This window comes from Schistocerca piceifrons, chromosome 3 (assembly GCF_021461385.2).
Source record: "Schistocerca piceifrons isolate TAMUIC-IGC-003096 chromosome 3, iqSchPice1.1, whole genome shotgun sequence".
In the NCBI taxonomy this organism is placed as follows: domain Eukaryota; kingdom Metazoa; phylum Arthropoda; class Insecta; order Orthoptera; family Acrididae; genus Schistocerca; species Schistocerca piceifrons.
Window position 1 is genome coordinate 738,526,345 of NC_060140.1, and position 144,179 is coordinate 738,670,523.

The following is a 144,179-nucleotide window of genomic DNA, read 5'->3' on the forward strand; positions in this document are numbered from 1 at the left end:
TAGACCGAAAAAGACAAACTGACATTTATAGATTTAGAGACAGCTTTCAGTAATGTTGAGTGGAATACACTGTTTGAATTTTAAAGGTAGCTGGGGTCAAAATATACAGAGGAAAAGGTTGTCTACAATTTATACAGAAATCAGGCTGCAGGTTGTAGCCTATCCTAGATATTATTCAATCTGCATATACCAGATCGTTATAATTAAGTGCAGCTTCTCACAAAAGTCCAGTGTGGGCTGTAATTATCTTATGGCACTGAAACTTGGTTGACATGCAAATGCATTAACATGGAACTGATTTATGCCAGAAAAAAAAATCTACAATTTAGGCCACCAGTTGCATATTTGCCACTGTAGAACATCTTGTCGACATCTCTGGTGCCCATACTAAACAAACTGTGAGTTTTGTAAGTGGCGGTTAATAATAAAATCAGCATTATGCCTTTCCACTTGTTTGACCTTTTCTACCTATATCCCATTCCTAATCCATTACATATGGAAACATTTCTGTATGTGTTTCTTGCATTCACAGCAACAGATTTGCACATGGTGGCCAAAACTGGGACTAACGTTTTCCAGCATAAATCAGTTTATCATTAATGTATTAGAATATCCACCAAATTTCACTGCCATATGACAATTACAGCCCACACTGGACCTATGTTAATAGCTGCACTTTAGTTATTCGCCCAGTACATCAAGCAGTAAAGGAAATTAAGAGCAATACTGAAAGTAAATTAAAGCTCAGAGAAAAGAATTAAAAACCATTAAAGTTTGCTGAGCACATTGTAATTCTGTCAAAGACAGCTAAGGACTTGAAAGATCTGTCTTGAAAAGAGATTATGAGGTGGCCATCAATAAAAGTAAAACAAGGGAAATTGAATGTAGAGGTTTGTTCAAAAAATTTCAGAACTTTGTCCACAACATTTTTCTATACTTACCTTTTCCTTATTATGCATGGTCTTCTTTGAAATACTCTCCTCCACAACTGATATACTGCTACCAACGCCATTGCCACTTCCAGAAGATGTCTTGGTATGCCTCTTGCTTGATTACATGAAACAATATTTGTGAATTTTCTTTTCTCATCTATCATTGCAAATCTCCATCCTTTCAATGGGGCTTTCAACTTTGGAAACAACAAAAAATTTCCACAGTGGCCAGGTCTGGAGAGTATGGAGGAAGAGGCAGAGCACAGTGATTTTGTTTTTTGTGCAATAGTCATGCACCAACACAGATGAATGTGCAGGTATGTTATCATGATTGCAAGAACCATGAATGATCTCATCACATTTCAGGCAGTGTCCTTCCCACATTTTCTCGCAGGTGTCATAACATGTATAGATAGTACCATCAGTTAACAGTTTCTCTGTGGCAAGAATTCGTGATGAACTAATCCTTCAATGTCAAAGAAAACTATCAGCAAGGCTTTGACATTTGACCTGACCTGATGAGTTTTTTTTTTTTCATCTTGGAGAACATTTCCCAACCCATTGTGAAGATTGAATCTTGGTCTGAACACCATAAACATAGACCCACATATCGTCACCAGTTGGATTGTCTTATGGAATATCTCGTTCTCATTTGTGTGATCCAAAAGGTCTTCACCAATTTCCAGGGGAATGTTTTCTGGTTTTGGCTCATGAGTTATGGGATGAATTTGAACAACACAATGCGTTCCAAGATACCATGTCAGGATTTCATGACATGATCCACCAGAAATGTTACATTCTTCTGCAATCTATTGGACAGTCATTCTCTGATTAACACACACAATTTCATAAACTTTTAGGACATGAGCGTTGTTGGTAGATGTCGAAGGGCATCCTGAACTAGGATCAACTGTAACTTCCATCTGGCCATTTTTAAACCATGTGAACCATTCGTTACTCTGAGTACAACATGAGCTCTCATAATTGTAGGCTTTCTGCATCATGTGCTGTGTCTGTGTAAAGGTTTTCTTGAGTTTCATGTGAAATTTGATGCAGATATGTTGCTCCACTAACACTGTCAGCTCAAAATTCTCAAACTAAGCAACACAATGTTCTACTCAATACAGCACTGAACCAAAACTAACAGACATGCAACAATGAAACTTCCACTTTAGATTAAATCAGGTGATGCAGAAGCACTAAATCAGGAAATGAGACACCAAAAATAGTAAATTAGTTTTGTTATTTAGGGAGCAAAATAACTGATAAATACTGAAGTAAAGATTATATTAAACATAAACTGGCAATAGCAAGAAAAGCTTCTCTAAAAAAGAGAGCTACATTATCTTCTTTTTCTTATGCCTTTGTCCTCCATCTACACGGGGTGACTTGGTTACTATTGGATTGGCATGGTTAGTTGAAGGAATGGCTGGATACCCTCCGTGTTACCATCCTACTACCCACCTGGGACAGAATATGTGCACCCCAAGGGTCTGCATGTAGAGTTATCTATGTGAAAGAGTGTAAATGTTTTCAAAATGTTGGTGAATCTTGTAACTGAGGCAGTGCTTTGGTACCAGCCAGATATGCACCAAGTGGGAAGTCACCTGAAAACTACATCCACAATGGCTGGCGCACCAGCCCTCATTGTGAATCCAATGGGGGATTCGATCTGGAGCTGGTGCACTGACTCAAGTCCTGGAAGTGGTGCAACAGCACACATGGTTTTCTGGGCGGATGGAAGTATTTTAACAAAGAATATAAATTTAAGTGTTAGAAATTCATTTCTGGAAGTATTTGTCTGGAGTGTCACATGTGATTGATGGGTACATCAGATAATTATTAGAAGTACTGAGTTGAATCAGGGAGGAATAAATGTACAGCACTACTTGACCAAAAGAAGGGATTGGCTGATAGTACATGACCTGAAGCAACTAGGAATAGTTAATTTTCTAATAGAGGAACTGTGACACTTAAAATATGTAGAGAGAGACCAAGAATTGACCAGATTAAGCAGGTTCAGGTGTTTATACCTTTCTGTCCTGACTATTATTGGAATTGTTGTAGACATCCTCTTTCCTGCTGTTTTGGTATTAATTTCCTCCCAGTCTTTCAAGTTAATTATTTACTTAGCTTTGGAAGTCTTATATTATACTGCAGGATGGACTATAATTTTCATGTTGCTCTTATGAAGTGCTACACCATGTTCTTCTGAACGAAAAATTTTAGATTCCACAATATTAATCTCATATAGTATAGAGGACATGACTCTTTAGCATTATTAATATCTTCTGTCCCTTGTACTTCTTTGAAGTAGTATTGTTTTGTTGAGTGCCAGTGTGATTCCTTACACTTTCATCTGGGGTAAGTTTGTGATTAACCATTTCCTGCTAAGAGGACTGCAGTACCTCACTTGGTGTGATCACATACGACAACAGGATGCATACTATTCTCTACACTTGCACATGTCTTCAGACACAAGGTATCAGTAGGTTATCTGATCTAGATGGCTAATGCACAATATACATATAAATCTATAAAGAACAGAATGTGCTTCATTAGAACAACTTTAACTTACCTTTTAAAAAAAGGCAAGCTGTAGCTGTTCCTTCATTTTGAATGTTCTCCTAATGCAGAACTTCAAACCCGCACACGATGTTTTAACATCTAATAAGGGAGAGCCAACAACTCACCTATAGCAGATCGATGCATGGAACACAGAAATATGTTACAGAAAACAACATTCTCACTAGTTTTTGAGCACTAACTCTTTTTCTAGCAAAAGTGCACAAATTCACACATGCAACCACCCAGACACCCAAATGCACGCTCTCGCTCAGAGGTGGCAATGGGAGCATGTGTTTGGGTGTCTGTGTGGCTGTATGTGTGTACATGTATACTTTTTGGTAGAAAAAGCATTAATTCTCGAAAACTAGCGTGAATACTGTTTTTTGTTACATGTTTCAGTACTCCACATACCAATCTGCTATAGTTGAGGGGTTGCTTTCCCCTATTTTACATATTGCAACATCCAGGAATTTCCATTATTGTTACAATTTAGTGTGTGCATTCTTCATATAGCCTCTGGTATTTTCTATTACATGACTGCACAATTTGCAATCTTTTAGTTTAATTAAAATCACAGAAGCAAGCTTGAAAGATGTATTCCAGTAATACCTAGTACAGAAATTCTAACTTTCTCAGCAACAAAATTAATCAATTCAAGTGCACTAGGTGTCAGTCAACTGAAAAGATGTAAATGGAAGTGTATGCATTTTTAAATTGGTGTAATTTTTAGCTTACAACAATGAAGGAATTGAAATCAGATTTACGTTAAAAAATGGATGTTGACATCGCTAAGTTATTGATCAGCTTAAAGAACAATCTACTTATATTGAAGGATTATTCAGTCGAGAAAACTAGTAAATTATGAGACAGAATGTTTGACCATAGCTTTCCTTCAGGAAGAATAATGTGCACTATTGCCAACAGACACACACAAAGTATAGCTCCATCCCCCCTGAGGAAGGAACTATTAGTTTTGAAAATTAGGAAGTGTATCACTTTTACTTTTTATGTGTGTCTATTGGTACCACTACTTATTTCATCTTCAGAAGGAAAGTACTGCCAACAATAATTTATTGGACCAAAATAACTGTTAATGTTCAGCAGTAACCAAGTATACTCATCTTATTGAGCGTGTTTGAGTGAAGGGAGGGTTTTCTGTAATAGACTTTTATACTAATCATATAGAACACTATGTAAATGGAAGTGTATTTATTTTTGTCTTATTTATAGAACAGCATGTCAATTATTGAACTATATGAAAAAAACGTAAATTAGTTACAAACTACAGTGTGCACACACTGTATTCAACATGTAAATGTCACTACAGACATTCAGATTTAGATTAATGATGTGTTCAATATGCCTGCCATCATGGCAATGATGTGGCACCATGAACAGCAAAATTCTGCATGACCTGCTGAAGTGTCAGAATATTGATGCTGTCAATGACCTGCTGAATGGCTGTGTAGGGGTTATTGCTGTACATCTTGTGTTTAATATAGCCCCACAAAAAGGAGTCGCATGTGTTCCGATCTGGAAAATATGGCAGCCAACTGAGGCCCATGTCAGTGGCCTCTGGGTACCCCAGAGCAGAAATGTCATCCCCAAAGTGCTCCTCCAGGACATAAAACCTCTCCTGTCAATGGGATCAAGCTCCATCTTGCATGAACCACATCTTGTTGAAATCAGGATCACTTTTCGTAACAGGTATGAAATCATCTTCCAAAACCTTCACTTACCTTTTGGTAGTCACCTTGCCATCAAGGAATATCACACCGATTATTCATTGACTCGACATTGCACACCACACAGTCACCTGTTGAGGGTGAAGATTTCTTGATTGTGAAATGTGGATTCTCAGTCTCCCAAATGTGCCAACTTTGCTTACTGATGAACCCATCCAAATGAAAGTGTGCTTCATTGCTAAACCAAACCATATTCACATCAAAGTCCTGTTTGTCAATTCTGTGGACAATAGTGTTGGCGAAACACAGCTGCTGTTCCATGGCCATAGGGCTTAATGGCTGATGAGTTTGAATTTTGTATGGGAAGAGATGCAGGTCTTCAACAATAAAATGTCGCATTGTCTGCCAGTTGATTCCCACCTGTTGTGCAGCTCTTCTGATCTATTTCCTGGGACTGGTTTGAAATGCAGTGTGTGTCTTGTTGATGTTTTCAGGTGTTTTCACTCTTTTTGGATGACCAACATTGCCAACACTGGTTCTCTCAATCTTGCGAATCAAATTCTTGATTGATAGCACACCAGTTGTCTTCAGCTTGAACTCACTCGCAAACTTTCTTTGAGCTGCAGTTGGGCTGCTAGTGCTTGCATAGTAAGCTTTCACAAGCGCTACATGTTCAGGCATGCTGTACTGTGACATTTTCACGTGCGAATGGCCGACAACAATAAGGCGTGTGGACATGTGCATACTAAGTACCATCTTGCCCTGCAGCCAACTGTGCAGTTTGAACATCCTAACGCAAACCATTCAGAAGTTACAATAGTTTTATTTCATAAATTCAATAACTGTCACCCTGTAAATAGAAGACAAACAGTGTCTTCGACAAATGTATTAATCTGCTTATCTGTAATAATGAAGCTAACCATAGATACATTGTGGTTATTTGTATTTTGACTTATTCAATGACCAATTCAGTATGACATCTATGGAACCAATGTGTTAATAAATGAATCCCGCACTCTGGGCTTTCACAGTGTGTCCTTTTACAAACACAAATAAATCCTTTTGTGTCTCCACCATGGCTGGATGCTCACTCTGGGATAAGTCATGTGAACTGTGGGGTTTGTACTGTGTTGTGGACAGTATCTGGTCACTAGGTTGAGACTACAAGACTAGTGAAATGATCATAATTAAAATAGATCACTCGTTGTATTTTTGAGCAAAAAGGGAAAGTGCTGCAATCGTAAATTTAGAGTTGCATGAAGGCTTTGTGAGTAAGCAATATTTGTAATTGTAGGGAGCAAACTTGTTACACCTACAAGTAATGAAGCTAATCATAATAATCATAATTTTGAATAACTAATGGCCATTACCTTCCAGACACAAAGAAACCACAGTGATAGTAAATTTCTTATGAAGATCAGTGGAAGATCTTGGAAACCTCATCGGTAGGGTACGGAAAGGATGTGGTACTGGCAGCTGGTGCCATATGATGTATTCAAATCAAAGAACACGGCAACTGGATGTCAATTGTGTATAAAGGTGTTCTTAACTGCAGAGTTTGAGGGCATCAGTTACTCAGCAGTGGATCAAAATTTTCAGAAGCTGCATTATTGACTCAAGGTGCCAGAGAAGCTTGTAATTTAGCCTATCATCTTTTGAAGTAGCTTGCATAACCATTTGTCAGGCTGATTGGTATATTGTGGTGTGAAAATTGTAGGTTCATTCCAGGCTTCAGTAGCGGAACAATAGTACTTTCTTGGGAGGGGGGGAGTTTCTCCTCTTGCCACATGCAACTGGAAATGTTGAGGATGCCTGTTTTTGCTTTCCTCGTTAAGGTGTTTGATCATCTGATTCTGAGTTCTGTCTGATCCTGGAGATGTAGATCTGCAATGAGTTGGTGCAGTAAGGAGTATCTGTTCACCAAAGTCATTATATTGCTCAGAATGTTGTGTGTGAAATGATAAGTTGGAAGATTTCATCCTCAATATGCTCAGAAAACAAATGACCTCCCATCATTCTACGAGCAAACCAGATACAGATCAAACCATTTTGATCCTCATCTTTTCATTTGGTCTTCTTCTCATGGCACAAAAAGTGCTACGAGAACAATGGTACTTGCAATTCCTTGTGTTAAGCACACTATTTGCCACAGTCACCACTCAACAAAAGTTTGCTCTGCTTCACTGCAGGTCATCCATATCAATGCCACTTCTTCTGATTAGACTCTCTATTTGGCATACTGAAGGAGGTGATGCAGGGGCTAGCAAACAGGCGCCACATTCAAGAGGACAGGAGTCCAAATTCTTGTCCGGCCATTCAGGTTTAGGTTTTCAGTGGTTACCCTAAACCACTTAAAGAAAGTGCCAGGATGGTATTCGAAAATACATAATGCAGCCATTTCACTTTTACATCAATCTCCCAATCTGAGCTTGGGCTTTGTCTGTAAGGGCCTCATCATTGATAGGACGTTAATCCCTAATCTTCCTTCCTCTTTTTCTATCTAGCATGCTAACTATTTCTTAAGTCCAAGTGATCCAGCTTAAAAGAGGCACAAACTCCGTAGATTCTATGCAGGTGGCACAAATCGAACATGAGTGTGTAATATCTGTGTCACCTATGGGTTGTAGCCCCAAGAGTACATCATGAATATTTCATGATGGACTGGGTATCACACTGAAATTTAGTTTATGGCATTTTATCCCTTTAAATGTAAGGTGCTCAGGTCTTTAAAAGATACTGGAAATATTTTTTGTACCATATAAGATGCCCTTCCCCAAATGATTCCACTTCCGTAACTCTTTTTGCAGGGTGAGAAGAGGAGTAAAGAGAGAAATGAAAAATGTCACCACATCATTTTATAGTGTGTTGTCCTTATGTTGCATAGTCAACTCTTGAGCATTCATCTCAAATTGGTTGATACAGTGATACTAAGCCCACTCCAGAACAGGCAGGTGCTACCATGGACTTATCACACAGGGTGGCAAAATGAAAGCGCACTGTTGGTTGCCTTCTTCAGTCCATCAAGCAAAGTTGACCAGGGGTACTAACCATCTTGAAACCACTCTTGTTATCTTTCTAAGTTGTTGTTGTTATGTCTGTACATACAGCATGCACATGCACATCCTGATCCTATGTAGCAAATGCACTGCCCTTATTTGATTTGTTGTTATTTATTTTTTTCTTCTTAGAGATTCCAATTGATTGAATTGTTGGGTGGGTTAATCAAGCACAATACCCAAGAGCAATTTAATTTAGATATTTATTGGGGAAAAGTCTCTAATTGCATAATCCTAGTAAACTGTTAGCATGCAGCTATGTTTGAAACTTCTGACAGATTAAAACTGTGTGTCAGACTGGGACGCAAACCTGGATTGCTAATCCAACAAGGTATTGCAGTAGCCCCTTGCAGCACATCACTCACAGCAGTTCTGTACATTCCTAGCTTGCTGTGACCATCTGTTAAGGCAGTGAGTTTCTTCTTTTGTGCTTTTACTTCCATCCCAAGCTGCCATTCAATCGAATACCTGCCTACTACAGTCACTGGCTACTGGTACAGGACAATGGCTTGGCTCTTACTGAGGTTTCCACTGACCTAGCATCACTGTCTTCTTTTCTCAACATCAACATTGACATTGTCCCCATGCCCATGCCACAATGAACACACCATGTGGTGATGTGCTTCAAACCGAGATGATTATTGAGAAGTTGTAAGACTCCCCCATGATGTACAATTCTATGCCTGCTACACAGCCCAGTGTATAAATTCATTTTTCACAGCACAAGGTATTCTGACCGGTGAGTGTTAGTGAACATTTGACTACTGTCCTAGTTCCAAGCTCTGCCCATCAATACCAACTAGCTAATGTGTTAAGTGTATGCCTTTGGTTCTGATCTTGCCCAGACCATTTCTTATATGAGGGATGATTAATTCCACTCCCCACATCAACAAAAATCTTTGTCATGCTGATGGATACTCTGGACAAGTTGTGACTTTTGTTCAGTATCGGCTATTCTTACCATGCCAGTGAATTTGTTTGGTGTCTGCTATTCTTGCGCTTTTATCTAATGCTATCGCATTGGTGAGTGTCTTTTGCCAATACCTGTTAAATTTGTGACTATTTCATGTCTTTTTTTGTAGCAATTTGTTTAATAAATGTGTTATTTCTTAACCACTTGCAGTCATTGATCTCTGTTCAGCTGTCATGCCTTATTTCACAATTTTGTTGTTATCTTAGCTAGTTAAGTAGAGAAACATTCCTGAAGCATGCAGAACATTTGAGAAGTTTGGAAGGTAAGAGATGAGGTACTGGTGGAAGTAAAGCTGTGAGTGTGGGTTCTGAGTCATGCTTGTATAGCTCAGTTATTAGAACACTTGCCGGGGAAAGGCAAAGGTCCCATGCTTGAGTCGCAGAAGTTTCAAATCAATGCATACTATGCAGAAAAGTGAAAATTAATACTGGATGCAGCTATGTATTCACATAAACGAATTATTTTCATAAACTAAACATCACCATATAACAAGACTTGCCTACAATATGCTTTTCCATCCTCTTTTGGAGTACTGTTACATAGTCTGGGATCCTTACCAGATAGGATTAACAGAGTTCATTGAGAAACTTCAAAGAAGAACAGCACATTTTGTATTATCATGAAGTACAGTAGAGAGTGTTACTGACATGATACAAGATTTAGGGTGGACATAATTAAACAAAGCCATTGTTCGCTGTGGCAGACTCTTCTCATAAAATTTCAGTCACCAAGTTTCTTCTCTGAACGCAAAAATATTTTGTTGACACTGACCTACATAGGGAGAAATGATCATCATAATAAAATGAGGGAAACCAGAGCTCGCACAGAGAGATATAAGTGTTGGTTTTTTCTGCACGCTGTTCAAGACTGAAATAATAGAGAACCATTGTGAAGGTAGTTCGATGAACCCTCTGCCTGTGACATGCAGAGAATCCATGTAAATGTAAATACAGATGTAGAAGATGTAATGGTCTTTGCATTTACAGTAAGACCATTTCCTTGACTCATTTTGATTGCTATCACATGCGTATCCTCCCATTGCAAGATTTAAACTTGTTATTCGTGGAGACATATTCATACTTATATTGCTGGATATAATGTCGTCTCTTTTTTTTTTTTTCCTACCTGTATGTTATAGAAACTGGTCATGAAAAGTGACAATGGCGAGGAGAGCAATGTGCTGAACACATGCCCCTCTGTATCATCCATTGACGCCTAAGGGCTTAGAATGACATGGCAGCTGGTTGGTATCATTGGGCCTTCAAGGTCTGTTTGGAATGGTGTTTATTTTTTTATATGTAACAGAAATACCAAACATGACATATAGAAAATTTCAGTCACTGTCAGTGTAGGTGTGACAAAGTGTAGTAACAAACAATATTTCCAATATCGTGTATGATAGTATTTTAACAATGGCACACTGCCCTCTACATGAGATGTAACATATCCACATTACACATGAAGGAAATATAAATAAGTCTTAATCTATTTTTTATACACATACATAATGATTTTGTAAGGAAATCTTATTTTTTTGAGAACATTATTCAAATCTACATATTAAAAAAGTTTTTATAGCTATATTTCATAATATATTAATTTATTTTATTTGAGAAAAGGCACAAAACATTTTCATTTGTGTGTTTGTTACGCTGCTGCATACAATGAGTTTTTTTTTTTTAATTTGTCTTGAGAAAAGAAATACATTACACAACTGCAGATGTGAAATACAGACAACATTTCTGAATGTATTGAGTTCTGTTTCCTTATGCTCTTCTTATTTCATCCTAATTATGAAAGTAGTTGTTCTTGAAATGAAAATGTTAACATTAATAAATGGTAATCACTATGAGAATATAATGGTTGTCTAGCTGAAATATATATATTTTTTAAATCTGCATAACATGCCATTTTCTTTTCGTACATGATTATTATTTACCCTTTTGCCATTGTGTAATTAAAATAGGACATTTTTTACTTCTGTTTTTACTTTTGTAAAGTAGCATTTGACTTAACATTAATTTTAATGTATTTTTTCCCATTGCAAGTGACCTTGCTTGGAACTCACTTCTTAAAATGAGTACTTCCTGTATTTGTCCTAGTACTGATACGTAGTTTGATTTCAGCATCTGATTAGTTCTTTCTGGAAGTTAAAGATTTGTGCATTGCATCTGTTCATAAGTGAACACTATTATCTTATCAGATACTTTTCGGTCTCTAAAACTGCTTATATGTGTTCTTTCTGCTAAGGTACTACACTTTTTTTTATTTTCTCTGATACATTTCTATTTGGAAAATTTCCTCAAAAAGTAGGTCCTAACTAGATTTACAAATAAGAAAGAACATTTAAAAATAATGTTGATGATACTGATATTGAGTTTGCACCAATGCCACTATTCTTTCTCTTCTGTATTATTTGTTTTGCTTTTTTTTCGCCTCTTCTTTCCTTTCTTGCATCGTTTACCCATTCCTGTTCCCATGGCCTTTCCCTTTTGGCCTCTATGTTTCTTTCCCTGGTTCTTGGACCGAGATGCAGAGTTCCCATTTAATTTCATTACATCTTCTTCATCTTTATTTATATCACAGCGAAAAAAGGAATCATAAAGGAAATCTTGACAGGCAGTTCCATCACAAAACTCATCCAAACACTCTAGACAAACTGGAGGTCTTGAATCAAGAATACCAGCTCGATTCTTCACTCGGTTTATCAGATTTTCTGGTTTGTTCTGGGACTCTTGAGCAGCAGTGTAGAGATGTAGTTTTCCAAGAAGCACCAGTCTGGCATTATAAAGAAAGCTTTTATAAAGTATTATAAAATTTGATTAAATAAAAATGACATAATAATTTGTCTACTGTTGCAGAAACTTATGTCATGAGCCTTGCACTTTGTCCACAAACCATTTGGAATATAGCAAATCAGGCTAATTATATGTATGTAAACATTACTCTCTACTTGTGTTCAGTGCAAATATGTAAATTCCTTTTTTATGTAAATTTATGACAGATGAGTTCCAACCCATTAATCTTCACTGATGAACCAAAACATTATGACCACAGCAAGGTTGTATGCTAACTGGTGGCACTGAGGGAACGTGACCTGGTAAGAGAAGTATGTGAGTGGAGCAGAGATGAACTCTAGTGACGATAAGTGTCGCAAATGTGGAAATCTGATGACTCAAGTGACTTTGACAAAAGCAAAATTGTGGCTCAGTGTCTGGGAGCAAGCATCTCAGAAATGGTGAAGCTGGGCAGTTATTGGCATGCTACTGTTGTGAGCGTCTATGGAAAGTGGTTGAAGAATGCTGAAACTATGAGTAGGTGGCAAGAAGTTGGACGTCCATACCTCATCACGGAACGTTGGGATTGGAGGCTTGCCCACTCTCTAAAGCAGGACAGATGAAGATGTGTTGAAGATCTGACAATAGAGTAAAGTGCTGGTGCAGGAAAAAGTGTTTTGTAGCACACTGTTCAGCACACAGTGTTGAACGCAATGTTCCGCAGCAGAGGACCCAACATCATCATCAGTTATGGTTACAGTAGGCACGGGATCATCAAGGTAGAATCAAGGCTCAATGGAATTGTGTTGCCTAGGCAGATGAATCCTATTTATTGTTAAACCAGGTAGATGGTCATGTCCAGATACACTGTCATCCAGGTGAGTGGCTGTTCGGAACATGCCGTGCATCATGGATGCAGGCTGGTGGGAGCAGTATTATGTTATTGGGGATATTCATCTGGGCTTCCATGGGATCTGCGGTAGTAATTGAAGGTGCTGTGACAACTGTCGACTATGTCAACATTATTAGGGACCACCTGTAAACCCTTATGTTTGAGGTCTTCTCCAACAGTGATGGCATCTTCCAGCAGGATAACTGTGCTGCAGTGGTGTGAGGAGCATGATAGTGAACTCATGTCTTGGCCATCAAATTCAACTTATCTGAATCCAATGAAACCCAACTGGAATGCTATTAGGTGCCTGCTCTGCGCCCACGAACCAACCGCCCATAAATTATGGGAAGTGTGTGGCCTGTGCATAGGCATCTGGTGTCACAAACCTCAGTAAACATGTGGAGTACACCTCGAATCTATGGAATGCGTAATAACTGCTGAATTGTGTGCCAGACGCAGACCAACACGCTTTTAAGTAGGTGGTCATAATTTTTCAGCTTGTCAGTGTATTTTTCAAGTGTTATGATGAAAAACTAGAAAAAAATGAAGGAAGAAACCAGTGATGGAGCTAAAAAATTACCAGATGTAGCTATATTGATGTTTTGTGATTTACATGACAGAAGAATTTATACACAAACAAGGAAAACGCAAGCCTCTAAAATCTGAGGTTACTTTTTTGCATGTCCATTAGAAAGATGCAATCTGCACATTTATTTTTGGGCCAGTTGAATGTGGAAGTTTTGTGATTAAGATGGAAGGGCCAGAATTCCAGATTTATATTTCCTGTGGTTTTTCTAAATTGCAAATACCAGGAAAAGGATCTGTATAATTGCCTTTGCTATCCTATCCCAACCTGAACTAGTACTCTGCTTCTAACGATGGGATACTACACCTGATTATCTTTCAGTTTGTTCGAAACCAAATGGACGGAAAGAATTTTTCTCTCACATTGTGACTATAGTATAACATGGCTTTCTTAAGTTACACGTCAGCATACTGACAGAGATTACTTCCAATGTGTTGCACATGAGGGATCAGCTGATGAAATACACAGATAACTGTTGTTCATAAATACAGTTTATTTGTTCAACACAACATATGTTATTAATTACAATACATAATTGTAAGACTACATTGAGAATCAATATCTATCATTTGTTGGCAGTTCAGAGGAACAATGAAGAATTCCCCCCTTTCGCCATTTGTGAACGATATTTGGGGTTGAAGCGTACACGGTGTCCCAAATGAGTTGTGACTTGAGGTTTACTTGGAGGCAGTGGCAGTGGAAGACCGGGTGTGTCCAACGTCATTGTAGAATTGCTTGTCAGTAGCATCTCAGTATTAGCTGCTGCACCTGTAGTGATGTAAGTCTCAGTTAGGCTAAAGGATGGCTAGAGTCTGTCAATGGATATTGTAATTGAAGATTGACTGATATCAGTATCAAATGTTTTGTCATGGTGTGCCAATATTTTGTATGGATCTTCATATGGTGGTTGGAAAGGTTTTCAAATGGCATCGTGTTGAGCAAAACCCGTGACTGTGACTGTAAGTCACAGGAAGCAAATGGTCACTGGGTAGAATGTTCTTTTGAAATGGCAAGATGGAACTTGTGGATCTGCAAGTGCAGACGTTGGACAAAGTTTGAGGCTTCAATAATACTATTTGATGCGTGTGTCACCAAAGAAGTTGTGGTAGTTGAAGTGTTTGTCCGTACACTAATTCTGCCACTGTTGTATTGAGATCTTCATTGAAAGCTGTCCAGAGGCCTTGTAGCACAACAGGGAGGCTGTCAGTCTAATGGCCTGTGGCATGGCATCTGACTGAGACCTTTAGCTGTTGATGGAGTTGCTCCAAGAGACTATTAGTAGTGGGGAGTAGAGTAGGGTAGTAGACACAGGTTCGAATACATTCCTACCAAGCAAAGCTGAGTGCACTTTTAAGAGAGATGACATGCATTGTTTGACTTGATTGATAGTGACATGGAGATGAATAATGAACCATGGGATGCACTCACAACAGAAAGCTGTGTTACAGCTGCTGTCATTGCATCTTTTATAGGATAGATTTCAGACCAATAAGAGAAACAATCAGTCACTGTCAGGCAGTAATGGTACCCTTCTGATGGTGGTACAGGTCCAATTATGTCATGTGGATATGCTCAAAGCATTGATTTGTTGGGATGAAGGACTGAGCAGAGCTGTAATGTGCCAAGTTGTTTTGATTAACTGACAAGTGCAGCACTAGAGAACTAGTGCCTTGCAATCTTTCTCAACATCTGGCCAATAAATGCATTCTTCACAAGTTGTACAGTAGTGCCTTTACTCCTGGATGGAAGAGGCTGTGAGGAAAGGAAATTACTTGTTTGCGGAAATATGACAATGAATGGTCATTCTTGTGGTGTTAATACATCACAGTAATGCACTATGTTCAAGCTTGGTATGTGAATACATTGGAGCTGTAAGCCTGAAAATGTTTTGAGGCATACCTTCTGTTTACTGCCTCCTTCCTGGGCATTGGCTAGTTCTATGGAGTCAAGTTCCTTCACAATAGCGTCAGTGTGAGACAGTGTTTCTGCTAGTCCATTCTGCTCACCTTCAATATTTCACAATTGGCAGGGTGATGCCTTGCCTGGCTTCTGACAGAAAGCAAACATGAGTGGCTTATGGCCTGTAAAAAGTGTAAAGTATCTACTTTCAAGCATGTGTTTTTTATTGAGATACATGCCACATGAAGCTCAGTCATACATTTTCCAATTTGCTTGGGAAGGTGATGATCTTTTGCTGAAGAAAGCTTTTGGCTGACAGCCTACATCTACATCTATATACCGGTACATACTCTGCAAACCACTGTATGACATGTTGTGGGGATACCCTGTACCACTACTAGTCATTTCCTTTCCTGTTCCAGTTGCAAACAGAGTGACAGAAAAATTACTGTGTATATGTCTCCAAATGAGTCCTCATTTCTCATCTCTTATCTTTGTAGTCCTTATGCAAAACATATGTGGGTGGCAGTAGAATCATTCTGAAGGCAGCTTCAGATGCCGGTTCTCTAAATTTTCTCAGTAGTGTTCCTCGAAATGAACACCACCTTCCCTCCAGAAATTCCAGTTTGAGTTCCTCAAGCATTTCTTTAACACTTTCGTATTGTTCAAAACTACCAGTAACAAATCTAGCACCTTCACCTCTGAACTGCTTTTATGTCTTCCTTTTTAAGCTGACCTACTATGGAACCCAAAAACTTGAGCAGCACTCAAGAATGGGTGGCACTAGTGTCCTATATGTAGTCTCCTTTACAGATGAACCACACTTTCCCAAAATTCTCACAATAAACTGAAGTGCACTATTCGCCATCCCTACCTAATTCTCGCATGCTCATTCCATTTAATACCTCTCTGCAACATTATGCCCACATATTTAAACAATGTGACTGTGTCAAGAAGAACACTACTAATGCTGTATCTGAACATTAGGGTTCGATTTTCTTTCTCATCTGCATTAACTTAAGTTTTTCTATATTTAGAGTTAGCTGCCATTTATTACACCAACTAGAAATTTTGTCTAAGTCATTTTTTATCCTCGTACAGTCAATCAGCTTTGACACCTGCTTGTATGCCACAGCATCATCAGCAAACAACCACAGATTGCTGTCCACCTCATCTGCCAGACCATTTATGTTTAAAGAAAATAGTAACTGTCTTATCACACTTCCCTGAGGCACAACTGACAACATTCTTGTCTCTGATAAACACTCGCCATCAAGGACAACATACTGGTTTCTATGACTTAAAAAGTCTTTGAGCCACTCACATATCTCAGAACCTATTCCATATGCTTCATTAACAGTATGCAGTGGAGCACCATGTCAAATGCTTTCCAGAAATGTAAAATATGGAATCTTCCAGTTTCCCTTGATCCATAGTTCGCAGTATATCATGTGAGAAAAGGGCAAGCTGTTTTTTGCACAAGTAATGCTTTCTAACTCACTGATTCTCAGTATCAAGAAAATTCATTATATTCGAACTGAGAATATGTTCAAGGATTCTGCAGTAAACTGATGTTAGGAATATTGGTCTGTTTATTTTGAGTGTCTGTTCCCTTCACCTTCTTATACACTGAAGTGCCAAAGAAACTGGTATAGACATGCATATTCAAATACAGAGATCTGTAAACAGGCAGAATATGGTGCTGCGATCGGCAACACCTATATAAGAAAACAAGAGTCTAGTGCAGTTGTTAGATCGGTTACTACTGCTACAAAAGCAGGTTATCAAGATTTAAATGAGTTTGAATGTGAGGTTATAGTCAGTACATGAGTGATGTGTCACAGCATCTTCGAGGTAGTGATAAAGTGGGGATTTTCCTACATGATCATTACATGAGTGTACTGTGAATATCAGAAATCCAGTAAAACATCAAATCTCCGACGTTGCTGCGACCAGAAAAAGATCCTGCACGAACAGGACCAACAACAACTGAAGAGAATCATTTAGTGTGACAGAAGTGCAACCCTTCCACAAATTGCTGAAGATTTCAGTGCTGGGGCGTCAACAAGCGTCAGCATGTGAACAATTCAGTGTAACATTGTTGATATGGGCTTTCAGAGCTGAAGGCCCACTACTATACCCTTGGTGACTGCATGACACAAAGTTTTACACCTCGCCTGGGCTCCTCGACGCTGACATTGGACTGTTGGTGATTGGAAACATGTTGCCTGGTTGGACGAATCTTGTTCAGATTGTATCGAGCACATAAATCCATGGACCCAGCAAGTCAGCAAGGGACTGTTCAAGCTGGTGGGGGCTCTGTAATGGTGTGGGGCATGTGCAGTTGGAGTGATATGGGACCCCTGACATGACTCTGATGGGTGACATGTAGGTAAGTATCCAGTCCGATCACCTACACCCATTCATGTCCATTGTGCACTCCGACAGACTTGGGAAATTCCAGCAGAACAATGAGACACCCCACATGTCCACGGCTGCAACAGATTGGATCCAGACATGAACATTGCTGAGCATATCTGGAATGCCTTGCAACGTGCTGTTGAGAAGAGATCTCCACCCCCTCGTACTCTTACGGATTTATGGACAGCCCTGCAGGATTCATGGTGTCAGTTTCTTCCAGCACAACTTCAGACATTAGTCAAGTGCATGTCATGTCTTGCTGTGGCGCTTCTGCATGCCTGTGGGGGCCCTACATGACGTTAGGCAGGTGTACCTGTTTCTTTGGCTCTTCAGTTTATATAGGAGTCACCTGCACTTTTTCCATTCACTTGGGATTTTACGCAGGGTGAGGGATTTACGATAAATGCAAGCTAAGTAATGGGCCATTGCTGTAGATTACTGTTTGTAAAACCAAACTGGGATTCTGTGTGGGCGTAGTGACTTATCTGTTTTCAAATCTTTCAGTTTTTTCTCTGTTAGGGATGCTTATTACCATGTCATCCATATGAGAGCCTGTAAGATTGTCAAATGACGATATGTTTGTATGAGTCTTCTGTGTGAATTAGTCCTTAAATGTGAAATTTAAAACTCTGGCTTTTGTTTTACTATCTTCAGCTGCCACATCAGACTGGTCAATGATTAACTGGATGGAAACCTTAGAACCGCTTAGTGATTTTACATAGGACGAGAATTTTCTTGGGCTCTCAGACAAGTCTTGCTAAGGTATGACAGTGGCAGTAGTTGTATGCTTCATGCATAGATCTTTTCACAGATGAACAGATCTCTACTAACCTTTGCCTGTTGTCATTTGGTCATTCTCTTTTGGACCGAGAGTGCAACAGCCTTTGCTTCCTTGCCATTTTCCAAATTTCATTGTTAAATCATGGTGGGTCTTTTCCATCCTTAATCCACTTACTAAGCACATAGTTTCCAGACCACAATTTACAATCTGCATAAACTTTGCTCATAATTTCTCTACATCCATCTTACTGGAACTAAGTGATGTCAGTTTACTGTGTATGCGAGATGTTAAAGACTGCTTATCTGCTCTTTCCCACAGGAAAACTCTCCTAGCCTTCTTGACTGATTAACTTTTGTAACCATAGTTGCTGTAACGACATCATGATAGCTAATCCCTGTCTCTATACTGTTGCTGCTAAGGTCTGGCCTGTTTGTAGCTTCAAGGTCTAAGATATTTCCACTGCATGTGGGCTGCCAATCTAGCTGCTCAAGACAGTTCTGAGAAAACATGTTCAAAAGTACAGTCATAACATATGAATTGCTGTGACACAGCACCAGTTTCAGTTGCTGATGTGTCCACAATAATGGCAAGAAGTGTGTCAGGAAGAGGATGAGCTAACTATGCAGCTTCTGCAATAACAGCTTTCACTCTGGTCAAGGATTATTTTTTCATCAAACCACCAGCATAGCTCCAAGTTCAGGTGAACCGTCTAGCATTTCATTAAGCCCAAGACTTATATTGTAGTGCACCTGGGGGTACTCAGAAATAGCTTCCACTCTGTCTTCAGGTGGCAGGATTCCTTGTGCATTGATAAGGTACCCTAGGAATTTTACTTCCATCATTCTGAAGGCACATTTTTGTGGGTTAATCACTAAGCCATGTTCTTGTAGTCCAGAAAACAGTTGTTGTAGGTTCTTTGCCTCACTAGATGACGTTACCAACAGCTCATCAATGTACCCATAACCAAACTCTAAATCTCTAATTACTTCTTGTATGAAGTACTGGAAAATCCAGGCAGCACTGCACAGTTTGAATAGCAAAAGTCTGAATGAGGTACAAACAGCAGTTTTGGGTATATCTTCCAGTGCAATTGGTATATGAGGAAAAGCATGGATGAGGTCGGTCAGGGAAAAAACAATATTACCATGATTGTGCACAGCAAAGTCTTCTTTATAACAACGAAAATATACATTAATTTCTTCCATTTCAGCTTTTCTTTACTGTGACTACTCTTTGCTTCACTATGTTTTAATTTCTTACATCTTTCATTGTCTTTTCCATCTAGCCTCTCACCCTTACCAACTCACGTACGATGTTTTAGTAGTAATCTCTGTCTTGCATATTACCCCGTCTTCCACCTTTAAGCTCTCAGGTTTTCAAATCTCATCTGATGCAGTCCCCAACAATCAGCCTTTCCTTCTGTCCTTCTGATCTCTTATGGTAAGTCCCCCCGACCCACAGTTCTGGGTGACTTTCCCAAAATCTACCCCTTTTCCTAGACCTCTCCAGTCCTTTTCCTTCGCTCTTCTTCCTTCCCCTTCAACCCATCTGCCTGAAGAAGGAGCCACTGGCTCCAAAAGCTTGTCAATCACAACAGTCTTTTATATGTGTGTTCTGCTGCCACTTGGTGAGTAGATTTTTTTATCTGTCCAGTTAAATAATTTTTTATCAAAGTCTTCATTATGGTGCACAAGCTAATGATTAGGTATCATTCTGGTGTTAAGGTGACAATAGTCACCACAAGGGTGTCACCTGTTATACTTCTCAGGGACAATAAGGAGTGAAGAGGCCCAGCTACTACTTAAAGGGCAATATCCCTTGTACTAACATGAAAGAGAACTCTTGATTTCTGATCTTTAGCTTTTCTGGATGCATATGATGAGATCATGCATGAACTGGTGGTCCTGGAATGATGATGTACCACTGAATGTCCTACCATTGCTGGTGTATGCAATGGACAGGTGACTTCAGGCAATCGACAAAGCAGGTTGTTGCACAGTAGCAGAAATCAGTATAAAGGCATGAATATTTGTAGGAAAATTAACATTGTTGACTGGAATAATTGTGCACAGTGTATATGAAATAGTATGAGATCCAGTGTGCTGACAAACGGTATCACATTTGACATCAAGTGGTAAAGGGTGGAATTCAGTACAAAGGCAGTGTGTGTGGTGTGTGTGTGTGTGTGTGTGTGTGTGTCTTTATTGCAGATAGGAAACAGACACCATTAATGACAGTGCGTGTTGTGTACATAAACCATAATTGTGACAATGCCATACAGAAAACATTTATCATAAGATGAAAAAGGAAAAATTGTTGTGTACAAGGAAATGGGACTCTCTCAGTCTGGAACCGCGCTGCTGCTACAGTCACAGGTTCGAATCCTGCCTCGGGCATGGATGTGTGTGACAAGAAGTTGAACTGTTCACGTATAGTGACTGATAATTTTGATAGTTTGGGCACATGATGTGGACATAACGTAAAATATGAGCTAAATAGAAAATTATTTGAGACATCAAAATGGTTCCCTTTACACAAAGTGAGGGCCACGAACTATTATTCTTCTCAGCTTGTTATTGATTTACATTTGTTATGGACTGCCAGAGGTGTATGACAAATTTTGTCAAATGACAAACATCCTGTATTCAAAAAATTACTGCACAAACCTGTTGTAATATCCACACATAAATAGGCTAGACTGAAGTTTGCTGAAAAATATTTGTCATGGACTTAAGATTGTGATAAAGTGATCTTCAGTGATGAGAAGATGTTCAATTTAAATGGACTGGATGGATTTCAGTGTTACTGGCATGATCTGAGAACAGAGCAGCAGGTAAGAATGGACAGAAATCTTGGGAGTGGAAGTGTTAAAGTCATGCATTGCTCAACTGAACACTACAATGAGCTCTAACACGTAAACTGAGATGCTAGAGACAGAATTGATTATAGTGTATGAGGGCCTAGGGAACGAAAGTCTAAAGTTTCAACAAGATAATGCACCTGTGCATGTTTTTGCTACAAGAAAAACTGATTTGAAGATAAAGATATGTCGTCTTGCCCTGGCTTGCACGTAGCCCAGATATGAAACCCAAGGAAGACCATTGGGGAATACTTGCAAGCCATGTTTATTGCAATGAAAGGTAATTTGAGGCTGTATGTGAGATGGAAGTTGTGATACACGATAGTGGGTGACAGTTCCACTGCAAGAACTACAAATGCTAACAAAATCAATGCCGAAGAGAATTTTTGAGATAATTAGGAAGAACAGAGGTTGGACAAAGTACTAACAATCCAATAGCACAACACGATATTGAGTGCCTTTATACCAATTTCCATCCAGGGAATGCAAACACCTTATTTTTATGAATATAATAGGGAAACATTCCACGCGGGATAAAAAAAACAAAGATGGCAGGTCGATAGACACACACACAAACAAACACAAACATACACACAAAATTCAAGCTTTCGCAACAAACTGTTGCCTCATCAGGAAAGAGGGAAGGAGTGGGGAAGACGAAAGGAAGTGGGTTTTAAGGGAGAGGGTAAGGAGTCATTCCAATCCCGAGAGCGGAAAGACTTACCTTTGGGGGAAAAAAGGACAGGTATACACTCGCACACACGCACATATCCATCCACACATACAGACACAAGCAGACATCATCTTTGTTTTTATATATAATTTTTCCCACGTGGAATGTTTCCTTCCATTATATATATATACTCCTGGAAATTGAAATAAGAACACCGTGAATTCATTGTCCCAGGAAGGGGAAACTCTATTGACACATTCCTGGGGTCAGATACATCACATGATCACACTGACAGAACCACAGGCACATAGACACAGGCAACAGAGCATGCACAATGTCGGCACTAGTACAGTGTATATCCACCTTTCGCAGCAATGCAGGCTGCTATTCTCCCATGGAGACGATCGTAGGGATACTGGATGTAGTCCTGTGGAACGGCTTGCCATGCCATTTCCACCTGGCGCCTCAGTTGGACCAGCGTTCGTGCTGGACGTGCAGGCCGCGTGAGACGACGCTTCATCCAGTCCCAAACATGCTCAATGGGGGACAGATCCGGAGATCTTGCTGGCCAGGGTAGTTGACTTACACCTTCTAGAGCACGTTGAGTGGCACGGGATACATGCGGACGTGCATTGTCTTGTTGGAACAGCAAGTTCCCTTGCCGGTCTAGGAATGGTAGAACGATGGGTTCGATGATGGTTTGGATGTACCGTGCACTATTCAGTGTCCCCTCGACGATCACCAGTGGTGTACGGCCAGTGTAGGAGATCGCTCCCCACACCATGATGCCGGGTGTTGGCCCTGTGTGCCTCGGTCGTATGCAGTCCTGATTGTGGCGCTCACCTGCACGGTGCCAAACACGCATACGACCATCATTGGCACCAAGGCAGAAGCGACTCTCATCGCTGAAGACGACACGTCTCCATTCGTCCCTCCATTCACGCCTGTCGCGACACCACTGGAGGCGGGCTGCACGAAGTTGGGGTGTGAGCGGAAGACGGCCTAACGCTGTGCGGGACCGTAGCCCAGCTTCATGGAGATGGTTGCGAATGGTCCTCGCCGATACCCCAGGAGCAACAGTGTCCCTAATTTGCTGGGAAGTGGCGGTGCGGTCCCCTACGGCACTGCGTAGGATCCTGCGGTCTTGGCGTGCATCCGTGCGTCACTGCGGTCCGGTCCCAGGTCGACGGGCACGTGCACCTTCCGCCGACCACTGGCGACAACATCGATGTACTGTGGAGACCTCACTCCCCACGTGTTGAGCAATTCGGCGGTACGTCCACCCGGCCTCCCGCATGCCCACTATACGCCCTCGCTCAAAGTCCGTCAACTGCACATACGGTTCACGTCCACGCTGTCGCGGCATGCTACCAGTGTTAAAGACTGCGATGGAGCTCCATATGCCACGGCAAACTGGCTGACACTGACGGCGGCGGTGCACAAATGCTGCGCAGCTAGCGCCATTCGACGGCCAACACCGCGGTTCCTGGTGTGTCCGCTGTGCCGTGCGTGTGATCATTGCTTGTACAGCCCTCTCGCAGTGTCCGGAGCAAGTATGGTGGGTCTGACACACCGGTGTCAATGTGTTCTTTTTTCCATTTCCAGGAGTGTATTTTACAGGTGATTCTCGTTACATTAGTGGAAATCAGTAAAAAGGCAGGGATCCTACGAAAGTATTAGTACATGAGGGAAACATTCCACGTGGGAAAAATTATATATAAAAACAAAGATGAGGTGACTTACTGAACGAAAGCACTGGCAGGTCGATAGACACACAAACAAACACAAGCATACACACAAAATTCAAGCTTTCGCAACAAACTGTTGCCTCATCAGGAAAGAGGGAAGGAGAGGGAAAGACGGAAGGAAGTGGGTTTTAAGGGTGAGGGTAAGGAGTCATTCCAATCCCGGGAGCGGAAAGACTTATCTTAGGGGGAAAAAAGGACAGGTATACACTCGCGCACACACACACACATATCCATCCACACATACAGACACAAGCAGACATATTTAAATATTGTGTATTGTGTATACCTGTCCTTTTTTCGCCCTAAGGTAAGTCTTTCCGCTCCTGGGATTGGAATGACTCCTTACCCTCTCCCTTAAAACCCACATCCTTTCGTCTTTCCCTCTCCTTCCCTCTTTCCTGACGAAGCAACCATTGGTTGCGAAAGCTAGAATTTTGTGTGTATGTATGTGTTTGTTTGTGTTTCTATCGACCTGACAGCGCTTTCGTATGGTAAGTCAAATCATCTTTGTATATAAACATCTTATTTTGTTACATATGTTGTGAAAGTAACTATATAATTCCATCATGATTGTTTATATCTTATATGTATCTACTACTTTAATAATAAATCCAATACATTATACTACAGATAATGTACTAATACTTTCGTAGGATCCCTGCCTTTTTACTGATTTCCACTAATGTAACGTGAATCACCTGTAATCACTTTGGCGCATGGTTGACATAGCGTCAGCAAATATTCTCCCCAAAGGTCAAACACCTGTTTCTGCTGGAAGAGCACTGCCATCATGGTGCATGTCAAGTGGCATATTTGTAGGTCCAAGTATTGCTTAAATAATTCAGTTACTTGTGTTTGCAGTGCTTCCAGAGAAGTCTCTGTTCTGGTAGAGACAGTTGCAATGCCTTTTCTTGGATATGTCTCAACTATTTGGTCAGCAGTGTGAATGAAAGCATCAAGATCTTCAGTGTAAACTGTGAGCATTTTCTGTACTCCAACAGGCAAGCATAACAGCCTTATAGTCTGCAGAATATCACTGTCAATAGCGTTGCCTGTGAGTGTATAGAGATGACGAAGTAGTTGAGATGGTGTATGGTCACTGAAATCTTCAGTGAAGATTAATTTTTCAAGTTGCTTGGCTTCTGACTGCAATAAGTTCATGCTTGATAGAGGTATATTTTTTAGTGCTTGGTGATGGAGCTAGGATGTCTTGTACTTCTATAACCATTTGCTCTTTAAGTGCAGGTACCATACCACCATATTTAGTTTCCTTTGAGGTGACGAGGGCCAAGGAAAATTGACTCTCAAGTTGGGCAAATCATAATAATGGATTATCCTACCAGAAGGGCAGAGTTTCATTGCAGTCGGGCTAAGGATCATATTTGCCACCAGTAAGTCAGAGCTTTCAGAATTCTGTATGTTTGTCACAGTAGGCATTGATTTTGATCAACACAAAATAAACTGATTAATTAGAACATGTAATCATAAGACTGCAAGTAGCATTTGTCTGTAGTTCAGAGGCACCATGAAGAATCAGAGCGTTTAAACTGCAAACATAAAATATAACAGACAATTCACTGTTCACATAACTATGTTGGGAGAGTTAATTTAGAGTTGGACCAGCAGCTTGTGTCGGGTGCGGGGGCTCATATTGGTGTGGTTCCTGTTGATTCTCTCAGTATGTGGGACTATACCAGGCACGGCCTACATCTCAACATGAAAGGGAAGGGGAAACTGGCTGGGGTAATAGCAGGGAATTTAAGGGGGGGAGGCACTGCCATGACTGGTAAAATACCAGTGGTTACAGGTGTTGGAGCAGCATCTTTTTTAGGATAGGTAACACAGAAAGATGTCAAGTTCTACAAAGGTCAGGATTGAAACAAATCTTCAGTTTAGGAAAGAAATTAAACAGCACAATTGTAGCACATTGGATCACCAATCACAGCTGTCAATTATAAATTTACACCAATCACCAGAAACTTCCTGGCAGATTAAAACTCTGTGCCCGACCGAGACTCGAACTCGGGACCTTTGCCTTTCGCGGGCAAGTGCGCTCTACCATCTGAGCTACCGAAGCACGACTCACGCCCGGTCCTCACAGCTTTACTTCTGCCAGTATCTCGTCTCCTACCTTCCAAACTTTACAGAAGCTCTCCTGTAAAGTTTGGAAGGTAGGAGACGAGATACTGGCAGAAGTAAAGCTGTGAGGACCGGGCGTGAGTCATGCTTCGGTAGTTCAAATGGTAGAGCACTTGCCCGCGAAAGGCAAAGGTCCCGAGTTCGAGTCTCGGTCGGGCACACAGTTTTAATCTGCCAGGAAGTTTCATATCAGCGCACACTCCGCTGCAGAGTGAAAATCTCATTCTGGAATCACCAGAAATTTTATCTCCACCAAGTTGAATCTCAGTCCTAGGTAATTGCATTGATGAATTAAAGTCACCCAACCCAGTTGACATAATCTGCCTCTCTGAACACCATGTGACCACTGGTATAGGAACTAGGCCTAAGCACAATGAGAAACTCAGACAGGAGAGTACTGCAAATGTTAGAATAAGGAAAGGTTCTCATAAAAGTATAATTAAAAATTATGTAAGTATATTTCATCAAAATATTGGGAGTTTAAAGAATAAAATAGATGAGCTTCTGGTTTGTTTAGGAGATTTAGAAGCTGAGGATGAAATAGATATACTATGCCTGTCTGAGCATCACATCGTTACTGATATGGATAAGGTAAATGTAAGTGGATTAAGCTCTCTGCACATGTGATGAGAGAAAATATGGAGAAAGGAGGAGTTGCCTTATATGTCAAAAGTTATCATTGTGCAAAAAGTATAGAAACAAAAAAGTTTTGTGTAGAGAAACATATAGAAGCATGTGCCTGTGAGCTTAAATTAAATAAAGGCACATTTATAATTGTAACTGTATATAGGTCCCCATCAGGAAATTTTCATCTATTTCTGAAAAATTTGGGCTCCTTGTTGTGCTATCTGTCAGATAGGGGGAAGCAAATTATTATTTGTGGGGACGTCAATGTAGATTCTCTGAAAGAGGGTAATAGGAAAAACGACCTTGAAGTATTACTCGGTTCTTTCAATTTGACACCCGTTATTGATTTTCCTACTCGGGTGGTAAAGGATAGCAGCTCACTGATAGATAACTTCTTTATAGACCAAGATAAGTTTAACCAGATAAATGCTCAGCCTGTTGAGAATGGTCTTTCTGATCATGGTGCACAGCTAGTTACAATATATGACATAGCTCCATTCAGCAATACTAAACAGCCCTCCAAAGTAGTACGTTCAGTCAACGATTTAACAATTGCAAATTTCAGGGAAAGCCTACAGCAGTTAGACTGGTATGAGGTGTACTGTGAACCTGATGCCAATTTAAAATATAATTTATTTCATGACATTTTTGTAAATGCATTTGAAAACTGCTTCCCCAAGAAAATAGTTAAATATACTCGTAAGAAACCTTGTAACAAACCATGGCTTACTAAGGGTATAAAAATATCTTGTAACCGGAAAAGGGAAATGTATCTGACAGCAAGAAAGAGTAGTGACCCAGAAACTATCAAACATTATAAAAACTACTGTGTTATATTAAGAAAAGTTATTAAAAAATCCAGGAGTATGTGTATCATGTCTGAAATCAGCAACTCTGATAATAAAATTAAAACAATTTGGAATATTATTAAAAGAGAAACAGGTCAACCAAGAGCAGAGGAAGATAGTATTACCATCAAATTGAATGAAAACTTTACGAACAAAAAGTCAGAAGTTGAAAATATTTTTAATAATCATTTTCTAAATGTTGTGGATATAGTAGGATCCAGGTGTTCATTAGAAGATGCTAGGCTGTTAATGGAAGAGGCCATACCTATGCAATTTGATACAATTGAAATCTCACCCACTTCTCCCTCTGAAATTAGGAAAATAATAAACTTGCTTAAAAGCAAAAACTCACATGGAATTGATGGCATTTCCAGCAAAATACTAAAAGCTTGTTCTCAACAGATAAGTAAGATTCTCAGCCACCTGTGTAATAGCTCTCTGGAACAGGACATTTTCCCTGATAGACTGAAATATGCTATTGTTATACCTTTGCATAAAAAGGGGGATAGATCTGATGTCAACAATTACCGTCCAATCTCCCTTCTAACAGCTTTATCCAAAATATTTGAGAAAGTAATGTATTCAAGAGTAGCTTCACATATCTGTAAAAATGAAGTACTAACAAAATGTCAGTTTGGTTTCCAGAAAGGTTTTTCAACAGAAAATGCCATATATACTTTCACCAATCAAATTTTGAATGACCTGAATAATGGAACACCACCCATTGGGATTTTTTGTGATCTCTCAAAGGCTTTTGATTGTGTAAATCATGAAATTCTGCTAGACAAGCTCAAGCATTGTGGCATGAGTGGGACAGTGCACAAATAGTTCAATTCGTACCTAACTGGACAAGTGCAGGAAATTGAAATAAGCAGTTCTCATTATATGCAAAGATCAGCATGTTCCTCAAACTGGGGAACTATCAAGAATGGGGTTCCACAAGGGTTAGTCTTGGGTCCTTTGTTGTTCTTAATATATATTAATGACTTGCCATTCTATATTCATGAAGAGGCAAAGTTAGTTCTCTTTGCTGATGATACAAGTATAGTAATCACACCTGACAAACAAGAATTAACTGATGAAATTGTCAATACCGTCTTTCACAAAATTACTAAGTGGTTCCTTGTAAACAGACTCTCGCTGAATTTTATTTTTATTTATTTATTTATTTATTTATATACTTGTTCCATAGATCTGTACATGTGAGCAAGTCACTCAGATATGGAACGTGTCAATATAAATAATAAAATACATAGAATAAAGACATTGTTATAGTATTAATAACAGTGCACAAAAGTCATACTTTTTAGCTTAAAAACTAGTCAACATAAATGTGAAGATAGCAGTTTCATATTTAGGGCATTATTGCATTTATTTTAACCTTGAACAGTAATCAAAACTTCCCACTTTGGGTTTAAAAGTGACCCAAAAATGGAAATGAGAAAAACAGGAATTTTTACATTAGGGCATTATTACATTAGTTTAACAGTAAATAGTGTAAAAAAATTTAAAAACATATTTCCAATCTGGGTTTTACTTATTTCTCTGAAAGAATTCCTCTAGTGAATAAAGTGAGGTCTCAAGTAAATAATTTTTCGAGCTACGTTTAAATACTGATGTACTGCTCCTAATACTTTTGATGCTGTTGGGTAGGGAATTGAAAATTTTCGTTCCAGCATACTTTACCCCTTTCTGAATAAGTGTCAAGTTCTTTAACTCACAGTGGAAATCCTCTTTTCTTCTGGTGTTATGTTTATGATGTAGGCAATTCGTTTCATACAGAGTGGGGTTATTCATTATGAAGCACATCAGTAAATATATGTACTGAGATGTTGTTGTCAGTATTTCAAGTTGATAAGACACAGTACATACAGTTTCGTACAGTGAATGGTATGACGCCATTAATAAATATAGACCTTAATCAGAAGCATATAGCTAAGGTAGAATATTCCAAATTTTTAGGTGTGTCCATTGATGAGAGATTAAATTGGAAGAAACACATTGATGATCTGCTGAAACGTTCGAGTTCAGCTACTTATGCAATAAGGGTCATTGCAAATTTTGGTGATAAACATCTTAGTAAATTAGCTTACTACGCCTATTTTCACTCATTGCTTTCATATGGCATCATAATTTGGGGTAATTCATCACTGAGGAATAAAGTACTTATTGCACAGAAGCGTGTAATCAGAATAATAGCTGGAGTCCACCCAAGATCATCCTGCAGACATTTATTTAAGGATCTAGGGATATTCACAGTAGCTTCTCGGTATATATATTCTCTTATGAAATTTGTTATTAACAACCAAACCCAATTCAAAAGTAATAGCAGTGTGCATAATTACAATACTAGGAGAAAGGATGATCTTCACTATTCAAGATTAAATCTAACTTTGGCACAGAAAGGGGTGAAGTATACTGCCACTAAAGTCTTTGGTCACTTACCAAATAGTATCAAAAGTTTGACAGATAACCAACACATATTTAAGAAGAAATTAAAAGAATTTCTGAATGACAACTCCTTCTACTCCATAGAGGAATTTTGAGATATAAATTAAGAAAAAAAAAAAAAAAAAAACAAACAAAAATTATAAAAAAATAAAAAATAAAAAACGCAAAAAATAAAAAAGTTGTTAGATTAACTTAAGTATGTTGTTAAATTAACTTAATTATGTCATGTATTGGAAAATTTGACTCGTTCCACATCATTACGAAATATTGTATTCATGATCCATGGAACTAGTATTAATCTAATCTAAGTTACTTTAATCTAAAAGTAATCTGTAAAATATGACTGACCATGCATATTTATTTCTTATGCTGCAGTATGAATTAATTAGTGTCTGATGGTTATATCTAGCATTCTCTTATTGGGAAATTGATACTCATGACATCTTCACCCATGCTCATTTTGTCACCTGATGCCATTTGGAAATCTGTACGAGTAAACTTATTTTAATGTTTACGTATGGTATGAGAAATTCTGGCAGAATGTAAATAATTAAGGAGTGATGGTAATGTTTCACAAAGAAAACTTTGTTAGCTTTTGGACAAATCCATTTTTGAGCTACAGGTGCACTTATGGGCTTCTTTCTCTACACCCATCATTTCTAATTGTTTTTTTAAAGTCTCCGTGGGCAGTCATTAGTCTTACCATGAGTTTAATTTGTCTCCCTGTGCAAACCAAGGATTGCAGAATTTATCTTGAAACATCACTTCAGTGTCATTAGCTTACAATACTTCTATTTTTGGATTGTAAGTCAAATATTCTGCACAGTGCCTCCTAATCTAGCCATATAGTTTTGTCCTTACCATTGCTTTAGTGGCGGTCAGAAAAGTTTACAGTCCAACAGATGGAGTCATTGCACCTGTCCTCACTAGCCTGTCAGCTTGTTCATTGTTGCTGATTTCCGAGTGACTAGGAACACACAGCAGATTTTGCCTGTTGCTTCAACCTAGCCTTACAGTGGCTTCATGGCATTCAGCAACAATCTTTGCTCTTATTGCAAAGGCTGATAGAGATTTCAGAGCTGCTTGGCTGGCTGAATGAACACAGATGCCATGGTCCTTGTAGCACCAACACAGATTCTCCTCCACACACTCTCTGATAGCGATATTTCCAGCTGGAATACCATGGCTGAATTCCCTAGAGAGACTGTGGTTTCTAGTCTAGGCTGTACCCCATATATCCTGCCCCCCCCCCCCCCCCCCACCACCTCCTTTGTCTGTTTTCAATCCATCAGTAGACCAGACTATACCTCCTGAGCAGTATAGAGGTTTGTTCTTCCGCTGCTTTGTACTTCCAAATATTACCCTGAGGTGTTTACTGAAGCAGATGGTCATTGTTGTGTAGTCAGCCGGCATTCCTCGAAGACTCCTATAAGTACCACATTTGGGATTTGAATTTCCTAAAGAATTCCAGTTGTTTTCAGCTTTTAACCTTTATGCCCATGGTGGTGCCTCCATTGTAACCCAAAGGTGCAATGGGAGGCAAGTCCAGCATTCTCTCCATCCCAGTAGTGGGTGTGCTGCTAATTCCACCTGTTACGGCTAAGCAGCGAATCTCTGGGCCTTGCCAACACCTTCGAAGTTGCCATCAGTTCTACTTTATTTCATCATGCTATAGCGCCATAACCTATCATAGGTCTTATTAGAGTTGTGTATATCCAATATATGCTTTTGAGATTTAGAACCAAGTTTTTACTACAGGCCCTTTCAGTGCACATAAGAGCACCTTTCATTTGGGAACATATATTCTTTATATCTGAGGTCCAACATAGTTTCACATCCAGGATTGCTGCTAGATACTCCACTACTCCCTCTACTAGTAGAGTTTTGGTGAAGAGCTTGAGATTCCAGTATATGCCCTGGATACGCTTCCTTATGAACAGCACCACAGCAGTTTTCTTGGAAATGACCTTTAGGACCTTCACTCCTTAATTATTTACAAGTTTTAATGTGTCACAGTATTGCAGCACATAGAAATGTATTGTTTGACTTACATAATTATGACTTATATAATTAGTTTTGATAACTTACCTGGAAAACAGTTCTTCATCAACCTTTGAACGTGGCCTCACTGAAGTGAGCATTTTCCAGTCTATTGGAACAGGGCTTAGATCTTCCAGTGCAACAGAACGCATGTCAGGAGGGACAGGGTTTGCATAAGAGTATTCTCCCTGTCGGCGAAATTCTCTTCGTTGTGGTCGAAATGTAAAATCCTTTTCACGCATTCGGATCTCTTCATGTCGTACCTTTGACACAAATGAGTTTAAAGTACAGGAGGTGTATATGTAGTAGGACTGTGAAAAACTAATGTTACCAGGGTAAAAAAGTATTTATGTGGCAGGTCAAAACATGACTATAGATGATGTTATGGAATAAGGTGAAGTAGCAGTTGACTAATTTGGTAACAAAGGCTAGTGTTCAGAAAGACAACAGTGCACATATAGTCTTTGTATAACATGGCCATTATGATGGTCTGCCAAAAGGAATGATTGCTTTTAAACGTGTCACAGAACATCCTGAGAAGGTCAGCCCAGATAGCCTTGTGTCTTTAAGTGCTGGTTCCAGAATGAGGAGGTGTACCATCCCAAGGTATACATACACACCTTCACCTAAATCTATACTCTGCAAACCACCATGATGTGGATGGCAGAAGGTACAACTCATTGTACCAGTTATTTCGGTTTCTTCCTGATCCATTCATGTATGCAGTGCAGGAAGAATGATTGTTTGAATGTATCTGTGAATGCAGTAATTACTCTAATCTTATCTTCACAATCCCTATGTGAGCAATACTAAGTATATTCCTAGAGTAATCATTTAAAGCTCGTTCTTGAAACATTGTTAATAGACTTTCTCGGGATAGTTTATGTTTACCTTCAAGAATCTTACAGTTCAATTCCTTCAGTATCTCTGTGACACTCTTCCGTGGTTTAAACAAACTTGTGACCATTCATGCTGCCCTCCTGTGTATACATTCAATATCCCCTGCTAGTCCTATATGGTATGGGTCCCACACACTTGAGCAATATTCTAGAACTGATTGCTGAGTGATTTGTAAACAAATGCCTTTGTAGATTGATTGCACAGTCCCAGTATTCTACCAATAAACCAAAATCTACCATCTGCTTTACCCATGACTGACCCTATGTGATGATTTCATAGGTGTGATAGTGAATCAAATGCTTTACGGAAATCAAGAAATTCTACATCTACCTTGAGCCAAAGCTTTCAGTGTGTCGTGTGAGACAAACATGAGTTGGATTTCACTCAATTGATGTTTTTGGAATCCATGCCACTTGGAATTGTGCAGGTCATCCTGTTCACAATACCTTATTGTGTTTGAACTCAAAATATGTTCTAAAATTCTACAACAAATCAATGTCAAGGATACTGGATGGCAGTTTTGTGGACCTCTACTACTACCCTTACTGTAGAAGGGTATGACCTGTACCTTTTTCCAAGAACTGGGCATATATTTTTATCTGAGGCATCCATGAGAGATTACAGTAAGAAGAAGGGCTAGCTCAGCCACAAATTCAGTATAGATTTTGACAGAGATTCCAACAGTTTTAATGATTTTAGCTGTTTCTCAACAATACTGACACTAATGCTTATTTCATTCATCTTTCCAGTGGTGCAAGGATTAAATTGAGGCAGTTCTCCTGCTACACTCAATTTCAGTCCTGTCTCATTCAGTAGGGACTGGATACTAACTTTGGCATCACGAACAGTGTTTACATATGACCAGAATTTCTTTGGATTCTGTAAAAGATCACTTGACAATGTACTGTTACAGCAGTCATTGAAGGCATCATGCATTGCTATCTTGACAGCCAAACATGTTTCTTTCAGTATCCCTCTATCTATAGCTCTACACTTTGTTTTACACCTATTATGCTGTAATCTCTGCGTCTTTAGAAATTTCTTTACAGTGACAGTATAACATTGAGCTTCCCTCCCATTATGAACTGTTCTACTGGGTACATGTCTACCCAGTGCATGGTCAATTATTCTTTTAAACCTGAGCCAGAGTTCCCCTACATGCTCCTGCCCTATGCTGAAAGTTTCAAGTTCCTCATTCAGATATGACACTTTACTGATTTTTTTAATCTAGTTTACTGAACTTATATATCTTTCTGCCTGTTTTAGTTGTCCTTTGTACTCTGGTAATCATTGTTGCCACAACTGTGCCATAGTCACTGATACCAGTTTTGATGTGGACATCCTCAAAGAGGTCAGGTCTATTTGATCCAATATATTTCAATCATGAGTGAGATTCCTAACTATCTGTTCTAGGTAGTTTTCAGGGAAGGCATTTAGTAAACTTTCACAGGTGTTTTATCACACTCACTACTAAGAAAAATGTAATTTTACAATTGATTGTTGGATGATTAATGTCTATGCTGATGATTATAGAATGATTGGGGAACTTAGGTACAGGTGAACTGAGGCTTTTTCTAAAGGTTTTGGTTGCATCATGAGATGAGTCTTGTGTACAATAGAAGGAGCCAATTAGCATTTTATGCCCACCCCTCATACTAAGCCTTGCTCAAACAATCTCAAATGCAGCTTCAATTTTTATGCTGGTAGATTTGAGTTTTTTTGTCTACTGCAACAAATACATCACCTCCATTTCCCATTTGCTTATCCTTTCAATATACACTTAAATTTCCCCCCAAAACAACACTGCTATCAATTTCAGATTTCAACCAGCTTTTTGTACCTAGTATTATGTGAGCTTCATTACTTTTCATGAGCACTTCACACTCTGGCTCTTTGTTGAGAATGCTTCAGCAGTTTACCATTAGAATTTTAATACTCTCACCTGTGCGAGGCATTTCTTTGGATCTTTCACTGATGCTTTTTGGTTTACCACAGCTATCCTCATCCAGACTGGATGGAGAGTTGCCTAATCTAAAAAACCTTTGTGTGCACCCTACACACAGTCAGCTACCTGAGTAGCAGCATCTGATGTCTAGTGCACAACTGACCCATTTACAGTTCTCAACTGTATGACACAAATCCAGGAAGTTGCAGCCTAGTTTGTCACAGAACTTTCCAATGGATCAATCCTTCCACTCAACTCAGAACCAAAGGGCCATGATCAATTCTGGGGACAATGCTGCAAATTGTGAGCTTTGTTGAAACTCCATGCACAAGGCTGGTCTTCTCAGTCTTCATTGCCAGTCGCTGGAATGAGCCAAGAATGATCTCAGAGCCCAGACAACAGGCATCATTTGTTCCAATGTGCACCAAAATCTGTGGTTGGTTGCATCCTGTTCCCTCATAGCTCCTGGAATAGCCTCTTCAACATGTTGAATGAGGTCTCCAGTCATACACACTGGCTGCACCTGGTGTCAATTCCTGTCCCTTGCTGTCATTATCCCTCAGGGGTACCATCATTCGTTGTATGTTTGAACTGCCAATGATTAATAGACTCTACCCTTTTACATTTGCCTGTTCCTGCCACCAGACACAAAAGGTTTCCCCAAAACAGGTGAAGTGAGTTCCATTGGCTCAGTTTCAGTCTCAGTGAAAGACAGCACCTCAAACCTGTCTGGATCTAGGTGAAACTTTTATTTACTAGCACATGAGTAACATTACATGCAGACAGTTGCAGTACACATATTCTGCCCAAGGGGGGTAACAGGATGGTGACAGTATGGGCATCCAGTCATACTTTAACTTAACTATGCTAAATCCATTACTAACCATGCTGACCCATGCCAGTGCAGCACAAAGGCACAAGAAAAAGGAGATACTGAGAAGTAACGGGTAACTTCTGTAAATGGATGTCTACATAATATTCTACAGGTTCGACAACAGTGGTAGATATGGCAGATCGTGACTGTCAGCATGCTTCCTAACTCATGACTATGAATCACTTTATTGTCAATCAGAAACTGGTGCAAGAAGACAGTTTGTTCTCCTTGATATGTTTCAAAGTCAGTTCTCCAGTAGAAGCCACTTGTTGAAGTGATAGATGATCAGAATGGCTATATGAAGTTTCTGGAGACCCAGATTGCTGTTTGTCCAACCCCTTAACAGTGATGGTGACCAGCATGGGAGCACATTTCAAAGCATGCATTGTCATCTACAGTTATCATACATCCTATTCATGAACCATGTCCTGACTTTTGTAATGTCCATGGGATCACCACGATTGCAGTGTTTTCATTATAAATACTGTCTTGAATAAAAGTGTCCTTTATGTCCATGTCATTTTATATTTCGTTCAGTTACTTTCCGTACTATACTGGTGCAATTCTTTCTAAGAACGATCCAACTTTCTTTGAGCTTTGTTACTTGGCAGTGACACATCATGTGAAAGTTATTTTTGTTGTTTTTGTTCTTATGTTTTGCACGCCAGTGCAAGATGGTGGTTCATGTACTACTTATAACTGTTGTGTTACTTATTGTTGTTTACTTGTGCCAGGGAAGGGTATATTGAAAGAAAACATCATTTTGTATCAGTATTAGTGTGCTGATTTTTTTAGGTTTTTTTGGAAACTAAAGGAAAATATCAAGCTGCACACTCTAGCTGTTTCAGCAAATGTTGGAAGATGTTCTAACAACATGCACATGATATTCAACAACAGACTTTCCCTCATTTTGAGAACATATGGGTGTTTACTATGACACACTGCAATAGTTTGATGGTTATACAACAATTTTCATACATCTTCAAGGAATGAATTTTTCTTAAACAAAACCTAGCAATTTTAGATTAACCATCCTTTTAATAATATCAGTTCAGCCCCCTGAAAAATTTTTCATTGCTGTAGTTCATTTTAAAGCTCACTTTACATTTATTTTTATTGATATTTTCAGGTCTTTTAGTAATAATTTTCAAGGTATTTGAGATCATTACAATCTGAGGCCTGTATTTACGCAGGTCCTTTTTCTTATTCATTAATGATTTGAGTGCTCCTGTGATGTATCCACAACTGAATCATTCTGAAAATCTCTTGTATCAACTGTAACAATGTGCCAAATGTCAAGGATATCATTCATGCAATGTGGACAACCAGTGGAAGTGTTTTTGGCAGTAATGAATGGGCAATGATGTCTCTTATATTGAGAAGTATGCCCTAACTAGTACAAGCAACATAAAATTGATCATGATGAGGTTTAATGCTATTACGATATTAGGATGAAGATTAACAATTTTTTATGCAATGAGATTATGCAACTTTATATAATAAACTTACAACCCCAGTTCCTTAAATAAAACAGATTGCTACAAAAATAACAAATCTATGCTAAGAAAATTTATATTATAAACTGCAGAAGTGTGCTCATAGTTCCCCTCCCCCTCTTTTCCACACCCACCCATCCTCCAGCCCACCCACTTGCCCTCGGACACACACACACACACACACACACACACACACACACACACACACACACACAAATAAAATTGCAAATAATTATAAGCAAGAAATTTTTCTGATTGTATTACTGATTTGTTGCAACATTCCTTGTTTTCTATCAACTGATTTAGGATATATAGGAATGGTATTGTATGTTTGACAGAATAAATTATGCAGAAGTTTACACATATTTTAAAGTGTGGTACTGGGTGCAGGAGGCTATTGCTTCATACAGCAGCATAGTGGTCTTAGTAATAAAATTCCACTGACAGCTTCCATTGTCATTGCCTTTCAGTCACTGACTTAGGCATTACGCATTAAAGTAAATAAGTCAGAACTCTGTGTTTCCTGCCCTGCTTGGTTTTGTGTTGTGTGAGATTCTTTGTGCCTAAGAGTTTCTTTTTCTCATGCTTTTGCTCTGTTAAGTTTTGTTACTATGTGTCATCTTTTTAGATACTAAAGGGAGAAGATCACTGTTTCCAAAAAAATTGTGTTCTTGCTATATATCCTAAGTTCTCCATGCCAGATATGGGCTCAGATTTAAACACTTCAGGTTGTGAGAATTATAGTATTCACTTGCTACACTATTTTTCCATTTACTATGATATTTGTGAGACAGCAAGATTTGTGGAATGGCAGAGACAATACTTCAGTTGCCCCTTAGACAACAGATAGTGGCTTGTTCAATGCAAAAGACAAACAACCAGCCATCACAAAAAGTGGCTTTTATAAAGTCACATGCCGCGAGTGTCAGTCTGGCTACATTAGACAGATGGGCAGGTCAATCTGCTCCAGGTTTAAAGAACATCATGGAAGCTGGAAATTAAAGAAGCCTGACCAGCCTTTGTGGAACATTGCCTTAACAATAACCACAAATACATAATAGATGTACAAGTCTTACACACAGAGGAAAAGGGGGCTAAACTCAACCCCCCCATGAACCATGGACGATAAATAGTTTGGGCAAGAAGAGAATAGAAGCTTTCAAAATGTGGTGCTATAGAAGAATGCTGAATATTAGATGGGTAGATCACATAACTAATGAGGAGGTATTGAGTAGAATTGGGGAGAAGAGGAGTTTGTGGCACAACTTGACAAGAAGAAGGGACCGATTGATAGGACATGTTCTGTGGCAACAAGGGATCACCAATTTAGTATTGGAGGGCAGCGTGGAGGGTAAAACTCAGAGGGAGACCAAGAGATGAATACACTAAGCAGATTCAGAAGGATGTAGGTTGCAGTAGGTACTGGGAGATGAAGAAGCTTGCACAGGATAGGGTAGCATGGAGAGCTGCATCAAACCAGTCTCAGGACTGAAGACCACGGCAACAACACATCCCCCGACCTATTATTAAACGAGCAAACCAATTCAATTATTCATTCTTTTAGATGATATCACAACTCCAGGATAGAAGCAAGACTTTGGGCTTCAATCCATCAATAAATAAAAAGTTCTTCACTGATGCATTCCCAGGTATGTTTAGTCACATTCGTGTAATTGCTGAATTGTGTATTTCTATATGTAATCTGTTAAAAAATTGTCATTGAAGTAATTTTACATTAAACCATGAATTTAAACATTAAGAAGTTGAGTTTACTATCTTTGCCTTATCATTATGTTTATCTGTACGTTATCATCTTTGGAATCAGTAATGTACTTGAAAATGGGCTTATAACTTGAAACCTAGGTTGTGCAGTAACAACAATAAAATTTGTGAAACAAGGCAAAAAACTGTGTTTGTTTAGTTAATTTATAATGTTTCATCAAGAACCCACAGTTGATTCAATAAAATGATTAAAATACTGACAATATTTCCAGGAGTGAGACTGAGAGGTTGTGCAGTAATATGGAGAACTTCAACAGCTTCGGAAATGTATTGCACTGCTTGGATGTTACACATCTACAGGCAGTGCTGACAAAGTTCTTCACAGTCTCTTGCATGCTATGCAGACCAAGGAGGTTAGGTTATGTTTGGTTAAATTTGTGGTGGTAGTGTGGAAAATGACTTAAAACAAGACAGAAGAGCATTATTATTACTATAATGCATCAAAAATTCCTGCATTGTGAGATGTTATGGCAGATAAGTACAAAAATAAAATTGTTAAGAATAATGTATCATATGATTTGTTTCTCAAAAAACGTAGGGAGAGCCATGAAGGAAGTGTTTCTAAAAAAATTAATTAATGCAGATGTATGAATAAAAGTATATATAGATATTTATCCCTGTATTGCCCAAATGCAGTCCTTTATTGCACATATTTTTTCACGATGTATTTCCTAAACTGTGCCTCAAATAATTTAAGGTGAAACACACTTGCAAATTTCAAGTCTTTGAAAGAATTAACACTTTTATTTGTAATTCTTTCAAAGTTTCAGTGAGAAATATCCTTTATTTGAAGTGACTATTTTCAGATTTGATGGACGGGAACCACAAATAAAGTTTGCTTCTTACTGCAGCTTTGACAGAATTACAAATGATGATTGTTATAAAAATAAGTTGCTGACCCATTTTTCCTGCATCACACTGGATGTTCAAAAGCACTGCCAGTAGCATGATATCATAGTGTAGTAGATAAGCACTGATTTGGTGGAACTGCATCACTCATTGCATTATTTTGTTTTTTGATGATGGGGATAGGGGTATCCAGAGAAATTTATCTTCAAGAAATGGGGGTGGGCAGGTGCCTATGTATGGTGATGTCAATGTATGGGAAGAATCGTTTCCAGTAATGTTTAAAATGTTGGACCATCAACACACGGAAGATACAATAATGATTTTTCTTTGTTCGCCCTCAATTCTTCCAACAACTTATTGCGAGTGATCTTTGACATTCCTTAACCCAATTTCTCCATATATCTTTTTTCTGCTTGCCAGAAATTAGTGAACTTAGAAGTGCACAAGACAAAAGATAGGCTTAAAACAATCTGTAATAAATTTTACAATGCATCCCCTGGTAATTAATTGTCAAGGAAATTAGTCAAAATTCTCCACAAAGTGGTGTAAGTTTAGTCAAAACTGAACATTAGTACACTGAAGACCTAATTAGCATTAGTCAACCACTCTCCATGAAATTTTGCTCTGCCTTTATTAGGGAAAACAAGTCTGGGGGTGGTGTAGCAATCTTCACTGTTAAAGCAAGTAATTTCAGTGTTATTAATGTAAGTGCATTCTGCATAGAAGTAATCACAGAATTTGCTGCAATAAATTTAAAATGAGGTAGAGAAACTATAGCAATTATCGGTGTATATAAGCCACTAAGGGCATGTATGGATACAGTTTTTTCAAAAATATATCTGATTTGCTGATATATATATAGACAGTAAGTTTTCTGGGTTAAATGGCCATGTAAATACTATAATAACAGGGGATATAACTATGGACTTATTAACCAGTGATGCCAACACCAAAAGGCTACACCACCTACTCGATGAATTCAACCTGACCCCACTTATCCATGACGCAACTAAAGAGATTGGCAACAGCAAAACATGTCTGGATAATATAATAACAAACATGACCCATCTTTCTTATAGTACATCTGTTCTATAACTAGTCATCTCAAATCACCATGCGGTACAGCTTCAATTGGAGGCAAATGAGATGTCCCTTGTCATTAAAAAGAAGCTATATGTAAGCAAAAGAATTATGTATAATGATAACATCAATAGACTGAACTGCATGTCAGCACACATACCATGCTTTGAGAATGTTAGCGTTTCCTATGATAGCTTTGCTGCTGATTTATACTACTATTTTGATGCTGCATGCCCAGTTGTAGCCACAAAAGTTAAGCAAACTAAAAATATAAACAAAAGTATCTGGATAAATAATGATGTCATTGAAGCAAGGGAAAAATTAAAATTATTCTATAGTGCAATGTTGAATAATAGACAAAATCTTAAGCTAAAGGAGGTCTCCAAAACTTATCAAGAATACTATAAAGATTTATTAATACAGACCAGGAGCAACTACACTGCAAACAAGCTTCAGGCTTCACACAGTGCTACTACTGATGTCTGGGGAGTGATAAACAGTTTTAGAACAGGCAGAGACAAATCCTGTATGGACTTTATTATTGAACACAATGGGATGGTAGTAAAAGATCAACCTGAAATTACTAATATATTCAATCAATATTTTTCTTCAGTGTGGAAAGCTATCAAAGACAAACATAATAACCTGCAGTATAATTTTAAAGGCAATCCATCTGAGTGTAGCACATATCTAGCCCCCACAAATTGCAAAGAAATATCCAACATCATCTCTAAAATCCTCAAGTCTCACAGGCATGGTAGCCTCAGTATTAATGTATTAAAAGTTTGCAGACAAAATATCTCTCTACCTCTGTCTGAAGCAGTAAATAATATACTACTGACCATTAAAATTGCTACACCATGTAGATGACGTGCTATAGATGCGAAATTTAACCGACAGGAAGAAGATGCTGTGATATCCAAATGATTAGCTTTTCAGAGCATTCACACAAGGTTGGCGCCGGTGGCACCACCTACAATGTGTTGGCATGAGGGAAGTTTCCAACCGATTTCTCATACACAAACAGTAGTTGACCAGCATTGCCTGGTGAAACATTGTTGTGATGCCTCGTGTAAGGAGGAGGAATGCGTACCATCACGTTTCCGACTTTGATAAAGGTCAGATTGTAGCATATTACGATTGTGGTTTATTGTACCGCGACAATGCTGCTCACGTTGCTCGAGATCCAATGACTTTTAGCAGAATATGGAATCGGTGGGTTCAGGAGGGTAATACGGAATGCCCTGCTGGATCCCAATGGCCTTGTATCACTAGCAGTCGAGATGACAGGCATCTTATCCACAAGGCTGTAATGGATCGTGTAGACACGTCTCGATCCCTGAGTCAAAAGATGGGGACATTTGCAAGACAACAACCATCTACACGAACAGTTCGACGATGTTTGCAGCAGCTCGGAGACCACGGCTGCGGTTACCCTTGATGCAGCATCACAGACAGGAGCGCCTGCGATGGTGTACTCAACGATGAACTTGGGTTCACGAATGGCAAAACGTCATTTTTTTGGATGAATCCAGGTTCTGTTTACAGCATCATGATGATCACATCCATGTTTGGCGACATTGGGGTGAACGCACATTGGAATTAATACTCCTTGGCACTTTTAGCCTAGCACTTTGAACCACAAACAGTCAGCCTCTTCGAACGCGCACTAACAACCACTTACTTTCAGTGCAATAGGGAATTCTTCGAGCTGATCGATGGTGTGGCCATGGGCTCCCCATTGGCTCCTGCGATTGCAAACCTGTATATGGAACATTTTGAGGAGGTGGCCCTTCAAACTGCCAGACAGAAACCAAAGCACTTCTTCCACTATGTCGATGACACTTTGGTCGTGTGGGGACATGGCAAACAGACAGTAGATGAGTTTCTTTGAACACCGCAACAGCATCCATCCGAACATCAAATTTACAATGGAAATGGAGGAAAATGGATACCTCCCCTTCCTTGATATTTTAATTAAGAGGAAGGCAGATGGTTCACTGGGCCATGCAGTACATAGGAAGAAGACACACACAGACCTATACCTTCATGGAACAAGCTGCCACCATCCAGCACAAAGACAAACAGTATTGATCAACCTGGTACATAGGGCGCGCGCCGTCTGTGACAAAGACAGCCTACCATCCGAGCTGCAACACCTGAGGGAAGTCTTTCACCAAAATGACTACAGTGAAACGCAGATCAACAGGGCACTTAAAAGGAAGAAGGAAGCAGTGAGAACCCCAGAAGAAGAAGAAGAAGAAGACAAACGACTCGCTTTCCTTCTGTACGTGGGTCCGCTCTCAGCCAAAATTGCACCACTTCTGGGCAAATACAATAGCAAAACCATTCTCCAACCACCAACGAAGACGAGGGAGCTCCTAGGTTCTGCCAAAGATGCACTGAACCTTAACACACCAGGAATATACAGCATACCATGCGAATGTGGAAAACAATACATTGGGCAAACACAGCGCTGCATATCTAAAAGCTGCAAAGAACATATCAGATGTGTGTGACTGGGTCACACAGAAACATCAGCCATAGCAGATCACAGCATAAATGAAGAACACACCTTCAACTTCGAAAACACGAAGGCACTGTGCTGAGCATCTGGCTTTTGGGAAAGTGTTATCAAAGAATCCATAGAAATAAGGATTCACGACAATCTGGTCTACAGAGATGAGGGATACCAACTCAGAGCAGCATGGAACCCTGTGATAGCGGCAATCCATCGGGCGCACGCCCGTCAACGTCCTTCATCGTGGATGCAGACAGAAGGCTTACACCGAGAACCGAATGTGGCTGCTGGGGGCAACCGCCATCACCACCACTGCGCGCATGCCACTGGTTCACTGCAGCCACTGGAGGTCCAGTGGAGGGGGGCGACCGCGCATATAAATGGCCCGCTCTCCATTAATCTTGACACTTTGCCATGCCAGAAGATGGGTAGTATGACACTTCCCGAAACGTCGCGAGATATCAGAACTATCACCCGGCTGGAGACCTGAGAAACCTTCATCAACAGTGATATTCATGATTATGATATCAGAAACAAGAAAGACTTACACTATCCTTTACTCAACCTATCTTTGGCACAGAAAGTGGTAAAAAATGCTGTTATAAAAATTTTTGACAAATTACCAGATGAAGTAAAATGTCTGATAGACAGCAGTAATAGCTTCAAAAATAAATTGAAATCATATCTCCTTGACAACTCCTTCTATGCCACAGAAGAATTCTTGAATACGTATAAATAAATCTGTAAATATAGTATATGCATGTTGTGCCATTTAAGGGAATGGGGTAAATAATAGAAATATTAATCTTTAACACTGTACTGTAATGTATATATATTTAAAAAAAATTGTTTCATATGTGCATTTCTTGTGCACTTGACACATTCCACATCACAATGGCTACCATTAAGGGGCCTGGGTTCAATTCCCAGCTGGATTGGGGATTTTCTCCACTCAGGGACTGGGTGTTGTGTTGTGTTCATCATCATTTCATCCCCATCTGGCGTGCAGGTCGCCCAATGTGGCGTCGAATGTAATAAGACCTGCACCAAGACGGCTGGACCTGCCCCGTAAAGGGCCTCCCGGCCAATGACGCCAAACGCTCATTTCCATTTCCGTGGCTACCATACCATGCAGTTGATCAATGGAACACGCAACCAACTAACAAACTAACATAACATCTCCAGAATGAGAAAATCTCATTCTGGAAACATCCCTCAGGCTGTGGCTAAGCCATGTCTCCGCAATATCCTTTCTTTCAGGAGTGCTAGTTCTGCAAGGTTCGCAGGAGAGCTGCTGTAAAGTTTGGAAGGTAGGAGATGAGGTACTGGCAGAAGTAAAGCTGTGAGGACGGGGCGTGAGTCGTGCTTGGGTAGCTCAGTCGGTAGAGCATTTGCCCGCAAAAGGCAAAGATCCCGAGTTCGAGTCTCGGTCCAGCACACAGTTTTAATCTGCCAGGAAGTTTCATAACATAACATCTGTTTCTCTATTCAATCATACTGTGAAGTCAATTGTTTAAGGTAAAACACCACTGGAATTGTGCACTCTTTTTTGCCTCCTATCCCTCCCATCCGCATGATGGACAATCACTGGCAGAACTTCAGCGTGGCCGCAGCCATCGGACGCTGCTACACTTGCTCCACCCAGCGCAGCATCTGGTGCTGCGGATGGTTCACAGGTATTGCTTTGTGTGATGTGATCTTGTTCTTTACTGAGTTTTTGGTCAACATCAGTGCTGGGAGTGAGGTGAGGTCCAGAAATGCATTGGCACATATATTTATCTAACTGCAAATCACGACAGTTTGCAGCACTGTCACCAGAATTAAATTTGCATTTGTCATTTGCCCTGTAATTCTGCCGCTTTCTTCCCTCAGATCCATGGCCTCACGGCAACACAAACCTTTTGCCTCGGCACCCCAGGACAACCCAATGGACGTTGCGCCCTTGCCTCCACCATCGCCACTCTCTGACCTGATGGACCTGGACCCATCATCACCATCGCTGTCACCGTTATCACCCCAGGAGATGCCCTCAGGACTGGATGTGTATCCTGAACGGTGTTTTTGGGAGAACATTCCTCTGCTCTCACAAGCCAGATGGTGGCATATGGCTGGGAGTATGCCATTCTCCATAGCTACAGCTCCCGTCTCGTCTCTACATCCAGCTTCCTGTCCCCCCCTGTTGTCGTTCACATCTCTAGTATATGAAAAAAGTGTGGTGTTTTGTGGGGGAGGAATGTGCTGGCATACACTTTTGCTAGCACACCAGTTGGCGCTGGGAAACTTCATATACTAGGCACTGAACTAAGCATGTGTAAGACGAGAAGACCAAGACACGCTCCAAGGCTATGCACCAATAACGCCCACTGTGCAGTGTACATTTAGGCCGCAGCTGCTGACTGAGCTGTCTCAATCTCTCACTCAGTATCTCATTGTGTCACATCAGGACTCATTTCACATTGCACCTCATGCGCTGCACTGGGCTCTAGTCTTCCACAGTGATAGTTGTCACCTCGCACTTTAGCTAGCTGTGAGGGAATGTTAGCCATTGTATATAGTTGTGATATGGACACAGACATAATTCAAGAATTAGTACATGATATTTGATTGATTTTAACCTCAGAACTTCAAATTTTACATCACTGAAGTTAAGCACTCAATTTGTTCCTGTAATAAAGTGTATTTTAACCATGATATTTGATTGATTTTAACCTCAGAACTTCAAATTTTACATCACTGAAGTTAAGTACTCAATTTGTTCCTGTAATAAAGTGTATTTTAACCATGTGTGCTTTAACCAGGTGTGCATTTTGTGTTGTAGTTAGAACAAACTGGCCACCCACCTATCATACCACCCTCTCTTCATCCAGCCAGGAACCACAAAACAAGAGGGCACAGCCACAGCAACTAATGACCAAGAATATTCGAATGAGTTACCAAATCAACGTCCAGTTTGTGAAATACGTCTCCCAGTAGAATTTAGTGACTATAAATTAGAATACCAATCTCATCAGTCTCAAGAAGCAAATGCATTAATTTGCCCGATAAAAGCAATCCATGAAGAGCTCGCACCAGCAAACTTCAATGAAGGTATGGAAAGTGGTAATTCTAATATATGGTTTATGTCATGAAAGAAGAAATGAAGGCATTTGGAGAAAATGATACTTGGGACTTGGTAGAACTGCCTAAACTTAAACACATTATTGATAGTCAATGGGTCTTTAATGTTAAATATTGACCTGATGGATTGACTGACCGATATCATGCTCACTTGGTTGTGTACGGTATGTTTCAATGTGTTGGACTTTTTTATAATGAAACTTTTAGTCCAGTAGCTTATTATGATGCTATTCGTGCTGTAATAGCGATTGCAGCAGAGGAAAATTTTAAAGATGGTCAATTCAGCGTTAGAACTGCATTTCTTTAAGTGACTTGGATACAGAAATATACATTACTCAACTAGGTGGTTTCAGTGATGGACCAGATCACGTCTGTAGCTTCAAGAAATCATTGTATGGACTTAAGCAATCACCTCTTAACAAGTTCCACTCATTCATGAAAAAAAGGGCTTTATTAGTTCTACGGTAGGTCCTTGTATTTACTTGCAACAAAAAAATTGCTGATCGCTATTTATTTCAATGGTGGACTTATTGCAGGAACAACTCAAAGCACAGTGAATTCATCCTTAGATATGTTAAAGTCAGAATTCAAAATAACAGTAGGATCTTTCGATTCATTTTTAGGCATGCAATCACAGCAACGAGTGTGGCTTGTTTATTTCACAGTGAGCATACACAAAGAAGATTCTACAACATTTTAATGTGGCTGATTAGATACCATTAAAAACTCCCTGTGATAATGAACAATGTGGATTATGTATGTTCTGAAAATCAACTTGGAGATGTTCACAAAGCCTTTAAAATCAAACAAATTTGAAGCGTTATGTACCAATATAGGACTTTGTAACTAATGTGTTTTGATCTCTTATTTTTGATATAAAACTTGTTCTGTGCACCACAGTTTGATTTAGGGGGAATTATTAAAGTAAATAAATCAGAACTGTGTGTTTTATGTACTCTCCTATGGTGGTGCTCGGTTTTGTGCCATGTAAAATTCTTTGCTCCTAAGAGTTTCTTTTTCATGCTTTTACTCTATGAAGTTTTGTTGCTATGTATCAACTTTTTAGATATTAAAGGGAGATGATAAATGTTCCTGAAAGTGTTGTGTTCTTGCTATAAAATTATATCCTGAGTTCACCACAACAGGGACGGGGTGGGGTGGGGGGGGGGGGGGTCACCTTGTCAGGACATTGCTTTCTGGTCACTGTCAGCTCTCCAGACTTTTGAGTTGCTACTTTTCATTCAAGTAGCTCCTAAATTGGCATCACAAGGCCCCTCCCACAAAATGTGCAGCAGGTGTTTTCAAAAACAATGTATTTTGTAAGCCATTTTTTTAAAAAAATGGGTGTTGTAAAGGGACACCCTCCTCTAGCATTACTTTTCTTCAACAGAAGCTATCGATACTAAATATACTTTCTATCTTTTAAACATGTTGTAATGGGGCACCATCTTCTAGCATAGCCTTTTTTATAATAGAAATAACCGATACAATGTATACTATCAATTCTTGTATAGGTGAACATTCTCGTCTGTTTCACTGAAAGAATTTCGTTTGATTTCGTATGTGACGTATTATATTTCAGGCTAAAATGTATCAAAGAAATTAATTTGGTAGTATTATGTATGTACAGTTAAAATTATTCTTCTTATAGAAATATTTGAAATTATGAAATTTCTGGCATACTTAAAATTCCTATTATTAATTTGCAGAATCTGACGATATTTATTAAATTTACTTCTGGACTCATTTATAGAAGAATGCTATAACCTGGTGAAAATTCTTCTTTTGTCAAGAAAGTTTATGAACTCTCTTGTTTTGTAAACTCTTTGGAATATTGTGGATACTGCAGAATGTAAGGAGTAGTGGGCATGCCTCTGATGGAAACACATGTGGCTTTTAATTTTGTGTACAACAGTGTAAATGATGGTTGTATGAAAATGGAAATTGTGAAGTCAGTGTGATATAGAAGAATGGGATAAAATAAAAGAAAATCATAGCAAGAGATAGTACTTCATCAGTTATTTAGCCATCTGGAGCCCAGTAAGTCAAAATTTCAGCTGCAAGAATGTACCCCTGGATGCAAGAACTGGAGCCAAAACAAGAGAAAATGAAGATAAGTAAAAAGTATTTCTTTTGTATACCTTACGTCTCTTGACGCTTTCAAAACTTGTGTAGAGACATAAAAATTTAATAGTAATGTGTGGGAGGATAAGATTACAACTGGGAGCTCAGCCGGGATCTGTTGACTGATAACAAAGTTTTGTCTGTTGCAGAAGAAGAAAGGACAATTATTTGTGTATTTGTAGTTTTTATGTAAATGAACTTCAATGACTTGACAAAACAAACCCGAGGACGGCCGAACAACGTCGTATCAACAGTGACGAGATAATATCAACTATGACAGACTGGACGAACTGAAAGAGGATGTTACAGCTACAATGAGGGACATCAATAAGAAAAAAAGATGAGTACAAACTATTTGAGAAATTAATTTCTTTTCAGTGGACTCGTGCGATAGCTAGGAAAATGAATAGAGATGAGTGAAGTGATGTAGATGTGAAAGCTGTAGGACCCAGCCAGAACATGTTAGAACCAAGTGAAAGTGTAGTCAGCAAAGAAACAGTGAAAACTGATATTTTGCAGTTGATTTTAGCAAAATTGGAGGAAATGAAGACAGATAACAATAGCAAATTTAGTGCTGTTAATGATCAGGTAACCAAAATAAAAACAGATAACACTACAAAATTTAGTGCAGTTAATGAGCAGTTAACTGAAATAAGGATGGACAATGATAGCAAATTTACTTCACTAAAACAACAATTAAACAACCTAAAAACTGAAAACAATTGTAAAATGGACAGAGTACAATACCAAATAGATCAACTCAGTAATCAGGTTTTGGAGCTAAAAAATGGGTTGTCAGATTGATTAAAAAGTGTGGATGAAAAAGTCAATGTATTAGATAATAAATTTATTGTTTTGGAAAAAGAGTTAGTTGCACAAACTCCAAATCAGGAGAAGAATGTTAATGATGTAAGTGTTCAACAGAAGGCCATAGATAAAAAAATGGAACAGAACTTTAGTGGTTTAGATTAAAAAATTTCAGTGGTTCAGGAAAATTGCATTCACAACAATCTGTATTCAAATAATCGTATTGCATGGTCCAACATTCCAATCAAAAGTTTTCCGTCAGACAGTTTACATCCAGTGGATTTTTGCAACCATTGTAGAGACAGTTCTGTGTCAAGCATGAGTGATGAACAAAAGATTAAATTTGTTAAAAGATGTCTTGAAGGTGAAGCTCTGTCTTGGGTAAATTAAGTTTCGGTAATTTAAATCAGTGGGAAACATACCAAAGTTTCAAAAAAAGTTTTTTAAATAAATTTTGGTCAGGAGCTGAACAAGGGAGAATTAAAAGTGAATTTCTAAATGGTCCAAATTATTGGAATAGGGATGGTACTCTGAAAGAGTTTTGTACGAATCAACTTAAGAAACTAACTAAGGTTGGCAAACCATTTGACGAAATGACTTTGACTGATTGATGCACTCAAAAGGAGATTTCCAGAGAGATTGCTGTGGGATTTAGTACATGGACCTGATGATTGCTTTGAACAATTTTTACAAAAAAATCAGATTTCTTGTTTATGTTTTGATCAAAAGGTTTGGAACACTGTGTTTAATTATAACAATGTAGGTACTAATCACAATCAGAATGTGAGAGTAATGAAAATTTTGATGTAGTGTGTACTAATGATTTCTTCTCTTGGTCAGAAAACAGTGTTATTGATGTATGTAAATCATGTTATGACTGTATAGGATCTGAACTAGGTGGTATTTTTGAGTAGATGTGAATGAGAGCTGTGAAATAACTGAGGTTGGTGTGTCTGAGACTGGTAGCTTATTGCAAATGAATGTAGGTAAGGTATGTGACCTTGACAGAGGTGAGACTTGTGTTGTTAATGATTTTGTTGGTGCAGTAATTTTGGAAGAAGAAGAAGAAGATGATGATTAGTATCAGGTATTTGTGTAATTCAAGAACAATAAAGTTTCAGAGTTATTTGTGAATGATGTTGACAATACATGTAAGGTGAGTGATGTATGTGATGATGAAAGTGTGAGTCATCATATACCAGTCCAGTGAAAGCAGATTTTCATTACAGTCATGTTGAGTAATGATCCAAACAGTAAAGTTGAGTTATCTGTAAGTCTAGAGAATAAAGTTGACAACTTTTTGAAGTTTGTTTGGGACCAGATTGATGATAACATAGATAAATGTGCATTCTGGAATAACTTATCTGTGGTTACTCAAAAATTCTATTCAAATTAGCGGAATGAAGTGAAAGAAGACCTAAGTAGGAAGTTTAATTTTGACAGTAATATAGTTTGTGTTCCTTCTGTAATAAGAGACATTAGTTGTGCTAAGGAATTCATTCACTGTGCAGTTCTAGGCGCTTCAGTCTGGAACCGCGTGACCGCTACGATCGCAGGTTCGAATCCTGCCTCGGGCATGGATGTGTGTGCTGTCCTTAGGTTAGTTAGGTTTAAGTAGTTCTAAGTTCTAGGGGACTGATGACCACAGATGTTAAGTCCCATAGTGCTCAGAGCCATTTGAACCATTCACTGTGTTCAATCTTTACCTGACAACATGAGAAACCAAACTAATACTATGATACCATTAAAGTTGATAAAATCATGTAAAGCATTTGATGAAACTGAAAGCAATCTTTTACATGAAGTGTCTAATAACATAGATGATGATTCAGATTTTGGGTGTCTTCACATTAAGATTAAGATTGATTGATGGGAAGGGAACTGTTTGATTGATACAGGTAGCCCAATTTGTGGTACATCTGATCAATTTAGGGACAAGATTAAGTACAGTAAGAACGCCCATTGTACATGTAAAGATAAGAGGAGCTACTGGTAAGCAAAGCAAGTATGTAAAATGTCAAGTACTATTAACATTTAGTACATGGGACAGGACCTTTGAACATGGGTGCTTAATGAACCATTGTCTGGAGGGATATATACACTATGTTTGCAGCTTCATAAGACTATATAATTGTGTTTTGTTTGTCATGAATTTAGTATGTAAGGTGATGTGATTTCTAAACTTCAGTCTTAACTAAGGACTGAGTTAAAATCTATGATACACTGTATAATTATGTTTTGTAATAGATTTGTGCTTTAGAATTTGATACATATATACCAGGAGACTAAATGATATCTTTTTGCAATTTTGAAATGGGACAATGTTCATAATTTGTACTGTAAAAATTAGGAATAGCATCCACACATATCTGTGTGTATCACCTGGTTAATTAATTTTTTTCACTGTATTTAACTGTTTATTAAAGTTTCATACGTGAACACCTTTTAATCTCAACTAACGTAAATCCTACATATTTGCTTTTGGAATATAAATAGGGAGAGCACATGTCCTGTGATATGATGAAGATATTGAACAGCATATTTAGTGCATAAAACAATGTTTCAGGATTTTATGTGAATGCTAGACAGGAAGTTACCAGTCTGTTGGAGTGTGTAATGAGAAGTCTAGGGAGAAAACAAAAAGATGTGGGTAGATCCACTCCCCACACTGCTGTATGGCTGTACCCTGCTGGACCAATCAACTTACAAGGGATCATAGGTGCTGGCTAATGTACTCAAGCATCTGTCAACTACGTCAGTGTTGTGACAGAGATATGTAAATTGTTAGCCAAGACTGCCAAAGACAGTGTTATTCCAAATAAATCCATGTTTTTTCAAGTAGAGGGATTAACTTCCCGATACATTATGTAACATGAAATCAGTATGTATTTTTTTAATCAATTATAAACGAATTTTCTAGGCTACTATGTACATTGGTTAGTTTGTATGAACCATTAGCAAGTAGTGTGGAAGACATTTACTAGTATAGACAATATAACAAGATGTATACACAGATTTTGGTCCTCAAGATACTTAATTATGTCTTCATTCAAAGCTATTTGTGACTCTGTTTACCTGTATTCATCCTTAGTACTGCAATACTGTATCTGACTGAAACTTGAGTTGTGGCCAGACTCATGCTTAACTCTGTTTCGGGTACCCCTGGTCATCATGACTGTTAGTGTGTATTCAAGGAGAGTGTGCAACTACTGATGGAGGCTAGATGCTTCTTATAATTACTCTTGTATATGATTGAACTTATTGATGTGATTATGAACTTTGTCATGTCAAAACATTTTTTGCTGGTTAGTACCCAGTGTGGTCTGGATTCATGGGTCAGTCCCCACATCATAAGCTTATCCCCTAATATTTTTTCATTATTTTATCATTTCATAAGTCAACATATCCTTAAATACTATGGTTTATGTGGCTGATGGCTTTTGTGCTATATTCCTACTCATAATTGAGTATGTTCTTCTGGTCTGTACCCGTCGTGTTTTTTGAGTCGGCTCACTCGGTCCTACACTTAAGCTCTGAATTTTTTCTCTTCTCTTTTGAAGATTTTGAAGGTGTGATTTTATGGATGTAAACTTACAATTTGTAATTCTAGTAATTTACATTGTCTCTGCATTTATTCATGTAGTTCAGTGTTGTAATGTTGTAGTTTTGACTTCGTACTATTTGCCTTGTTACTGAATGTTCCAAAGACCTGACAATCAGAATGCCATGTCCTGATATATGTATAGATTATGATTTGTGCGGTAGATATTTTCCTTATGTATTCTGCAATATGTTATGTATAAGGTACCTGTATACATTTATATTCTATCTTTTGGCATCATTTTGTACACCATTTGGCAAACCTTATAGTCTGCCACAAAAAATTGCAAATACATTGTTTCCAAATTTTGTGAGGGGGATATTGTAAAGGGACACTCTCCTCTAGCATTACTCTTCTTCAATAGAAGTTATCAATACCAAGAATACTTTCTGCCTTTTAAACACGTTAATATTATCTCAACTGTTTAACTACAAGAATTTCATACAATTTTGTGCACAATGTGGTATATTTCAGGCTATAATCCATAAAAAGAAATTGTTTTGTTGTTATAGTCGATATATTCTAGCTTTGAATGTACAGTTAAAATTACTTTTCTTTTAGAAACATTTGAAAATTACAAAATACCTGGCAAACTTAAAATTCCGTTATTAATTGTGCAGTCGTACAATATTTATTATGTTTACTTCTTGGTTCATTTATAAAATAATGATACAAATTGGTGGAGACTCATTTGTCAAGAAAATTTGTAAACTCTTTGGAATATTGTTAGTACCACAGAATGTATTAGTAGTGGGGATGCATTTGATGTGATCCAACGTGTTTTTATTTCTGACAATAACAATGTAGTTTTCGGTTTTGAAGAGGAAATTGTAAAGACAGTGTGATGTAGAAAAATGTGAAAGAATAAAAATCAACATAGAAACAGGCAATGCTTCACAAGTTATTTCGTCAATTGGAACCATGAGAATCTACAATGTCAAATATTTCAACTTCAAGAATCAACCCCTAGACGTGAAAAACTGGAGCCAACTATGAGAAACGAAGGTAAGTAAAAAAGTTTATTGTAAATCTTACTATTCTCAGAGATTATTAAAAGAGTTTATTATGATGTCAGTGATAATCAACAAATGAGGGAGGGGTAGATTACAGTGTCATGACAGCCCCATCATTATTTACACTTAGTTGCCTAGTCCATTGACACTAAAAGAGCTACAAATTAAGGCAGTCATATTATTATCAAAATACACATCACAAAGAAATGATTGACCAGCCCTTTTGCTAGATTAAGTAAGAGTCATAATAGCTATATGTAGCATGGAGTTAAACTGTTCGCTGGACTGCCTCCAGAGGCACACACTACCTCCTGAAAACTTTCAGAAATGGTATATGAAACTGGCTTAAAAAGAAGGTTTTTTTTTAGGCCACAGAAGAATACTTGGACTATGAAAAAGATCTTAAATTTTACCTTATACTTGCTGTACATCTGCATGCAAATATGCATGAATAAACTGCTATCTTTATTACTCAGTTAGATTATTAGATGTTTCTTCACATCTTTTTAATTTGTACAAACTATTGAAGTTAAAGCATGCAAAATGGGTGCTACAGAGGACTGTTGGAGATTGTATGGGTACATCATCTAACTAATGAGGAGGTACTGAATAAAATTTGCAGGAAAAAGAATTTGTGACTCAACTCAACTAAAAGAAGGAATCAGTTGAAATGTCATGTTCTGAGACATCAAGGAGACACCTACTTAGTATTGGAGGGAGGTGTGTGGGAATAAATTACAGAGAGAAACCAAGAGTTGAATACAGTAAGCAGGTTCTAAAGAATATAGGTTGCAGTGGTTCTTTAGCGATGAAGAGGCTTGCGGAGGTTAGAGTAGCAGAGAGAGCAGTATCAAACCAGTTTTCAGACTGAAGACCACAACAACAACAAACAGTAATAATCAATTAATGGACCACAAAGCATGGTGTTGTTATTCAAAGGCAGGTTGTGCAAGCGTTCGATACAAAGTCAAAAATGGAATTTCACTGACCTTTTCAGGACGTATCTTGTATTCTGGGACCCTGTCCATCAATTTTCGCATGTCCTCCTTTGACTGGACTACACTACGAGACAGGTCCAGCACTTGAGGAGCTTCTTTCTTTTTCCCCAGCAGATCATCAAGCTTGATGGTTGCCATTTTGTTGTTGTTTTTTTTTTTTTACTTTAATATTTAATGAATAAGTTAACAAAATTAGCACAGGCTATTAAGCAGAAAGAAGATTCATCCTCAATTATTTTGTTTCAATTCACTGCAAGAGGTTTGTAAATATTAATCTTCTTGTAAATATAAATCTTCTACTACAGTCACCTTCCAAATTAACAGAAAACTTGTGCATAGGATGACATGAAAGTCTTTACAGAAATTATTGTGTGCTGTTCAATGATCATCTGTGATGTAAGTGAGCATCACTGGTCTTCACAACCCAATAGCTTCCATTTCCATAGTTTAATTTGAGCAAGATGTTTCTATTTCTTCAAAGAACAGATCCCTGGAATTAAAGAAAGACAATTCATCTCATAGAATTCAAAACCTTGAATTCTAGAATCATTTGTTTTACAACATAGTGATATACAATTACTTGGCTACAGCTGGCATTTCACTTACATAAACTGTAAATTCAAGGATGCAGAAATATTTGACCAAAGACTGCATCTTTTGCAATAGTCAAATGATTGTTATAATATTAAATACTCTTGAAGAAAAGGAGACCACTCACTGAAAAGCAGGAGAGCTGAGTTATTGATAGGCCCACACAAAAGAAAGAAAACTGGCTAGCCTCACTTTTGGAGAAATCCTCTGAAGACCTAGAGTGAAACCCCCCCCCCCCCCCCCCCTCCACACACACACACACAAGTCTCTGAACCTACAAGGTGCTGGCTGGACTGAGAGTGCCAGTGCTTTGTTTCTCGGAAGGTGCACTGGTTGTGGTGGGGGTAGTGTCAGGTGGGATGGGTAGAGGGAGAAGGAGATGGGAGACAGGGAGAGGGACTGTGGGTGGTCGCTAGTGGCTCAGAGGGAGGCAATTGGTTCAGCTAGGAATGTCTAAGGGAGACGTGGCCGGTATATTGGCTAGGCAAGTAATGCGTGATTGTAAAGGTCATTGGGAATCAGCACACACTGAAGGCGATGTGGGAACATAAGTTCAAAGATGAAAGGGGAAACTGTTGGGTGAAGGGTTTAGGGCAGTGGGTTACCTGAGATTGAGGCCAGGATGATTATGGAAGCGGAGGATGTGTTCTAGGGATAATCCTATCTGCACAGTTTAGAGAAGCTGGTGGTGGAGGGAAGGATACATATGGCCTAGTTGTGAAGCAGCCATTGAAACTGAGCATGTTGTGCTCAGCTGCGCGATGACTTTATTTTTGACAACAGTTTGGCAGTGGCCATTCATCCTGGTAAACAGCTGGTTGGTAGTCATGCATCGTTTGTGCAAAATATGTACCTAAACACGATTTACAGGACCAATAAAGAAATACAAATACAAATACAAATGCAAAAAGCTGTGCAGTGTTTGCAGCTGAGTTGGTACATGACATACCTGCTTTCACAGGTGACCTGGCCTCTGATGGGGTAGGATAAGCCTCTGACAGGATTGCATTAGGAGGTGCTGGGTGGGTGGATTGTGCAGCTCTCTGCCGCATGGATATGATCCCCTTGGCAAGGAGTTGGGATTGGGAGTGGCATAGAGATGGACTGGGATGTTGTGTAAGTTGAGTGGGTGATGGAATACCACTTTAGGAGGGCTGGGAATGATCTTGGATACGATGGAGCTCATTTCAGGGTAAGATGAGAGATAATCAAAGCCTTGCTGAAAGGGTGATATTGGGTGACGAGGGGGGGGGGGGGGGTCGTTCCTTTGTAGCTGACTCTTGGGGGTGTGTGAAGATATGGCATGGGAAATCTGTTTTTGGACTACATTTGGGTGAGATTACCTGTCTGTGAAGGTCTTTGTGAGGCCTTCAGCATATTGGGCAAGAGAGTTCTCGCCACTGCGGATATATCATCCATGAGTGGCGAGGCAGTATGGAAAGAACTTTTTGGTGTGGAAAGGATGGCAGCCATCAAAATGCTGGTACTGTTAGTGGTTAGTTGGCTTAATACAGACAGCAGTGTGTATGGACCTATCAGAGAGTTGGAGGTCAATGTGCAGGTGTGTTGGCATTAGGAGAACCAAGTGAAGCGGATGGGAGAGAAGGTGTTGAGGTTGTTAAGGAATGTGGCTATGGCATCTTGGCTCTGAATCCTTATCATGAAGACAACATCAATGAACCTGACCCAGACTAGGGGTTGGAAGTTTTGGGAGGCTAAGAATGTTTCCTATAGATGGCACATAAACAGGTTGGCATAGGAAGGTGCCATGCAGATATCCATGGTCACAACCAGACAGTTGCCAAGAACAAAGTGACCACCTGGTAGCACAACATGCAGCTGAACAAAACATGCTCTACTTTAATGGTTGCTTCACAACATGAGCAATCCAGATCCTCCCCTCTGCTACCAACTTCTCTGAACTATGCATATGAGAGTTATTCCTACAACACATTCTCTGCTCCCATAGCTGTCCTCACCTCAATGTCAGGTAAACCACTGCCCCTGCACCCTCCACCCAACAGTTTCTCCCACTTCCCTTTACTGTCACCCCCTCCCAACTCATGTTCTCACATCGCCTTCAGCGTGCGCTGGCCCACATTGGTCCCTACAGTTGTGTATTACATGCCAAACCTATATGCCTGCCACTTCCCCCTTCCACATTCCTAGCCAGCAAACTGATGCCTCCTCTGAGTCCCTATCTATCCACCCCCAGTCCCTCTCATTGCCTCCCGCCTCCTTCTTCTGTCCACCCCAGCCAACACTACCCCCAACACAAACAGTCCACCTTTCCACAAAGGATAACTCAGAAAGCTTGTAAGTTTTCTTTGTTCGTGTGTGCTTATTGACAACTCAACACTTCTGCTTTCTGGTGAGTGGTCTCCTTTAACCCAAAAGTAATATTTTCTACATGAACATTCCTACATCATTGATTGCTGAAATATGCTTTGTGAGACTGCACTCTAGGCTAGAATGAGAATTACAATAATCATATTGTTTAATCCCATATTCAGCTGCAGAAATACAAACATTTTATTATATACACTGCATTTTAAACAAAGCAGAAGTGGAGTCAGTTGTGTAACTACAACATATAACCTCCTTATTCCATCTGTGTTGAGAAATGTCACTAAAATTAAAAGAAAGGGTAGACTAAAAATGGGAAATTGTGTGAAATAAAAGTGTACAAGGATGGTGGACAACATACTGTGTCAGAAGTGTGAGCATTGGGGCTAACTGGTTTCCACAAACATAAAAATGTTGTGAGGTATTGTCAGCAGATACATTACAAAATTTAATGGACATGAGATAAAGATTGTCTCAGGTACTGAGTGGTGGGTTTACAGCTTATTGATAGTAACTGGCATTTGCCTCACCACAGCTGTTATTAAAGTGGCATATGAAATACATCATTGTAATTAACTGACAATTTAATGATTAAGTCATACAACAAATTCCATTAAGATTACTAAGCAGTGAATGTATAATAATGAAAATATATTGGAAGTAGAAGCTCATTTCAGAATTGAAAATACAAAACTAAAATGTAATACAGTAATCTTTCAGAATTCAGTGCTACACAAGTAATATGTGACTTTAAAAAATAAAGAACAAATGTATATTTCAAACAATTTCAATCATACAAGGAATGCAAGAGCTCTTCAAAATTTGAAAGTAATGTACATAATAATTTGTGTACAATATATTTAAAGACAGTGATTAGTTAAAAGATTGTCTTCTCTAAATCACTTGACTAACAGTTGTCTGATGAATATCAACATATTCTCAGTGTGGATTAGAGATTTCATGTTGTAGGAGAATTAGTGAAAAGATTTCAGTGTCAAGATAACTGATTACATTGGTAACATGATGCAAGAGATGTACAGCCAATTTAAGTTGTACTTTCTCACTAGACAACCATACAATCTATATGAGGACTGATCAATACAGTTCAAGAGAATAAGACAAAATTATGTCATTCCTATTAAAAAATGTATGCAGGATTTAATTCCACCACTGGTTCATTTAATAAACTGTGTTTTCCAGGAAGGCATATTCCCCAGTAATTTGAAGCTGACAATTGTGTGTAGCCTTTGTTTGAATGTGGAGATAGTAAACTTCTCTAAAACTGTAGATTTTTGTTCTAATTTCCCACTTCAGTAAGTTTTTTGAAAACAGTATAGGAAAACACTTGCTGGATCATTACAACATATGGACACATTAGGGGGCTTTCCACATAGTTTCAGAGCAAGGAGGGGCATAAGTCTCTACAAGAAAACTGATGGGAACATTTTTAGACCTTCCAAAAGCTTTTGACAGGGTAATTCACTGCAAATGATGATCTCTATGGAAATATTACGTGCCTACTAGTGTCATATTTGACAAATAGGCAACAACACACTGAAACTGTCTATGACAATGGGAACATCATGGACAGGAAAATGTTTAGAATGAGAACAATTAAATTTGGTGAGCCACATTGCTCAATAATACAACATTTATTATTTTTCATTTATGCAAATGACCTTCCCAAGATTCACAATAATGAACTACTCTTCACCATGGATGCCAACAATACATTTGGTCTTGGCTGGGAAAAAGATTCAGGTAATCTTAACAAGGAAGTGCAAAAATGAATAGGGAAAATACAAGATCATTTGGAAAGTGAAAATTTAATGGTTAATTTCTCAAAAAGCAAAGTAGTGTACTTTCAGTCTCATGGATCAAATAACCAAAAAGTGATAAATGGAAGTCCACTGAACAACACAACCATTGTTTGCAACTATTTGGCATGTCTAAAGGTACTAAACTAACTTGAAAACATCAAGTTAATAATGTGTGTAATAAGCCAACATCTAATCTATATGTCTTAAGGAGGATAACTCCATATCTAAATTCAAAATTAAGTATAATAAATTTTGGACCAAGAGAACAAGGCTAAGTCAAATGAAAATCTGAGGCAGAGGGGCATATATAATTGGAAAGAAAAAGCATAAGATAGAAGCATTTGGAGGCAACATGTGAGATTGGAAGTCTTAGAGTCCCCTGGAAGCCAAATAGAACCTTTTTTGTCGTACAATATTATAATTCAGGGTGGAACATATCATACATACATCAACAGAGTTTTTGTGTTAAAGGAAAGTAGCTTAAGTGAGAGAATACACTATGTATAGATATATTTTTAATTTGCATTATCATGGCTGTATAGGCAACACATATGTTCCAAATGATTACAGTAGTAATAAAGGAAAGAAAAACTTCTAGCAGAAATGTACAATTTCATTATTATAATAAAGAAGTAAGGAAGACTTGTACTTAAACTGTAGAAGACTCAGACTAATTGAAAGCAGTCCATATCTGAAGGAGTCCTGTACTATAACTCATAAATAAATTTTAGGAGAGACCTCAAGAAATGGCTTACAGCAAAGTATCCATATGACCCAGAACCGATCAAGGAGCCAGATAAAAGTGAAATCTAAAGTATTCCGCTCCTACTGTTTTGTTAGTATTAAATGTCCTTGTATATCTTAAGAGTATGTGCACTTTAAATCCACAGTGTTGTGCAGTTAATTTGCACATGAAAGGATTACACTGAGGCAACAAAAGTCATCCCTTTTTGCCCAGTTTAGTGCAGCAACTCAATGAGACAAGGATTCAGCAAGTTACTGGAAGTCCCCTGCAGAAATATGAAGCCATGCTGCCTCTATAACTGCCCATAATTGCTTAAGTGTTGCCAGTGCAGGATTTTGTGACCGAACTGACCTCTCGATTATGTCCCACAAATGTTCAAAGGGATTCACGTCAGGTGATCTGGGTAACCAAATCATAGGAAACTTTTTCACATGGACTATCTGAGTATATATGACAGCTCTGCCAATGCACTGCCCTTTTACACCTTCTGTACATGGTATACCACCATCTGTATGTGTGCATATCACTATCCCATGACTTTTGTCACCTCAGTGTATACACAAAAGATTATAAATTAAGCTCATATATGTTTTGTTGCTTGCTGGGAGCAAATAAATAAATATGAGCCATGTGCCAGAGGAGTGGTCACTGCCACCACAGGACAATAGGCCAAGAAGTTGGAGTTGATTCTGCTGCAATTGTGCTTGTCTTTTAAAAAGGATTTATAGGCAAAGACAATGTCATACAGCCCAACACTATTATTACCAAGAGGATTGTTTGGCAACATGTCTGCTAGAATTGTAAAAATGTCTAAATCTGTTATGCGGTTCAAGCCACAACAAAGTAATGTGGCTCTTGATGGCTGTCTGTAGACAAAGAGTTTTACTGAGATGGAGACTCTGACACCAAATAGAGATGAACAAAGCCCAATCATGAGCAACACATCACAACCAGTGATTGCTCCTCACCTGCCATCATCACAACCATTACCAACAAACAGCAAAATAGTAGCCATACTTAATGGATGGTAAAAGCAGTTCAGTCCTTGTAGCTGTTGACACTCTGACTAGGAACCACTGACACTAATTGGAGGGAGGGAGGGCACAATATGGATGACTTTTATGTTATAATCCATTTTATAACAATGGTCCCTTTTTATGTTAAGTGCTTGCATTTTAGTCCTTCTCCTGCTTTCTTTTTGTTCTGAATAAAGATTCCAGTCTTGTTTCACTTCATGACATAAATATGTGCTTAGTTTATTTTGAAATTAACATCTGTGCAACAATATCAATAACCTAACACTACATTTATAGTCAGCACACACAATACAGATCATTCAAGATATTAGCAAGTCTATAGAAAGTATAAGCATTGGGAAAATTCAGCTATTATTTTCATCCAGAAACATACAACTGACAGGAACTGCAGAAAATTTGCTCTTGGTGCTTCATCTACATCTACATCTACATACATACTCCGCAATCCACCATATGGTGCATGGCGGAGGGTACCTCATATCACAACTAGCATCTTCTCTCCCTGTTCCACTCCCAAACAGAACGAGGGAAAAATGACCGCCTATATGCCTCTGTATGAGCCCTAATCTCTCTTATCTTATCTTGGTGGTCTTTCCACGAAATATAAGTTGGCGGCAGTAAAATTGTACTGCAGTCAGCCTCAAATGCTGGTTCTCTAAATTTCCTCAGTACCGATTCATGAAAAGAATGCCTCCTTTCCTCCAGAGACTCCCACCCGAGTTCCTGAAGCATTTCCATAAAACTCGTGTGATGATCAAACCTACCAGTAACAAATCTAGCAGCCCGCCTCTGAATTGCTTCTATTTCCTCCTTCAGTTCAACCTGATAGGGATCCCAAATGCTCGAGCAGTACTCAAGAATAGGTCATATTAGTGTTTTATAAGCGGTCTCCTTTACAGATGAACCACATCTTCCCAAAATTCTACCAATGAACTGAAGATGACTATCCGCCTTCCCCACAACTGCCATTACATGCTTGTCCCACTTCATATCGCTCTGCAATGTTACGCCCAAATATTTAATCGACGTGACTGTGTCAAGCGCTACACTACTAATGGAGTATTCAAACATTACGGGATTCTTTGTCCTATTCATCTGCATTAATTTACATTTATCTATACGTAGAGTTAGCTGTCATTCTTTACACCAATCACAAATCCTGTCCAAGTCATCTTGTATCCTCCTACAGTCATTCAATGACGACACCTTCCCGTACACCACAGCGTCATCAGTAAGCAGCCGCACATTGCTATCCACCCTACCCAAAAGATCATTTATGTAGATAGAAAACAACAGTGGACCTACCACACTTCCCTGGGGCACTCCAGATGATACCCTCGCCTCCGATGAACATTCACCATCGAGGACAACGTACTGGGTTCTATTACTTAAGAAGTCTTCAAGCCACTCACGTACTTGGGAACCAATCCCATATGCTCGTACCTTAGTTAGGAGTCTGCAGTGGGGCACCAAGTCAAACGCTTTCCGGAAGTCAAGGAATATGGCATCCATCTGATACCCTTCATCCATGGTTCGCAAGATATCATGTGAAAAAATGGCGAGTTGCGTTTCACAAGAGCGATGCTTTCTAAAGCCGTGCTGATGCATGGACAGCAACTTCTCTGTCTCAAGGAAATTCATTATATTTGAACTGAAAATATGTTCGAGAATCCTGCAACAAACCGATGTTAAGGATATTGGTCTGTAATTTTGAGGATCCGTCCTTCTACCCTTCTTATATACAGGTGTCATCTGCGCTTTTTGCCAGTCACTCAGGACTTTACATTGGGCAAGAGATTTGCGATAAATGCAAGCTAAGTAAGGAGCCAATGCAGTAGAATACTCTCTGTAAAACTGAATTGGAATTTCATCAGGACCTGGTGATTTATTTATTTTCAACCCATTCAGCTGCTTCACAACCCCAGGGATGTCTATCACTATGTCCTTCATACGGGAATCTGAACGAGACTCAAATGGCTGTATGTTTGTACGATCCTCCTGCGTGAAAAATTTCTCAAATGCTAAATTTAAAATTTCAGCTTTCGTTTTGCTGTTATCCGTTGCCAGGCCAGACTGATCAGTGAGTGACTGGATGGAAGCCTTCGACCCGCTTACCGATTTTACGTAAGACCAGAATTTCCTTGGGTTTTCAGCAAGATCTTTTGCTAAGGTATGAAGGTGGTAGTGGTTGAATGCTTCGCGCATCACTCTTTTTACAGCAGCACGAATCTCTACTAACTTTTGCCTATCCTCATTATCTTGACCTTTCTTGTACCGCGAGTGCAACTGCCTTTGCTTCCTGAGCTTTCTCCGAATTGCGCTGTTAAACCACGGTGGGTCTTTTCCATCTGTAACCCACTTTTTCGGCACATACTTGTCTAATGCATGATTTACAATGTGTTTAAAATTTACCCATAATTCTTCCACGTCCATCGTGCCGGAAGTCGATTCATTTACTAAGTGGGATACTAACAACTGCTTATCTGCTCTTTCTAGTAAGAATACTCTCCTAGCCTTCTTGACCGACTTTTTAATTTTTGTAACCATATTCGTAATGACAACATCATGATCACTAATCCCTGTCTCAACACTGACTCCGTCGATGAGGTCTGGCATGTTCATAGCTACCAGATCTAAAATATTTCCATTACGCGTTGGCTGTCGATTTAGCTGCTCAATGCAGTCTTCCCAAAATACAGTATCATAATTTGCAACATATTAAATAAAGTTTTGTCTTCCAGTCTCCTCTTTTACAACACTACCATTGCAGTGCATGGCCATGACGTCACACCTTCGATGGTGCAATGTGCTTCAGAAGCTACATTGGCTGCTAATATATTCACACAGTTTTTTACTTTAGTTGTTACCACAGTGTTGCCTGTGATTGGTTACTTCTACATCTACATACATACTCTACAATCCACTGTATGGTGCATGGAACTACTAGTCATTACTCTTCCTGTTACACCTGCAAATAGAGCAAGGGAACAATGACTGTCTATACTTTTCTACATGAGCCCTAATTTCTCTAATCTTATGTTCATGGTCCTTGCGGAAAATGTATGTTAGTGACAGTAGGATCATTCCACGGTCAGCTTCAAACGTGGATTCTCTAAATTTTCAAGGTAGTGTTTCTCAAAAAGAACATCGCCTACCCTCCAGGGATTCCTATTATGGTTTCCAAAGCATCTCCATAATATTTGTGTGTTGATCGAACATACTGGTAACTAATCCAGCTGCAGCCTCTGAATTGCTTTGGTGTCTTCCTTTAATCTGTCCACCAATAATCAATCTTGCATAAGTCATTTTGTATCCTTTTATAGTCACTCAGCAATGATATCTTCCCATACCTCACTGCGTCATCAGCAAACAGTGGCATACTGCCACTCACTCTATCTGACAGGTCATTTATGTAGGGAATAATAGCAGTCCTGTCACACTTCCCTGGGGCACTTCTGATGATCTCTTATCTCTGATTAACACTTGCTGTTGAGGACAAAGTACTGGGTCTTAAGTAACTCACACATCTGGGAAACTTTTCCGTATGCTTGCACCTTCATTCGCAGTCTACAGTAGGGCACCATGTGAAATGTTATTCAGAAATCTAGACATATGGAATCTGCCTGTTACCCTTCATCTATAGATCACAGGGTACCATGTGGTAAAAGGGCACACAAGTTTAACATGAGCAATACTTTCCAAAACTGTGCTGATTTGTAGACAGAAGCTTTTCCATCTCAAGGAACTTCATTACATTCAGACTGAGAATATTTTCAAGAATTCTGCTGCAAACTGATATTAAGGATGTTGGTCTGTAATTTTGAGAGTCAGTTCTTTCACCCTTCTTACATACAGGAGTCAACTGTGTTTTTTTCCAGTCATTTGGAATTTTTATGGACGAAAGATTAGCAACAAATGAAAGCTAAGTAATGTTTAGTCAGCCATTTATGGTAATGCACTCAAATCACTAGCATACACGGTTAAGCACTTCTGTACATCTGTTGGGAGACATGAATTCTCCCCAAAATAAGATTTTTTTGCAGCTTTTCCAGCTTGTATATGGAGCCATTGGGGTCAATGTACTGGGATGCAATATCCAAGTCGTTTCATTCATAATAATGATTGTAGCCATTTGATAGGCATATGGGATAACTGGGTAATCAGTGTCTGCTTCATTATATTATGTTTCTCTGTCGCTAGTGGTAATACCAGTTTGTCACATATCTCAGTAGCCTCTGTTCATTGAGGGCAGCTACAGCATAATATACAAGACAGTCAGAAATCACTTTTTTAAAAAAAACTTACTTCCCTGTCACTTCTTAACATACCACAATGACTTGGTATTCCACATGAGAATACGCAAAGGTTCAAATTTTTGCAGGTTTCCTTTATTATCTGTGTCATCATCAATACACGAATGTATTAAAAGTACAATGCTACCTTGTAACCCATCTCAAATTCCATATGTCTCTTATATGACAATAGAAACAACATGGACTGCGGACAAAGATTTAACATATCCTTCAGCTAGCATGACTACAAGCAAGATAATAATGTATGCAATTAAAGCTGATAATCCTAAGCATATAGTGAAACACACCATGATCAATGTACTTTGACAGTTGCTTTGGTACAAAAGCTGTCTTGTATCTTGATTGTTGTGTCAACTTTTCTAAGCCATTAACGTTGCCACCTGTATTCCTTATAATTCTAATACACCTTGAGCAATATTTACTGTCTTTATGGAATTTTCTTACTTCATCCATATCCTTTTTTTCTGATTTTTTAAACTGCTTTATATTATTCATACCTCTCAACTAAATTTATCATTCTGCTCCTTGATATATTTCCACCCTTTTTATTTCTCACATCTCTGATGGCCCTTCAAATGCCATGCTTCATTTCAGATTATGTTGACTGTGACCCCTGAGCCAGTACGAGATTTGATACCAACACAGCAACTTACCTATCAAATTCATCCATTCATTATAGCCAAGCAAGATGGAGCAAAGGTTAGATCACTAGATTCATATCTACATCTACATCCATACTCCGCAAGCCACCTGACAGTGTTTGGCGGAAGGTACTTTTGAGTACCTCTATCAGTTCTCCCTTCTATTCCAGTCTCGTACTGTTCATGGAAAGAATGATTGTCAGTATGCCTCTGTGTGGGCTCTAATTTCTCTGATTTTATCCTCATGGTCTCTTCGCGAGATATACATAGGAGGGAGCAATATACTGCTTGACTCCTCGGTGAAGGTATGTTGTTGAAGCTTCAACAAAAGCCCGTACCGAGCTACTGAGCGTCTACCCTGCAGAGTCTTCCACTGGAGTTTATCTATCATCTCTGTAATGCTTTCGCGATTACTAAATGATCCTGTAACAAAGCGCACTGCTCTCCGTTGGATCTTCTCTATCTCTTCTATCAACCCTATCTGGTATGGATCCCACACTGGTGAGCAATATTCAAGCAAGATGTACTGTAACATACTTCCTTTGTTTTTGGATTGCATTTCCTTGGGATTTGGAAGGAGTGAGTTTCAATTATTACTTATCTGTACAACTTGATTTAACTTTCCCATTGTTTCCATAGATAATATGAGTTAAATGCCAATTCCCATCCATATAATTGTACAGTTTGAGTATTTGCTCTATAACTTAAGACAGAATTTTAAACAACAACCTTCCATACTTTTCTCTTCCATTTGCCTATACGGCAACTATCAATGACTTTTCCGTGTAGTCTCACTTTACATACAGTATAACTTTTACTACATAAAATGCATTTACACATATATGTAGTCCTCTCTTCCAAGTTCTAATACACTAAAAGGGAATCTTTTATCATTAAATTAAGTAAAGGGTCCTTAAAAAGAAAGCCTGTCACCAGCTACCTAGGCATAATTTTAGATGATTGACAGAATTACAGTGCATAGGCTGAAACATTGAATAAGAGAGGTGGGTATATCACGAACAAAATAATTAGCCTAATCAGTCATCTTTAGAAAATACCTATGTAAATGATAAGGATGTATTGTAATACTATCCTAATTACAATAATAGGACATTGTACAAGTGTTTATGCACAAAGCCTCCTGATAATGATACCACTGAGAACAGTTGTTAGCATGCTACATGGGATAAATCTCCAGTTCAGAGACTTTTGGTACTGTGTCAGTTGAGGTAGTGCAGTAATGCTCAGAGTACACCCATTTGATCTACAGATGTGAAATGACGTGTGATGAACTACACAAAGCGAGAAGAATATAATAGTTTCCAGAATATAATATGTACTGTAAGAAAATACCTAATTTTTAATAAGATGTTCTACCTGTGGTAGAAATGATGAGACGATGTCGAAAAAGCAAGGCACATGTACAGCTTCCTCCTCAACATAAAAAAGCCTGAGCATAGGTTCCTGAAACCCCCCCCCCCCCCTCCCTTCTCCCCACCAAGAAGAGTACATGCTTCTTGATGGACCATGATACTTATGCCACATACTGGCATCAAATTGGGAGAAGACATATCTGTGAACATGCATATGATGTAAAGGTACACCATAACACAGTATTTGGTGATGCCCACTGTATGTAGATGTGGTGGTTGCTGGCTAGCAGAAAATTAATTAACATGAGAAGACACATCTGAGAGATATTGGCATTGTGAGACAATGTAACAGATCTTAGATGGTATCACCAATGCCACTTCAAGAAAGGCTTGCATAGTGTGTCATATTATCAGTCAGTCTCCATCCACTGATCTGTATGAAGTTATAACAGAAGGCTAAGAAGCAGCACAGCAAAGGCAGATGAAGTCAACAGCCACAGCAGATGGATAACTAGAAGCACATGCTTGACTGACGTAACCATAACATCAGAGTGACAGTAGATTTGTAGGCCCATCTCATGCTCCACAAGGAGCCATGACCTAAGCATTAATACTGGTAACAACCATGCTCTCTCAGAAGAGGGAAGCTGTCTCCTGCATTCAGGGAGGCAGGGGACAACACCATAATTAGATCCCACCACAATGCCATTTGTAATGCCCAAGGAACCAACAACAGGATGTACCTACGGACTTGGAAATTCCCTGTGGGATCTGACCACAAAATACTGTTGCTATTCTGTTCATAATGCATGAGGATGCACTGGAAGTAATGCCTCCAGATATTTATGTGAAAACTCTTAAAGAACTTAAAACATCCATCCCAAGAACCAACACAAAGAAGCACCCTCTTTGGTCACCTGATACCACCCAGGACTGGAACAACTGATCCATGTCCTTCGTCTGACCTTTGATTATCTATCATCATGCCCTGGAATGAGGGACATTCTACCCAAGATACTTCCAACCCTCCCAAAATGGTGTTCTGCCACTCACCCAACTTCCACAACATCCTAGTCCATCATTATGCCACTCCCACCCCCAGTACCCTGCCGCAGGGATCACACCCATGTGGAAGATCCAGATGGAAGGCCTGTTCAAACCACCCGTCCAGCACCACCTCTGTGTGCACCAATTCATTACTATGCAAGTGAAGTTCTTGAAGGTGTTCTTTAAGTTTTGAAAACAGGTGAAAATCAGATGGGGTCAAGTTTGGACTGTATGAAAGACAGTTGATGACATCAAACCCCAGGTGCTGGATTGTTGCAGATGTTGCAGCACTCATGTGTGGTCTGGCTTTGTTATGCTGAAGGTGAGGATGCACAATATGTGGATGAAATCTCTGAATTTGAAACTCAATTACAACAAGCTGTTTCTTATGCAATGATATAGTTACGTTACACACCACTATGTTACGCACCACAATACAGACACCTCTAGCATCAGAGGGATATAAACATGTAGTCATGTAGAATGTTAATAACATTTGTTTTACTTAAAAAAATTTACAAATTTCCACATAAAAAATATGGAGGCATTACTTTTCACCATACCTTTGTATGATGTAAGATTCTATAATTGCCATTTTTGATGCAAATGAATGGGTTGGTTTTGAGACCTGTCATGCCACAATAACTAAATTTTATAGGTGACACAAAAAACTTATTACGTACCACAGAACTGATGGTTATCTATTCAATAGTGTATGACAATTTTGTAATGAATATATTGCAGATTTGGGGGAGGGAGCACAATGGCTCCTCTTGCCCCTTCCCCCACCCCTTGTAGACGCCTATGGAAATAGCTATGATGACAGTATTTAGTTTTTTGTTACCAGTAATAGTAATGTAGATTTATTGGTTCCCAATGTAAGAAAATAATATTAATTTTTGACAGTAGCATTCTTTAGTAAGCGCAAATACAGCCGCTGTTTAAATTATATGTGACAACTAAATGTAATAAATACATAAATGTAAAGTTCTATTCTAAGTAGGCAGTATATAATGTCTAGACATATCTCAAAAAAGCTGCACTAACAGCTTCAGTAGAAGTAGATGGAGAAGAAAAATAAAATAAAATAAAAACCTATTGCAGTAATGTTTCATGGATGAATGAGGGACTGTGTAATGTTACTAATGTTGTTGACGTACAGGTTGTAGTATTAAAGAGAGGTACATACAGAAAATAAAATACTACTAGTGTAACAATGGGAAAAATTTATCCTGCTCATACTCATTGCTCCTATGGATTATGTTAGTGACTTATCACCTATTAAGTTCTGTTATAAATATATTTATAACTAATATTGTGCAAGATGTTATCACAGAAGTGAATTTATGGCACATATCACACTGTCACTCAAAAACTGTATCACCTGCAGCCTGGGTGAAATAAAATAAATTCAGTTACTAGCTGATTGCTATATTATACTCTTAAGCATATGCAGTGGCTTTTAACACATATATGAAATGCATTCAAGTTTTGTGCTGATGATGTAATAAGTGATTTGTTTGAATTACTTTAGATAATATATTTAGCAAAAGCAAAGGTACTTTAAATACTTCTACACATATTCGCCCTACATTCAACATTTAAAACTTAGTTACAGTGGAAGTTCAATTTATAGAAATACATGCCACATGGTCTTATTTTATCTTGTACTGGGTACACAATGCTACAGTAAGGTATTTTATAATCTAGATCACATTTGAGAAATATAGAAAAATATTTTAGCTGGTGATGTGATACTCTTCTGGAAAGTTATATAAGAGAAATGTACAATGCTACCGATTTCTGTAATTATATTATTTATCTGTTTGTATTAAACAGCAATATTTATGAATGCATTTAAACACTGTGATTTTTGTTGATAATCTTAGTCATTTCAATTATCTGGGAATATCAGAGGTGAGATTGCAGAAATACATCAAAATGCATATTCTGGAAAAATGGCATCAGTTGCTGTAACTTACCTTGTTCATCATGTTTCCAAAAACAATATATAATTTCACAAATTTAAATAACAGTTTTCTGTAAATACAGAACATAAATATATAACTAATGCAGTTCTGTTTCTGATAAAGGAGAAAAATGCATTAATACTGTTTGTACAAAAATGTATTTACTGAATAAACTTTCATGCTCGTGCTTGCAGATTACACAGTTACCAACAAACAAGAACAAGATCAATTTTGATAACTAAGGACTTGCCTAGTGTAGAAGACACACTTGTGCATTCTCATGGATAAGTGGTAGGTGAGAAATCACATCTCATGGAAAATCAGATCTTAGTTTACAATTGAGTTATTCACTTAAATTGTGAAATTATGCTCTGAGGAAATTCACTACTGCCATTTACTGTGTTCAGAGTTCAAAAGAGAATCTTATGAACTGAAGTAAAGTAAGGGTTCAATAAACTCCGTCTTCACAGCCTTTACTTTCCATAGCATCTTACATATTAGAGAAATTCTGTTTTTTCCCATCAACTAACCTGACTGATAAAGGTAACAACCAATGGAAAGAAGAAAGGCAACAACTCACCATATAGTAGAGGTGCTGAATGATTGACAAGCTCATACACAAGATTGAAACATAACACTCTAAGGACTGTTCAACATCAAAAAACAGCTGCATGTTAATATACTATGACACATAATTCCTTAGCTATGTGAGTAGTCTCATTTCTTTTTTGTCCAATCTTATTTATTTTACAAGTGACCACATTTCTGCACAATGTTGCCTGTGTTTTGATAAGAGAATATACAATATTCATGGTTATGCCACAGATGTAGCTTTTAATAACCATCAACACTGAAGTCATGACTGTAGCACGTAACTAAATGACTTAGCATGGTACTATACGTCGGGATTCCTTTCTGTTCCAACCGTGTATGGAGCATGGAAAGACTGACTGTGTCATCGCCTCTGTGCTTGCTGTAATTAGTTTAATTTTGTCTTTGTGGTTTGTACGGGAGCAATATGTAGGAGGCTGAAAGATATAGCTAGATTTTTCTCTTAATACTGGTTCTTGAAATGTTATAAGTTGGCTTTTGCGGGATAGCTAGAGTCTACCTCTGAGAGACTGCAGTTTCAGGATTTTCAACATTTCTGTGAAGCTCTTTCATGAGTCAAACAAACCTGTGACTATTTGTGCCACCCTTCCTTGTATACATTCATTGTAAGTCTACAAAGGAGACTGCATTTTCCCAGTATCTTGACAATGAACTGAAGTCTGCCATCTGCCTTGCCTGGAACTGAACCACTGTGATCATTCTATTTCATGCAGCACACTACTCACTGATACTATGTAGCAACAATAACATCATCAGCTGTGTGTAATAGTTTTATTTAGCTGCAGCTGGTTTTGGTGATAGAACTCACCGTCTGCAGGTGTCTCTGCAACATAGGGTGAGCACACTTTCAACAGGCATCATCATCTCTAATAAAAGGAGCAGAAACTACATGCATCCACAGAACTGATCATTTATGGAGTGACTCATTGCAACAAAACTCAACAACAGGGTTTGTCGAAGGCTGTCCATATGAGTCATAACTTATATAATGCCACACACTTTTCAGAGCCTTTTGGTTTTTCCTTAATGTTGAGTAATCAGTCAGGAATCTGTTGCCCTCAGTACTTTTGTAGAAATCATGATATTCAGGCAGCCTGGTATATATGCTGCATCCATAGCAGAGTGCTTATTATGGAAAGATTCATTTGTGGAGTTTGGAGTCCTTTGCATCTGAACCAATAACATTTGCTCCTTAGACAACTTCAGTGCTTTATTTTTTGTGTGTGCATTGGCATGTATTATTTTGCTGAAGTTGGGACTTCATAGAGCACCAAATCTGCTTGCTGTACACTCAATGTAGAACAAGCAGTGAAAGCATCAGCTAATTTAACCCAAAGTATTAATTTATGTTATAATTTTGATGCAACAGGAGGCATCATGAACACAAACAGTCACAATTTCTAATTAAGCATTATTTGTCAGACTCTTCTTGGTACACAAACTCCTTCGTTCTGAATCATGAGAAGGTGGTAGTTGTTGGAAACATTCAGGGAAATAAACTTCCTGGCAGATTAAAACTGTGTGCTGGACTGAGACTCAAACTCGGGATCTTTGCCTTTCGCGGGCAAGTGCTCTACCAACTGAGCTACCCAAGCACGACTCACACACCGTCCTCACAGCTTTACTTCTGCCAGTACCTCGTCTCCTACCTTCCAAACATTACAGAAGCTCTCCTGCGAACCTTGCAGAACTAGCACTCCTGAAAGAAAGGATATTGTGGAGACATGGCTTAGCCACAGCCTGGGGGATGTTTCCAGAATGAGATTTTCACTCTGCAGCGGAGTGTGCGCTGATATGAAACTTCCTGGCAGATTAAAACTGTGTGCTGGACCAAGACTAGAACTCGGGACCTTTGCCTTTCGCGGGCAAGTGCTCTACCGACTGAGCTACCCAAGCACGACTCACGCCCCGTCACCACGAGGTACTGGCAGAAGTACTCTTGAGAGACTGGAGGGTGGGGGGTGACTATGGCATCGGCAGGGGTGGTCCGCAGGAGCTGGACCACGGTCAGCTTGACAGCATCGTCGGGGAGCTGTGTGGGTTGATGTCGTGAAGGAAGGTTCGGCTGCTGAACCTGGAAGTTGTTGAAGCGAGCTGGACGTCGTACTGGGCGTGCTGGTTGTGCGGCGACAGGTAGGCCAGCGGTTTGCGGGTGGAACGGAGTGACGCCGACTATGTCTCCGGTGGGCATGGCGGCAAACACACAAAGCATGTCCAGGTCGACATCGGGCAGGAGGGAAACACATTTCACCAGGTGGCAGGGAATGGCGGAGGTTGTGTCATGAGCACTGGATGAAGAGAAACACATGACGAACAGTGTATAATCGTGCAGTATTATTGAGATGTCATGGATTATGTCTGGGGGGACAGGCACAAACACCTTGAGCGAGGGCACGTTCAAGACGGGGGGGCATGAGAAACCTCGACAGGGCGAGGCAGGCGACGGTGGTGAGGTTGAAGGGACCTGCGAAGGGCCCGGCAGTTATGGCGTGATCGTAGGTAAGCTCAAGGTGGGGAGCATGTGGTCAGTCGATGGAGTGCGTGAGACCAGAGTAGAGGGCGAGGTCAGAGGAGAGCTCGACGACTGGAGCTGGAGGTCACTCGACGGAGTGTGTGAGACCGGCAGGGGGCAAGGTCGGAGGAGAGCTCGACGATTGGAACTGGAAGTCACTCAATCGAGTGTGTAAGTCCGACATGGAGGGAATGGTCAGAGCGTCGTGAGCCACGACAATGAGTGGGCTGGTTGTGGCCTGAAAGGGGAAAAGGGGGGGGGGGGGTAGAAGAAGGCTCGACGTGAACTGGCTTAAGTCTGTTCAGAGAGACTGTAACAGCTGAATCTTTCATCTGGATGTCATAGGTGTTGGCTGAGCACTGGAGAACTCTGTACGGGCCAGTATATGGAGGTTGGAGGGGAGCACGGAGAGTGTCATCTCAGAGCATGACATACTCGCAATTGTCCAGAGATTTTTGGACGTGAACCTTAGGGCGGGAATGACTGGTGGGCAGAGGGATATGGAGGTTGATGAAGTGGCATCTGACGCGGTCCACGAAGGAAGGTAAGTCAGACTGAGGGAGAGACGCAGAAGGGCTTACAAGTTCGCCAGGGAGAACAATGTTCTGGCTGTATACGAACTCGGTTATTGTGCCTTTGAGGTCTTCCTTATAGATCACACGAATGCCTAGTAGCACAAGGGGAAGGGCCTCTGTCGATAGAGAGTTGTCGCATCGGAGAGCCGCCTTGAAAGTGTGGTGCCAGCGCTCGACTAGCCCGTTACTTTGCGGGTGATATGCTGTAGTACGGATGCACCGGATGCCGCAAATGTTACAAATCCCGTTGAACAGGGCCAATCAAATCGTCTGCCCTGGTCGGTCGTGATGATAGCTGGACATCTGAAACGCGATACCCATGACTCAACGAAAGATCGAGCAACAGTTTCTGCCGTAATATTGGGGAGGGGGACAACCTCGACTCAGCGAGTTGTTCGGTTGATAGGCGAGAGAACATAACGAAAGCCTTTAGAGGATGAAATGAATTGCTGGAAACGCCCAGGAGGGATCGAAAAGGCACCGAGGGGGGGGTTAAGTGTGCTTGTGTACTTTGCAGTGTTGGCACGCGATGCAGGAGCATGCCCATTGCTGGCAGTCCTTGTTGACATTTCTCCACACAAAGCGTTCCGCTACGAGGCGGGCGGATGCACGAACACCGGGGTGGGCTAAATTATGCAATGCGTTGAAGACAGCTCGACGGAATGTGGTTGGGATGAGTGGGCGTAACGTGCCCGTACTGTCATCGCACCAGATCTCACCAGAAATGTGTCAGAAGTGGTGCGGACGAAGTGTAGTGAAGAAGTAGAGTCTGAAATCAGGTTTTGTGTTTCCTCGTAGGTGGGTTGGAGGTTAGACAGATCAGAGAGGTCTAACAGCAAATGGGCGGCGTCGACTCATGAAAGGAAATCAGTAACTATATTGTCAGCACCCTTTATGTGTCTGACATCAGTGGTGAACTGAGATATGAAGTCCATGTATCTGAAGCGGCGAGGAGGTGGGTCAGCTCGCGGGTTTGTAATGGCCGCAGCCAGGGGTTTGTGGTCCGTTAAAACATAGAAAGGGCGTCCCTTAATGTCAGTCTTAAAATGCTTAATCACTTCGTAGACTGTGAGCAACTCCCTGTCAAACATGGAATATTTCCGTTGTGCATTGGTGAGCTTGCGCAAGAAGGTGAAGTTTGGCCGTCGAATGTCTGGCTAAGAACAGTGCCACTGGCAGTAACGCTCACGTCTGTGGTGATGAAAAGCTGCGCATTGGGATGAGGATGTGCGATGGTTCAGGCCTTGGCAAGAAGATTTTTGAGGGCAGTGAAAGAGTCAGTCATAGCAGGGGTCCATGGAACAGGCTAAGATCCAGAAGTGTTGGTGCCTGCCAAGGCGTCCATCAGTGGAGCCTGAATCTCCACAGCCCGAGGTAGATGTCAGTGATAATAATTAACCGTCCCTAGAAAGCGCCGGAGCTCTTTGAATGACGAAGGTCCGGGTAGGTTTAGTATTGTTTGTACTTTCTCAGGGGGCGGTGAAATGCTGTCGGCAGAGACCCAAAAACCAAGAAAAGTGACAGCAGGTTGATTTAGCTGCAATTTGTCCTGGTTGGTCTCGATTCCTGTTGCTGCGAGAGTGTTCATAACGTTTTGCACATGTCGAATGTTGTCCTCGATGGAGGAGCTGAACACAAGAATGTCATCAAGATATGCAAAGCAGAATTTCAGGTCGAATAGCACTTCGTTGATGAAGTGTTGCCAGGTCTGAGTTGCGTTTTTCAGACAGAAGGGAATGAATCGAAACTGAAATAACACAATCGGGGTGGTGATTGCTGTCTTCTTGATGACTTCAGGTGCCATGGGGATCTGGTGGTAGGTCTGTTTGTAATCAATGCCAGAGGACATGGTCACACCTGCGAGGGAAATGATAAAGTCAGCAACGTTGGGTATGGGGTAGGTGTCCATAATTGTTCATGCGTTTAGTCGATGGTAGTCTCCGCACATGCGCCAGGACCCATCTTTCTTGGGTGTCATATGTATGGGTGTAGACCAGCTACTGGCAGAGGGTTCAATGACGCCGGAGCTTAGTATTTCAGAAATCTGATTTTTAAGGTCGGAGAGGCGCTCGGGACAAAGTCGATGTGGTTTACTGGAGATCGGGGGACCTGGCGTGAGGCAAAGCTTGTGAACCGTGCCATTGGTGATGACGGAAATGTTGCCAGCGGCACAGGAGGCGGTTTGTTTACAATGTGTGGTGGGCGGGGCAGGCGAGGCGTGGTCGTGGTGTTCGGAGCCACTCGGTGGATCCGACGGGAGCCGAGGCGGCAAAGTGTCCCAGGAGTCAATGTGACAAGACGGCCGCTAGCCCGAAGCAGTGGCATTGTGGTCGGGTGAGCTCGGTAGAGCTCGTGAGCTGTTAGTGAGTCAACTGTCCGAGGGCGCAGCCTGTGGCAGCACGGTCGCAGGCGAAATGCTTGGCGCGAGTGCACTGTTTGTGTTGTCAGTGGCGGTCGCACGGCGGCACGCAGGAGCCAAAGTTGCATAGTTTGAGGTGCTGTCCGCAAGGGGCGGGGTAGGAGCTGTCAGTTCAGGAACACCTGACACTCGTCGCACATGCACACTTGTATCCTGCGGTGTTAGGAGGATGTGGCCCTGCGGAACTGTCAGTACACGTTATGGCAGTCTTGATAGCACAGTTGCGAGGGATAGTGGGAGGTAAACACACGGAGGCTCGATTGCTGGGATTGCAAGCAGATTCGGTGCACTTACTGACCTTGCTTTGTCCTTGCTGTAGTGTCTGTAATTCCTTTGCTGCATCAGAGAGCTGGAGCTGTGTTTTGTGGAACTGGAGGGAGAGCTCGAAGTTTTCCTTGTGTAGGTGAGCGATGTGTTCAAGCTTGACAAGGAACTTGTGCGTGGATGAGATGAGCCCGGACCGATGTGTCATCACGGGGGCGGGGGAGGGGGGGGGGGGTGGAGTTGCTCTCGACGGAGCACAGAGGACGTGAATCTTGGATGGATGATGAAACACATTTCGCACTTTCCGGGGAAAGTTTGTGGTGTCGCAAGAAGTCAATGCCTATTATAGGTTCGTCAATTTCGCACACTAAAAAAGTCCACTTGAGTTTGCAGTTTGTGGAGAGTGAGACGATGTGGGAAGTTGAACCCGAGCATTGTAGTTTAGTTGAATTCACGGCTTGCAGTGAAGTATGATGAGGGCGGATGTTCGAGGACGCTAAGGACGTAGGCAGCAGTGAAATATCAGCGCCTGTGTCCACTAGGAAAAAGTATCCCGACCAAATGTCTTTACTGTATAGTCGTCCACAATTATTCAGTTGTTCCCGGACAGAATGTTATATGCAGGAGGCGGCACCCAAACCTACCTGCAATTGGCGTTTGGGAAGTGGCAGGGTGGTCTGCAGTTCTGTGCCGCCTCACCAAACCGTGTGTGGAAGTAACAGTACGGTTAGCGCGGTTGCATATCCTGCAGAAATTTCGTTGCCAGTGGCGGTGGCCAAGGGTTGGTGCCCGCAGCAGGTTCGGTTGCAGGAGGGGGCGTGACAGTGGGCGGAGCCGGTGACGTCCCAGTTGCTTGTTTACTGCTTCCCGGAGCAAGTGGAACAGTTGGCACAGTACAGCCCCGACCGCGTCCGGCTGCAGGGCGATGAGCCTGAACCTGAGACATGTCAGGTAGGCAGTGGCTGGCAAAACAGAGCAGTGATGCATCATGTAGCTTGTCAGCAATTGTCATTCTTTGCTCGATAGGTTCAGGAGACCTTTGAGCCACAGCAAAGCGGATGTGAGGAGATAGTTTATCTGGCCAGATGGCGAGGAGAGCTGTGTGAGAGAATAGATCGGCGCTGACCAGGGCATGTAGCCGTCTCCAAAGCTGGGAAAGTTTGTCGTTGCCTAGTTGCTCGATGTGGAGCACTTGCCGTATTGCTGCCTCAGTTGAGCATGCAAGCCAACGCAGAACTGTCATTTTGGTTAGAACGTACCGGGTAGATGAGTCCGTGGCGTCGACCAGGTCAGCAATCAAGTCCTCCTGGTCGTGCAGGTGGGTGATGAGGCACAGAAACCTGGTTGACTCATTGAGTTTGTAATGGTTGAACACTTCATCCACAATTTTGAACCAGGTTGTTGCTCTGTCGGGATTAAACGGTGGCAGCGTCGGCAAGTGTTGTAGAATGTTCAGAAGAACAGGTTGAGTTGAGTTCGTCACGGCACTGCCTGAATCGAGCTGTTGTTGCTGCAGTATTTCAGGAGAGTGTGCCTCCAGGGGATGTGGCAACGACGGCTGTTCGGGTGGCAGCGTGAAGGTGACACATTGTGGTTGAGCACGATCCGTCGCGACGCGGAATGCTGATGCAGGTGGGACACCAAGATGTGCTGAGAACGGTAGCAGAATCTCGACTGGAGCCGACGCGGGGGCAATAGGTTAGAAAAAATTCAATGTTTGAGAACACGTGTTAGTCCGCGGAAAGCTCGACGTATGATCAGAGCCGGGGCCACCTGTGTTGCAGGGCGGCTGCGGAGGTGCGGGCTGTCCAGAAGCACAGTGTGGGAAATGATGTCGAACGTGGGATGGAATGTGTGAATGTTCACTGTTCATAGTCACTCCACTCAAAACGGTGTGTGGATAAGGTGAATGTCGTGGCACAGAACACTGAGGCATAGCAGTGGGATGGAGTTGGACGTCAGGCACAGATAACAAGTTATTGTTCCTGTTGCAGGCCGAGGTATCGAAGTAGGAAGGCATGTGCTGATGCTGAACTGAGGCAGGCGCGGGTGTGGTCGAATGCTGAGGAGGTAGACCTGTGAACAAAGCAGTCCCAGTCACGTGGCAGGTATCTGTGTGGTACTGCATGAATTGCGGCGTGGCAAATCATTGTCCTGGCGGTAGTAGGTTGTCCGACGAAGCATTTGCAGAAATCGGCATTGGTCCCGCACTGCACGGAGATCTGTAAGAGGTAACTGCACAGTCGATGAGGGAGGGCACATGTGGCAGGAACAAAGGTGTTTGATAGCCGAAGTCTTGCACACTTCTATCCTCACTTATTGTTGCAGGCTTGAAAACGTCTGGCGAAATCGGCGGAATCATCGAGTGAGAGGCATCGTGTTGCAGTCCTGGTGGGTGTACATCACCCGCAACACGATGCATGTTGATCACAAAATCCGGCATTAGGCACTGCGCTGAAGTCATTGTTCGAATGCTGTGTCGATGTAATACACGTGAAAATAACTGACGCGGAGGCCGTGGACACAGTAAAACGGCGAAAATGGAAGACGTTACAATTCGGGGTCACCAGTGAGGAGGTTATCGGGTTGGTTGCACCAATAATCACACTTATTTAGCAATAGTTCGTTTATTAACCTTAACACATACAAGGATCACAAAGAACTGAACTGAACATGGTGGAACAGCAAAAGATAATGCTTAGAGTCCAAAGATGAATGCATATCGATGTTGGTGCCGATTTCAACGGCGCCACAGACTCAAACGAAAACCCATCACAGCAGTACAAGTCTAGTACCGTACGTGATGAAGAGACTGAAAGAATGTATGATGAGGCAAAGGAAATTATTCAGGTAGTTAAGAGAGACAAAAATTTAATTGTGATAAGTGACTGGAACTCGATAGCAAGAAAAGAAGTGAAGGAAAAACAGTTGGAGAACATGGACTGGGGTAAAGGAATGAAATAGAAAGCTACCTTCTAGAATTATGCATGATTTAATCACCATGAAAACTTGGTTTAAGAATGATGAATGAAGGTTGCATATTTGGAAGAGACCTAGGGACCTCAAAAGGTTCCAGATCGATTATATAATGGTAGGACAGAGATTTCAAAACCAGATTTTAAACTGTAAGACATTCTAACAGCAGATGTGGACTCTGGCCATAATTTATTGATTACAAACTGCAGATTTAAACTGAAGGAATTATATAAAGATAGGAATTACAGTAGATGAGACCTGGCTAAATTGAAAGAACCAGAGGTTGTTGAGGGTTTCAGAGGGACTTTATGCAATATTTGACTGAAAAGGGGAAAGGACTGGATACCTTTGAGAGACAAAATACTAATGGCATCTGATGATTATATAGGTAAAATGACAATGCTCAGTAGAAATCGTTGAATAATACAGGGGATACTGAATCTAACTGATGAGAAGAGAAAATAAAAATTCAGCATAAGAAACAGGTGAAAGAGAATACAGGCTTCTAACAAATGAGATTGGCAGAAAATGAGAACCGTCAAAGCAGAAATGGTTAGAGAACAAATGAACGATGTAGAAACATGCATGACTAGGGGAATGATAGATGCTACTTACAGGACAGGTAGAGAGACCTTTTGATGAAAGCAAAGCAGCTATATGTGTATTGAGAGCTCAGATGGCAAGCCAATACTGAGCAAAGAAGGGAAAGCTGAAATGTGGAAGGAACATATAGAAGATCTAAATAAAGGAAATAAAATTGAGTCAACATTACAGAATGAAAAGTCGAAGTAATGGAAAATCAAATGGGACATATGATATTGCAAGAAGAATTTGTCAGAATGCTGAAAACTTAACTACAAACAAAGCTCTGGGAATAGGAGACTTTCTCTCAGAATTATTGAGCTCCATGGGGGAGAGAGTCAGCCACGACAGAATTATTCCACTTGATGTGTAGAATATATGAGGCTGGTGAAATACCCTCAGACTTCAAGAATAATTGCAAAGAAGGCAGGTGCTGACAGTCACAGTTTAATAAATCGTCAATTCCTGATATGATAATATCATCTTCAGATAAAAAAACATAAACCTTAGTGTTTTAATACATGAAATATATTTAAAATTGTGAATATGGACAATCATCAGCTTTATAGTAGGATGATGACAATGAAAATCTGTGCTGGAACAGGACTTGAATCCACATTTCTCAGTTATCGCAAGCGGTCGCCTTACCATTAGGCTGAGGATGACAGAGCCAAAACCAAACTTTCATATGTTGTCAACTATGTGTATACAACCTGAACTCATACATCCAGTATGCCCACTGTTGAGCCAAAACATTATGACCACCTGCTTAATAGCTTGTTGGACCATCTTTGTAACACAATATAGCACTGTTTCTGCATATTATTGATTCTGCTGGTCTTTGGTACAATTGTTAAGGTATATGGCACCAGATGTCTACATACAAGTCACATAATTCCTGTAAATAACTGGATGCTGATTTGTGAACACTGTGATGGGATTAACATCAGGCAAATTTGGTGGCCAAGACGTCAATGTGAGTTCACTATCATGCAACTCAAACCACTGAAGCATGGTTCTGGCTTTGAGACACAGACAACATGCTGCTGAAATATATTGCCATTGGCAAAGACATCAAGCATGAAGTGATGCAGGTGGTCAGGAGTCGTTAGCTTGTCTTCTACTGCTACCATAGATCCCATGCAAGCTCAGGGGAATGTCTCTCATAGCATAACACTGCTCCCACTGCCTTGCATCCATGGTGCATTACACATTCCGAGCAGCCATTTGCCTCAATGATGGTGTTTGTGGAAACTTCCATCGACCTGGTGTAGTAAAAATGTATTTCATCCAATGAACCAAGACATTTCTATTGATCCATGGTTTAATCTTGATGATCCCATGCCCATTGCAATCATAACTTATGATGTTGTTGGGTCAGCATGTGAACACATATTCAACATTGTGCACTGAACTGTGGACTCTGAAACACTTGTGATTACAAACTGCAGATTTAAACTGAAGGAATTATATAAAGATAGGAATTACAGTAGGTGAGACCTGGCTAAATTGAAAGAACCAATCGTACTTTACAGAGCAGCAAGCTTCCAAGCCCCACATTCTGTGAAGATTCATGACCATCCAACAATTTGGCATCTAGTGATAGTTTTCTGTACTTCTATCACTTTCCGTAGCTGCTCATGACTATAGCACACGAACATTCAACCAGCTTTTCTGTTTGTGAGATACTTGTTCACTGGCTCCAAGTGATAATAATCTGCCCTATGTCAAAGTCCCTGAGCTCAATGGTTTCCCCATTTGCAGTCCATATCACAGCTGGAATGGTATCCCAGCTGTCTTTGTTCTGTTTACATACTTTCCTTACTGCATCATGTTCCTGCAATGCCACCAGGTAGACTCCAACTTTGTGGTAGGCAGTGGTCATAATGTTTTGGCTGCTCAGTGTATATTCCCGTACAGGGGACACATTTTAATCAAAAGTCACTTGCCCAGTGTCAGTGGATACAATATTTTGTATTTAGCTGCCAACATCGGGCAAGCGACTTTCAGTTAAAATCTCTCTCCTGTACAGGAATATACATAACATATGTACAAGTACAGGTTGTAGACACACATTTAATGACATGTGGAAGTTTGAGTTCAATCATGAGTCATGATCAAATGGACTAATGGTAAGGCAACCACTTCTGATAAGTGGGAAATCTGGGTTCGAGTTGCGATCCGGCACATATTTTCATTGTCGTCATTCTGTTATACAGCTGATGGCAGTTGATGGTTATCTATATTCACAACTGTGAATATATTTCATGTATTTCATAACAACTATAGTCACCAATGTGCCTGTTCCTTGGAACACACATCCATGTCTCAAGAAACATTGCACCATATTTTGGAATAACACAGGCACTGCAATATTGTATTAGTGTTTTAAGTTTCTCTAAGTATGCGGCCACACATCAGCACTGGTTTGAACAAAGCATAGATTTTTAACAAATTGTCATACGTTAAATTCCAATATTTTGAGGCCTGATTTAAACCATAAAGTGCTTTGTTTGGTTTATCTACAGTGCTTGGTCCTACATTAAATCATACTGGTATATTTACATAAATTTCTCCATCTAAATTTTCTTTAAGACAAGCACCTTTTACAGCCATTTAACTTGCAATTTGCTGTGGTCTATCCTCGATGTTATTCAAACTGTACATTAAGCAAGCAGTAAAGGGAATCAAGGAAATATTTGGAGAAGGAATTAAAGTTCAGTGAGAAGAGGAAAAAACTTTGAGGTTTTCTAATTCTGTTAGTGACAGCAAAGGATGTGGAAGAGCAGTTCAATAGCATACAGCCTCCCAGCACAAATGCAAGCAGTCACGGCAGTGCAGGCAGAAATGCAGCTGGATGCCACTGCAGACTTGGCCAATTGGGAGCACGATGCACTGCCAAAAGTGTTCCATACCACAGCCACAGCAGCTTATGATGGCCCAGCCCCAGCAGTTTTTGCTCCACATTAATGCAAACCCTCAACACCTCCAAACTCAGACACTGATCTACACCACCTAGTCCAGAATCTGGACACCCTTGGGACAGCACACAACATGCAAGCTGACCTTCCTATACGGCATGGCTGTGTGCTCTGTGCGGCTGCCTCGAGTCAAATGAGCGTGCAGCTGCCTGTACTGAGGAAGTTACTACTGATAAGAACTGGGCGCGGCAGGAAGTCGCGCACTGATAATCCAACATGGTGGACCGTAAGCTGAATTTTCCAGCGGATCGCGCTCTGTTAAAACTAGAGCGCGATCTGCCGCGGCGCTGCGGCTGCCGAGCGAAGCTCGTTCAAGGTCACCCGCCAATATGGCGGCGCACACTCATGGACAGAGGGCAGTTGGCACCATAGTGGTAGCCAATCCAGCAACCAGTGACCTGGTTCGTGTAACCAGCACCAGCCATTCTAGCGGTATCCCACCAATGTCAGAGCAGCCACTGAATGGCTTTCACTAGTACCATGGCAGCTTCGGCAATAATGCGGTTAAGTGCCGGCTGTCCTGCATGCACCCAAATGCCAGCAGCAACCAGGTCTAGATGCATTTGGCTGCAGTGCCATACCAGAGTGTCTTTTCGTTGTGAGCTGGCACTTTCAAATACCTTGTTGACTAGGGTTCTGTTCTCTCAATATTCCCATGAGCCATGCTGAGGAACCAAAGGATTGCCAAGGCACTGTCTCTTAATGCTGCCAACAATTCCTCCATAAAAACATATGGCACACATTACTGAAATTTGGACCTCAGTCTATGCTGCACATTCACATGGACTTTCACTGTAGCTGACATCAACCATCCAATCCTGGTTGTGGACTTCTTTGGCTACTACAAGCTGCTAGCTGATATCACAAAAGTCTACATGATCAATTTGACAACAAGTTTGAAGACAGAGAGTCAGCAACGACAGGCCACTTTCTTCAGCATTAAACTCATGAAGTTCCCATGTACAGTACATAGACATTGTGAAGAAATTTCTGGAACTCACTTGCCAGCCTAGTGCACAGGGAGATGTCAAACATTCAACAGTCTATCACATCATAACTGTGCCTGGCTCATCCTCTCTGTGCCATCCATGGTGACTCACGTCTGAGTGACATGTCATAACAAAAGCTGAGATCGAGACCATGCTGTGACGGGGCACTGTTCAGCCATCAAGCAGCCTTTGGTCCTCTGCCCTGCTGTTCAAGGACAATTCATAGAGCCCATGTGGGGACTATCATGACTTAAATGCATGATTGATACCTGATTAATATCCTGTACTGCACTTTCAGTATGTTAGCTTCATTGATGGGCTCATTTATATTTTGCAAATTGACTGCATGAAGGCATTGATGCAGATTCCTGTCATGTCTGATGACATATGTAAAATGGCCATCATCAAGCCCTCTGGGCTTTTTGAGAGCATATACATGACATTCAGCCAAGACCTGGCTGTGCTTCTTAGATGGCATCTTGCAAGGCTTACTGTGGTGTTTTGCATACTTTGATGACATAATGGTATTTTCAAAGTTGCACGAATTCCACCACTGACAACTGACAACCATCTTCCAGTGCCTGAGTGAAGTGGGGATTATCATCAACTCCATGAAGTTAATATTCATCATACCTCAAACAGAATTTGTCAGCCATTTGATCACACTTAGTGGACCCATGTCATTACCAGAGAAGGTGCAGGTGACAGTGAATATGCCACATCTACAGTCACACAAGGAATTATGCCACTACTTTGGCTGATAAAGATTTATCAATGTCATCTGCCTAATGCCACCACTACACTAGGACCCTTGACAGCAGCTCTACATGGCCCCACTTCCAAAGAAACCTGTGACCTGGATGGACACACTGGAGGAATGCTTTACTGCAACCTCACAGGGCAAGACTACCCATTCATCTGGTGTGAAACACTGAATTTTCCACGGTTTTGGATGCCAGCGAGACCGTCATAGGTGCAGTGCTTCAACAATGCATCAATGGCAGCTGGCAGACCTCAGATTCTTCTTGTGTAAGCTATTGGATTTGCAATGTGCTCAGAGTGCTTATGATCATGAGATGCTTACAGTATTTGAGGTGATGAAATTATTTTGCCTGTCTCTGGAAGCCCATCCCCTCATTAGTTTTACCGACCATAAACCACAACTCACGCATTTCAGAACAATCACAATAAGTGTTTGCTGCATCAATTCTGGTCGTTGGAGTATGTGTCACAGTTCTCTGCGGACATCCACCACATTTTGGGAATAGATAGTATTATTGCTGACTAATTCTCCAATGCTTGTGCCATTGTCTCTGCTCCTGTGAACAATGAGAATGTTGTCCAAGGTCAGGAGAGTGAAGAAAAATTGGGTAGCACCCACCATGACACCTCCAATGGCCTACAGCTCAAAGTAATCTCATTCTTGGCTTTACGCACAAGATGTGGTGTGACATTTCAAAAGGCACACAATGCTGTTCCTTCAGGAGAAATTCTGATGCAGTGCCTTTGAAAGTGTCCATGGAATATCACACCCAGACATCAACACCACTGTGTAACTTTTGGCTGTGTGTTTCATGTGGCCAGGGCTACAGAAAGCCTGCCAGCATGCCTGAGTTGGAAGTCACACCCGTGCAGCTGTCGGTGCCTTCCCCAATGAGACATGCTGCTTTGCACGTATCCATGTGGACAACATGGGCCCACTTCACCCCATGAGCCCTCCTCCACCAGCTTTTCTGAACTGTGCAGATGGAAGTTATCCTTATGACACGTTCTCCTCTCCTGAGATTATCTCAGCCTCAACTAAAGTCATCTTCTGTTCCCATACCATCAACCTGACAGTTTGCACCACCTCTGGTCTATCGGCTCCTGCGAATTCATGTCCCCTCACCCTCATTGTGTGCCACTCTTCGCCAATGCATTCACCGGTCATTTTTCTCCTTCTCTGCTCCTCTCTTTTCTTCCCACCTGCACCTCCCCTCCACCACAGCCTCCTGATACTGTACCTGGCAGCCTTATCCTGCCACTGCCTAGTCCCTGAAAGCTCTGCCAGATGGAGCACTCTTCTCTTCCTCCACCCATACCCTGCTATCCCTCCCCTTCCTTGCCCCACTCTGGAGTGCTGCTTTCATTCAATTTGACAGCTGCATTCTGGCTATAATGGCCGGAGATAATGACCATTTGTGTGCAAGATGTGCTTGCTTGCATGAACGTGCATATATTTATTTTCTGAAGATTGCTTCAGCTGAAAGCTCATGTGTAAAAGTCTTTTTGTTGTACCACTGAATGTGTCCCATTTACGATGAGTAGCAATCTATCCTTTTCGTAGTATTGTTGATGTTATATCTTGAAGTTCTTCAGGTTGGAACGTCAAGATGTCAGATGAATCTGAGTTCCACTTTTCAGTGGAAACAATTTCAGAAACTGGAAATTTCTGCTAGACAAATTATATTTGTTGGACCACACTGCAGAAAAATACCCAGAACAAATGAAGTTTATAGATAGTGACATGGAAAATAATTGAACTGAGAAAGACAAACAACTAAAAAAATCTCAGAAAATGTGATAAAAGTATTGTTCAAAAATAATAGAACAAATTGCGGACAGCCACTTGGAATACATGAAAGGTTGCAGCAGTGTGGCTTGAATGTGGAAAAACTTGTGTGACACATTTGAAAGAAAAAACAATGCTTATTGGTTACTTCAACATAAACAGTTACTGAAATTGAAGTTTAAGTCCAGCAAAAAGTACAATGATTGTGCATTTCTTAGGATTTGACTAGTTGGCACAGGCTGTGTGGTGAACAGTTGCAGTAGCTAAAGAAACTGATGCTGTTGACAATGCCTCAGGAATATGATAACATTGGAACTGCACTTGAGAAATTATCTACAGAAAATCTGAAATTAAGCTTCATGAAAAGTATGTTTAGGGGTGAAAGTAAACACACAAAATCTAAGAAGAGACCTACAGTAGAGTCAGGACAGAACATAATGATTAATATGTGCAGAAAAAGTTTATCTGGGAAAACTCAATGGAAAAACAAATTCACAAATATCGGCCAAAATGACAAGTTAAGTTCAGGCAGACACAAACAGCTTTGTTCTAAAAGTCATAATAGTGATTAATTTGGACACAAAAGAGCTAACTGTAATAAAAGAAACAAAAACAGAAAAAGTGCTGCAAATTTAGTAAATTGTAAGTAAAGAATTTTCTGAGAGTTCAGATGCATGTTGTTTTGTTAGTGGTGCTTTTAATGAAACTGTTTCCTGGTTTTTGGACCTTGCTGTGAGTGAACACTTTGTGAATGACTTAAAAGGTGTTGATACAGTGCAAACACTTGAAAGACAGGTAGTGTTTAACACTGCAAACACAGGAACTACTTTGAAGGCAATATAGTGCAATGAAACGAAAAAGAGCTTCCAAAATATGTGAATGGTATGAACATTGAAGATGTGAAGACAGCATAATTGTGCACCATCTATATGGAAAGGAAGCAAACAAGACTTTCACACAATCAGAAGAGGACTTGAGCACGATGTCCACTGGAGCTAGTACACAGTGACATTACTTTGAGTTACAGCACTGTGAGATGGACGTGAATATTTGTCAAATGAAATGAAAAGGTTCTTTAAACAGAAGGGAATCCATTACAAACTGACAATGAAATAGGCATACACACCATAACAAAATCGAGCGAATGAATGCACGTATAGGAAAGAAGTGGGAATGTGCAGGTATCACCACTTACATGTCACTCATGCAGTGAGCCGGCTTTACTGCTGCACCCTTGCACTATGCTCATGGAAGAGGGTGTGGTGACAGTGTGGTGATGGGAGTTGACAGAGTATGTTTGCCATATATATTTATTTTCCACAAATGAGTAAACGAAACAACTGTCAAATGCAATCTGTTTACAATGTCTATTACCTGGTGATCTCAGAAAATGGTGTTTACACAGTAGTTTCATTTAAACACTGATCCTGGAAGGAATAACTCCTCTGTGATACAAGTGCATTATCCAGTCACATGGCAACAGGAGGACAGTGGACATGTGCCCAAAATGAAGCAAATTTTCTTTGTGACCTGTGGCGTGACATGCACTTTGCAGATAAGATGAAATGAAAACAAAAACAAGTTGATACACCAAATAAATATCCACACACATTGGTGAGGAGCTCGCATTAAGCTTGACTCACAAGGTCGATGGCTTGCAGAATCAGAACGGTACCATGCATCTGTATGGTACCATTTCTCAGCTTGCACTGCTCTGCGTCCTTTGCTCCCACATGCCACAGAATTGCCAGAATTTGGCAAATTTACTCATCAGCGGATTCCAAGTGCTGCACACTTTGTGCTGGCTGCAATGGTAGTTCTGCCATTTACGCATTTCTGTGGTACAGCTGCCACAAAGATCACACAGATCCCCCCTTGGAGACCACAGCTCAGGAGCTGCGAGAAAGTGTGGGCACCCAGCCTGTGTGACAGGTGTCTGGAATGTGCACACTTCGTAGTGATGTCTGCACGAGCAGAATGGTGACGAGTCTGTCAGCAGTGATTGGGCACTGGCACATCACATCTGACCTCAATGCTTCAACAGTGGAGGCACAGATACTACATGAAGTGGCTGTACTTGTTCAAGTATGGAACTATGACACATAAATCCAGCAATGGAGAGGGCTTGATGTGTGGACAATATTTCTAGTAAAATACTGAAACACTGTTATAAATTTGTTAGTCCCGTCTTATGCAACATATACAATACATCCCTACAAGAAGAGATTGTCCCTGACAGACTAAAATTGTCTGTGGTGATTCTTCTCTTTAAAAATGGTGATAAAAGCATTGTTACAAACTATCGCACAATATCCCTATTAACTACCTTCTTGAAAATTCTTGAAAAACTCATGCACAGGAGGATTGTAGACCATCCTTCCACAGTATCTTAAGCAAAAATCAGTTTGGGTTTTGTGCCGGTCTTTGTACTGAACAGGCAATATTCTCTTTCAGCAACCAAGTTTCGGAAGCCATTAACAAAAAAAAAAAAAAAAAAATGTCTCCAGTGGGTATTTTTTGTGATCTTATGAAAGCCTTTGACTGTGTAAACCACCAAATTCTTTTGAAAAAGGCAGAATACTATGGTTTAGGTGGTACTGTTGGCTTGTGGCTACAATCATATCAAAAGGATCGGAAGCAGTCTGTAATGCTAAATGGCTCTTCTGGAGAATCTGCCTCATCTGAATGGGGCACGATAACATGTGGTGTGCCTCAAGGCTCCATTTTGGCCCCACTGGGCTCCGTTTTGGGCCCACTGCTTTTCCTCATCTTCATTAATGATCTTTCTCTTTGTTCTGAGACAAACAGCAAATTTACCCTGTTTGCTGATGATACCACAATTCTAATTGACAATTTGATAGATCACAATCTTGAACAAACTACAAATACTGTTTTTAATGACATCTTAAATTGGCTCTCCTTACATGGTCTCTCACTCAATGCAAATAAAACTCATTATATGAGGTTCCATATATCACAAAGTAATCTCGATGAAATTAACATAAAATGTAGAGATCCAACCAATACAGAAAGTTGAAGATACAAAATTCCTGGGTGCTTATATAGACAGCAAATGTAATTGGTCAGTTCACATTCTTCATCTATGTAAAAAGCTTAGCTCGGCAACATTTGCATTATGGGTAATTTCTTCAGTGGCTGAAGTTGACACCATTAAGGTTGCCTACTATGGCTACTTCCACTCATTGATGTCATACGCTATCACATTCTGCGGGAACCAACCACTTGCAAAAAGAGTTTTCACCGTCCAACTGCCTCACAGTATATTTTTTCCTTGTCTTACTTTTGTGTGAAAAAATTATTCTATCTGCCAAGACAACAGTAAATTCCATGGCTATAACACCAGATACAAAAACAATCTACATTTCGAAATGAAATACCTCACTCTGGTACAAAAAGGAGTTTACTACTCCAGCATTAAGCTGTTCAATGATCTCCCGCCACATATCAAATGTGTTCATACAGAACTGCCAAAATTTAAACAAGTTCTCAAAGATTACCTGACAGAGAAATCTTTTTATACTGTGGATGAATATTTGAAAGAAAATGTATACCATCACTAAACTTATTGTGTCTAGAAGTAGAACAATTGATTTTATTGTGCATTTGAGCATTATCACACTTTTTGTAACAACAGGTTGGCTGTTAGATTAGATTAGATTAGATCATGAATACGATATTTCGTAATGATGTGGAACGAGTCGAATTTTCCAATACATGACATAATTAGGTTAATTTAACAACATACTTAAGTTAATATAACAACTTTATTTTTTTGTTTTTTTGTTTTTCTTTATTTTTATTTATTTTTTTTATTTTTTTAATATTTTTGTTTTTTTTTCTTTTTTTCTTAATTTATATCTAAAAATTCCTCTATAGAGTAGAAGGAGTTGTCATTCAGAAATTCTTTTAATTTCTTCTTAAATACTTGTTGGTTATCTGTCAGACTTTTGATACTATTTGGTAAGTGACCAAAGACTTTAGTGCCAGTATAATTCACCCCTTTCTGTGCCAAAGTTAGATTTAATCTTGAATAGTGAAGATCGTCCTTTCTCCTAGTATTGTAGTTATGCACACTGCTATTACTTTTGAATTGGGTTTGGTTGTTAATAACAAATTTCATAAGAGTATATATACTGAGAAGCTACTGTGAATATCCCTAGATCCTTAAATAAATGTCTGCAGGATGATCTTGGGTGGACTCCAGCTATTATTCTGATTACACGCTTTTGTGCAATAAATACTTTATTCCTCAGTGATGAATTACCCCAAAATATGATGCCATATGAAAGCAATGAGTGAAAATAGGCGTAGTAAGCTAATTTACTAAGATGTTTATCACCAAAATTTGCAATGACCCTTATTGCATAAGTAGCTGAACTCGAACGTTTCAGCAGATCATCAATGTGTTTCTTCCAATTTAATCTCTCATCAATGGACATACCTAAAAATTTGGAATATTCTACCTTAGCTATATGCTTCTGATTAAGGTTTATATTTATTAATGGCGTCATACCATTCACTGTACGGAACTGTATGTACTGTGTCTTATCAAAATTCAGTGAGAGTCCGTTTACAAGGAACCACTTAGTAATTTTCTGAAAGACAGTATTGACAATTTCATCAGTTAATTCTTGTTTCTCAGGTGTGATTACTATACTTGTATCATCAGCGAAGAGAACTAACTTTGCCTCTTCATGAATATAGAATGGCAAGTCATTAATATATAATAAGAACAACAAAGGACCCAAGACTGACCCTTGTGGAACCCCATTCTTGATAGTTCCCCAGTTTGAGGAATGTGCTGATCTTTGCATGTTACGAGAACTACTTATTTCAACTTTCTGCACTCTTCCAGTTAGGTACGAATTAAACCATTTGTGCACTGTCCCACTCATGCCACAATACTTGAGCTTGTCTAGCAGAATTTCATGATTTACACAATCAAAAGCCTTTGAGAGATCACAAAAAATCCCAATGGGTGGTGTTCGATTATTCAGATCATTCAAAATTTGACTGGTGAAAGCATATATGGCATTTTCTGTTGAAAAACCTTTCTGGAAACCAAACTGACATTTTGTTAGTACTTCATTTTTACAGATATGTGAAGCTACTCTTGAATACATTACTTTCTCAAAAATTTTGGATAAAGCTGTTAGAAGGGAGATTGGACGGTAATTGTTGACATCAGATCTATCCCCCTTTTTATGCAAAGGTATAACAATAGCATATTTCAGTCTATCAGGGAAAATGCCCTGTTCCAGAGAGCTATTACACAGGTGGCTGAGAATCTTACTTATCTGTTGAGAACAAGCTTTTAGTATTTTGCTGGAAATGCCATCAATTCCATGTGAGTTTTTGCTTTTAAGCAAGTTTATTATTTTCCTAATTTCAGAGGGAGAAGTGGGTGAGATTTCAATTGTATCAAATTGCATAGGTATGGCCTCTTCCATTAACAGCCTAGCATCTTCTAATGAACACCTGGATCCTACTATATCCACAACATTTAGAAAATGATTATTAAAAATATTTTCAACTTCTGACTTTTTGTTCGTAAAGTTTTCATTCAATTTGATGGTAATACTGTCTTCCTCTGCTCTTGGTTGACCTGTTTCTCTTTTAATAATATTCCAAATTGTTTTAATTTTATTATCAGAGTTGCTGATTTCAGACATGATACACATACTCCTGGATTTTTTAATAACTTTTCTTAATATAACACAGTAGTTTTTATAATTTTTGATAGTTTCTGGGTCACTACTCTTTCTTGCTGTCAGATACATTTCCTTTTTCCAGTTACAAGATATTTTTATACCCTTAGTAAGCCATGGTTTGTTACAAGGTTTCTTACGAGTATATTTAACTATTTTCTTGGGGAAGCAGTTTTCAAATGCATTTACAAAAATGTCATGAAATAAATTATATTGTAGGCCTAATATCTGATTTAACTTCGTGCTCTTATTTTTAACCTTTGTTTGAAACTCCTTTTTCTGTTAAATGGTTGTTATGTTATCTAGCTGACATTGTATCTATTGCTTTATTTATAGTATGTCTTACTTAAACTATGTACAATTTGGCATTGAATTACCCTTGTATTTATTGTAAGTTTAAATTGAAACCTGTACAATTTGACACGTTCCATATCCTTGTGATTGACTCACTAACTGCATCTACGGAACATGAAATAAATAAATAACACAAAAACTGATGTGGAAGTTGATCCAGCTTTGATGCCCGACATGACAGAGGCACAGGGATGCAAACAGCAGTCCAAAAGCCGTGACAGATAAGCAGCTAGTTATGCAGGAGGTGACGTCTGAATCTCGACTGGAGACAATTTGCTGATGTGGTTGCCCACTGGAGACAGGGTCTCTACAGCAGACGATGGCTAGGGTGCCAGATTTTAACCTATTCAGTGGCTGGGGCACATGTGGGCTGCATCCCATGGTGGGACAGTGTGTTAATGATGCAGCAAGGGTGTTTGAAGCAGACACAGTGCTGGCGTGTGTGACGTAGCCCAGTGGCGGCTATTGTGGGGGTGACCCTGGCATCTGTGGTGGCCACAGTATGGGATGCTGTGCCAGCTGGGTGGGTGAAATGTTGAGGCTGAGGAGCATGTGGGGGTGTGATGATAGCTGGCAGTCATGGGTTCGGTCTCTGCCTGACTGATGGCAGAGGAAGCATTGTCCTTTGACAAGACTTCCACTAGGATGAAGGAGTGAATGGCAGTCTGAGTGGTCAGGACTTGGGCGATGGAGACTTTGGTCAGCTTGCTGTTACATTCAGTGTCAAGTGTTCTCTTGCTCATGATGATCACACAATGTAGCCCTGAGTAGGGCAGCCAAAGTGGTGGCTGTTACATGTAAGTATGCAATATCATGCACGTACAGCACTTAGACTGGCATGTACAAGTACTTTGATGGTGCCATGCCACATTGATGCATTGGTGCACATGTTCGAGGCCAGCCGTGTGTGTGTGTGTGTGTGTGTGTGTGTGTGTGTGTGTGTGTGTGTGTGCACGCAGACATTCTTGCAGTGGTGGGGTTGAGGCACCATGAGGCTGTGGTACTTTCTCCACAACATCACCAGGGGTGGTGAGAGGTTGTCCGTATACAAGGTTGGCAGGTGAGGTACTGATCTTTTGTTTTGTGTTACTCACAGTCCAAGGGGTACCAGTGGGACTGCTCCCATCCAAGTGGTGTCGTGGTAAGTTAGGGAGGCTTTCAGTGCTCAATGGAGCTACTTGACCATGCTGTTAGACACCAGATAGTAGCTAGTCTTCTTGTGTAACTGCATGCCACACAGTCAGATGATATGTGTGAACAGTGCACACTCAGACTGGTGGCTGCTGTCTGTTATGATATGATTGGGACAGCTGAAGCATCCCACCCAGATGCTGACAAAGGTGGTGGCAGTGATCTCAGTGGTGATGTCCACTACGGACATTGCCTTCGGCCGGTGAGTTAAGTGGTCCACCATCATCAGCAAGTAATACTTGCCATGGGGATCTGGATCTTGCCCTCCATCACCAGCTTTTCTGAACTGTGCAGATGGGATTTATCCTTACAACACATTCTCCTCTCCTAAAATTACCCAGCCTCAACTATGGTCATCTACTGTTCCCACACAATCCACCCAACAGTTTCCATCTCTCTGTCCTATCATCTTTTCCCAATGCATGTCCCCTCCTGTTGCTGCACCTGGCAGCCTTGTCCTGCCACCATCTAGTCCCTGCAAGTTCCGCACGACAGCATTCTTTTCTCTCCCCATCCACACCCTGCTATCCCTGCCCCTTCCCTGTCCCACTCCAGATTTCTGCTTTCATTCAACATGACAGTTCTGAACTTGCTTGTGTGAATGTGTGTGTCTTTTCTTTTCTGAAGAAGGCTTTGACTGAAAGCTCTGGTGTAACAATCTTTTCATTGTGCCTGGCTGCTACTGAACATGTCATCTTTATGGTGAGTAGCAATCTACCTTTTCCATAGTTGTTGACATTCCAACCTGGACTTTTCATCACAAGATATAACTTCAGTTTTATTATATGACTTTGTATCAGTTGTTATAAACTGTTACCTTTCTGACAGGGAATCATAAAGCCAGTCACACAGCTATGACAATATTGCATATGCACCATTTTGATTAGAAGCTGCCTGTGAGGGATGGTGTCAAAAGCCTTCTGGAAATCTTGAAATACAGAATCAACTTAGATTTCTTGATGAGAACACTCATTACTTTATGTGAATAAAGAACCAGTTGTGTTTCACAAGAATGATGTTTTCTGAATCCATGTTCCTTATTTGTCATAGATTATTTTCTTCAATGCATATTATAATGTTGGAACACAGTATATGTTCCAAATCCTACTGGAAATTGATATTAATGATATAAGTCTATTATTCAATGAATTATTTCTATTTCCTTTCTTGTGTGTTGGTGTGAGCTGTGTAATTTTCCAGTGTTTAGATAGAGATCTTCCATCAAGTGAATGGTTGTTAAAAATTAAGCTATTTAATCAGCATATTGAGAAAAGAACATAATTTGTGCACAATATGGACCAGAAGACTTGCCAGTGATACTGTCACTGGTAGCATTTCCGTTGCTATCACACAGCAAAGACATTGATTACATCCTGTCACTTATATACCTTATATACAACCAGAATCTCTTCAGATTTGCTACCAGATTTTGAGATGGAGTTTCATTATGGTAACTATTAAAAACATCTCACACTGAATTCTACACTGGGTCTGGAGCACCACCAGTGTTGTTTAAAACCTGGTAAGCTTTTTCCTTGCTTCTTTAACTACGTCCTGACACGTTTTGTGTACCATGGGGTCTGTTACGTCTTAGTAATTTAACTGGTATAAAACTCTCAGTTTCCACCAACACTATTTGTTTCTGATAGTTGGAAGGTTGGAGGAATGGGCAGAGTAGAAAAGTTTTAATTTTTCATATGTGAAGGCTGTGTGTGTCCCATTGCCACATCTTAGGGACTTGAACGCACAGTCCCAGAACACACCAAATATTTTATGTACATTAGTCATAGTATGTGGCCATGGTGGTCTACCTTGCTTATTACCTGTACAAACCACAAACAGATATATGGGAACATGCTCAGAATATTCATACTAAATGTGCTCCATACACCTGATAATTGTGGATTACACACATTGGAAAAAATGAAGTGAACATATAATAGACAGACCAGTTGTATTGATACAAGTTGTAACTATGAGAGACATTATAAGGAGCTTCAGCCAAATGGAAATACTACTTATATAGCGAATGATGTCATTTACTTCTGTCAAGCAGACTTTTTTCCCAAAGAAATATTTGATTTAGAAATATTTAATTTCCAAATAGCATATTGCCTTTCATGGACTATTTTGCCTTTTAGAAAGAAGATTTGGTTTTCCTTGCTGAGGAGCAAATTCACAATGGCAGTGTTGTCACTACATTTTGTTCCTACAAAATGAAATTTTGTTTTCAAGAAGAATATCTATTTTTTTTAAGAACAGAAATTTACTTTTTTTAAGAAAGAAGAATACGCTTATTTGCAAATTTGAATTACAAAGACAAAGAAAGGAAGCTATCCCTTTACCTTATTAATAATAGTACATGGGGAATAAATTGAATCTAAGTGCTCCACATTCCAGAGCCTTCAGGCAATCTTGGTTTGGTAATGTGTGTGTAGTGTGTAGGTCTGAAAGACACTCATATTCAAAAAGTTTGTGAATGTGGGGAAATGGGCAAGTGTACCAACCATCCACACAATGTGTTGTTCCACTGCAGGCTGTCATAGTGATATTGACTCAGAGAGACATCAGAAGAGGATCTGCTGGCAGTTCAAAATAATTTACACATGGCTTCATTCCTTGGCAAGAGGACCCTCCTGTCTGTGATACCTATGGTATGCAAATCAGTGTACGAGGTGTGGCTAGAAAAAAACCGGACTAGTACTGGTGAAACAACAAAACGAATGCAATAAGGCTGAAAGTCGCGTGGCCTGTCACGTGACTCTCGCTCCGCCTACTGCTCGAGTTTCATCTGCCTCCTGCACTCAGTCTGCCCGTGGCGTCTGTTTTAAGTAGTTGACGTTTTGTCTGTGCGTCGGAAAATGTTGAGTGTACAGAAAGAACAGCGTGTTAACTTCAAATTTTGTTTCAAACTAGGAAAATCTGCAAGTGAAACGTTTGTAATGTTACAACAAGTGTACGGCGATGATTGTTTATCGCGAACACAAGTGTTTGAGTGGTTTAAACGATTTAAAGATGGCCGCGAAGACACCAGTGATGACATTCGCACTGGCAGACCATTGTCAGCAAAAACTGATGCAAACATTGAAAAAATCGGTAAACTTGTTCCTTGTCAACTCCTGTTAACTCAGACACTGCTCTGATTATTAAACGGCGATCTTGTCGAACAAGTTTACTGATTTTTTCAATGTTTGCATCAGTTTTTGCTGACAATGGTCTGCCAGTGCGAGTGTCATCACTGGTGTCTTAGCGGCCGTCTTTAAATCGTTTGAACCACTCAAACACTTGTGTTCGCGATAAACAATCATCGCCGTACACTTGTTGTAACATTACAAACGTTTCACTTGCAGATTTTCCTAGTTTGAAACAAAATTTGAAGTTAACACGCTGCTCTTTCTGTACACTCAACATTTTCCGACGCACAGACAAAACGTCAACTACTTAAAACAGATGCCACGGGCAGACTGAGTGCAGGAGGCAGATGAAACTCGAGCAGTAGGCGGAGCGAGAGTCACGTGACAGGCCACGCGACTTTCAGCCTTATTGCATTCGTTTTATTGTTTCACCAGTACCAGTCCGGTTTTTTTCTAGCCACACCTCATATGCCAAGACTAAGAGCATTTCATATTTCGACTGGTTTGGTTTTAGACCATAAGTTTTGGCCAAAGGTTCAATGGATACAGTAGTTTATGAAATGATTTTCAGCAATGGCATGTACTTCTCACATAATAATTACGTACATAAGATCATAATGTTCTTCCTGCTCAAGATCGTAGTGTTTCACCTGCTCAAGAAGATGTACATATGTTTCACAACCTGTTTTGAAGTAGTCTTGAAAAGGATTTCTATTACTGTAACAACACATTTTCATAAACAAAAATTAGACATATAATGGGGACCCAAGGGTATCTAGAATTACTTTCCAGCAAATTAAGGGGCATTAGTGATTGTTTCTCTGGTTAAATGGCTCTACTGAAAACTCCTGCATGACCCCATGTGGAAAGAAGCTGCACTTTAAATAGCTAAGGATTTGCTCGTCTACCTTGGTCACAAACATTGAGTGTCGGAAAGGTTTTTGGCCAAAGGAAACAGTATTGCACCCACCCTCTTCACTGGATCTGGCTCCTTGTGACTTTTCCCTGTTCCCTAAAATAGAAAGGGAACTAAAAGGAAGTGTTTTCATGATACATAAGACATGAAACAAAAAAACTGAGCATATGAAACAGCATTTATTATGTAGAATAGCAATGAAAATAGGCCATAAGGTGAACTGTAAAATATAAAGCTGCAAATTGTGTTTCTGAGTTCTTTGGAATTTTAGCACAAACAATACTGGATCCCATTACTTGCTTTGGTTGAACCCATCCTCTGTTAATTGCATCATCACTTGCTGCAGTTGTAGACAGTCTTGCTGATGACACAGTCCCGGAGAAGTAGTAATGCAGAGCCTGGTATTTCGAAGTCCATCCCATTTACTAAGCTATATTTAGCCAGCATAAGCATAAACCATACTAAGCAATATAGTGATAGTTTACTGTTAGTGCAACACACATATCAAGTTTCCTTTTGTTTACACCTAGGCTCATTCCAAATCCCTGGAGGCTCTCCTTCTACAGAAAAGAATGAATGAATATCTTGTAATCAGACAATGCTTGTCATGAGTTAAGTTTTCCATCTCTTAAATGTGTATGATACTAGTGTTCATCACATATATCTCTAACGGTGTGAGTCTGACCAATGTAGGATTTCCCACGGTAGCCTAGAATCTCAAAGGTTTCCGTCTGAGAGCCAGTGTGTCTGTAACCAAGCCCCATGTGTGCTACTTGTCAAAACCACCTCAACCACAGCAGATGATGCTAAAAGAGAACTAAGAAGCCATTACCTTGTGTTTTCAGAATCTTCAGCTCATCTGACAGCCTGTTTTCAATGCCCCATACTAAGTATACTGTTACCAAGATAATGGGATTAATGGTTGTTAGCACTTGTGGACTCATATTAACATTCTGATGGAGTTTCCCACCAAAAATTGATATCATCACCTGATGATGACAAGCAGGTGCTTTGTCAACATAATATAGAGTTTTGAATTAAACCAACTGATGTAATACCTGAGAGGCTCAACAACATTTGTTATGTTGGGAAAGTTTAAAAAAATACAAACAAATAAATACTTATATGTGCCATAAACTCTTGCCACACACAAATTGAGGAATTCATTCAGTAAAACTGGAAATTAAACTGGTGAGTGCATTAAAAATGAACAAAAATGGTTTGTGTATGTTTAAAACAGAAGCAGAAATATGTGAAATATCCTTACACTGAAATCTTATAAACATTTATACCAAAAGCATTGTAGCATGTATGAATTGCATTAAAATAAAGATTATACTCATGTTGAGAAAAAAACGCTGTTTATAAAATAACAAAATGTAAAGAGGCCGTTGTAAATTGAAAGGTCTCCCCTTACCAATTTCAAATGCCATATAACTCCCATAGTCCAAGACTGTGGAAATACATTATGACTGCCAAGATTGTTCTGAGTATGGTGTCTGACTCCGAGAAACTTCCCATTCTTGTTGTTTTTGAAGTAAACTCTGAAAACACACAATGTTTATATCTAAGGGAGAGAGTAGAAGATATTTTGAGGACTTAAGTGCTAACAGTATAACCTCCTCTTAAAAACAATTTATACTGATAGCCAAAACATTATGAAATTGCCCACTGCAAGGTTGGATGCTGCCTTGTGGAGTTATAGGCTCCTTTTAAACACAATTTACACTGATAGGCCACATGGAAGAATCCTGGAAATACTAGAAGGTATCAGATAGATTATATAATGGTAAGACAGAGATTTAGGAACCAGGTTTAAATTGTAAGACATTTCCAGGGGCAGATGTGGACTCTGACCACAATCTATTGGTTATGAGCTGTAGATTAAAACTGAAGAAACTGCAAAAGGTGGGAATTTAAGGAGATGGAATCTGGACAAACTGATTAAACCAGAGGTTGTACAGAGTATCAGGGAGAGCATAAGGGAACAATTGACAAGAATGGGGGAAAGAAATACAGTACAAGAAGAATGGGTAGCTCTGAGGGATGAAGTAGTGAAGGCAGCAGAGGATCAAGTAGGTAAAAAGACGAGGGCTAGTATAAATCCTTGGGTAACAGAAGAAATACTGAATTTAACTGATGAAAGGAGAAAATATAAAAATGCAGTAAATGAAGCAGGCAAAAAGGAATACAAACGTCTCAAAAATGAGATCGACAGGATGTGCAAAACTGCTAAGCAGGGATGGCTAGAGGACAAATGTAAGGATGTAGAGGGTTATCTCACTAGGGGTAAGATAGATACTGCCTACAGGAAAATTAAAGAGACCTTTGGAGAAAACAGAACCACTTGTATGAATATCAAGAGCTCAGATGGAAACCCAGTTCTAAGCAAAGAAGGGAAAGCAGAAAGGTGGAAGGAGTATATTGAGGGCCTATACAAGGACGGCGTACTTGAGGACAATAGTCTGGAAATGGAAGAGAATGTAGATGGAGACAAAATGGAAGGTACAACACTGCGTGAAGAGTTTGATAGAGCACTGAAAGACCTGAATCGAAACAAGGCCCCGGGAGTAGACAACATTCCATTAGAACTACTGACGGCCTTGGGAGAGCCAGTCCTGACAAAACTCTACCATCTGGTGAGCAAGATGTATGAGACAGAGCGAAATACCTCCAGACTTCAAGAAGAATATAATAATTCCAATCCCAAAGAAAGCAGGTGTTGACAGATGTGAAAATTACCGAACAATCAGTTTAATAAGCCACAGCTGCAAAAAATTAACGCGAATTCTTTACAGACGAATGGAAAAACTAGTAGAAGCCAACCTTGGGGAAGGTCAGTTTGGATTCTGTAGAAATATTGGAACACGTGAGGCAATACTGACCCTGCGACTTACCTTAGAAGAAAGATTAAGGAAAGGCAAACCTACGTTTCTAGCATTTGTAGACTTAGAGAAAGCTTTTGACAATGTTGATTGGAATACTCTCTTTCAAATTCTAAAGGTGGCAGAGGTAAAATACAGGGAGCGAAAGGCTATTTACAATTTGTACAGAAAGCAGATGGCAGTTATAAGAGTCTTGGGACACGAAAGGGAAGCAGCGGTTGGGAAGGGAGTGAGACAGTGTTGAAGCCTATCCCCGATGTTATTCAATCTGTATATTGAGCAAGCAGTAAAGGAAACAAAAGAAAAATTCAGAGTAGGTATTATAATCCATGGAGCAGAAATAAAAACTTTGAGGTTCACCGATGACATTGTAATTCTGTCAGAAACAGCAAAGGACTTGGAAGAGCAGTTGAACGGTATGGACATTGTCTTGAAAGGAGGGTATAAGATGAACATCAACAAAAGCAAAATGAGGATAATGGAATGTAGTCGAATTAAGTTGGGTGATGCTGAGGGAATTAGATTAGGAAATGAGACACTTAAAGTAGTAAAGGAGTTTTGCTATTTGGGGAGCAAAATAACTGATGATGGTCGAAGTAGAGGATATAAAATGTAGACTGGCAATTGCAAGAAAAGCGTTTCTGAAGAAGAGAAATTTGTTAACATCGAGTATAGATGTAAGTGTCAGGAAGTCGTTTCTGAAAGTATTTGTATGGAGTGTAGCCATGTATGGAAGTGAAACATGGACGATAAATAGTTTGGACAAGAAAAGAATAGAAGCTTTCGAAATGTGGTGCTACAGAAGAATGCTGAAGATTAGATGGGTAGATCACATAACTAATGAGGAGGTGTTGAATAGAATTGGGGAGAAGAGGAGTTCGTGGCACAACTTGACAAGAAGAAGGGACCGGTTGGTAGGACATGTTCTGAGGCATCAAGGGATCACAAATTTAGCATTGGAGGACAGCGTAGAGGGTAAAAATCATAGAGGGAGACCAAGAGATGAATACACTAAGCAGATTCAGAAGGACGTAGGTTGCAGTAAGTACAGGGAGATGAAGAAGCTTGCACATGATAGAGTAGCATGGAGAGCTGCATCAAAGCAATCTCAGGACTGATGACCACAACAACAACAGGCCAAGACATTATGACCATTGCTCACCACAGCATCGGATGCTGCCTGGTGATGTTGCAGGCACATGATGCGCTACGAAAAGTATGTAAGTGGAGCAGAGATGGATGGGGATGACCCTAGCAAAGCTGTGGGCTGAAAATGGGGAAATCCATTGAGGTAAGCGATTTTGTCAAAGAACAGATTATTATTATGCAAAGCCTGTGAGCAAAAATCTCAAAAGCAGTGAAGCTGATCAAATGCTCACACGCTGCTGTCGTGAGCTTCTACAGAAAGAGGTAGAAGGACAGTGAAACCAGCACTAGGTGCTATATGGTTTGATGTCCACGACTCTTCACAGAATGTGGGGTTGTCTGCTCTGTAAAGTAGGATAGGATCTGTGGCATCTCTGCTGAAAGGCCACACTGCTGGTGCACGCACAACTGTTTCGGAACACACAGTTCATCATGCATTGTTGAAAGCTCTGCAGTAGACTACCCTATATTTTCTCATGTTGACACAATGGCATTGTCAGTGACGATTGCAATGGTCATGGGACCACTGGGATTTGACCATCAATCAATGGAAATGTTTTGGCTCTTTGGGTGAATCACATTTTTGCTACACTAGGTCACTGGTTATCTCCACAAATGCTGTCACTGAGGGGAATGGCAGTTCAAAACATGCAGTGAGCCGTGGATGCAGGCTGCTTGGAGCAGTATTATGCTGTGGGAGATTTTCTCCGCCATGGCAGGGGCCTGTGGCAGTAATCAAAGACACACTGATAGCTGCGAACCATGTGCATTCCCTCATGCATGATGTCTTTCCCAATGGTGATGTCATCTTTCAGCAGACTAACTGTCGATGTCTCAGAGTAAGAACCAGGCTACAGTGGTTTAAGGAGCATCATAGGGAACTCACATTGACGTCTCGGCAACCAAGTTCACCTGAAGTAAATCCTATGGAACCTATCTGGGTCGCAATCGGGCGCCATCACCACATATGCAAATAAAAGACCCAGTATTTACACAAATTACATGACCTGTGCATAAAAATCTAATGTCACATACCTCCACAAACCTAGCAAAAAACTGTTGGCTCTGTGATAAATAAAATCAGTGATATATTTCGTTCCAAAGACAGACAAACAAGTCACTAAGCAGGTGGACATAATGTTTTGGCTCATGGTGTACATACAATTTCATTGACTGTTTACCTGTATGCTTCCAAAACATTAAAGATAATTAGTTACACTACTTAAAACTTACTTATGAGAGTCAATGCGTGACTGCATGATTTGCACATTCGTATGAAAATGTCTGAATTATAACTAACATTTTTTTATCACTGTTGACCTGAGTACTCTTTTTGTCTTTCTCAAAATTTTGGTTAAGCAGGATCGTTTTGTTGTTAAAAGGTAGAGATTATGTGCTGAGCTCTGTCAGATCTGTACAAAAGATTTATGATATTTCAAACTTCTTCTGTTCTCTAAGTAACAGTTATTTGCAAGAGCTTCAGAATGACGTAAGCTGGAACATCCAACATTTCAGAATCATTGCAATATACCATATGACATTATGATTCATAGAAGGTGGGATCTGAGGAGGTAAGCTAGGGGATGTAATCAGAACATGCTATGGTCTGAAAAAATGGGGAAGATGAAGCAGTGTTTGGATTGATTGAGATTGCAAAGAAACTGAGAATGGTGATATATAGACAAAATAAAAAGTGGCATAACATGAGGTAGTAGCTCGTGCAAATTACAGGGTGAAAATGATATTGTGGAAGAGTGACTACTACACGGCAAAGTGTAAAGAAGTGGGAAGCACACAAAGTATGAAATAGGAAAAAAACATGAAACTCTTCATCAGTATGTGGTTAGCAGTTTATTCATTTTGACAAATATATAACTAAATCACTGTGCTCTGTAGTACCTCTCGAAGTGTTGATAGGCGCGTCAAAAGTGGTCGCCTCAATTCCCAGTTTTCACTTCCTTCTGGAACACTATCTTGTACTATAGTTGGTGCACTTTCCTGCAGTCTCCTATTCAGCAGTTTTGCTGAGACATTTCCTTGAAATGAAAAATATAAACATACACAAATATTTTTGTTTATAGTGTCCCCAGATAAGAAGAATCAATAATATCATGGTATTGTGGAAAAGTCAGGAATTTTGCCAAGGAACACTATGAACTGGGCATGTATCATACTAAAGAACAGAATATAATAGAGGGAAACATTCCACATGGGAAAAATATATCTAAAAACAAAGATGATGTAACTTACCAAACGAAAGCGTTGGCATGTTGATAGACACACAAACAAAAACAAACGCACACACAAAATTCAAGCTTTCGCAACCAACGGTTGCTTCATCAGGAAAGAGGGAAGGAGAGGGAAAGACGAAAGGATGTGGGTTTTAAGGGAGAGGGTAAGGAGTCATTCCAATCCCGGGAGCAGAAAGACTTACCTTAGGGGGAAAAAAGGACAGGTATACCCTCGCACACACACACATATCCATCCACACATATACAGACACAAGCAGACATTTGTAAAGGCAAAGAGTTTGGGCTCACCAAGACTTCAACTTGGGACCTTTGCCTTTCGTGAGCAAGGGTGCTACTGACAGAGCTACCCAAGGATGACTCACAACCCATCCTCACAGTTTTACTTCCACCAATACCTCATCTCCTACTTTTCAAACTCCACAGCACCTCTCCTGTACAACTTGCAAGATTCTGAAAAGAAAGGATATTGTGGAGACTTGGCTTAGCCACAGGGATATTGTAGAGACATGACTTAGTCACAGCCTGGGGGATGTTTCCAGAATGGAATTTTCACTCTTCAGTGGAGTGTGTGCTGGTATAAAACTTCCTAGCAGATTAAAACTGTGTGGCAGATTGAGACTTGAACTTGGGACCTTTGCGTTTCATGGGCAAATGCTCTACCAACTGAGCCACCCAAGCATGGCTCACAACCTGTCCTCATACACTCTGCTGCAGAGTGAAAATTTCATTCTGGAAACATCCCCTAGCATGTGGCTAAGCCCTGTCTCCACCATATTCTTACTTCCAGGAGTGCTAGTATTGTAAGTTTTGCAGGAGAGCTTCTGTAAAGTTTGCAAGGTACAAAATGAGGTGCTGGTGAAAGTAAAGTTGTGACAATGGGTTGAGAGTGATTCTTGAGTGGCTCAGTTGGTAGAACACTTGCCTGAAAAACATGAATGTCATGATTTTGAATCTCTGTACAGCACACAGTTTTAATCTGCCAGGAAGTTTCATAGCAGCATACACTCCACTGCAGAGTGACAAATTCATTCTGGATCAACATGCTATGTGTGGATGAGCAGTGCCCTGTTGAAAAATGACACCATGATACTGTTGCATGAGAGGTAACACAAGAAGCTATAGCTGATTGCTCCCCACACTATAATGACAGGAGTAACACTGCTGTGCTTCTCCTGAACTTTGGAAGGAGAGGACCTCTCCCTTGGTCACCTCCATAATCAATAATGATGGTTACCTGGGGTAATGGACAACCAGATTATTGTTGTACACAATGTGATATCATTCATCAGCAATTCATGCTTTTCAATTGTGGCACCATTCCAAATGCAGCCATTTGTATTGTGGTTTTAATAGCTGCCTAAACATGGGGTGATAATTCCATAGTCTGGCTGCTGTTAGTCTCTCACCATAGCTGTGGGAAACAGAATATTACAGGGAGACCTCAAATGGTAGATGCAGAGAGGAAGAGGTTAAAATGAATTTTGGTGGTTGGACAGGGGTGACCAAAAGCTTAACAATGAGTATGCATGCCCTCACGCAGTCCAACTTTGGGTCTCTGTCGCATCTGAGAGATGCACAAATGGAAATTGCAAGATTTGACCAGCCAGCCAAATAGAGACCCACAACGAGGCCCCTTTCAAACTCTGTCAGGTGTTGATAACATTTTCTCATATGAGTATGCATCATCTTTGTCTCCTTCATAGTGACTGGTCAAAATGACAGTAAATATCCCCTGTATGCGTTACCAGACCTTTCAACAACACTAAACATGCATACTAACAACCATAATGCTGTCTGTTTTCCATTCTACCCGTCACAGTGAATTGCAACTCTAATCAGTCATATATCCACCACTGGTGTACTGGTGTACATGTGTTCAAAGTTACAATGACATCTGACCATTTATTCTGGATTCTTCATTGTCTTTTGGCAGGTGGTATAGTACTCTTTAAAGTTAAATATACATTCTGAAAATTCATCACAATTTTATTCTATGTATCTGTTGTTACAGGTATTTCTGTTCCTAAACAGAATAAAATTATGTTCACAGTATAGATGCCTTTGCATGCAACATGCCTTTAAACATCTCAGAAAATTAATTCTTGGATTGGAGACTGACGAATGCAATTAATTATAATTACCTCAAATTGTAATAAAATTTTCACATTTTTGTGACAATATGGACTATGAATATGTGAAATTGATGTGCTAATAGTACTGATCACTTCAAGTCTGTGGACCATTCAGTTCACAAATTTAGTCTACTTCTGAAACATTCTATCAATTTAGATCTTCAGCTTAAGATCTCTTTTGCACCCTGTGTCCCCCTTTGCATTCCATAAATGTGTGGGAGAATCTACTCACTGACTTTTTGCAATGGGGCACATCTATTTTTATAGTTTCTCCACTCCTTCACACTAAAACTTATGTTTAATACTAGTCCATGCAAGGAAACCTATAAGAACTTTGTAGTAGATACTTACTAATCTACAACTTTTGGTTCATAATGAATTCCATTTCAAGCCATTAATCATGCTACTGCCACTATTACATCATTCAACATAAATTGAAACAAATCTTAATGCTCATCTCTGCATGGTCTGAAGATCCAAAACCAAATGTGATTGGTATAAATCTCATGCATATCTGCAGTACTACAAATCTGGTATGGTAATTGAAAATCATGCTTCATTCTTCTCATATGGGGATCTGAATGTAGTTACCACTCTATCATCAATTCTAGCAGACTGCTGTCCATGTGTTAACAGCTCACTTTAAACACCGTCATGATAATTACAAAGTAACAACAATATAGGGAAAAAGATAGATTTCTGCTCAGTGTAACAATGATAGTTGAGTTGCAGGCAGGCAGGCATGCATTCCAGTCCGGTCTGCCAGAGATGGCAGTCATACGTAAATGAGATGTGTTTGCTTGTGTGAATGAATGTGTGCGTGTTTCCTTTTCTAACAAAGGCTTTAGCCTAAAGCTAATGCGAAAGCATCTTTTCGTTATGCCTGTCTGCAACTCAGTATGTCAAATTTATGGCATGTAGCAATCTATCTTTTACCTATATTGTTGATATTGCAACCTGGAGTTTCCAGTGTTTGAATAAAAGGTAATGTAGCTTAGTTGATTCTCTTCATTTAATGTATCTGCTGAAGCTCAAGCAAACTGAATGCACTATCAGCATGATTATTGTTGCCTGGAAACTTTCTTGGCTTCCTTGAGTCAATGTGACCTGCTGCATACTATACATATATATCTGGGTAACAGCCTTTTCATCATATTACTGACCATCACAGTTAGTGTTAATTATTAATTAGTTTGTAGGAACAACAATATCACTACCCAGTGAAAGGTATAGTGCAGACTCTGTCTGACTGAACAGTTCAGTCTGTGGCTTCATACCACAAGATGGTGGAGTCCTGTATGTGTCACATCATTTCCTTAAAGAAAGTGTGTTTTGTACTCTATATGCATAGTGTTCTTTATTATCTGTCATCACTATGCACTGGAATTCTACAATTGGTGATGCCGAGTACCATGTGTTGTTCATCTGTGCGAATTCATTTAGTTCAGTCAGATATTGTGACCTTCCTGCACCCACTGTTCTGCAAATTTTGCAAGTCATGATGCTGTTCCACATTCTTTGCTAATAGAAAACACAGACAGTGAACCTTATGCTTCACAAGTGATAGAAAGTGACAGTGACACTCCACATAACAGTGTTTTGCTGATGAACATGACTGCACAACAATGTTGTACAGTGGACAATCCTCTTACTGACTTTGCTGCAGAACCGCCTTGTGGTGTGACTTCTGCAGCCTCACATAAACATTTGCATTGGTGCAGTCCAACTAAACTCCCAATTACTTTCATGTTTCCATTTGCATGTACTAGACTTTGTACTCACTGGCCACATATCATATTCCAATCGTGACACCTCATTCGGTCCATGTTCATGCATTACTGGCTGACTCACCAGCTGTATGCACAAATCACCACACACACACACACACACACACACACACACACACACACACACACACACACACACACACACACACACACAGGCGCACGCACGTGCGATTGCACAGCCTTGCTGCTGCTACACAGTCCAGGAGAACAACATGCAGCATCACATGACAAGCTTCCACCATTCTGAGCTGATAACACTCATGTTTGATTTGCTATTGTGGAAAGCATCTTTGCTGTGAACATTATTTTCTCTGATGATATGAAATATGTAGCCACGATTAACCACCTGGGCAGCCAAGCAGATACCATCAACAACATCATTCTTGTACCACCGCCCAGTGACAAGTGCCTGACAGTGAAAACAATGCTCCAATGGTGCTTGTCATGCACCCTTGAGGAACAACTACATCATGTGATGCATGATGAACATTTACAAGATTGGACTCTATTACAACTGTGGCAGCACCACTGCATAAAGATTGACCCACATCTCATGTCTGATCAGGCCTTATGGACACACTGGGTGGTTAAACTCCCTAAGCAAGCTCCAATAACGATAGTGACAAGTGACCATCAACCTCCGGATGCCAATCTTCACCTGGCTGATCAAATTTTTGCCCTTATTCATCACTGACGGAATCAACAATACCAACAATAATGGTGCCAGGTGTGATGCATTACCACCACAGATCCATCTGCATGCTGCCTTCAACTGCCGCCAAGCACTCCTAACACTGCCTGACGCTGACATCACTGTACGTAGCACAGTGAATGCCTGGAGTGTTGACAAAACACACACTGCCACCACTGTTGTCTCCTTTGCACCAGATGCTATGAATGTGCAGTCGTTCTACTGGTGGTACTATGCACACTTTGGGTGCACTGCACATAGCTGTCAACAGCCCTGTCAACAAACAAACTTGGTGCATTGCAGGAGAGAGGCATCCCAAGCCATCAGATGCCTATGTCGCCTCGATCATCATAAAAATGACTCGCACTCCTCAATACAGTAAATAATAGATTCTATATTCTTGACCAATACAGTAGTCCTCATTTTCTCATTGGCACCAGTTCTCAGGTTAGCACTTCACTGCCTTCACCTTCCCTACTGATGCCAGATGCCAGCAGCTCCAGGCCACCAATGACTTCATCATTTCACTGTTCTCTCAATCCCACACACTCAAACTGAGATTTTCCACACCTTTCACTAGGATTTTCATAATTGCTGGCACGAGCAAACCGGTTCTCAGCACTGATTTCCTTCAGGCCTTCCAGCATGTTCCCTTACTGCACACACATGAGTTTAAACATTCACCTTCTGGACAGTATGTCAAGAGAATCAGTGATCCTGCCAGCTCGCCTATGTGAAAGGGCACCGACCTGTGACTGGATGGTGCAACTAAATCATCTTCTGAGCAGTATCTGAGACAATGTGTTGATTATGTCAGACACATTCAGGATGTCCAACAGCTCCACGTGGACGCTCATGTGGCATGGACTCAACTCCAGAATGATGATGAAATGCTCCACTGCCACATCTGCACCAATGAGGATGAACTTTCTGAGACACACCAGCTCTTTGACTGCCTCTGTTCCTCACTTCCCATCAGTACCCACAGACATGCACCAGCCACAAACCAACAAGAGTCACCTGACACACTCACTGTGCCCACAGCGATACTACAGCTTATTGACATGTCTGCCACTTGTGCACTGACCCCTACCTCTCAGTGCTGCTCCACTTAGGACTTGTTTGTTATGTCTGTGATTAAGAATGGAACAGTGCACCAAATCAACACAACCTCTGGGCCCCTGGTGAGTCAATGCTCTCACAAACTAAGCCCTGAACATTCCCACACAGCAGAGGCTGCAGTTACTGGGCATTGCTGATCTGCTGCATCCCCTAAAAAGGTGGTTCAGTCAGACTGTATGTTGATTATCGTGCCCTCAATGCTTGCACCATCATAGACAATTACGCTGTACTTAACACTCAGGATTTCACACACTACCCCACCAGTGCTACAGTGTTTAGCATCACTCACTGCAAAAACGACTATCTACAGATCCCTATGTGCCCAGAGCACATCCACAACATGGCTATAATTACGCCTTTCAGCATGTTTGAGTTCCTCTATATGCCCTAAAGTCTCAAAAATACTGCCCAAATGTGGCAATGGCGTGTTGACAGTGTGCTCTTCAAATTATTATTTTGCTGTGTGTCTCTTAACAATGTATTAGAATCCTTGGCCAACTTTGCCACTCATTCGTCTTTCCTGAAATGAGTTTTTTCGGTGGACTAGCTGATCACAGTGTCACGATAAACACAGGTGAGTGCCAACTTTGCCAGATGAAAGTGACATTCCTAGGGTCTTCGACCCACTCCCAAGCTCATAGCCTGTTAGCCACCTACCTCTACCTATCACCTACCACGAGCTTCGAGGTCTCATGGGAATGGTAAATTTCTACCGCCAAGATCTACCCCATATGGTCTCCCTCTGGGTTCCCCTCCCACAAGTGTAAAGGGCAAGAATGCCTCCAGCTGATGCAAACTAATGTGGATGCCAGATATGCAGCAGGCCTTGGAAAACATCAAGGATGCCCTTGTGCAAGCTGTCACCTTGGCACATCCACTCCCTGACACTCATTTGTCAATTATTGCAGATGCTAGTGACCTGGCCATTGGCACTGTGTTGCAATAGGAAGTAAATGGCTGCCCACAAACATTATGTTTCTTTTCCCACAAGCTTATACAATTGCAATGAAAATGGTCAACTTAGACTGAGAACTCTTAACAGTTTATGAAGCTGTGTGCTACTTTCAAGAGGACATTGAAGGGCATACCCTTGTTATGTACACTGATGATTGACTGTTTGCAGATGCTGTGTGTAACCCTCCCCAAGTATATTGTCCATCTTTATCATATAGGCTTAGATGGTATAGATGGACAATACACAACCAATGTCTGGAATGTAAAAATGTGGATGACATTGTAGCTGATTACCTCTTGCACATTGTCACCAATTCCGTGCCCACTGATTACCAGGAATTTGCACAGGTGTAACATAATGACCAACAGATCGAATATCTGCTTAATGATCCCATGAAAAATCTTGGCACTGAACCCAGACTCTGACCGGATGTGACTCGTCCAGTTCTCTCTGACACCTCACAGGACCAGACACACCCTCTAGTCTCTCAACCTTTCCATTGCCTAATCTTTGAGCACTCTCGCAAACTTCCACAGTCTGGAGAGTAACCAACCACACACATTATCACTGAGCATTTGTTTGGCTAAACATCAAGAAAGACTGTAAGCTGTGAGCAACAAAGTGTGTTAAGTATGTTCCCCACCAACAGAGCACAATCTCATGACGCGCCCAGCCACCTCTAGGCCATTTTTAAATACTGAAGGGTCTGTTCCAGCACATATACATCAACATTGTAGACACACTACCTCTTTCAGCTGGCTACTGTTATATCATGTCAGTCACTGACTGCATGATATGGTGGGTGAAGCCCCCCCCCCCCCCCCCCCCCCAGAACAACAGGCCAAGGCAAACAGTTTGTATCTTCCTTATTCCTCAGACTTTGTAACTGGTGCAGAATCACTCACTACAGAACAACTTCATATCATACACAGAGTAAAGCGCTCATTGAGAGATGGCACCATACCCTCCCGGGAGGTTTTGTTTTGCACCAACATTCCTCCATGGCAACTGCTCTATCCACCTCCAATGACTGAAGGAGAAAGCACATCTCCCGACTCCGCATATATCCCCCTCTCTTCACTCCAATCTGAAGATCATCCTTTTTCACAGAGCTTGTGGACTGTCGTTTCATCATGCTTCTTGAAGATACAATACATGTGGCCGCCGAATCCCCTTACTTGCACCCCCATGAAGTGCTTCGCTGTAATGCTCACATGTTTAATATCTTCTGCGTGGTAAGCCAGTCACTGTCTCCCTCAGCAGCCTTAGGTGGGCCTGGGTACTCAACGATGAACTCATGGCTACTGATATCTCAGCACCTACTGAGACCCCTCACCTAGTGCTTCCTTCCTTTGGAGGCATCAGTCTCCTTCTAAGTGTGCCTGGATGGATGGCGTTTCTGCCCTGAGGATGTCAAGTTTTCTGTGGCCAGTGATGAACTATTTGTCAAAGGGACGCATGCAGGCTGCAAGACTTGAAATGAAACTCAGAAGCATCAGTTTCATGAGACATTCCCACTAACTGCAGACGCAAACGCTTCAAACCTCTATGCTTGCTTCAGTGACAACAGCCGTCACTGTGTCATGCTTGCCACCTCGCACCACGAGCTCATCTCAGTGCACCTGGACCCGACGTGCCTACTGACATTCCCTCTTCCCTGCAGCCACAGCATTGTCTCACATGGGCCATGTCATTCACGCGCCTGCATAACTGCATGATTATGAACTCTGTACCTTACAATGTACACCTACTACTTGTGGTATTGTCCCCCTGCCACTGCTCTACATTATTGAGGAGGGGGAGGGGGGAGGGAAGGGAGCAGCTCTGTGAGAACAATATCATTGACCACTGAGAGGTACAATGCAGACTATCTCTGACTGAGATGCTTGATCTGTGACTTTGTAGTGCACGGTGATGGAATCTTATATGTATTATGTTACATTTACTAAAGTGTGTTTTGTACTCCATACCTCAAGTGTTATTTATTATCTGTCACCATTATGTACTGGAGTTCCACAAGTTAATTAAATTGTATCTGAAAATTTTTCAGGCTAAAACAATCACTCGAGCCTGTATCGACTCAGTTAGCTTATAAGCACAACACAACACACTTATTGCAATCCAGAGATCTTAAACACACACAGAGAGATTAAAAACTACATAGTACAAAGCCTTACATTGGTCATTGTACACATAATGATGCAACTTCATTTAGAGATCTACATAATAAACAAACAATGATTCAGTTTCAAATAAACTGTAATAAAAGATTTACTACAGAAGTTAGGCTGATTTCACTGAAATTTTCACAACTGTAATTCCTGGTTTTGAGAAAGGGAAACTGCAATGACTTCCACTATCTCAAAATTTCCATCAATTCTGGCTTAGTGTAAACAATACAGTCATGTAAGCAGAACTGGTGATAGTTTACTGTTAATACAGTATACAGATTAGGTTTTACAATTTGCTTTTTTTTTACTAATGTATACTTTGACTCTTGTTCCACATCCCTGGTGGACACCACATAGCATGATACATGAATGAGTGAGCAGTTTTCTGTCTCCCTACTTCTTCAAAATGGAGCATTGTCATTTCCTTTCATGTTCCTTACATAATTATACAATCTTCTCATTTTATCCTCATGCATCACTGTTCCATCTGCACTCTCTCCTTATATTTCTAAAGTTATTTTTAACCTTATTATGTTCTGTTCTACATTTTCTGAAATGACTCTGAGCACTATGGGACTTAACATCTGAGGTCATCAGTCCCCTATAACTTAGAACTACTTATACCTAACTAACTTAAGAACATAACACACATCCATGTCCGAGACAGGATTCGAACCAGCGACCATAACGGTCGTGCAGTTCCAGACTGAAGCACCTAGAACTGCTCGGCCACTCTGGCTTTCCTACGTTTTCTGATGAATCTTATTATACCATGTTATGTTATGTTGTAGTGTACTGACACTGTCCTTACTTTACCTTTGTGTATTACTGAAGCTGAGTTGGAGCTTTAATTAAATTCTGTAACCAGAATGGCAGTTTATTTGAGATGAGTGAAAGGAAAGTTTTTAAGTAATAAGCATCAAAATCTTGTAATTATTCTTTGTGACAATCAGAGTTCTTTTAGACTGTCACAAAATCCTGTGCTACTTTCTAAACTGAAACACTATTGTATTTAAGGACATCTTATTAGACAATATGTGAAAAAAGTGAGACTGTTTTTAGTTAAAGGAAATACCTGCTTATGTTTTAACTAAACCACTTGGTAGGGAGCAACACATTTATCTTATTGACTTTAAGTTGAAACTGTTGCCAGATTAAGTGGTAGTGTTGTTATGTTGATAATCCACCACCTTCTTTCGCCTTTGTAATAACCATCAACAAGATGGTGGACTATCTTTCCATTGTTGTTCATTGGTCATCCTGTGTATACAATGTAATGCAGATACGTGAATAAAAGTATTATGAATGATGTAACTGTTATTAATCCACCCAATCATAAACACCAGCACATTCTAATACCTTCCCACATCATACTAACTTTGAAATTTCTGTCCCTTCTTAAACTTTTCCTTCTCTTAACAATGGAAAATTCAGGATGGAATAATGATAACATGACGAAAAAGATATATTGTTACTCACCTTATAGTGGAGATACTGAGTCACAGTCAGGCACAACAAAAAGACTGCTAAAAAAATGAACTTTCAGCAAAAAGGCTACTTTTAAAAAACGACCTTTAGGCTGAAAGCTCACTTGTTTAGCAGTCTTTTTGTAGTGCCTTTCTGTGACTCAGCATTTCCACTATATGATCACTTTTCCATCTTCCATCTTCATGAAACATTTGTGTCTACATATCCAAGATAAATACTTTATCTAAGTTGGTATAATTTCTCATACCTAAAGAAAATTCTAAGAATGCCATCACATCCTGTTCTGCTACTGTAAACTACATAATTTACAGAACACTTACGTAAATGTTCCTCAACAATACATTTCAGTATATTTGTATCTGTGACGGTGTTTTGTAATATATTTACAATTTTTATTCTGGCATAAAATTAAACAAATACTTCAAAACTAACAATGGCTAGTAACACAAATGATTAAACTGAAGACATACACAGATACATTCTTCTTTTTTTAAGAAGTTTCTGATTCGCCTGTTCTGGTCACAGACCAAGTTGTTGCCAGCATTTCCTTCATATTACATTATCTTTTACTATTTTGCCTTTGTAATAAAAATCTTTTGGTATTCTTCCTTCTTGCATCCTCCTCAGGTATGAGTGTCACTTTTTATTTCTATTAATTCTATCTTCTATTTCAGAAATAATCAGTTCCCTGCACACAATGTCATTTCTAAATCTGCCCAATCTTGTGCAACATTTCACAGATCTTAAAAAATCTTGTCTCTGATACTTGTACCTTACTAAGCAGTTTACTACTCATTAACCATATCTCTGAGGGTGGAACAAAATTGACACACTCATCATTTTACTAAGTTTCATTCTAGTTTCTTTTCTGGTTTTCCTTGACAATGTTTTTTGGATTCTTCCACATACAATCTTGTATTTATTCAGTTTGTGATCAAGTTCAAAATCAATGTCTTAAGCTATGGCACAGCCCAGGTAATAGAAATGAGACACTTGCTCAAGTCTGTTACTTAGGGCTACTTTTGTTCAGAGTGGATATTTGCCTCCAGTAGGCATAGTTTTGATCTTTTGTGTAGAGATTTTCATGTTATAACCCAAGTAAATCCTTTGACAGCAATACACAGAACTCTAAACATGATCCTCAGTTTGTTGATTTATAACCTGATCAACAACAAACGGTATTGTATTTCAGTGTATTTTTTCATTTCTTTTAATTGCTGGGCTTGTTCCAAGCTATTATTTTCAAATTTTTGCCTGACAAAAGAAGTGAAGCACTTAGAAGACACGGTTGGATGTTGATGTAGCTTCATGCACGTATACGCCATTAGTGACAATGTAAATGATGAAAGCTGCAACTCTCTGTGACAGACATAAGGAATATTTTTTTTCACACTACAATCAACAGTAGAAATATACGAGGGTCATTTGAAAAGTCTGTGCAAAGTCTGAGAGATGGCACCACTGGTGTGTATTGAGATCGTGTTTAGTTACTAGCATCTTTGGAAAAAACGCTCACCAAGTTTCAGCCATATTGGTCTAGTTCTTTGTGTTTTGCATTTGTGTGAATCAAGGAAGTTGAGTGATTGTCAAAAAATGGACAAAAAAGAATGTCGTGTGGTGATTAAACATTACTTTATGAAAGTCAAAACGCCTCAGGAGATTAAAGAGAAGCTTGATAAACATGATGGTGACTGCGCCTTCGATTAGAACAGTTTATAAGTGGTTTCAAAATTTTCGTAGTGGCCATATGGGCACAAGTGATGTTGAATGTTCTGGACGCCCTGTGGAGGTTACAACTCCAGAAATCATTGATAAAATCCATGATATGGTAATGGATGATAGAAGAGTTAAGGTGTGTGAGAGCACTAGTGCTGTGGGCATCTCGAATGAATGGGTACATAATATTTTGCATAAACATTTGGACATGAGAAAACTATCCGCAAGATGGGTTCCACAATTGCTCATGCTTGACCAAAAACAGAATCGTGTGAAGTGTTGCAAGGATGGTTTGTAGCTGTTCAGGAAGAATGTGCAGGACTTTAAGCATTGTTTTCTCACTGTGAATTAAACATGGATACATTACTACTCCTGAGTCCAAACAACAGTCTAAACAATGGGTTACCAAGGGAGAATCTGCACCAAAAAAGGGGAAGACCATTCATTCGATTGGAAAGGTTATGGTGACTGTCTTTTGGGATTCGCAAGGGATAATCCTCATTGACTATCTGGAAAAGGGTAAAACTATTACAGGTGCACATTATTCATCGTTATTGGGCCATTTGAAAACCAAGCTGTAAGAAAAACGCCGACGATTGAACCACAAAAAGTCCTTTTCCATCACGATAATGCACCAGCATACACCTCAGCAGTTGTGGTTGCAAAATTAATGGAAATAGGATTCCACTTCATTTCACATCCCCCCTGTTCTCCAGACTTGGCTGTCTCAGACTACTATTTGTTCCCCAATTTGAAGAAATGGCTCGCAGGACAAAGATTTTATTCAAACGAGGAGGTGATTGCAGAAACTAATAGCTATTTTGCAGACTTGGACAATTCCTACTATTTGGAAGGGATAAAAAAATTACAACAGCTTTGGACGAAGTGTGTAAGTCTAAAAGGAGACTGTGTCGGAAAATAAAAAAGGTTTACCCCAAACATGTAAGTAGTTTTTATTTTTGCACAAACTTTTCAAACACCTCTCGTACCGTATCCTGTTGTGCACAGTAATTGTGACTGTAGTATGGATGGTATTCTCATGTTTCGTAGTATATGTCATGTGAAGGCTTTATTGTTTTTTCTCTCTCACAAGTAGGCTACCAAATTACGATTGGTTTATTGCATTAGCTTTCAACATTGTATGTTTTTTAATTTTGTTCTTCTTTATTTCACATTGGTATAGATCCTGGATGATGGTAAAGGACCAAAGCTCATCAGAATAAATATGAATTTACAATAATGCAATGAGCTAATGGGGATGTGAGGGCAGGGATACTCATCATTAAGGCTCCAGTTGACCATATCTGGCAATCACTGTATTGTGCACAAAGAACATTGTACCGGTAACCATTCACATCTGCACTTGCCATCTGGGAACAAGTAATGGACTCCCTGCAACGTTCTGTGTCATCCAGAACAATTGGTTGGAAACTAGCAACAGCTGGACTAGATAATTACCATTCCAATCTTAGGCTGTCATTAACACCACAACACAAATGGACGTCTTTGGAGTGGTGTTGTGACTGGGAAGAACGGACTGCTATTGAATGGTGTCACATTGTGTTCACTGATTAATTGTGTTCTCCAAGACACCTGAGGAACAATGGTGAGTATGCTGGTGACCTGGAAAGAGGTCCCAGATTTCCAATATAGTGGAGAGGCGTCACGGTCTGGGGATCCACTGGGTAGTTCAGGTTATGGCTGGTAGTGATTGAGAGAACACTAGTGACACATCAGTATGTCACAGGCATCCTATGTCCTCATGTGTTATCTCTTATTTAACTCATTTAACAGTATTGTGGCACCATTTTTCAACAAGATACTGATCGTTTTTGCACAGTATGTCTCTGTGAACAGTCTGTTTGGTGTTGAGGTACTCCCATGGCCAGCAAGATCCTCAAATCTGTGCAGGACCAGTTCGGACGTCAACTCTGTCACAATGCCAGTATCCTGGATATCGAGGGCCAGTTAAACAGTTGTGTGCCAGCTTGAGTTAGGAGAACATACAACGGATTTGTGACAACCTTCCCAACATAATCTGTGCATGCAACCAGGCCAGAGAGGAAGCAAAGTCAAACTAATACGTGGACACATACTGTCAAAGTTCTTCGAAAATTTGATTTGATTTTGTAATCACTAAAATAACATCACATACTCTCTAAGCCTGTGACCTTTAGTTTTGTTTCCCCCTCCCCTTCTCGATCTTTCACTGTTTTGTCATGCAGTATACTACTTATTCACTTTCTAAAGAGCCACGGTGTGGTGACTGATAGGAACTATGTTTCGGTATAACGGAGGAACGCCCAACTCTATGGTACCAACAGCTGTTTCTGTGCAACCTACTTACAACCAGTTAGGCGCGCCTTCGTACTTGTAAACAAAAGCAGACGTAGCACATCCAGTTCGTGATCACAGACATGTTTTATGTATTTCAATTTGAAATGGTTTAAATTTAATGATATGTTGAATGTAGCTACTCTGTGCCATAAAATATGCAAAAGTTACCGGTACTACATACAGGGTGTTTCAAAAATGACCGGTATATTTGAAACAGCAATAAAAACTAAACGAGCAGCGATAGAAATACACCGTTTGTTGCAATATGCTTGGGACAACAGTACATTTTCAGGTGGACAAACTTTCGAAATTACAGTAGTTACAATTTTCAACAACAGATGGCGCTGCAAGTGATGTGAAAGATATAGAAGACAACGCAGTCTGTGGGTGCACCATTCTGTACGTCGTCTTTCTGCTGTAAGTGTGTGCTGTTCACAACGTGCAAGTGTGCTGTAGACAACATGGTTTATTCCTTAGAACAGAGGATTTTTCTGGTGTTGGAATTCCACCGCCGAGAACACAGTGTTGTTGCAACAAGACGAAGTTTTCAACGGAGGTTTAATGTAACCAAAGGACCGAAAAGCGATACAATAAAGGATCTGTTTGAAAAATTTCAACGGACTGAGAACGTGATGGATGAACGTGCTGGAAAGGTAGGGCGACCGCGTACGGCAACCACAGAGGGCAACGCGCAGCTAGTGCAGCAGGTGATCCAACAGCGGCCTCGGGTTTCCGTTCGCCATGTTGCAGCTGCGGTCCAAATGACGCCAACGTCCACGTATCGTCTCATGCGCCAGAGTTTACACCTCTATCCATACAAAATTCAAACGCGGCAACCCCTCAGCGCCGCTACCATTGCTGCACGAGAGACATTCGCTAACGATATAGTGCACAGGATTGATGACGGCGATATGCATGTGGGCAGCATTTGGTTTACTGATGAAGCTTATTTTTACCTGGACGGCTTTGTCAATAAACAGAACTGGCGCATATGGGGAACCGAAAAGCCCCATGTTGCAGTCCCACCGTCCCTGCTTCCTCAAAAAGTAACGGTCTGGGCCGCCATTTCTTCCAAAGGAATCATTGGCCCACTTTTCAGATCCGAAACGATTACTGCATCACGCTATCTGGACATTCTTCGTGAATTTGTGGCAGTACAAACTGCCTTAGACGACACTACGAACACCTCGTGGTTTATGCAAGATGGTGCCTGGCCACATCGCATGGCCGACGTCTTTAATTTCCTGAATGAATATTTCGATGATTGTGTGATTGCTTTGGGCTATCCGAAACATACAGGAGGCGGCGTGGATTGGCCTCCCTATTCGCCAGACATGAACCCCTGTGACTTCTTTCTGTGGGGACACTTGAAAGACCAGGTGTACCGCCAGAATCCAGAAACAATTGAACAGCTGAAGCAGTACATCTCATCTGCACGTGAAGCTATTCCGCCAGACACGTTGTCAAAGGTTTCGGGTAATTTCATTCAGAGACTACGCCATATTATTGCTACGCATGGTAGATATGTGGAAAATATCGTACTATAGAGTTTCCCAGACCGCAGCACCATCTGTTGTTGAAAATTGTAACTACTGTAATTTCGAAACTTTGTCCGCCTGAAAATGTACTGTTGTCCCAAGCATATTGCAACAAACGGTGTATTTCTATCGCTGCTCGTTTAGTTTTTATTGCCGTTTCAAATATACCGGTCATTTTTGAAACACCCTGTAAATTCGCCAGGGTGAGTAGTACCAAACTTCTGTATCCTCTTTAGGCTGTCACGCTTCACGCTTTCACCTTTACCTTTATACAACTTGTGAATCATAACTTAGCTCACGCTAGTCGGGAAAGGGGGGGGGGGGAGGGGGGAGAAGATACAGGATTTGCGCTAATGAGAGGTGGAAATATGATTCTACAGTTTGCTTTAACAACGTAGAGTATATACATAAGTTTAAGTCGTACACAGATGCGAAGTTTAGTATTGCATGTACGCAGTAGAGTTATCACAAACCTGCATTTTGAGCTTCCACGAATTGCTGATAATCGGCTTCCTTTTCTGAACCGGAGCAGATGGTAATCTTCCCGTGGTGGGACAGCCTGTGCCGCATCGTCACTTATTTCCGAAAAAAAATGGAAACAACACAACAAAACACAGGCAGCGGCAGCACAGCTTAGCGACAACAATGTTGTCTACACCGGCTAACAATATGACGCACAGTTGGCAACGAACATCTGCAGATCACTACGGCACGATGTCTCCCGACTAATGCCGATCAGAACTGGGAGGTCTGCTGCAATCTTAGTTAAGCCCTGGTCACGCATGTACGGGCCGTATCAGGACAGAGAGTTGGACGAGTTACGCCAGTGTTCCGGCCCGTTCCTTTAGCAACCACAAATAACTGAGGCTCGTCCGCGTTTCTGTTGTTCCTTGTAGTTACTCCGAAAGTATGGCCTGTGTTTCTGTTCGTGAAAGTTGTAAATATGTTCGCTAATTTTCGTAATAGTGAAGTAGGGCTTATTGCACTTGCTTTAGAGGAAGAAGAAAAAGACACAAGGCGCATAAAAGAAGAAATATGTGGATCCACAGTGCCTTGAAAACAAGACCATTACAGGGAGAGTTTCGAACATTATTTCCTCATCTCATGGATGATGAGAGAAAACTTTACGAACATTTGAAGATGACGTAGCACACCTTCTGTCAGCTTTTAAACAAACTACCGTAGAAACAAAACTGACAAAAAACAACACTTTATGGAGACTGGTCGTAACGCATAGGAAACTTACGAATTTCCTCTATTAGCCTTTTCACATTCAGTTTTTGTACACAAAAGGCTCTTGCCAGTTGCACAGTCTACAGAACAGTTCTACCGTCGCGTCGTCCGTCACGTGAAAAATTAAACAGAACAAATTCCGCCTGGCACGCTTTCGGCTCACGTAAGTTCCTCGAGCACGGCCAGGTCATGTCTGGACTGCGATCCGATACTCGGACTTATCTCGGTATGGACACAGGTTGGACATTTGTGAAAGGAACCTTATTCTGCAGTTCCCACACACACTATGTGATCAAAAGTATGCGGACACCTCGAAAAACATACGTTTTTCGTATTAGGTGCATTGTGCTGCCACCTACTGGCAGGTACTCCGTATCAGTGACCTCAGTTGTCATTCGACATCGTGAGAGAGCAGAACGGGGCGCTTCGAGGAACTCACGGACTTCGAATGTGGTCATACGTCTATACGCGAGATTTCCACACTCCTAAACATCCCTAGCTGCACTGTTTCCGATGTGCTAGTGAAGTGGAAACGTGAAGGGACACGTACAGCACAAAAGCATACAGGCCGACCGCGTCTGTTGACTGCCAGAGACCGTCGACAGTTGGAGACGGTCCTAATGTGTAATAGGCAGACCATCACACAGGAATTCCAAACTGCATCAGGATCCACTGTACGTACTATGACAGTTAGGCGGGAGGTAGGAAAACTTGGATTTCATGGTTGAGCGACTGTTCGTAAGCCACACATCACGCCAGTAAATGCCAAACGACGCTTTGCTTGGTGTAAGGAGCGTAAACATTGGACAATTCAACAGTGGAAAAACGTTGTGTCGAGTGACGAATCACGGTACACAATGTGGCGATCCGATGACAGGGTGTGGGTATGGTGAATGCTTGGTGAATGTCATCTGCCAGCGTGTGTAGTGCCAACAGTAAAATTCGGAGGCGATGGTGTTACGGTGCGGTCGTGTTTTTTATGGAGGAGCTTTGCACCCCTTGTTGTTTTGCGTGATACTATCATAGCAATGGATTGTTGGATTATTAATGTCTACACCGATGATTACAGTGTGATTGGGCAACTTACATAGAAGTGAACTGAGGCTTTTTCTAGAGTTTTTGGTTACATCACGAGATGAGTCTGGTACACGAGAGAAGGATCCAATTAGCATTTTATGCCCACCCCTCATACTAAGCCTTGCTCAAACAATCTCACATGCAGCTTCAATTTTTATGTTGGTGGAATTGAGTGTTTTTGTCCACTGCAGCAAATACAGGACTTCCATTTCCCTTTGCTTATCCTTTCAGTATACACCTAAATTTTCTCCCAAAACCTCACAACTGTCAGTTTCAGATTTCAACCAGCTATCTGTACCTAGTATTATGTGAGCTTCATTGCTTCTCATGAGTACTTCAAACTCTGGCACTTTGTTGAGAGTGCTTCAGCAGTCTACCACTAGGATTTTAATACTCTCACCTGTGCGAGGATTTCTTTGGATCTTTCACTGATACTTCTGTCTTTCCTACAGCTATCATCTGGATGGAATGGAGAGTTGCCTAATGTAAAAAATCTTTACGTGCACCCCACACACAGTCAGCTACCCGAGTAGCAGCCTTTGATGTGCAGTGCCCATCTGACCCATTTACATTTCTCAGCTACATGGCACAAGTCCAGGAAGTTGCAGCCTAGCTTGTCACAGAACTTTAGATGTCTCTGGATCAGTCCTTCCACTCGACTCAGAACCAAAGGGCCACAATCAGTTCTGGGGACAATGCTGCAAATCGTGAGCTTCGTTGAAACTCCACACTCAGAACCAAAGGGCCACAATCAGTTCTGGGGACAATGCTGCAAATCGTGAGCTTCGTTGAAACTCCACACACACGGCTGGTCTTCTCAACCTCCTCTGCCAGTTGCTGGAATGAGCCAAGAATGACCTCAGAACTCCGACAACAGGCATCATTTGTTCCAACGTGCACCAAAATCTGCAGTTCGTTGCACCTTGGTTGCCTCTTCAATATGTTGAAAGAGGCTCCCAGTCATACACACTGAGTGCAGCTGTTATTTCCTGTCCCTTGCTGCCATTTCCCTGAGAGGTACCATCATTCGTTGTATGTTTGAACTGCCAATGATTAATAGACTCTACCCTTTTACGTTTGCCTTCTCCTGACACCGGACAAAACAGGTTTCCCCAAAACAGGTGAAGTGAGTCCCATTGGATCGGTTTCAGTCTCAGTTAAAGACAGCACCTCAAACTTGTTGGGATCTGCTCTAGGTGAAGACCTGGTACCTATGTTCCGCCTCAGTTACATGATTCCAAACTCTTAGAAAACTTTTATTTACTAGCACTTGAGTAACATTACATGCAAACAATTGCAATACACATATTCCACACAAGGGGGTAACAGGGTGGTGACAGTAAGGGCATCTAGTCGTACTTTAATTTAACAATGCCAAATCCATTACTAACTGTGCTGACCCTGTGCCAAAGCAGCAAAGAGGCACAAGAAAAAGAAGGAGAGATGTTATCCTGAGAAGTAACTGGTAACTTCTGTAAATGTATGTCTGCATAATGTTCTACAGGTTCGACAACAGTGGTAAATATGGCAGATTGTGACTGTCAGTATGCTTCCTAGCTCATGACTATGAATCACTTTATTGGCAATCAGGAACTGTTGAAAGAAGACGAAGTTTGTTCTCCTTGATACTGATACGCATTAGCTCGCTTTATAGACTGAGCAAGCTAGTGTAGCAGTTCGTACTCCTGTTTTTAAATCTCACAGCATTTTACAACGTGTTACTCTTCATGAAGCACCGTCAGTTTCGTCACTCGGTTTCAAACAAATCGATTCACAAAACATGTAAATATCCCTCCGAAGTTATACACAGTCTTTTGACTTTTATCGAAGTACCGACTCCTGTCGGTCACTGCACTGTAGCTCTTTAGGAAGTTAATAAGCAGGATATTAATTATGTAAGTATTAAAAACCGTAGAGGAGAAATCTACAGCTCTAAACTTAGGCTCTACTACTTGGTTGATGTAAATTTCCTCTGAGATTTTTCGTTTGTAATATCACTTGTATGTCACGCCACAAGCTTTCTTTGGCATCCATAAGATAGATAGACTGCCTTCATTTAATTATAACATTCCATAGCAGGGAACTTTTGACCCTACCAAAGAACTTTTTCGTAATCAATGAACGCAAGGTATGTCTCAAGGCTAGATTTTAGTCTTTTTTCAGTCAGTATGCTTGATCAAGCTATTCAGAATCCTTGTTCCACAAGCAATAAATTTTTCATCAGGTATTTTTCACATATTTTATACACTGTGTTTAATAAACAAATACCTGTAACTAAAAATTATACATTCACAGTATTACTGATTATATAAAGGCCACCGTAAACGCTCAAACATGTTTGGAAAAACTGCCTTGGCTTTTTCAAGCAAACCCGTACACGTTCAAACAAAGTTTGTCAGTTTAACCTCACTTTCAAGCAGACGCTGTCCGTCTTCGTAAGCAGTGAGAACGGCCACAAACGCAAGCAAACCATTCCTGGCATTGACTTTGGCACTGTGTTTAAAGACGAAGAAGAAGAATAAGAAAAAGACTCTGGTCCAGGGAATGACTTAAAATGAGAGATTTGCCCATGAATATCTACTAAAGGAAATATTACCCTCAGAAGCCGATGATTACATCAACTTTCTTAGAACCGATAATGAAATTATTTTAAATTTGTTAAGGCCCTCTTCAAGGAGCAAACTTGTTTGTAGAGTTCACTCTTATCTAGCCACAGATGTGTCAAAGAAGCGCATACACGTACCCAGAAAGTTTGTCAATTTAACCTTACCTTTGAAGCAGAAGCTTTGCGTGTGTGCTGTATTTTGGCACTAGTAGAATGGCTAGAAATGCAGATAAAGCATTTTTAGTAACACGGAGAGCTGCACCAAACCAGTCTTAGGACTGATCACGAAAACAGTAACACTGCTTCTGTCACTGTGTTAAAAAAAGAAGAAGGCGAGAGGACGCTAGTCAGGGGATGGTTTAAAGTGAGAGAGAAATATATAACTGAAAATTTGTTAATGGAAATACATCGAGAACCTGATGACTGCATCAACTTTCTGCGTATGGACAGGGACACGTTCAGTAACTTCTTTACCGTTACTTTGCCCTCACACTGTAAAAGAAGACACGTGTATGCGAAAATTTATTATTTTCTACTTCTTCCTCTAAGACAGTTCATTAAAGTATCACAACTTAGGAACATATAGCCACATCGTCCGTGGAAGAACTTAAGATCTTCGATTTCTTTTATTTCTTTCACTTCGGCTTGTATATGACTGTACGCTTAAAATATTGATTTTGTTCATTCCCTTTTCAAGAGTAACATATTGCTGGGATACATGCTATACCTCTACCATTTTGGTAACTGTCAGTGCTAATTTATTTTTATACTTGACCGCAGTTTCCACGATTATGGAAACTCACCATATAATGAGATAAATTGTAATAAATCGATTTTTCACTAAACATATACGGCGAAATATCATCACAGATAACGTCCTCCGTCTTGTCAAACATCAAAATTTCTGGCAAACATGTCAAACACGATTTATGCTTGACAAACACATCAAACACCACAGTACAGGGTCAGATGTTTTGCAAGCATAGTTGAGTCTGACAAAATGTTTGATCGTTTATAGGGGGCCTTAAAAGACGTTTCAAGAGATTTTCGTCTCTGTGAAGCAGAGATTTACAGGAAATACCTTAACAAGCAGAAGGGGAGTGGGGGATTTTCTACACCATATTTATAACCCAATATAAAGCAATGTTAGCACCCTAACGACCAAAAAGTAAATATTTTACTTTGCGGCACAGAACTGAATGACCGTCAGAAATTTAAATGCAATAATCGATATCTTCGTCGATCTTCACTATCAACCTCACTGCACGCAGCATGGCCCGGCGATGCTGAAACAAGTCAATTGACAAGGGGAGGCCACGACGTCGGGACCACAGATTTACTTCAAACTTTGTACACCTTTAGTAGGCCACTAAGAGTAGTAAGGTGTACTATGTTAAATCCGAGAAAATCCTCAGAGAAGGTTTACGCGTCTATTGTGTACCTGATGCGAAGGCAACGTCTACATAAGTCGTCGTGGTCTTAAAAAAGGTCGGTACGCCTTTGGCTGTGGTGAGGCGCGCACGCCTGGCTGTTGCGCTGCTTGCGAGCGAGAGCGCGTTTGTTTACTTCCACGTAGCGCATTGTCTGAGTCCGATTTCATTGACTATCTTGGCGTTTTATTGCTGCCCAGTCACAGTTAAATTAACTTTCCCATCAGATCACGAACGACCGAAGGCGTATGATGTTAAACGTTTTATACGGGATGAAATGCGTCTCCCGCCACAAGACGTTTTCGGAATACATGTTTCGATCCTCAGTACTACTGTTTACATCAGGGCCGGCCAGATATTCTGCACGCGTGCGTTGCCCCTGCACATGTGCAACTTCCGGGTCACAGCGTGCACGCCGCAGCGGCCAGTGTTCATGTAGTGCATGTTTCTACGCGCAGATGTCGCTTTATCCACTTGCTGAGATACTCTGTACCGGCGCATTCTAGTGCTCTTTCCACAGCTTGCAAGCCAACCATGGGAAGGTATTTCGCGTATTAAACATTTAAAATACTGTCACAGTCTACTCATTGCGACGTCTACTTTTATGTTAACAATTTAACCCAGCAAGACAAGTAATACAGTTAACAACCGTGGGTTTTTATTAAGGCAGCTTGACTGACAGCACGTAAATACGCGTAATGTTTTTGATCTAGTTTTTAAGAAGGAGCGCTCTTAGCGACTTCCAACGAACCTTAGTCATGATTTCAAATAACATTAAACCAATGCAATTACACCCACATAATTTCTGTCTCGCTGACCTCTGAACAGAATGACAACCGCAGACTTCTCGATGATCACCTGTACCATTATTGCTATATCTTTCATCAGTTTCGTCTGAAATCTGCGTAATAACCGACAATTAGATGAATGTTATGTTTTATCGACTTCAACTGAGCGTAGCCTTTCATACATTTAAAAAAAAAACCTAAATGTATGTATACAACAATCGGTTTAATGACCAATTTTCCTGATAATAATGTAACATGGAGCAGAATGAGGCAATAATGCACAGTTAGTAAACACTAATTTTTAATTATGAAAGGAATAAATCCAAACACATTTATCACTGGTCATGCGAAATGATATAGTTAATATCGGGCACAAAAGCACGGCTCATTGACAAACGCAAGAAATTGCGGGAGATTTTCATCACTGATGCTTGATTGAAACGACCGAGAGCATAGATCTGCCGTCCTTTGCTTTTTCACAGTACCTGCCATTTCTCAGTTCTTCTCTGTTAAGGTTACGGTCACCAGGGGTAAACGAGACTGGGTATGTTGCGCTCTTCCTTGTACCACATAAACAGGGAAGAGGAGCCGACGCCGTTCATTTAGGACACATGTCTAATAACAGATGTCGCTGTCGCTCGCTGTCGCACACGTGCGCACATGTGCAGCACTTCTGCACACTGTGCAGCGTTTGGCCGGCCCTGGTTTACATGAAGCTGGCGAATGCGAACTGTGCGCCGACGTTGTGCACTGCCACGCTAACGATCACAAGTTCCGATACTCTGACGGACATATAGGGACTGTCGTGGTTGACCACGCTGGTTTTGGCCTCCGAACGTTGCGGGTTTTCGAACTCCCGTTTGAAGTACCGTCGGACGCCGTGGTGGCCACTTTTCAATCTTATGGCAACGTCGTCAGTCACGTGGCTGAAACGTGGAAGACGTTAGAAACATACCGTGTCCTCAACGGTGTCCGCCAGATAAAAATTGAACTACGGAAACACGTGCCTTCCTACTTGGTTATGGCTGGCTGCAGGGCTGTCGTCACGTACGATGGCCAGCCGTGCACCTGTTCAGGTTGTGGCTAGGAAGGCCGTGTCCGTTCTGAACGTCTTCGACGTAGACTGGTTCAGGTGCCGATTGGAGACGTCGCTCCTCCTTCGGCACCCACTGTGTTACCTCTGTCTTAAGCTTCTGCGACGGTGCTGCCTGCTACGCCCCCTCTGAATCAGTTGGTACCGGTGGCGGTTCCTCTTGACGACACGATGGACCTTTCGCTTGTCTCTTTTACTCCCCTGCTGGGGGCAATACAAATGAACGACGACCGTCAGCAGGCACCGACCCTATGGTTGTTGATCGTGGAGCTGTACCCACCTTCGCCTTTCTGCCATCTGGCAGCCCGTCCGCCATCCAACATGGAACAGCATGTTAGGAAGCAACAGTCGCCTAGGAAACGGAAGAGACAATGCCGTACCCGTTCTGATGACTGCGTTCATCTGAAGTCTGCACAGGATGACGAACCTGCTACTAATGGTGTCCACCTCCAGACACCGACCTTCCCCCGCCTACATCTGATGCGATTGCCTCCCTTTCTGTGTCCGACGCTACCTATGGGCGCACCTCTGACAATGTTCCAATGAACTGGCCCAGTGACACGTCTGTTTCCTGGGCGGACGACATCGATGCTGAGGATGGACATTCTGGAGTTTTGCAGAACGATGGACCCCCATTGGTGGGGTCGGCTGCCTCACTGTCACAGTGATGTGGCCTTCCGTGGGGGCCTAACAGGGAGTCCTCTGTGCTTCCCCTTGTTTGAATCGCCTTTCCTCCTGGCGATGACAGCTTTCCAGACCTATCGCATAGCCATGGCCAATGTCAACACTATTTGCATATACCACTGGCTTTACCCCACGACATGCTGTATGCCGCGGACGTCGGTGTAGCTCTCCTTCACGAGGTGACTGTTGCAACCTTCTGTGTTCCCCATGATTTTACAGCACATGCCTCTCATGCTTCCCCAACTGGTGGTGGGGTGGCAATCCTCTAATGTGACGGTATCTTCGCTGCTGCAGTTGCCTATCTCCCTGATGCGAGAGGTATGGCTCTCACGTTTACTGTCGTCAGGATCGTCAATGTCTATGCGCCATCTGGTTCTGGTCGCCGCCGTGAACGTTCCACCTTCTTCTCAGAGATGGTCACGTCTCTCTTTCTGGGTCGGCACGATGCATTGATCATGGGTGGTGGTTTCAACTGCACCCAGGCCCCCAAAGACCAACTACCACATCACTCTCCGTGCGTGGCGCCAGCAACAATTCTCCAGCACCTCCGCCTAGTGGATTCTTGGGAAAAGGTTCATGGTGATCATCCGCGGCTTACACATTTCTCTAGGCATTCTTACAGACGACTCAAATGGCTCTGAGCACTATGCGACTTAACTTCTGAGGTCATCAGTCGCCTAGAACGTAGAACTAATTAAACCTAACCAATCTAAGGACATCACACACATCCGTGCCCGAGGCAGGATTCGAACCTGCGACCGGAGCGGTCGCTCGGCTCCAGACTGTAGCGCCCAGACGACTCGATCGTGTTTACATCTCTCGTGATTTTGTCAGTGAGGTGCAGGCTACTGAGGTCTGGCCCACTGCGTTACTGTGTTCTCTGACCATGACACATATCCGAGGGTTGGAACTTTAATAGTGGAAACTATTTATTTACAACTTGTACAAAGTAGATACATGTTTCAAAGTTTCACTGACCTTCAGAGTAGTCACCAGCATCATGTATAACCGGTTGCCAGCGATGTGGAAGTCGTAGGATACTCTTAGTAGTGCCAGTCGTGTTGACAGTTCGAGCGGCGCGGTCTATTGTCCGACGAATTTGTAGCAGCTCGGAAGCAAACGCCGTGAAGTGTTTCCTTCAGTTTAGAAATCGAGTTGAACTCACGAGGGCTTAAGTCAGGGGAGTGCAGTAGATGGTATAGCACTTAGCAGTCCTATCAGTCAAACAAATCAGTAACAGCTTGCACTGTAAGTGTTTGAGCATTGTCCTGCAAAATGATGGTCAGGTCCTGCAGAAAGTGTCATTACTTCTGCCTCTAAGCTGGTCGTAGGTCGTGTTCCAAAAGCATTCGCTTCGGAACTGCTACAAACTCGTCGGACAATAGACTGCGCCGCTCGAACTGTCAATACAACTGGCACTGCTAAGGGTATCCTACGACTTCCACATTACTGGCAATCGGTTATACACAATGCTGGTGACTACTTTGAAGGTCAGTAAAACTTTGAAACACGTATCTACTTTGTACGAGTTGTAAATAAATAGTTTCCACTATTAAAGTTCCAACCCTCGGATATGTGTCATGGTCAGAGAACGCAGTGGGCCAGACCTCAGCAGCCTGCACCTCACTGACAAAATCATGAGAGATGTAAACACGATCGAGTGGGCTGGAAGAATGGCTAGAGAAATGAGTAAACTGCGGATGATCATGCTCCCAAGAATCCACTAGGCTGATGCGCTGGAGAATTGGGAGAATTGTCGCTGGCGCCACGCACGGAGAGTGATGTGGTAGTTGGTCTTTGGGGGCCTGGGTGCAGTTGAAATCACCACCGATGATCAATGCATCTTGCCGACCCAGAGAGAGAGCAAGACTGTCTGTGAGAAGAAGGTGGAACGTTCACGGCGGCGACCCAAACGAGATGGTGTATAGATTTGGAAAATTCTGGAGTTTCATACACCTGTAAGCATGGTTTGTATGCTGTGCAAAATTCATCGAAGAATCTCCCTTACTTGTGTAGAAAAGTGTACCTATAGCAACAAATGCAGCCAATGGCAAGTGAAAAAAAGGTGAAATAGAAATGTAAAAAAATAAATTATTTTCTTATATTTTTGAACTTCCACCACTATAAGTGTAAATCCTGAATCCTTTCTGGTTATTCTGACAAAGTTGTGTGAATTTATTTTTAATAGTATAGACAGTGGCAATTAAAAATTCCTGTGGTGTCTCTCCTGCTCCAAGTCGTCGCGTTTGACGTCCTACCGCCCTTCAATGCGAGAAAGTACGGAAAACGTGTGGAAACAAAAATGACGTAGAATACGAGCAATATGCTAACATTGTGTTTAAATAGAGCATTCACCTTCAGATTCGTAAGCAACAACAAATACATGTAAGTCCACAGAATACCATGAAACGAAAGCAGCTTCTGTTTTATATGAAGCAAAAACGAATTTGGAATCATTTACCTCAATCAATATTACGGATGCGAGTACAGCATAATCAGAATACGAGTAAAATATTTACTAAAAACAAATATGGAAGACTAAATATCAGCCCATAAGAAAATGTGATGAAGGATAAATGAATTTGCAGCGCTCCAAGTGGCGTGACAGTGACGTGAGCGTGTTACAAGAAGTCTCTATATGAGTTTCTGCTGCCCCTGCCTACCTCCTGGGTCGGCTGGCCGTCGAGGCGTGCGGACCTCGAGGGAGACAACGCGCTGCAGGCTGCGGCGCCCAGGCGCATGCGCAGCCGTGGCTGCCGCTGCTGCTGCCGCGCCGTCCTTCACCGACCTCGCCGCTGGCGTCGTCGTCGCAGGCGGCGACGGCGACCTAACACACCAAAAGTGTTGCCTCTCCGTACATTTCCACATACATCATTCACATGTTTTTTGTACAACTGACAAGGGGACACTCCATGCTGTAAATCACGGATTTTATGCGCTTCAAATATGTTGCAGAGGCACTTACCCTTAGTACTTGGCAATCCGGTCTTTTAGCGAAAGGGCTTCGTTTTTGAGAAAGTCGATTTTGAAGTTCATTATGTCCTTTGTATACCCGTAACATTACATACACTACTGGCCATTAAAATTGCTACGCCACAGAGATGACGTGCTGCAGACGCGAAATTTAACCGACAGGAAGAAGATGCTGTGATATGCAAATGGTTAGCTTTTCAGAGCATTCACACAAGGTTGGCGCCGGTGGCGACACCTACAACGTGCTGACATGAGGAAAGTTTCCAACCTATTTCTCATACACAAACAGGAATTGACCGGCGATGCCTGGTGAAACCTTGTTGTGATGCCTCGTGTAAAGAGGAGAAATGCGTACCATCACGTTTCGATTTTAATAAAGGTCGGATTGTAGCCTATCGTGATTGCAGTTTATCGTGTCGCGACATTGCTGCTCGCATTGGTCGAGTTCCAATGACTCTTAGCAGAATATGGAATCGTTGTGTTCAGGATGGTAATACGGAACGCCGTGCTGGACCCCAATGGCCTAGTATCACTAACAGTCGAAATGACAGGCATATTATCCGCATGGCTGTAACGGATCGTGCAGCCACGTCTCGATCCCTGAGTCAACAGATGGGGACTTTTGCAAGACAACAACAATCTGCACGAACAGTTCAACGACGTTTGCAGCAGCATGGACTATCAGCTCGGAGACCGTGGCAGTGGTTACCCTTGACGCTGCATCATGGACAGGAGCACCTGCGATGGTGTACTCAACGACGAACCTAGGTGCACGAATGGCAAAACGTCATTTTTTCGGATGAGTCTAGGTTCTGTTTACAGCATCATGATGGTCGCATCTGTGTTTGGTGACATCGCGGTGAACGCACATTGGAAGCGTGTATTCGTCATCGCCATACTGGCGTATCACCCGGCGTGATGGTATGGGGTGTCATTGGTTACACGTCTCGGTTACCTCTTGTTCGCATTGACGGCACTTTGAATAGTGGACGTTACATTTCAGATGTATTACGACCCGTGGCTCCACCCTTTATTCGATCCCTGCGAAACCCTACATTTCAGCAGGATAATGCACGACCGGATGTCGCAGGTCCTGTACGGGCCTTTCTGGATACAGAAAATGTTCGACTGCTGCCCTGGCCAGCACATTCTCCAGATCTCTCACGAATTGAAAACGTCTGGTCAATGGTGGCCGAGCAACTGGCTCATCACAATACGCCAGTCAGTACTGTTGATGAACTGCGGTATCGTGTTGAAGCCGCATGGGCAGCTGTACCTGTACACGGCATCCAAGCTCTGTTTGACTCAATGCCCAGGCGTATCAAGGCCGTTATTACGGCCAGAGGTGGTTGTTCTGGATACTGATTTCTCATGATCCCTCCACCCAGATAGCGTGAAAATGTAATCACACGCTAGTTCTAGTATAATATATTTGTCCAATGAATACCTGTTTATCATCTGTATTCGTTTTTGGTGTAGCAATTTTAATGGCGATTAGTGTATATTCCGTGCAAGTCAGCGAAGCGCACCGGTAAAGCCGGTAAAGGTAAAGCGCTACCGTGCTGGAGGTACTGTGTTTGAATCCTGCTCGTGTACTTTCTTTTTTTTTTTCAAAATCTAAAGAATTTATCAATTTTATTTCAACAGTGTAAGGTGTACGAAATTATAAAGATACATTCAGTTATTAATTTTTTTCTGTCATACACTGTTACAAGATCTTATTTTTCATCATCCACATTGCTCGATGTGCCAGAACAATAGTGTTGGATGATACTTATCATAGAAACAACGGAAGCACAAATTTTCGCAGCACCATGCGCATTTTATGAAAGCAACCGTCTTGCAGGCACACAGTTTCTTCAGGAGTGATACCGGGAAACACAATTCTTTTGCATTCAAAAAGATTTCTCTTTCATCCCCTAATTTCGATGCGAACCATGTGTATCTAATCATACTTTCAAAATTAAGTGCGCTGAATTGATGTAGGATTAGCGAATGCAATTATATCGAATCTTCCTTAGAAGCTATCTCTCTATTGTCTTTCATCAAGTCGGGATAATTCTGAATAAGTTTCGTGAAGATTTTCACCAGTCGGTAAAAATAAACATCGCAGGGCTGGCAAAAGGAGTGCACTTTGGTGGGACCACTTCTAGGGTTCAGGAGCTGGCTTTCCTTTAATCAGTGAATACATGATCGTATAAAGTTCAATCGGTTTGTCCTCCCCACGAATCGATAATGTACAAAAAAAATTTCTGGCGCACGTACGGAAGAATTACAGAACGCAAAAATTCTTCATAGACCAGTTTCGTGAACTTCCCAGATTTCGTGCAGGACACGACTACATTTCTGTATTTCCCAGTTAATTCGTCTACTCGTTTTTGAACTTTAGGACCAAATTTTCCGGGCGGTTCTTGCATACATAAAAAACACGGGAGCAGGATTCGAACACGGTACATCGAGCACGGTAGTCGTGAACATTTACCGCTGCGCTACGCTGACTTGCTCGGATTATATGTAATGTCACGGGTATACAAAGCGCACAAAGAACTTCAAAATCGATTTTCTCAAAAACCAAGGCCCGTCGCTAAAAAACCGGATAGCCAGGTACTCAGGTTCAAATGGCTCTGAGCACTATGGGACTTAACATCTATGGTCATCAGTCCCCTAGAACTTAGAACTACTTAAACCTAACTAACCTAAGGACATCACACAACACCCAGTCATCACGAGGCAGAGAAAATCCCTGACCCCGCCGGGAATCGAACCCGGGAACCCGGGCGCGGGAAGCGAGAACGCTACCGCACGACCACGAGCTGCGGACCCACGTACTCAGGGTAAGTGCCTCTACAACATACACTCCTGGAAATTGAAATAAGAACACCGTGAATTGATTGTCCCAGGAAGGGGAAACTTTATTGACACATTCCTGGGGTCAGATACATCACATGATCACACTGACAGAACCACAGGCACATAGACGCAGGCAACAGAGCATGCACAATGTCGGCACTAGTACAGTGTATATCCACCTTTCGCAGCAATGCAGGCTGCTATTCTCCCATGGAGACGATCGTAGAGATGCTGGATGTAGTCCTGTGGAACGGCTTGCCATGCCATTTCCACCTGGCGCCTCAGTTGGACCAGCGTTCGTGCTGGACGTGCAGACCGCGTGAGACGACGCTTCATCCAGTCCCAAACATGCTCAATGGGGGACAGATCCGGAGATCTTGCTGGCCAGGGTAGTTGACTTACACCTTCTAGAGCACGTTGGGTGGCACGGGATACATGCGGACGTGCGTTGTACTGTTGGAACAGCAAGTTCCCTTGCCGGTCTAGGAATGGTAGAATGATGGGTTCGATGACGGTTTGGATGTACCGTGCACTATTCAGTGTCACCTCGACGACCACCAGTGGTGTACGGCCAGTGTAGGAGATCGCTCCCCACACCATGATGCCGGGTGTTGGCCCTGTGTGCCTCGGTCGTATGCAGTCCTGATTGTGGCGCTCACTTGTACGGCGCCAAACACGCATACGACCATCATTGGCACCAAGGCAGAAGCGACTCTCATCGCTGAAGACGACACGTCTCCATTCGTCCCTCCATTCACGCCTGTCGCGACGCCACTGGAGGCGGGCTGCACGATGTTGGGGCGTGAGCGGAAGACGGCCTAACGGTGTGCGGGACCGTAGCCCAGCTTCATGGAGACGGTTGCGAATGGTCCTCGCCGATACCCCAGGAGTAACAGTGTCCCTAATTTGCTGGGAAGTGGCGGTGCGGTCCCCTACGGCACTGCGTAGGTTCCTACGGTCTTGGCGTGCATCCGTGCGTCGCTGCGGTCCGGTCCCAGGTCGACGGGCACGTGCACCTTCCGCCGACCACTGGCGACAACATCGATGTACTGTGGAGACCTCACGCCCCACGTGTTGAGCAATTCGGCGGTACGTCCACCCGGCCTCCCGCATGCCCACTATACGCCCTCGCTCAAAGTCCGTCAACTGCACATACGGTTCACGTCCACGCTGTCGCGGCATGCTACCAGTGTTAAAGACTGCGATGGAGCTCCGTATGCTACGGCAAACTGGCTGACACTGACGGCGGCGGTGCACAAATGCTGCGCAGCTAGCGCCATTCGACGGCCAACACCGCGGTTCCTGGTGTGTCCGCTGTGCCGTGCGTGTGATCATTGCTTGTACAGCCCTCTCGCAGTGTCCGGAGCAATTATGGTGGGTCTGACACACCGGTGTCAATGTGTTCTTTTTTCCATTTCCAGGAGTGTATTTGAAGCGCATCAAAATCCGTGATTTACAGTAGGGAGGGTCCCCTTGTGAGTTGGTGAGTTTATAGCAGACACAGAAACAGAAAATTTATAACCCAGACAACCGATGAGCCTGGGCATCACGCATGTCTTAGACTTATTTATGAGAGCGAATGTAAGAACGGCAAATTTGATTAATAGAGCTGCAGTTTATGGCAAGAAGAACAAATACCATCATTCTATTAGAGAGTAGTAATAAAGGGTAAAAATAAGACACTAAGCTAGGGAAGATGGGTTTCGTTTTTTTCGTGACTCACTCTCCATTCCATGTTTTTGAACTCGATGCCGTACCGCGCAACTAAACAAGGCGGCAAAAAAAAAAAAAAAAACCGATTTTCTGTTCCATGCCGACTACCATTACCGCATACATTAACGTATAACTTTCAAGCTGACTACTGACTGTTGAGGTAATTAACTTAACCATACTGTACATCCCTAAATAACACTATGGAATATACACTGATCGGCCAGAACACTATGATAACCGACCTACTATCGACATACTGTTTGGTAAACCAGTCCAGGCTGACCAGGAATGACTGCTATAATCCGTTCATCATACGAATAAACCTGATGTAAACAAACACAAACGCGATGATTGGTCAGCAGCCGCAGCAGACGTACACTGGTGTTGTTACGCTCTTGGAAGTAGGTCCTACTTACGTATTACATAACTTATTATTAAGTTACGTTACATCAGACTTTAAGATATTCAAATGTATTAATACCAATCCACATTTTTCTTAATCACGCTTTAGCTACGTAGTTTTTATTTCAAATATCGCGTAGTCACAGCCTCTGCAGCGTCGTGCTGATTGTCACACTGTTAACCCGCAGTATGAAAATGGCTGAGTCTGCTTTCTGTTCCGTAATGAAATAAACACGTGGAACACGGTTAAAAAGTGACGATAAATAGGCTGTTCTTAATGTTGTCATATATTTACGGAGATAATCGGCTTTGAAATTTCCCCAGACATGTAGACAATGCAGTTAATCAAGAATGAACGTGTAGCGCAGTCGGTAGCGTAATGGAATGTGAATTATATGGGATAAATCGTCCAAATCTCCCAACTATCAATTTTTTTCTTGTTCAGTTTGAAATACCTACATCTCGTAATTATAAAACTCATCATCATTTTTTTAATCTCCTTAAAGTAAAGGAAACAAAAGAAAAATTCGGATTAGGTATTAAAATCCATGGAGAAGAAATAAAAACTTTGCGGTTCGCCGATGACATTGTAATTCTGTCAGAGACAGCAAAGGACTTGGAAAAGCAGTTGAACGGAATGGACAGTGTCTTGAAAGGAGGACATAAGATGAACATCAACAAAATCAAAACGAGGATAATGGAATGTAGTCGAATTAAGTCGGGTGATGCGGAGGGAGTTAGATTAGGAAATGAGACACTTAAAGTAGTAAAGGAGTTTTGCTATTTGGGGAGAAAAATAACTGATGATGGTCGAAGTAGAGACAATATAAAATGTAGACTGGCAATGACAAGGAAAGCGTTTCTGAAGAAGAGAAATTTGTTAACACCGAGTGTAGATTTAAGTGTCAGGAAGTCGTTTCTGAAAGTATTTGTGTGGAGTGTAGCCATGTATGGAAGTGAAACGTGGACGATAAATAGTTTGGACAAGAAGAGAATAGAAGCTTTCGAAATTTGGTGCTGAAGATTAGATGGGTAGATCACATAACTAATGAGGAGGTATTGAATAGAATTGGGGAGAAGAGGAGTTTGTGGCACAACTTGACAAGAAGAAGGGACCGGTTGGTAGGACATATTTTGAGGCGTCAAGGGATCATGAATTTGGCACTAGAGGGCAGCGTGGAGGGTAAAAATCGTAGAGGGAGACCAAGAGATGAATACACTAAGCAGATTCAGAAGGATGTAGGTTGCAGTAAGTTCTGGGAGATGAAGAAACTTGCACAGGATAAAGGACCATGGAAAGCTGCATCAAACCAGTCTCAGGACTGAAGACCACATCAACAACAACAACAACATATTTTTTATGAATTATGCACGTCTTCTTGTTTCTAATTACAAGCTGGACGCGAAATTCCTGTTTCCATTTCAAATACAAATTCTTAATTATCGATTTTTAAGCAAGACTGTTCATAAAAGTTGTTTAAATTAAGAAAACACTACAGTGTCATTTTTAAGGCAAAAATGAAAAACCAAATCCTCTTTATTTGGACTATGTCCATCATTTTATACAACAGAGGTAGGTAAGTAACGTAGAAACATGAAGAACAATCATTTTCACAGCATCAAGCATATCATACAAATGCTGCATTTTTACGTTTGCTACTGTACCATTACAATATGAACCCAACAGAACTGATCTGGAGCCAACCTGCGGGATTTTACCCGAGAAGTAACAAGACTGTTAAGCTGCCAGACGTACTGGAACTAACGCACGCAGCTTTTTCATATGTCACTGCCGAATGCTGGTGGGATATAGAACCGGCTCGTCATAAAAGAAGAGAAAATGCTGCGTCTAGTTGGCTTCGTGGATTCTGTTGTTGATTGGCTCGTTATCAGTGTAGCAGGTGACACTTCCAAAACTGAAATTTATTTCTCGGATTCGGATAAGGAAGGAGCTAAGAGGTTACCAGACAAGTGACTGTAAGTAATGCCTTCATTGGCGTCAATATTTAACTATACGGTGAAATCCTTCAATACTCTCTTCCGTTACACACAGATTATGCAGAAAAATTACACTGTGGTTAAGTAAGGAATTTTCATCATTCTTGTTTTTAATTACAATTGTACGTTAGCTAAAATCGATTACGTGTTGCGGTTTTCGTCTAAGGAGCGTATTGTGGGAGATTTGCAGTGTATTATTCCATTTCTGTATTACTACTCTGCTCATCTCCTTTTACGTGTGAACTGCAGCTGGCCACGTCACTGCAGGCTAGCTGTACCAGCTGCCCAGCCAGTGCTGTCCAAGTTAAATGCGCCAGTACAGCAGTTGTCCTGTGTTATCGCTAAGTCGATGTGCGCGCAACGCACAGCACAAAACGTACCCTTATTATCTTACATGACAGTTTCCCACATCCCGCTAGGTGAATATCGGGCTGGTCCCCAAGTTCCGCCTCAGGTACACGCGCCGCAGACATTTGAAACACGTCTGCACTCTTTCACGATTTACACTAGATGCAGACAGCTGGGGTACACTGATTCCATCCCTGGGCCTACGGTGTGGCGGCAGGAAGGGCATCCGGCCACCCCTAAAACTAAACTTGCCACATCCGTTCTAACCGCGCCGACCCTGCGATCGCTGCGGGACTATGGCGTAAGGGAAAGAATTATCTTACTTGACAGTACTCGAGACAGCTTGGCTGCAGTCCCACTTGATACGGAAATCCAATGAGGTTCCATAAAATGGTTCAAATGCCTTTGAGCACTATGGGACTCAACTTCTGAGGTCATTAGTCCCCTAGACCTTAGAACTACTTAAACCTAACTAACCTAAGGACATCACACACATCCATGCTCGAGGCAGGATTCGAACCTGCGAACGTAGCGGTCTCGCGGTTCCAGACTACAGCGCCTAGAACCGCATGGCCACTTCGGCCGGCTCAATGAGGTTCCAGCAAACGCAGAAGAATACCCACAACAGTGTTTACATCAGGTTTATTCATATGATGAACGGACTATAGTCAGATAGACGCACGCCCCATGTAGTAACAGCGAGCGTCCTGCCCGTGTGTAGCAGAATGGGGAAGGCGCGCGATATACTGTATCTGAGTTTGACAAGAGGGCAGATTGTGATGGTGCGGAGGCTCGGCTCGAAAATTTCGGAAACTGCACGACTTGTCGGGTGTTTGAGGAGTGCTGTGGTGAGTGTCTTGAACGCGTGGCGACCCACGTCCAGACGTCTTGGGGTTGGGCGGCCACTCCTCATTACAGATGTCGGACGTCGTAGGCTGGGCAGACTGATAAAACAGGACAAAATGGTTCAAATGGCTCTGAGCACTATGGGACTCAACTTCTGAGGTCATTAGTCCCCTAGAACTTAGAACTAGTTAAACCTAACTAACCTAAGGACATCACACACATGCATGCCCGAGGCAGGATTCGAACCTGCGACCGCAGCGGTCTCGCGGTTCCAGACTGCAGCGCCTAGAACCGCACGGCCACTTCGGCTGGCAAAACAGGACAGGCAGCGAAATGTGGCAGAACCAACATCAGACGTTAATGCTGGGCAGAGTACAAGTGTGTCTGAACGCACAGTGTACCGAACACTCCTAACGATGGATCTCCGTACCCGACGACCCATTCATGTGCCAATGTTAACACCACGACATCGGCCATTGCGACTGAAATTGACACGTGACCATTGGCAGTGGACGTTGGTGCAGTGGCAGTGTTGCGTGGTACGATGCAACTGACAAAATTATTTCTGCACTGTTATGCGGTTATTAAATTTAATAGTTTTCAGCGGTGTTTCGTGCTGTTTGTGGCGAAATGACGATTTAATAAACTTTTGGAAACGTTCGCTCGCTGTGGTTTTTAGAGTTATCTGTGCGTTGAAGTCGTTTAGTAAATTTTATGCTTTAGTTTTCAGCGGACGTTTCTCATTGTTTCTAGTGAAATATTTCAGTTAAATTCTCATTCACTGTCTTGACTTCGTTGAATGTTCCAGTGAAACCTTGAATTTTTGGTTTTAGTTAGTAATTTTGTGAAGTTTTGTTGGTAATGGTATTAGTTGTGGTTTACTAGTATTAATACAAGTAGTTGCTTTCTTAGTATAGATAGAATTTCGAGACTGCTATTATTAGTTTTGTAAATAGTTGGTGTAACTGAACTTAGGTATCGTACACTCAGTTTTTTCAGTAACTGTAAAATATTTCCATGAGTGAGAAGCATGGGCTCTGTCGTAGATTTGTAAGTAGCGGGTTACGGTGTGGGATTTGTTCAAAGTTTTTTCATTGGGGGGAATGCAGTGGGGAAGCCAGTGGGCATTCTAGCGAGATCCTTTCCTGGGAATGCAGTATCTGTAGTAGCAATAAGTTGATAGAGGAGCAGGAGCGTAAGATCTGTGACCTTCAGGTGCAGTTACAACACGCGAAGGAGGAACTAGATAGGTTGAGGAGGGTGAAGGGTGCTGGGGAATGTCAACTGCCAGTTGGCAAGACGGCAGCTAGGAGGAGGAGGTATTCAGACAGTTATACTTTGCGTATATGCAATAGATTTAACCAACTGTCAGAGCTGAATGGAGAGGAGCCTCTTGTAGCCGTAGGCAGGGACGGAGAATATGATGTAGGTGGTGACCTAATAAAGATAGCTACTCAAACTGGTGGCACTAATGTGCAATTCGTGCAGCTGTTTCAGACTCATGACCGGCCTCATCTTAATGCGGCTGTTAGGCGCGTTAACATGGGGCCGGAGAGGGCGTTGATAGCAGAGGGCGTGGGTCAAATTTCAGTGGTGCCAGTTGGGTCTGTCAGTAGAACAGGTTTCACTAGGCATGGCCTGCATCTCAGTAGGTATGGGAAGGGGAGGCTGGCAAAGCTTATAGGTGACAGTGTAGTGGGTGGTGGTGGGATCACTCATGGAAAAATTCCTGTAGTAGTTAGTGTTCAAACTGCACCTTTTTTAGATTGAAGTCAGCCGATAGATATACCTGCGTAAAGGAAGTCCCTCTAACTAAGGGCTCACCTTCAGACGACGTCATGTTTGCAAGAAGAGAAGAAATTAGCATATTTCATCAAATTATAAGCGGTAATAGAGATAAGATTAGTGAACTGCTTATAGATGTTGACTCTGAAAATCTTGGTATATCGGAGCACCACTAAAATGATTTGACAATTCAGAGGCTTCCTTTACCAGGATACAGATTAGCTGGCTGTTTTTCAAAGAGTTCCTCGCGGGGTGGGAGAGTGGCCATATACGTAAAAAATAGTATTCCATTTCAGTCCATAGACGATCACGGAACTGCACTGAACAGATATTTGAACGTCGTGCAGGAACAGTTGAATTTAGTGGAACTAAACTTCTAATTGTTGTTATTTATAGGTCCCCTAACTCTGACTTTAGAGCATTTCTGTTGAAGCTAGAGAGAGTTCTTAATTCAATTTATAGGAAGTACCAGCAATTAGTTATAGGTGATGGGGTCAATATAAATTATGCATATGATGGTGCAAGAAAAAGGATGTTGGTGGATCTCCTAAATTCATATGATCTGATACAGGAGTGCCTAGCAGAATATTAAAGTACTGTGCTGAACATGTTAGCCCTGTGTTTAGCCATATTTGTAATTTTTCCTTTAGGAATGGTCAGTTTCCTGAACGATTAAAGTCCTGCCGGCCAGAGTGGCCGAGCGGTTCTAGGCGCTACAGTCTGGAACCGCGCGACCTCTGCGGTCGCTGGTTCGAATCCTGCCTCGGGAATGGATGTGTGTGATGTCCTTAGCGTAGTTAGGTTTAAGTAGTTCTAAGTTCTAGGGGACTGATGACCTCAGAAGTTAAGTCGCATAGTGCTCAGAGCCATTTGAACCATTTGATTAAAGTACTCTGTAGCAAAGCCGCTTTATAAAACCGAGAAAGGGATAATGTAGACAATTTTAGACCTATTTCTATGCCATAAGTGTTTGCTAAACTTATTATAAAGGCTTTGTATGTAAGGATGATTGATCATTTTATATCACACGATTTGCTATCAAATGTACAATTCGGCTTTAGAAGTCGTTTAAGAACTGAAAATGCTATATTTTCTTTTCTCTGTGAGGTACTGGATGGGTTAAACAAAAGCTTTCGAACACTAGACATATCTCTAGATTTAACTAAGGCGTTTGATTGTGTTGATCACAAAATATTGCTCCAGAAATTGGACCATTACGGAATACAGGGAGTAGCTCACAATTGGTTCATCTCTTACTTTAACAACAGACAGCAAAAGGTCATTGTTCACAGTGTTGAGAATGACTGTGATGTGGGGTCTGAGTGGGGTACGGTCAAGTGTGGGGGGGTTCCCAGGGATCAATGTTGGGGCTACTCCTGTTCCTTATTTACATAAATGATATG

General features: G+C 40.9%; 1 protein-coding gene across 1 annotated transcript; it reads right to left on the bottom strand.

Moving 5' to 3' along the window:
- Positions 1 to 10,989: 10,989 nt before the first annotated feature.
- Positions 10,990 to 104,798, bottom strand: LOC124789892. Its single transcript, XM_047257412.1, has 5 exons — positions 104,662 to 104,798; positions 100,149 to 100,275; positions 55,055 to 55,553; positions 32,005 to 32,219; positions 10,990 to 11,992 (listed from the first exon to the last, which is right to left on the bottom strand). The coding sequence occupies exons 3-5, from the start codon at positions 55,199 to 55,201 to the stop codon at positions 11,608 to 11,610; spliced, it is 747 nt and encodes a 248-aa protein (XP_047113368.1). The 5' UTR covers positions 55,202 to 55,553; positions 100,149 to 100,275; positions 104,662 to 104,798; the 3' UTR covers positions 10,990 to 11,607.
- Positions 104,799 to 144,179: the final 39,381 nt, after the last annotated feature.

What these genes read in the sequence shown, in the direction of transcription:
- LOC124789892 (XM_047257412.1), bottom strand. Translation starts at nt 55,201, where the DNA reads ATGGCAACCATCAAGCTTGATGATCTGCTGGGGAAAAAGAAAGAAGCT. An exon ending in ACAAGATACGTCCTGAAAAG is followed by an intron (nt 32,220 to 55,054) that starts GTCAGTGAAATT and finishes TTTGTGTCAAAG; the next exon opens with GTACGACATGAAGAGATCCG. An exon ending in GATGAAGAACTGTTTTCCAG is followed by an intron (nt 11,993 to 32,004) that starts GTAAGTTATCAA and finishes TTATAATGCCAG; the next exon opens with ACTGGTGCTTCTTGGAAAAC.